This window comes from Ranitomeya variabilis, chromosome 4 (assembly GCF_051348905.1).
Source record: "Ranitomeya variabilis isolate aRanVar5 chromosome 4, aRanVar5.hap1, whole genome shotgun sequence".
Classification (NCBI taxonomy): Eukaryota; Metazoa; Chordata; class Amphibia; order Anura; family Dendrobatidae; genus Ranitomeya; species Ranitomeya variabilis.
In genome coordinates, this window is record NC_135235.1 from 529,442,770 (window position 1) to 529,586,948 (window position 144,179).

The following is a 144,179-nucleotide window of genomic DNA, read 5'->3' on the forward strand; positions in this document are numbered from 1 at the left end:
CAGACTTCTCTCAGGATTAGGGGGAATCCTATGTACACAGCTGTGGTCAACTGGAGGCAAAACATGGGGCATTTCTAGGGCAATATCATTATGGTGGGCGATGTCTGCCAGCTGCCCCCACCAGCCACCAGGCCCTGGCTATACCTGCTGCCACTGACCCCATACACACCCACTGCTCTGTATAAAGGCCTGATCCACTCTACTCACAATCCTAATGACTGTACCAACAAGGAGGAACTATGTATACATATATAGCACTACCAGCAGTTACCAGCAGGAGGCGCCATTTATACGGTATCTATGGCTACGTTCACATTAGCGTTAAGCTAATGTGCGTCGGGTTTGCGTCGGCGACGCAGCGGCGACGCATGCGTCATGCGCCCCTATACTTAACATGGGGGACGCATGCGTTTTTTTTTGTTGCGTTGTGCCACACATGCGTCTTTTTTGCCGCAAGCGTCGGACCAAGAAAACGCAACAAGTTGCATTTTTCTTGCGTCCGATTTTCGGCAAAAACCGACGCATGCGTCGCAAAACGCAGCGTTTTTGCGTGCGTTTTGCCGCGTTTTTGCGTGCGTTGTGCGTTGCGTCGCCGACGCAGCGGCGCACAACGCTAGTGTGAACGTAGCCTATCAGCATCACCGCTCCTTCCTACTGCACCAAGACGACGACGTGGACGAGAAGAGGGAGGAGCCAGAGAGTTCAACCACTAAGCCACACCCACCGGGGGCGGGCCTACTGACAGGTCATGTGACATTCCTGGAGTTTCCGCCTCCTCTTACTTCCGGGTTGTTGTTGTATGGCCGGTGGAAGAGACAAAGTAGTGGCGCGATAGAACGTACGTATGGAGAAACCACTGAGCGCTCACTGAGGGGGGTTCTCTGCTTGTTCTGTGTTAGGATTGAAAACGCGAGTGTCGCTGTGTGCGGGCAGTCCTCGGTGTTGTGACATGAATGGTTTGCCCTGCGATAGAGGTTTCTAGTGGTCACCTGCCATCCCCGCACTGAGCCATAGCGGTACGAGCGGCTGTGTCGGGGGGTCATACAGTGCACAGTCCATATAGGCTGTCTGTAGGCAGTGTGCGGCTCCCAGCTCTGCTTGCTGTCAGTGACTGCTGGTCACGTGATGGTCACACCAGGCTCACTACGTCTGTCAGCGCCGTGTGGTCACATGACCAGGCAGGTTCACACTGACAGCAGGCAGAGAGCTGCAGAATGTGTCAGTGACGGTGAGAGGAGGACACTGCACTGTGCTGACAGCTTTCTGGAGCTTCCTGGTGACGGGATCATGTACAGACCTGTCCAGCCGTATCCAAGATGTCCACCCTGCGGACCGGACATTACTGGGAGACTTACGTATGGGCTTCAGTGACTTTTCATTAGGGTTGTTCATGTGCACAGCCCCATATCACAGGTGCGATGTGTGAAAACCACAGCTAGAGCCCGTCCGAGGTAATGGGTCTTGTGGAGGAGGGGAGCAGAGGTCTCTGCACCCTGCCATTTGCCTTTGTTCCTCCTCTATATAGGAGTCATGCTCTGCCCACATTTGCTATAGGGGGTCCGTCCAGCGTGGCGTCCCATGCCATATTATCCAGCAGTAGACAAACGCCACAATGGAGACCTGACGGCACCCTACTACACGACGTGCTGAGACGTGGCAGTGTAATGGGTGACAATATGGCCCTGATAAGGGGGCACCACTACCAAAAAGACCCTTGTTAATTACCGTGTAGGTGTCTTTCCTCTTCTGCACTCTGACCCGAGCATGCGGATGGGAATGGCTGCTATGTGTATGGAGACCTTATGGTCACGCTCTTGGCACTGCGGATATTGGGGACTGTAAGACTTTAACACTTCCATGAAGCTTCTGTTTTGAGGAACAGCCAAACCGAATTTGTCCCAAACAGATCCGTTACATAACTGGTACAAGAGAGCGGCGAGGGGCCACACTGTGGTCATTATTCTGAGGTCAGGTTTCTTTTTAATTTTTCAATCTAAAATCTCTGCACAATACTGTTGTTGTTGTGGTCTAAAAGCTGCCGCATATCAGCCCCTCGTCGCCCCCATGTCAGTCAGTGTCGCCCCTCTGCTCCCGCTTCTATCAGTTACACAAAGGTTCTGTGTAGGACATAAATGTAGTTTGTTTCTCTAGATGAATGGCAGTGTGAAGAAAGCCGAATTCCACAGATCACCTTTTGCTTTGACGGATGAACTACACACTGGCGTACATTGGTGAAATGTAATTAGAAATCCTGTTTTTGTTACATTTATGTGTTTGCTGCGTCTGTAGGGAGATTTCTTAAATCCTAGTTTGTACCAAAAAACGTACCGATTTGTTTTTCATCTAGAAAATCAGGACAGAGAATCCGCTATGTTTACTATGAAGCCAATTCCGTACAATCACTATAATCTGAGCTATAAACCAGTTGTATGGGAACAGTCAGACTTTGTTCACACGCTGCTTTTTTTTTTTTGCTGCTTTTTTTTTTTCTGTAGAAGCTTTGCTTTATAGTACCAGCAAAAGCGATGATTACAGAAATCTCATGCCCTTGTTTTTTGTCTGACTGAATTTGAGAACTGCTGCGTTTTTGAGACTTGCAACATGTCACTTTTTTCAGCGTTATTGCAGTATTATTTCACCCGTGGAATGAGAGAGAGCAAAAATGCACCAGGTTTCACTGCTTTTTTCAGTTGTTTTTTGTTGCATTTTTTTTGGAATATAACTTTTTATGAAGCATGTGCTGTAGACAAATCACACCTAAAATCCACACTGAAAAAGTAGCAAAAACGCAGCAATGTCTGCATTTGAACAACGTGAAGAGAGGAGGTGCAGGTGGCCATTTCCCTGAAGCATCTTTGCCATCGTTTTTGCGCCGCTGGTGTCTTTGCTCTGTACTTTCAGGTGAAGACTGAACATGTTACTACTTTTTGCCTCTCAAGTTTCCAAACTCTGAAGCTGTTAAAAGAAGTGACCACGGCTGTGGGGTCCTTAAGCCAAACTTCCGACCCCACAATTTCCCTGACTCTGACTCCACAGCTCTGGTCACTACTGAGCATGTACATAAAGTGTAACCAGGGCTGTATTTCATGTTGTCCTAGGCACTTTAAGGGATCACGCCCCCTATTGGTAAGTCAGACAAAGGCCCCATGCAGCCGTCAGTGTTACACATACAGATTAAATCAATATCCATATAGCACACGGATAGTATCAGTATAAAGTCTGTGCCATCCACGTGCTGTCTGATCAACATTGCAAAGTATAGGAGAAGCCTTGTCATTTATCTATCTGAAAGCCACTGCTGATGACTGATGGTAGAAACGGGCATACGGTGGTGGCTTTGGAACAATTTTACACGCATGTGTTTAAACGCAGACATGTGACTGGCTGCAAGTGATCATTCCCTTTAGATAGCACTAAAAGGTCCCCATACACATTAGACGAAGGTCGACCAAACCTGCCGATATCACCGAGCTCGGCCAACAATCTGATGCTAGATTCACACATCTTTGTGTTACAATCTGAGAGAAACAGACTGATTTTTTGTTCTCGGTTGTCATCCTGGTTACTTCAGCATAGTGCCTATGCTGTGGAGATTCAGAAGTCTGCAGTCACAGGCTATTAAATAAATAACCGGTCGGCAGTCGTTTATGTACAGCGATTGTCCTTTATAAATGCACCCTTAGATCCAAGTACCTTATTGGTTCACATCTCTGATTTCAAATGTTCTCATCCCAGTCTTCTTCATCTGGTCCAGATGATATGGTGACTTTGGACATCCACAGCTCATCTCTGCAGACTTTCCTCTTCTCTGGTCTTCTACAGCACATCCCAACACATTGCCCTTAATAATAACCTTGTCATTATAATTATGCCTAAAATAAAAAAAATATCCGCACATGCTGTGCACTAAATAAGCCTTATGCTGTGCACCTGAATAAATATTTGCCCCACTGTGCTCCCTGCCCAGAAAGTGACCTCCACACTGTCGTCCTTATATACTATAACCACTATCTCTCCCGCATTAACTATGGCCACCACACTGGCTTTTCTTATGAACAATATCCATCAAACCATCTCCCCTTAACAACTATGGTCTTTTCGCTCTCCAAACTACACAATGTACCTGTTACGAGATGTCCACATCTTCAGTTCCTCTCCCACGCTACTCTGTCCATACAGTGCCCCCTTTTGATACCGTACAGCCTCTATATTGTGCCATAATGCTGTCCATATACTTCTCCCCCCATACTGTGTCCTTAAACTGTCCTTTTGTATACTGCCTCCCATACTGTGCCCTTACTTTGTATACTAAGTGAACACCCCATTTTTCCCCCACAGAAAAAACTTCCTCGCATCTTCAGTTCTGCTTTGGAGCACTTACCTTCTCCCTAGTCTTCACCTCCTTTGTGGTGCTCTATCACACACAGCCTGAACCCCATGCACACCTCTATCTCACACACATGTGCCACCATATAGCCTGTACCCCCATGCATCCCTCTATTTCACTAACTCAAGCACCCTGCCCCCTCTGACTCTCATACCCCCCCTCTATCTCTCGCCCTTTTTGCGCTCCTCTCACCCTGCACTTTTCTGTCAGTCTGGACCACTATATTTCCCACAGCCTGTACCCCCATACATCCTTCTGTCAGTCTGCACCCGCTCAGCTGCCTTATCGCTTTTACAACATGCAGAAAGGCAATAAAAAAAAAAATTCCTTAGTTGCTGTTTTTTGTTCATTCTGCCTACCAAAAATCAGAATAGAAAGCGGTCAGAAAATGTTGTGCCCAAAAATGGTACCAATAAAAACGTCAACTTGTACCACAAAAAACAAATATGGCGATAAAGCATCTTTTAAAGTGTGACAGCATCCAAACATAAAAACCTGATATAAATCTGGTATTGCTGTAATCGCACCAACCTGAAGAGTAAAGTCGTCTAATCAGCATGAGGAACGGCATAAAAAAAGAAAAATTTGTCACCTACTGTTCATTTGTTCATTCTGCCTCTCAAAGATCACAGTAAGGTGCAGCGCATATTTATCCTGCGCTCTATACTGAGCGCTTACGTCTTTGTTTCTGTGTAAATCTCTGAAACACGTGATTCAGACAGAACCCACGACAGAATATGCCCTATCATGAGTCAGATAGAAGCACTGTGGATGTTGTCTGGCCTATAATCTGGCGGTGTTAGCATTTTTAGATGTGCATAAAAGTACCGTCGGCCATAGTTTTGTGCACTTCTGGAAGGAAGGACAACGCTGAACAGAGGCCATACGGAGTTCAGAGTACCTCTGCTGCCTCATTATAGCGAACTAGATGGTGGCCCGATTCTAACGCTTCAGGTATTCTAGAATATGCCTGTCCACGTAGTATGTTGCCCAGTGACGTAGTATATTGCCCAGTGACGTAGTATATTGCACAGCCACGTAGTATATTGGCCAGTTACGTAGTATACAGCACAGAGCCACGTAGTATATTGCCCAGCGACGTAGTATATTGCCCAGTGACGTAGTATATAGCACAGAGCCACGTAGTATATAGCACAGAGCCACGTAGTATATAGCACAGAGCCACGTAGTATATAGCACAGAGCCACGTAGTATATAGCACTGAGCCACGTAGTATATTGCCCAGCCACGTATGTCACAGGTTAAAAAATAAACATATACTCACCTTCCGAGGGGCCCCTTGTCGTTCTGTCGCCTGTGTTTGGTTCAGGCGGCAGCTTCCGGTCCGAGGGTGTGATGACGTTGCGGTCACATGACTGTGACGTCATGGCAGGTCCTTCTCGCGCAGGGCCTGTGATGACGTCGCGGTCATATGACCGTGATATCATGGCAGGTTCTTGTTGCACAGCAACCTTAGGACCGGAACCTGCCGCTTGCATGGACCAGTCACCGGAGCATCGGAAAGGCGGCGGAAGGTGAGTATATAATGATTTGTTGTTTTTTTTTTTAATTATTTTTAACATTAGATGTTTTTACTATTGAGGCTGCATAGGCAGCCTCAATAGTAAAAACTTGGTCACACAGGGTTAATAGCGGCGGTAACGGAGTGAGTTACCCGCGGCATAACGCGGTCCGTTACCGCTGGCATTAACCCTGTGTGAGCCGTGACTGCGGGGAGTATGGAGCGGGCGCCGGGCACTGACTGCAGGGGAGTAGGGAGGGACTAATCGGACTGTGCCCTTCGCTGATTGGTCTCGCCATGGCTGCCGCGACCAATCAGCGAATGAATATCTGTAACGGAAGTTGCCGACAAAAAGACGGAAGTACCCCTTAGACAATTATATACATAGATGGATCCCTCGGGCGTTTCATCTGAATTGTCATTCGGAGATAAAAATGGAAACCCCAGTGTAAGTACTCAGTGTTGAGCGCAGGATAAATGTGATCCCAAACATTATGTAAAATGTTCCCATTGAAAGCTTCATCTCAATCCACAAAAGGGCATTGGACGGGCTGAAGTCTGCGGCGTCATCACTGCATAGTAAGCCAGCAGCCACGTGTCCAAGTGCTGACATTGAATGTGGCTGGAAACCAGAAGCGCCATCACTGCATGGTAAGCCAGCAGCCACGCATCCAGGTGCGGACATGGAGTGCGGCTTGAAACCAGAAGTTGCGCTCTGATGATGCAGCCGGGACCATTCACCCCGAGGACTTCCGGGGCTGGTACCGGAAGCTGCAGAAGCACACCGGCAGGCAGATCCCTGGAGTATGATACTTAAGGGCGGATCACCAGCCAAGCAGGGGCACTTGTGCAGACATGGATGCACAGCAGCCCTCTCCACAGTGGCAGCAGCATACGGTGTTGCAGCCACAGCAGCACTTGGAGCCAGAGCAGCCACATCGTCTTCAACCCTGGTTTCAGAAGCGTCCTCAGGAGCAGCGGCCACACCAGGATAGGCTTGTTGGATGTTCAAGTGGAAGTACGCAAGTCCAAGGACTCCAGGACAAGTCGGCACAGCTCTAGTAGAATGGAAGATTCCGCGTTCTAAAGAGGAGACCTAGCCGATGACATTCTGCCTCCCATTCTGGTACCCTTCATTTCCTCTGAGTGGTGAGTGAGCTACGACCATGTCATTTTAATAATAAATCTCTCTCTCTCCTTGTCTCTCTGTCCTTTTACTTCTCTGGCTATGAAGCCCCTAGAAAATGCGCAGGAAAAAAACAAAACGTAGGTCTTGTGCTCTGTGTGGTCAGGGATTTTCTAGAGTATGGCCCAAAAAATTGTGCCAATCGTGTCAATGATACGATAGCAAATGAGACCACAGATTTTTCCTCCAGCTTAAAAAAAAAAAAAAAACTCGCCATCCGGATGGAGGTAGAAAACTCTAAAGGTACCTTTCACACTAAACGACTTTGCAGCGATAACGATAGCGATCCGTGATGTTGCAGCGTCCTGGATAGCGATATCGTTGTCTTTGATATGCAGCAGCGATCTGGATCCTGCTGTTATGTCGCTGGTCGTTGCTGAAAGTTCAGAACTTTATTTGGTCGTCAGATCGGCGTGTATCGTCGTGTTTGACAGCAAAAGCAACGATGCCAGCAATGTTTTACAATGGAAACCAGGGTAAATATCGGGTTACTAAGCACAGGGCCGTGCTTAGTAACCCGATATTTACCCTGGTTACCATTGTAAAAGTAAAAAAAAAACACTACATACTGACCCTCTGATGTCTGTCACGTCCCCCGGCGTCCGCGCTGCTGCTCAGAGCTTCCATCACTGAATGAGTCAGTGCCGGCCGGAAAGCAAAGCACAGCGGTGACGTCACCGCTGTGCCCTGCTACTGCCGGCGCTTACACAGTGCAGGGAAGCGGACGCGAATGTGAGTATGTAGTGTTTGTTTTTTTACATTTACACTGGTAACCAGGGTAAACATCGGGTTACTAAGCGCGGCCCTGCGCTTAGCAACCCGATGTTTACCCTGGTTACCCGGGGACTTCGGGATCGCTGGTCGCTGGAGAGCTGTCTGTGTGACAGCTCTCCAGCGACCACACAGCGACGCTGCAGCGATCGGCATCGTTGTCGATATCGCTGCAGCGTCGTTTAGTGTGAAGGTACATTAAGATCCGTTCCCCACTTAGAGGAAGCACCCCGCAGAGACAGGGCTAAGAAATCTCCCACATCATCGGCTATAGACATAGACTGAGATGAAGGGGTTTTGGAGGATTCATCAGGGTCATCCTCATCTGAAAGTGACTCAGGAGTGGGTTATTGTTTCCCCCTTAAGGAAATAGACAATCTATTTAAAGCCATGAGGTCCACAATGGGCCTGGTCGATCAAAAGGCAAAAAAATCAGTCCCAAGACATACTGTTTGAGACTCCGGACCAGAAGAAACATAGATCCTTCCCTATTAATGAGAAGGTGCTAGATCTCATTAATAGGGAATGAAAAAGGCCAGGGAAAAAGGGCCCCTGTCAACCCTCTTTTAAAAGGGAGTACCCCTTTGAAGTGACAACATCTTGGAATAAAGCCCCGAAATTGGATGTCGCTATATCTAAAGCCTCCAAAAGATCTCGTCCCTTGGAGAATGCAGGCTTTCTAAGGGACCCCCCTGATAGAAAGGTTGATACTTTTCTTAAGGGTACCTGGGAGTCATCAGCGGGCACACTGAGGCCGGCCATTGCGGCAACCTGTACAGCTAGATCCCTTATGATCTGGCTGAGCAGGTTGGAAGACCAGATGAGGGAGGATTCATCCACAGACTTCATTTTGGGCACACTCCTGTAATCAAGGGGGCGGTGGCCTTCTTATCGTACGCTTCGGCCAGATTAGCCGCAAGATCTGCCGCACTACCTAGTGCAGGCAGGAGAGCAATCTGGTTGAAGTGCTGGCCGGGGGACTTGCTAGCGAAAGGGAAATTGTGTTCTCTCACTTGTGAAGGACAATATTCGGCACATCTTTGGACGACATCCTAGAAAAAGTGGGGGACAAAAAGAAAGGGTTTCCAAAGTCTCCCTTCACATCCTTCAAGCAGTCCTTTCGTAGCAAAAAGTTCAGTGGAAGGAGACCAGCTGCACAAAAGAATAGGTGGCACAATTGGCCCTGGAAAGTAAAGGGATTCTTGTTCGGTGGTCCCTCCCTGGATAATAGAAAAAAAAACCCTAAATGGCTTTGTGCCCCAGGGGGAAGAAGACTTTTTCCTTCCAGCCTGGGAGAAGATTTCCTCCAGCATTTGGATTCTCAGTCTGGTAAAATCAGGATTGAGGCTGAATTTCCTGAAATATCCACCAGAGAGGTTTCTCATAACCTCCCCACGAGCATCCCTCTCGGAACAGAGAGCTCTGGAAATATAAGTACTGAGCCTCTAGGAAAAGAACGTATTGCAGAAAGGAAAAGGGTTTTATCCTCTCCGGTTTCTGGTAAAGAAGACGGATGACACATACAGGACAATTATCAACCTGAAAGACTTGAACAAGTTCTTGAAAATTCACGAGTTCAAGATGGAGTCAATAAAATCAGTGGTCCAGCTGCTATTTCCTGGTTGTTTTATGGACGTCACATATTGCCACGTGCCAATACACGCAACATTCCAAAAATTTCTCAGGGTGGCAGTAACAATAGGGGGCATCAGAAGGCACTTTCAATACAAGGCCCTCCCCTTTGGCCTGGCAGTAGCTTCTCGTATGTTCAGAAAACTATTAGCAGAAGTTACTGTGCACCTCAGGAAATAGTCTAAGTATGAGATGACCTGTTTTCTTCTCTAATAGTTGGACGCTCATTCAGTCAATGCCAGGTGGGTGAGAGAGCCACCATCTTAAAAAACTTAGGTTGGTGTTTAAACATGAAAAATCAAGGTTAAACCCACGAAGGACACAGATCTTTCTGGGTCTCTTTCTGGACTCAGACCGACGGGAATGTCGCCTACCGGATCAGAAGAAGTTAATCTGTCTGCTCTGTACATCAATACGGGATCTGGTAATGTCCCTCAGGAAAGCTTTATCCGGGCAGTAAAATTGGCCAAAACTCCACTCGAGTAAATTACAGTGGCATGTATTAGAAAGCCAAAATTCCTTGTGGGGTTATCTTGAAGATACTGACACTTTCTCAGGAATTAATACTCATTCCTCCGGCTCACTCAGGCGACTGGACTGCACTTAACAGTCTGGAACTTGAGAGGTCAATGCTGGAAAATAAAGGGTTCATCTCCTTTCAGGGCTCTAGGAAAGATGAGTCTTTAAAGGTAATTAATAATAATAATTTTCATTTATATAGCGCCAACATATTCCGCAGCACTTTACATTAGAGGGTACTTGTACAGACAATAGACATTACAGCATAACAATAAACACAGACCAAAACAGATACCAAGAGGAATGAGAGCCCTGCTCGCAAGCTTACAATCTATCAGGAAAAAGGAAAGACACGAGAGGTGGATGGTAACAGAACATGATGCGAGGAATCTGATTATGGTTTGTTTTTTGAATGGGCCACACATGGATAGTTAGGTTAAAGGGAATCTGTCACCCCAAAATTGGCCTATAAGCTAAGGCCACCGGCATCAGGGGCTTATCTACAGCATTCTGTAATGCTGTAGATAAGCCCCCCGATGTAACCTGCAAGATAAGAAAAACAGGTTATATTATACTCACCCAGGGGCGGTCCCGGTCCAGTCCAATGGGTGTCGCGGTCCGGGTCCAGCGCCTTCCATCTTCATGCGATGATGTCCTCTTCCTTGCTTCCTGTGCAGGCGTACTGATTTGCCCTGTTGAGGGCAGAGCAAAGTATTGCAGTGCGCAGGCGCCAGGCCTCTCTGACCTTTCCCTGCGCACTGCAGTACTTTGCTCTGCCCTCAAAGTACGCCTGCGCAGGAGCCGCAGCTGGAAGAAAAGAGGACGTTATCGTATGAAGATGGGAGGCGCTGGACCCAGACCGCGACGCCCATCGGACCGGACCGCCCCTGGGTGAGTATAATCTAACTTGTTTTTCTTATCTTTCAGGTTACATTGGGGGCTTATCTGCAGCATTACAGAATGCTGTAGATAAGCCCCTGATGCTGGTGGGCTTAGCTTATAGGCCAATTTTGGGGTGACCGGTTCACTTTAATGCGTTGAGACAGTAGGCTGTTGTGAATTTGGATTCTGGGCTCCCCCGGTGGCTACTGGTGGAATTGAACTTGTGTCATCATCTTCCCTGTTCACCTGTTCTCATCAGATCTGGGTGTCGCTATATAACCTGGCTTCTCTGTTAGTTGCTTGCCGGTCAACAATGTTATCAGAAGCCTCTCTGTGCTTGTTCCTGCTCCCAGACATCAACTAGATAAGTTGGACTTTTGTCCATGTTTGTTTTTGTTTTTTGGTTCCAGTTCACAGCTGCAGTTTCGTTACTGTGTCTGGAAAGCTCTTGTTGATCAGGAATAGCCACTCTGGTATTATGAGTTAATGCCAGAGTTCTAAAGTAATTTCTGGATGGTGTTTTGTTAGGGTTTTCTGCTGACCATGAAAGTGTTCTTTCTGTCTTCTGCTATCTAGAAAGCGGACCTCAAATTTGCTAAAACTATTTTCCTGCTGCGTTTGTTATTTCTTCTAAAATCACCGCCAATATATGTGGGGGGCCTCTGTCTCCTTTTTGGGTATTTCTCTAGAGGTGAGCCAGGTCTTATATTTCCCTCTGCTAGCATTATTTAGTTCTCCGGCCGGCGCTGGGCATATAGGGATAAAAAAGTAGGACATGCTACCTGGCTACTTCTAGTTGTGCGGTAGGTTTAGTTCATGGTCAGTACAGTTCCCATCTTCCAAGAGCTTGTTCATATGTAGGCTTATGCAATGTTCTCTGGCCATGGAGATCATGACAGTTTGACCGGCCCACTAAAGGGTTAAAATCCTTGGCTGAGAAAGGAGAGAAATAAGAAGTCTGCTGAGAGTTTTTTTTTTTTTTTGTGCTCTTAATTGGATCACTTGCCAGTCTGTCTATGCTGCAGTCTTTCTTTTTTTTCTCTCTCCTTCTAATCTTTGAATGGCTCTGTGTTCACCTGTTTATAATGGATCTTCAGAGTGTAACTGCAGGTTTGAATAATCTCACCACGAAAGTACAAAATTTGCAAGATTTTATTGTTCATGCTCCGGTATCTGAGCCGAGAATTCCTTTGCCGGAATTTTTCTCGGGGAATAGATCTGGTTTTCAGAATTTTAGAAATAATTGCAAGTTATTTTTGTCCCTGAAATCTCGTTCTGCCGGAGACCCTGCACAGCAGGTCAGGGTTGTAATTTCCTTGCTCCGCGGCGACCCTCAAGACTGGGCTTTTTCATTGGCACCAGGGGATCCTGCGTTGCGCAATGTGGATGCGTTTTTTCTGGCCTTGGGGTTGCTTTATGAGGAGCCTCATTTGGAACTTCAGGCAGAAAAAACTTTGATGTCCCTATCTCAGGGGCAAGATGAAGCTGAAATTTACTGCCAAAGATTCCGTAAATGGTCTGTGCTTACTCAGTGGAATGAGTGTGCCCTGGCGGCTACTTTCAGAGAGGGTCTCTCTGATGCCATTAAGGATGTTATGGTGGGGTTTCCTGTGCCTGCGGGTCTGAATGAGTCCATGACAATGGCTATTCAGATCGATAGACGTTTGCGGGAGCGCAAACCAGTGCACCATCTGGCGGTGTCCACTGAGAAGACGCCAGACAGTATGCAGTGTGATAGAATTCTGTCCAGAAGCGAGCGGCAGAATTTTAGACGGAAAAATGGGTTGTGTTTCTATTGTGGGGATTCTACTCATGTTATATCAGCATGCTCTAAGCGTACTAAAAAGCTTGATAAATCTGTTTCCATTGGCACTTTACAGTCTAAATTTATTTTGTCTGTGACCCTGATTTGCTCTTTGTCATCTATTACCACGGACGCCTATATCGACTCTGGCGCCGCTTTGAGTCTTATGGATTGGTCCTTTGCCAATCGTTGTGGGTATGATTTAGAGCCTTTGGAGACTCTTATTCCTCTGAAGGGGATTGACTCCACCCCATTGGCTAATAATAAACCACAATACTGGACACAAGTAACTATGCGTATTAATCCGGATCACCAGGAGATTATTCGTTTTCTGGTGCTGTATAATCTACATGATGATTTGGTGCTAGGATTGCCATGGCTGCAGTCTCACAACCCAGTCCTTGACTGGAGAGCTATGTCTGTGTTGAGCTGGGGATGTAAGGGGACTCATGGGGACGTACCTTTGGTTTCCATTTCATCATCTATTCCCTCTGAAATCCCTGAGTTCCTGTCTGATTATCGTGACGTCTTTGAAGAACCCAAGCTGGGTTCACTACCTCCGCACCGCGAGTGCGATTGTGCTATAGATTTAATCCCGGGTAGTAAATACCCAAAGGGTCGTTTATTTAACCTGTCTGTGCCTGAACATGCTGCTATGCGTGAATATATAAAGGAGTCCTTGGAAAAGGGACATATTTGTCCATCGTCATCTCCCTTAGGAGCCGGTTTTTTCTTTGTGTCAAAAAAGGACGGATCTTTGAGACCATGTATTGATTATCGGCTTTTGAATAAAATCACGGTTAAATATCAATACCCATTGCCGTTGCTGACTGATTTGTTTGCTCGCATAAAGGGGGCCAAGTGGTTCTCTAAGATTGATCTCCGTGGGGCGTATAATTTGGTGCGGATCAGGCAGGGGGATGAGTGGAAAACCGCATTTAATACGCCCGAGGGCCACTTTGAGTATTTGGTGATGCCTTTTGGTCTTTCTAATGCCCCTTCAGTCTTCCAGTCCTTTATGCATGATATTTTCCGCGAGTATTTGGATAAATTTATGATAGTGTATCTGGATGACATTCTGATTTTTTCGGATGACTGGGACTCTCATGTCCAGCAAGTCAGGAGGGTTTTTCAGGTTTTGCGGTCTAATTCTTTGTGTGTGAAGGGTTCTAAGTGCGTTTTTGGGGTTCAGAGAATTTCCTTTTTGGGATATATTTTTTCTCCCTCTTCCATTGAGATGGATCCTGTCAAGGTTCAAGCTATTTGTGATTGGACGCAGCCCTCTTCTCTTAAAAGTCTTCAGAAATTTTTGGGCTTTGCCAACTTTTATCGTCGATTTATTGCTGGTTTTTCGGATGTCGTTAAGCCATTGACCGATTTGACTAGACAGGGTGCTGATGTTGCTAATTGGTCCCCTGATGCTGTGGAGGCCTTTCAGGAGCTTAAGCGCCGTTTTTCTTCTGCCCCTGTGTTGCGTCAGCCTGATGTGGCTCTTCCTTTTCAGGTGGAGGTCGACGCTTCTGAGATCGGAGCTGGGGCAGTGTTGTCGCAGAAAAGTTCTGACTGCTCCGTGATGAGGCCTTGTGCCTTCTTTTCCCGTAAATTTTCGCCCGCTGAGCGGAATTATGATGTTGGGAATCGGGAGCTTTTGGCCATGAAGTGGGCGTTTGAGGAGTGGCGCCATTGGCTTGAGGGGGCCAGACATCAGGTGGTGGTATTGACTGACCACAAAAATTTGATTTATCTTGAGACCGCCAGGCGCCTGAATCCTAGACAGGCGCGCTGGTCATTATTTTTTTTCTCGGTTTAATTTTGTGGTGTCATACCTACCGGGTTCTAAGAATGTTAAGGCGGATGCCCTTTCTAGGAGTTTTGAGCCTGACTCACCCGGCAACTCTGAGCCCACAGGTATCCTTAAGGATGGAGTTATTTTGTCAGCCATTTCTCCAGACCTGCGGCGGGCCTTGCAGGAGTTTCAGGCGGATAGACCGGATCGTTGTCCGCCTGATAGACTGTTTGTTCCTGATGATTGGACCAGCAGAGTCATCTCTGAGGTGCATTCTTCTGCATTGGCAGGTCATCCTGGAATTTTTGGTACCAGGGATTTGGTGGCAAGATCCTTCTGGTGGCCTTCCCTGTCACGAGATGTGCGAGGCTTTGTGCAGTCTTGTGACGTTTGTGCTCGGGCCAAGTCTTGTTGTTCTCGGGCTAGTGGATTATTGTTGCCCTTGCCTATTCCTAAGAGGCCTTGGACGCACATCTCGATGGATTTTATTTCAGATCTGCCTGTTTCCCAGAAGATGTCTGTCATCTGGGTGGTGTGTGACCGTTTTTCTAAGATGGTCCATTTGGTTCCCCTGCCCAAATTGCCTTCTTCTTCCGAGTTGGTTCCCCTGTTTTTTCAAAATGTTGTTCGTTTGCATGGTATTCCTGAGAATATCGTTTCTGACAGAGGAACCCAATTTGTGTCTAGATTTTGGCGGGCATTCTGTGCTAGGATGGGCATAGATTTGTCTTTTTCGTCTGCTTTTCACCCTCAGACTAATGGTCAGACCGAGCGGACTAATCAGACCCTGGAGACATATCTGAGGTGTTTTGTGTCTGCTGACCAGGATGATTGGGTTGCTTTTTTGCCATTGGCGGAGTTCGCCCTCAATAATCGGGCCAGCTCTGCCACTTTGGTGTCCCCGTTTTTCTGTAATTCGGGGTTCCATCCTCGATTTTCCTCCGGTCAGGTGGAATCCTCGGATTGTCCTGGAGTGGATGCTGTGGTGGAGAGATTGCATCATATCTGGGGGCAGGTGATGGACAATTTGAAGTTGTCCCAGGAGCAGACTCAGCTTTTTGCCAACCGTCACCGTCGTGTTGGTCCTCGGCTTTGTGTTGGAGATTTGGTGTGGTTGTCTTCTCGTTTTGTCCCTATGAGGGTCTCTTCTCCTAAGTTTAAGCCTCGGTTCATCGGTCCGTATAAAATATTGGAGATTCTTAACCCTGTTTCCTTCCGTTTAGACCTCCCTGCATCCTTTTCTATTCATAACGTTTTTCATCGGTCGTTATTGCGCAGGTATGAGGCACCGGTTGTGCCTTCCGTTGAGCCTCCTGCTCCGGTGTTGGTTGAGGGTGAGTTGGAGTACGTTGTGGAGAAAATCCTAGACTCCCGTGTTTCCAGACGGAGACTCCAGTATCTGGTCAAGTGGAAGGGATACGGCCAGGAGGATAATTCTTGGGTCACTGCATCTGATGTTCATGCCTCCGATCTGGTGCGTGCCTTTCATAGGGCCCATCCTGATCGCCCTGGTGGTTCTGGTGAGGGTTCGGTGCCCCCTCCTTGAGGGGGGGGTACTGTTGTGAATTTGGATTCTGGGCTCCCCCGGTGGCTACTGGTGGAATTGAACTTGTGTCATCATCTTCCCTGTTCACCTGTTCTCATCAGATCTGGGTGTCGCTATATAACCTGGCTTCTCTGTTAGTTGCTTGCCGGTCAACAATGTTATCAGAAGCCTCTCTGTGCTTGTTCCTGCTCCCAGACATCAACTAGATAAGTTGGACTTTTGTCCATGTTTGTTTTTGTTTTTTGGTTCCAGTTCACAGCTGCAGTTTCGTTACTGTGTCTGGAAAGCTCTTGTTGATCAGGAATTGCCACTCTGGTATTATGAGTTAATGCCAGAGTTCTAAAGTAATTTCTGGATGGTGTTTTGTTAGGGTTTTCTGCTGACCATGAAAGTGTTCTTTCTGTCTTCTGCTATCTAGAAAGCGGACCTCAAATTTGCTAAAACTATTTTCCTGCTGCGTTTGTTATTTCTTCTAAAATCACCGCCAATATATGTGGGGGGCCTCTGTCTCCTTTTTGGGTATTTCTCTAGAGGTGAGCCAGGTCTTATATTTCCCTCTGCTAGCATTATTTAGTTCTCCGGCCGGCGCTGGGCATATAGGGATAAAAAGTAGGACATGCTACCTGGCTACTTCTAGTTGTGCGGTAGGTTTAGTTCATGGTCAGTACAGTTCCCATCTTCCAAGAGCTTGTTCATATGTAGGCTTATGCAATGTTCTCTGGCCATGGAGATCATGACAGTAGGCTAGTCTGAACAAATGCATTTTTAGGGCATCCTTAAAACTGTGGGGATTGGGGATTTATTGTATTAACCTGGGTAGTGCATTCCAAAGAATTGTCGCAGCATTTGAAAAGTCTTGGAGACGGGAATGAGAGGTTCTGATTATTGAAGATGCTAACCTCAGGTCATTAGCAGAACGGAGAATATGGGTAGGGTGGTAGGCTGAGACCAGGTAGGAGATGTAGGGTGGTGCTGAGCCATGGAGCGCTTTGTGGATAATGGTAATCAGTTTGTACTTGATTCTGTAGTGGATGGGTAACCAATGTAATGACTGGCACAAGGTAGAGGCATCGGAATAACGGTACCCTATCCAGGTGGATAAGAGAAGCTATCAAGTTGGCCTAATCAGGCACAATAAGACCAGCCCTTTACCTCATGAATGCCTACTCTACAAGAGTAATGGCAACGTCTTGTGCAGAAAGAGCAGGCGTGTTAATTGAGCAGATCTGTATAGAACCTACGTGGTCATCACCTTCTACCTTTTATTGCCACTATAGACTAGATCTTTCTGCCTCTTCTGATCTCACGTTTGCGAAAAGGGTTCTACGGGCTGTGGTCACTCCCTAATATGAGTATGGTAATTCTCTTGTTGGTGCCGTCATGGGTGACAGAAAAATTAGCTGTAATGTGTTTTTTCAGAACCCATGACAGCACTTTTATATTCCCTCTCGTTACTAAGTTCATCACCTGCCAGTTGGTGGGTTAGTGCACCACTTGTGGTTGTGGTTAGAAATAGTTTGTATATATGTATATAGATAAGTGTACACTAAGGCCCTTTTCACACATCAGTTTAATCCGTTGGTTCGACTGATCCGTCACAGATTGTGAAAAACTGATGCGACAGATTAGTTTTTTCGACTGATCCGACTAGCAGATCTGGCTAAATAAATCAGAGCATGCTGATGGATCCGGCGCCCATAGGCTTCCATTTGAGCAGGCGACGGATCCTTTGCTGTCCGTTATTTCGACGTACACAAAAAAACGTTACTTTGTCCATAGTCTCGGCCGACAGACAAACAATTTTCGATGGATCCAGCGAACGACGGATAAAACGTGAGGCCATCCGTCGCTAATACAAGTCTATGAGAAAAAAAACGGATCCGGCTGCATTAGTCGCTGGATTCGTTTTTTCCAAAATTCAGCGGATTGCAACTGATGGCAAAAAACTGATGTGTGAAAGGGGCCTAACTCAGAGGTCTTCTCGTGCTCTGTAATCCGATGATGCTGAGATATGTGCCCTTTTTATCTTGAAGGTTTCCTGTCCTTGGGTTCCGAAAAAACACATTACCGGTAAGTAATATGTGTTTTCACTTGACACCATCCACTACTACTTGTTTCCTAAAAACATCGATGGAGTCAAAATTGTCACTACACCTGTAGATAAATACCCAGAGGGCACTTAGGGGTTCTGTATATGGAGCCCCTGAAGTATCCTAGAAAAATCTGCGCTCTAGGAGGCAAATAGTGCTCTGTCCTTCCTGAGTCTCTCCGTGTGGCTAAGCAGTACTGTACAGCCACATATGGGGTATTTCTACATTCAGCAGAAATTGTGTGACACATTCTGGTGCCATTTTTACCCATATCCCGGTGTAAAAATGTAAAATCTGGGGCTGAAACTAAATTTGTGTGGTAAAATTGTATAAAAATTTTTTTTCTTCACTGCCCAGTGGTATATAATTCTGTGACATACCTTTGGTGTTAGTATGATCACTGCATCCCTAGATGAATTCATTGAGAGGTGTAGTTTGTAAAATGGCATCACTTATGGGGAGGGGTGTTTCTGCAGTTCTGGCACATCAGGGGCTCTACCAGTGTGACATGGCACCCGTAAACCATTCCAGCAAAATTTGAACTCCAATATGGCGCTTCTTTTCTTCTGAGCTTTGCACTGTGCCTCAAAAGTAGTTTTCAACAACATATTGGGTAGCAATGTACTCAAGAAATTGCACAACACATTTAGGGGTTTATTTTCTTCTGCTAACCTTGTGAAAATGAAAAGATTTGGGTCTCAAACAACATTTTTGTGAGGAAAATGTGATTTTATTTTTTTTTTCCTCCACCCCCGCACAGTTCAACATTATAAACTTCTGTGAAGCACCTTGAGAGGTCTAGTTTACAAAATGGGGTCACTTGTGGGGGTGTTTCCACTGTTTAGGCACATTAGGGGTTTTCCAAACTCGACATGGTGTCCGCTAATGATTCCAGCAAATTTTTCATTTAAAAAGTCAAAAGGCTCTTTCCCTTATGAGCCCTGTCGTGCGCTCAATCAGTATTTTTCCCACATATGAGGTATCAGTGTGCTCCTGAGGAATTGCACAGCAATTTTGAGGGTCTATTTTCTCCTGTTACCCTTGCGAAAATAAAAAAAATTGTGTCTAAAGTAAAATTTTTGTGCCCAATTAAATGTTCATTTTTTTCCTTCCTCATTGCTTCAATTCTTGTGAAGCACCTGAAGGGTCAATAAACTCCTTGTCTGTGGTTTTGAGCACCTTGAGGGGTGTGGGTTTTAGAATCGTGTCACTTTTGGGTATTTTCTGTCATATAGGCCCCTCATAGTCACTTCAAATATTGTGTAAATGAGAAATCGCTAGTCAACTTTTAACCCTTAAACTTTGTAACAAAAACAATTTTCAAAAATTGTGCCCTATGTAAAGTAGATATTTGACAAATGTTACTGTGTGACATAACTCTGTTTTAAGTGTATAAAAATGAAAAGTTTAAAAATTGGTAAATCTTTAAATTTTCAACAAATTTCCGATATTTCCACAAATAGATGCAAGTCATATTGAACAAATTTTTACCACTATTATGAAGTACAATATGTCCAGAGAAAACAGTCTCAGACACTGGTCAGAATCGTAAAAATTGGGCTGGTCATTAAGGTGAAGACTGGCTCGGGGGATGAAGGGGTTAAAGCACCACTCGAGTGGTAAAATATGCTCCAAAAACATTAAAAACGGACATATTTTACGCAGTGTTTTTGTTGCAGACTCAACATGTGAACACAGCCTGATAGGGATCTGTAGTGCAGTAAGTTCTGGTCATTACCTCCATTTTACAGCTACAAATGGTGGCTAAACTGCTGCCGTGGTCCAGCCATCTGAATAGGGACCTGAGATGTCTGTCAGCAAGATTGTTGACTGTTTCCATTGAAGACGAGCAGTATTTCCAGAAGATGGCAGCTATTTATTTTTTTAATCCCTTCGATTTAATCTTTTCTGTGCCCCTGACAGATGGACCGGTGACCACCACTTCTGATACTGAAGGTCTCTCTCATTGCCGAGATGAGTAAATTCCCAGAAGATTTCCGATCTGACTTGGAGAGGAGTCTACCAGCGATCGCCTCCATCAACTCTTCCTTGAGTCAGAGTTTATCACCGCAGTTCTACCTCCCCCCGGAGCAGCGCCGGGCGATCTCGGATGTGCGCCGGACGTTCTGCCTTTTTGTCACGTTTGATCTGCTCTTCATATCTCTCTTGTGGATCATTGAGCTGAATGTGAGTACAATATACTTCAGATATACTACAGGCTTTTGTAGTTCGCTACTGATGTGACCACTTGATTTGTAATTGAAAGAAGGAATCATTATAATATAACTTGTGATCTGTTGGGGTTTTTTTTACATGGGACTGCAGGAAAACTTTCTACGTCATTTTAAAGGAGTTTTCCACTGCTTTATTACTTTAAATGGGCTCAGGGTGGTGCTTACATAAAATTAAATAAGAGTGCTCGCTTATCACACCTGGGACAATCCTCTGTACTTCTGTCAGTGTCCCTGACGTCCTCCTGGCATACTCTTCCAGGGAGAACATTGAGTGACTCAATCACAATCTGATAGGGCCTTAAAGAAACCATCACCTAACTCGTTTTGCCAGGACGGACAGAGTATAATCGCTGCAGCTAATCAGTGGCTGCTGGTAGGTAGCAGCGGTCGCTTACACCTCTCCTGAAGAGTAAGGAAAGAGGTCAGCAGGGGTCACTGTCAGCAGTTTGGAGGAGCTGTGAGGGTCTTCTGGGCAAGTAGAGAGAAGAGTCTGGGAGTACAAACTTATGACAACCTTTGACACACTCAGTGCAGGAATGAATGTGTCACATGGATTTATGTCTTTCTATATCCACTACAGAATTTGCTCCTCAGACCTTGTGGGGGGCATCACAACAGCGAACCAGACCCCATTCAGAGGGCAATAAAACGTTCACACTCCTTATCTATGAGCTGTTCCATTATTTATGGCCACAACTGTTTATCCCTCTCCCATAATGATAGTTCTGCTTCACGTCACCTGTCTTATCTACTGCATTATTTCTGTGCCCTGTTGTGTATAAATATGTTACTCTTCAGAATTCGTGTTATTCTATGCCTGATGAGACCTGAGTAGTCTCGAAAGCTTGCAATTTGTTACCATCTTTTCAGTTAGCCATTAAAAGGTATCAACCACTGAGGACTCTCAAATCTTAATACTTTATGTTTCTAATGAACGCCAACATTCATCTTGTCTAAGGGTTCATGTTATTTTAATAGAGAGATAATGGGCTGCCAGAACCTACTGCTTTCACTTATCTATTAAGGGAACAGAAAGGAGTCAAGAGGTTAATATGAAGTCAGTCTAACCATTGTGTACCCTGACTGCACATGCCAGAGGAGGTATAGCTGCTGTATCCTCTCACACAGGTGATTCTGCTGCCATCATCCAGTTTATGTAATGTATAGAACCAGCTAATGGGATTAGGGCTCGCTCACACTGCCGTATACATCGGACAAGTGTTATCCAATTTTTTTCTTTTTAAATTGTAAGTGGTCCGAGTGCTATCCAATCTTACTCAATGAGGCAGTGCTGATTACCAATTTTTTTCACTTTACAGAATCTGTTGGTGAGAAAAATTGCAGCATGCTGCAATTTCACTTTGAAATGGGATCATGCCCACCCATCCGAATCTATGGCTGCTTGGAAAACATCGTCCTTCACTCGGATGACATCTGAGTGCAGTCAGATTTCCGCGCACTCACACAATGGAAAAGATAGAAGCATTTTGTTCTCCATCTTCTCACAGTTTACTGTGATTATCTTATCTGACAGATTCAAATCACACTATACTGACGGATCAGATTGATCAGAGTATCATAATCGACCTGATTCTCTTGTGTGACCCTGCCCTTAGAAAAAAAACAAGGTTGCTTTCTTCTGGAAACAGCACCACACTGGTTATAAGGTTGTTTCTGGTACTGCAGCACACCTCTGTCTGTATATGATGCAGAGCTGCAATACCAGACGCAACCTGGGAAGAAAGAAGGCAGACATATTTTTCCAGTCCTCTCCATTATCTCCCAATATACGAGCAGTGTTCTAGCATCAATAAATAACCTTGTCGAGTAATTCTGCCCTTAGGAGCTTGCAGTCCACAAAGGCCGTCCAGGATATTGTTTTACATGTGACTTTGACAAATGAGCTTCTCGTTTCTGCTTCTAGCTTTCCTTTGATAAGGTCATTTATCAGTGTGAAATGTGGAAATTGGGATTTTGTGTGCAGCAGGCATAGTGCCCATCCATCTATCACTCGCTAATAGGGCTGGTAACACAGTTAGTATTGACTCTGCCTCCTGCTGGGATTTATGGTAACCGCAGATTCACATTTCCGCTAAGAAAATATCTTTGTTCTATTTTCTCCTTGACTTACAAAGCGATTGTATTTAGAACGTAAATGGGTACAGAATGCCCCATTATTATCTCACACATACAGAAAACCCCTTTCGTCAAAACCAAGTATTTCTTGAAACTCGTTACGTAGTAATCGGTAGGACCCCTGTTACACAAAGTATTAACAGTGCATGAGAACCAAACTATAGACTACAATAGATATCATATCCAAAAGCCAAGTGGGTAGGAGTGGTCCGGAGGCTTGTGTACCTATGTGCCAGGCAGGCAGTATAAATGAGCGCTTACATCGCCTGCCCTTCCTCACCCTGGAGGGTCACATAAAGGAACTCTGCCCTCCTTTTCATGCAGTAGTAAAGATAATTTATTTGTGAGCAATCCAAAAATAAAGTTACATGTGACTTTTCGGTCCACAATCCGGACCTTCATAACATAGGACAGATCGCAAAGTCAGTAGTGCTGAAGGCAGTGATATCTGTCGCCGTAAGTCAGGTCTAGGAAGACCTCTGGTGGTCCCAAACTTCTTCCACTTAAGGGCTTGTTTCCACTTGCGAGAAACACGTCCGTGTCTCGCATGTGGAAACCAAGCTCTGGCACCGGCATTTTGGAGCAGAGCGTGCGGCTGCATGTATTCCTATGCGGCCGCACGCTCTGCTCTGGAGTGCCAGAGCTTGGTTTCCACATGCGAGACACGGACGTGTTTCTCGCAAGTGGAAACAAGCCCTAAGGATTATGGTGGCCACTGTGCTCTTAGGAACCTTGAGTACTGCAGAAATTCTGTAGTAACCTTGGCCAGATCTGTGCCTTGCCAAAATTTCTGTCTCTGAGCTTCTTGGCCAGTTCCTTTGACCTCATGATTCTCATTTGGTCTGACATGCACTGTGAGCTGTGAGGTCTTATATAGACAGGTGTGTGCCTTTCCAAATCAAGTCCTATCAGTTTAATTAAACACAGCTGGACTCCAATGAAGGAGTAGAACCATCTCAAGGAGGATCACAAGAAAATGGACAGCATGTTACTTAAATATGAGTGTCTGAGCAAAGGGCCTGAATACTTATGACCATGTGATATTTCAGTTTTTCTTTTTTATTAAAGTTGCAAAAATTTCTACATTTCTGTTTTTTTTGTCAGTCTTGATGGGGTGCAGAGTGTACATTAATGAGAAAAAAATGAACTTTTTAGAATTTACCAAATGGCTGCAATGAAACAACGAGTGAAAAATGTAAAGGGGTCTGAATACTTTCCGTACCCACTGTATAACGGGGCCATAATGGCCATACCTTTTACTTTTAACGGGTTAAATTGTGATGACAGGTTCTCTTTAACAGATCTTTGATAACTTGATAAAAGATGACTGTTTAAAGGCCTGAATTGCCTTGGATGTCACATGATAGAAAGGGGAACTGCATACAAGATCCTTTTCTATCAGCTAGATAGAGGGTTTCTGCAAAGTATGAGGCGATAGAACATATTTTTATTCCAGAATTAGTGATCCCTACTAGTGATGATCTTCGGTGTGTTTGAATATGATGTTTGAGTCCCCGTGGTTGCGTGTCTCGTGGCTGTACGACAACCGTAACACATGCAGGGATTGGCTAACAAAACAGGCAATCCCTGCATGTGTTGCAGCTGTTGAGCAGCCACGAGGACTCATACATAGTATTCGAGAATGCCGAAAATACTCTATTAGCACATGAGCGTACTCAGATAACACCTTGTCCGAGCATGCTCGCTCATCACTAGTCCCTACCTCTTACCAATGATCTCCATTGTTGGGGAAAATTCACAAGAAATACATCTGATAGGTCCCAACTTCTGCTGAGAATACCAGCAGTCAACTGTGATCGGTGGAGAAATTCGATAACTGGTGTTTTAATTTCCCTTCATTTCTCCCACAGGAGAAATAAAGAATTACACAGTTCACTTTGAAATCAATAGTCTTATTGGCTTCTGCAGATATGTCTGGTCCTCCAGGCTAGAAGTGTTGTCACTTTTCTCCTCTCTGGCTAATGTATGAGGTCCCAACTAATCATTAACACAGATTTTCCCAATTCCATACAACTGACTTGTGTGTTTTCTCTTTGTCTTTTAGACTAATAATGGGATTGAGAAGAACTTGGAAAAAGAGATTTTGGATTACCAGTTTAGTACCTCGTTTTTTGACATTTTTGTAAGTGATTGTTCTCTCCTCTGTACTGGACACCATGTTCTTACCTTAGGAGATCCACGTAGATATAGCTGTGTGTGGTATGCACATGACTGTCCCTATAAATCTATACTGATACCCATAGGTCCCTTTTAAATGATTAATTTAAATAAAAGCCCCCATACACAATAGACTATGACCAAACCTGCCGATATCAACTGGTTCGGCACTCTGTGTATGTTGGTCCCGGAGGACCGCTTGATTCCTCCCGGAGGACCGCTTGATTCCTCCCGGAGGACCGCTTGATTCCTCCCGGAGGACCGCTTGATTCCTCCCGGAGGACCGCTTGATTCCTCCCGGAGGACCGCTTGATTCCTCCCGGAGGACCGCTTGATTCCTCCCGGAGGACCGCTTGATTCCTCCCGGAGGACCGCTTGATTCCCCCCGGAGGACCGCTTGATTCCCCCCGGAGGACCGCTTGATTCCCCCCGGAGGACCGCTTGATTCCCCCCGGAGGACCGCTTGATTCCCCCCGGAGGACCGCTTGATTCCCCCCGGAGGACCGCTTGATTCCCCCCGGAGAACCGCTTGATTCCCCCCGGAGGACCGCTTGATTCCTCCCGGAGGACCGCTTGATTCCTCCCGGAGGACCGCTTGATTCCTCCCGGAGGACCGCTTGATTCCTCCCGGAGGACCGCTTGATTCCTCCCGGAGGACCGCTTGATTCCTCCCGGAGGACCAATTGGGCGTGTCCAATATCAGATTGCCAATCGCTTTGTTCTCCAGGAGATCAGCCATTGCCAGTCCTGTCTAGCTATGGCGCTCTCATAGAGTACACTGGAGGGCTCGGGCTGAGAGAGTTCTCCTGTGTGTGGGAGAGCCAGAACCATCATTCTCCTGATAGCCATCTCATGTGTATGGCGGGCTCGGTCCTGCCAAACCTTCTTGCCCTTTCTCTGATCTTAGTTCTTTATTTTAGTTCCAGTTGCACTCTGAGCTGAAGACCCAAATAATCACCAGCAGTATAGATACTAGAGACCCTGCAAGAAATCCATTGAAAACTTTTTTTTCTGTTGGACAGGATTTATCCATTCCGCTCAGAGCTGGCGGCAAGTGGTGGCTTTGTGCCGCTAGCTGATAAGTGTCAGCAGTAATAATGTTCTGTCTTCTTCCGTGGTGTTAATTAAATTATTGTGAAAATACGTTTAAGTGGAGAACTTCCCTAAAGGGGCTCTCAGGGCAGAGCTTAAGGAAGTGGTACATAAGACATGCATTATTTTTACTATTTATGCAATAGCTGGGTCTTGTATTATACCCTTAGAATCAGGTTTAAAGGGATTGTCCGAATTCCGTAAAAATTGGGTAGGCTAATGCTTTATATTACCAAAGTAAGAGCTACTTACCTGTGTAGGCCCCTGCCACTCCAGCACCGCCTCCTGATTGGTCGATGTTTACAGGACTGCACCACTGTTGAGACCACTAATTGGTGGCTTCAGTGACGTATTGTAGACAAAATGATCTCAGAGCCATTTTCTGGTGAGATTATTCATCTGTTTAATAGGAGACAGTGGTACAGATTGCAGAATAGGTTTTATCAAGAGCAAGGTTGGGCAATCACTTTTCCCAAGCAGAAACATGAGACGCTGACTGTTGCGGGGGTCCGAACCAACCTTTCAAATTAAAGAAAACCTGTTGCCCCCAAAATCGCGGGTGAGGTAAGCCCACCGGCATCAGGGGCTTATCTACAGCATTCTGTAATGCTGTAGATAAGCCCCCGATGTATCCTAAAAGATGAGAAAAAGAGGTTATATTATACTCACCCAGGGGCGGTCCCACTGCTGGTCCGGGTCCGGCGCCTCCAATCTTCATCAGATGACGTCCTCTTCTGGTCTTCATGCTGCGGCTCCGGTGCAGGCGTACTGATTTGTCCTGTTGAGGGCAGAGCAAAGTACTGCAGTGCGCAGGCATGGGCCTCTCTGACCTTTCCCGGTGCCAGCACACTGCAGTACTTTGCTCTGCCCTCAACAGGACAAATCAGTACGCCTGCACCGGAGCCGCAGCATGAAGACCAGAAGAGGACGTCATCTGATGAAGATTGGAGGCGCCGGACCCGGACCAGCAGTGGGAATGTCCCTGGGTGAGTATAATCTAACGTCTTTTCCTCATCTTTTAGGATACATCGGGGGCTTATCTACAGGATAAAGGATACATCCGGAGGATGCAGATACCAGTGAAAGTGAGACACCATGTGGTGCAGGATGCAAATCCATGAAGCCCTTTGGCTGTCGTGGGCCGCACTTTGCCCAGGTCTGATATATAAGGATCTGCGGCTTGCTCTTGTTTATTTGTTGGAATGCCAACGCAGTATTCATATTGAATAGATGTATTGTCCTCTGTACATGTTATCTTTGTCCACTATATTGTGGCCCTAACATTGTCCATATGTTTCATATTCTCAGCTCCTGGCAGTCTTCCGCTTCTCTGTTCTGCTGCTAGGCTATGCCATCCTCCGACTTCGACATTGGTGGGCTATTGCTGTAAGTCACTAACTCAGCTGACATCTGAAGTGACAGGGTTGACAGTTGTGTAATTTAAAGAGTAACTAAACTTCCTTCATGTTTTGTTCTTACTTAGCAGGCACTAAAATTGCCTGCAGATTAGTGGGGGTCCGGATCCTGAGATAAGTGGAGTGCGGCTCGTCACATATACTCAGTTGTTCTCCTCACAGTCCGGTCTCTATGTTGATCGAGATCATCACATAGATATAATAAGCAGGGGAGAAAGCATTCAATATCACACAGTATCCTGCTTGGAGTTAAGCTATGTTCACACAGTGTTTTTACAGCTCCTTTTTTTTTTCTGCAGCACAGAAGCTGCGTTTTACAGTAATGGCTTTTTTTCTGACTGAATTTGAGGATTGCATCGTTTTTTAAATCTGCAGCATCTGAGCGGTTTTGCAGTGTTTTTTCACCCAAATAAAGCACTGAGTGCAAAAAAAAAAAAAAAACACCACAGAAAAAACATTTACAGTGGTATGTGTGGCATTCTTGGTGAAAAAAGCGATCTTTATTACTCATGTACTTACAGTATTGCAAATCACACATGCAATCTGATCCCAAAAAAGGCTGCGTGTGAACATAGCCTTTGAGTTCTGAGAGCTACCAGGAAGGAAACCATTCATTTGAATGCAAAGCATGTAATACTACATTGTTTCCTTGATGGGCACATTCATTATATACACGCACGCACACATTATAACCAAACCAACTATGACATTACAGATCCTTGATGTATCACTATACAACCAGCAATGTATTATGGATCCAGACCAGTTATCAGTAGTGATGAGTGAATAGCATTGTTGCTCAGGTGATCTCCGAGTATTTGTTAGTGCTCGGAGATTTAGTTTTCGTCTCCTCAGATGCAAGATTTACGGCTGCTGGACAGCCTGAATACATGTGTGAATTCCCTATCAAGCAGGCAGCCACAAATCATGCAGCTGAGGAAACTAAATGTCCGAGCACTAACAAATACTCGGAGATCACCCGAACAACAATGCTATTTGCTCATCACCAGTTAGCAAGCATTGTACCCTTGTGTCCACAGCTCACTGTAGTAAGCAAGATACAGATTTGTAGGTGATAAACTAACAATCTTGCTTCTTTTACCAGATCACAACCCTGGTGACCAGCGCCTTTCTGATTGTTAAAGTCATTATGTCACAGGTATGTAGTCCACATATCCAGACCTTATATGAGAGAACTAAAGTCTAATGTTAAAGTGGTTGTCTCGTCTTCTTAAATGGGTAAAATTGCAAAGTCCTTGTAAAAACAAACAACTTTTCAATTTACCTTTTATTAAATATCTCTCCATTCTCAAGAATGAGGGCATTTTTAATTCTATAATTTACTGCTCGTTGCCTAGGCTACCGGCCACCTCTGCATTCTGATTTTCTAGGGACACATAATAATGCCTACAAAAATCCACCTTTGCTATAGAGCTTGTAAGGTCTACTCTGAAGCTGGTGCCAGAATACAAGTTAGTTTTCTTATATTGCATTACTGTATGTCTTAGAAGTTAAATTACCAGACTACGTACAGATATTAATTCAACCCGGAATTTCTAGAGATTCCAGCTCTGAGTTGTTAATGCACCTCTGGACTCTGACCCACATGGTAATTCATTATCACTAGATAAGTGTTGGAAAATATTTACAAGTAACGCAACATTTTGTACCAATTCGTTAATTCTATATATATGAACTTCAAAACTTTTGTTTTTATTTCACATTCTCAGCTTTTATCCAAAGGGGCTTTTGGGTATCTTTTGCCTATTATTTCATTTGTATTGGCTTGGCTGGAAACATGGTTCCTGGACTTCAAGGTTTTGACTCAAGAAGCAGAGGAAGAGCGATGTGAGTGACTGCCACTATAAAGGGCTTAAAAAGGGACCACATAAATAGCCAAAAATGAAATGTGAACCGACCAATAGTGGGATTACGACAAATAGTTCTGCTTATAATGGTGTTCTATTTCTCCTCTCATGGTTATCATCTGTATTGCCTTATTCAGGGTACCTGGCTGCACAAGCTGCCGCTCTTCGGCCTTCACTTTTGTTCCCAGGCGCTCCCTCAGAAGGGCAGTTTTACTCCCCACCAGAGTCCTTTGCAGGTCAGGGTTTCCCTATTGTTTTGCACCTTGCATGTTGTGACATATGTCTTTATTTCCCGCCATTGGCATCCTTAATCTATTGTCCCTGAGGCTTGATCAGTGACCGATTTATATTCGCCTCCTCTATCACCATAGGGTCAGATAATGAGTTTGATGACGACGACGAAGCTGTGGGCCGGAAGGCTGTTACCCTTCAAGAACGAGAGTATGTAAGGAAGGGAAAAGAGGCTATGGAGATCTTAGAGCAGATATTGGCGCAGGAAGTCAGCTGGAATTTTGAAAAGAGGAATGTGAGTATCCCGCGGCCTCCTCTTAAAACCACAAGCTTGATTGTGGCCTTTCAGTTTGACTTTAAAGGGTAATTCCCACTCGTCAATCCCATAGTCAATAAATAAAGCCAAGGCTGTGTGCGCACACCTCTTCTTCATTCAGGATGGCTGCATAGCCCTGTTCATTGGTTTCTAAAGACCCAATCTTGGGGTCCTAGTAGTTTGACCCCCAGCGATCAGCAAGCTTTCCTCTCTACCATTTATAGGGAGTGTAGGGTCCGATGATTATCACAGGGAACCGGACAGCTGCAATCTGCTGCAAAGTGCAATAACCTAGCAGCAAGTGTTCAGTCCTCTGTGGGGGAAATATGGCTTTACATGTAATGCCGGATTCTACAGAGCTAGAGACGCTCTGGCTAAAGAGCTGCTTACATGGACCGGCACGATACAACCGCCAATCAGTAAATTTTACCAATCTGCGGTTATTTTAATGCAGGCAGATCAAAGTAAATAATACGCTCTCAGCGATCTATACTGGATCGCTCAGCGTGCATAGGTTGCCATACTTATCAGTCAGTCCTCTTTGCACAGGACGATGCGCCACTGAGAACGATGATCTTTTACAATGCACAAGATCATTTCACCCAATGAATGATTTTCTTGTTCATCTGGTGATCTGCAGCCTGCTTATTCTGCAGGAAACAAGCGTTCTTAACACCCATTCATGATAATCTTGCAATGTAAATGCCTCTTAAGCTGAGGTTTCATACTGTGGATCCTCGCTGCTAAGCAGAATTGTTTTATGCTGTGTCTGATAATTGGATTTGTAGATCAGCCCAACCACTTAACACATCTCTCTGCATTTTAGGATGTTGGAGACGTCGTGTACACATTAGACGTGCCTTTCCATGGAAGATCATTCATCCTAAAGGTAAGGTTCGAGGATCCATTCCAACTTTATTACATCTTAATGATGAATGTTAGTATGATCACGCTCTGGTTTGGTCCTCAGGCTCTGATTCAGTGCCCCGCAGAGGTCGTGTACCAGGAGGTCATCCTACAACCTGAAAAGATGGTCTTATGGAACCGAACAGTGGCTGTTTGTCAGGTCAGTTATTGCCTTTGTACTGCTGGAGGCTTTAATGAGGTCTTTAGGAGAAATATAATTAAATGGTCCCATCTTTCCCCACAGACTATTTTTTGGACTCTTGCTATATCCCATATTAACAAATGGCATAATCTTTCCAATTCGATTCTAGAAATGTATTGTCCATGTGTTCTGTTTGTCAGATCTTACAGCGTGTGGATGATAACACCCTTGTATCGTATGACGTCTCTGCGGGAGCTGCCGGTGGAGTAGTGTCACCCAGGTTAGTATCCATCTGTTTCTGTTTCCTAATTGTATGATGTATCCTCTTACAAATATCCTATTACATTGTAGAGATTTTGTGAATATACGAAGAATCGAGAGAAGAAAAGATCGCTACTTGTCAGCTGGCATTGCAGGGACGCACCATACTAGACCTCCATTGACAAAATATGTCCGGTGAGCCGTCTTACACGTTCATTATAAAGTGCACCTGTAAAGAGCAAAATGTATTTATGATGTTGGTGCCAAAACCACAACGCCCAGCATACTGGAGAGCCCATAGATGAAGCTAACTGTTCTAAACCAGCGCTATCTGATCCATAGCTTTGTAAATTTCAGATATTTTTTTCTTTCATATTTGCCCACTAGGGGGTGCTGCACATCCTGAAAGAATAGGAGAGGGGAACAAAAGGCTTGTCTGGGGGAATAATGGTCAGGTTTTGGAATATAAAGCAAGTAATTTCTCTATAATGTATGAAGTGGTTAGACATTATTCCTGCCCCCCACCTAGTAAGTTATGTCCTATCACAACAATATGCTATAACTTACCGATTGATGTGGGTCTGACTCCTAGAACTCCAACCTGTACACATTAACTTATAAGTATCAATTTCTTTCAGAGGAGAAAATGGACCAGGAGGTTTTGTAGTACTTAAAAGCTCTCGAAACCCCTCTGTCTGCACTTTTGTATGGATCCTTAACACTGATTTGAAGGTAAGCCTGTCCAGCTCCATTGATCTGAAATTCTGTTGGAGATACTATGTATGTAGTGAGTTGCAGAGATGCAAGACTAAAGAAAATGTCTTTCTCAAGGGATGTTCACATGTGTTTGTTTTCTTCGGGGGTTCAACGCCAAAATCCCTGTTTTAATTGTGAGATCTACATCCTATATATGTGAAATGAGGTTTCCGCAGCCTAGTTTATTTACATTGAAAAATATTTATGCGGGTAAAAAATGTGGGTCGAAAAATTTCCCGCCATGGAAATAAGTGATATGTCACTTATTTCAGTCATAAAGGAGGATGATTAGTCCCACATCCAGGGCAGAAATGCAAGGGAACAACCTCCTATTTCTGTCCCACAAAAGCTGAACTTAAGGCCCCGTCTCACTAAGCGATTTACCAACGATCACGACCAGCGATACGACCTGGCCGTGAGCGTTGGTAAGTCGCTGTGTGGTCGCTGGGGAGCTGTCACACAGACAGCTCTCTCCAGCGACCAACGATCAGGGGAACGACTTCGGCATCGTTGAAACTGTCTTCAACGATGCCGAAGTCCCCCTGCAGCACCCGGGTAACCAGGGTAAACATCGGGTTACTAAGCGCAGGGCCGCGCTTAGTAACCCGATGTTTACCCTGGTTACCAAAAAAAACAAACACTACATACTCGCCTTTCGGTGTCCAGGTCCCTTGCCGTCTGCTTCCTGCTCTGACTGAGATCCGGCCGTACAGTGAGAAGTGAGAGCAGCAGTGACGTCACCGCTGCGCTCTCGCTGTACGGCTGCTCAGTCAGAGCAGGAAGCAGACGGCAAGGGCCTGGACACCGAAAGGCGAGTATGTAGTGTTTGTTTTTTTTGGTAACCAGGGTAAACATCGGGTTACTAAGCGCGGCCCTGCGCTTAGTAACCCGATGTTTACCCTGGTTACCAGTGAAGACATCGCTGGATCGGTGTCACACACACCGATTCAGCGATGTCAGCGGGGCCTCAACGACCAAAAAAAGGTCCAGGCCATTCCGACACGACCAGCGATCTCGCAGCAGGGGCCTGATCGCTGGTACGTGTCACACATAGCGAGATCGCTATGGAGGTCGCTGTTGCGTCACAAAACTTGTGACTCAGCAGCGATCTCGCTAGCGATCTCGCTATGTGAGACGGGGCCTTTACATTGTAACTTCCGTATAGCTGGAGAACCTTCTTTTCGTACAATTACAAGCCATCATTACAGTATAGAAAATCCACTTGTCATTGTGTTTGAAACATGGGACTATCCTCCTCTGGGAAGTGTATGAAGTATGGATGATGTGTCATTAAAGAGTAATCCCAGGTTCGATAAGCTCAGCTGGTCCCGACACCACCAGTATTGTGAGAATTGCTGCTTAGGGATAAATGGAAACCTTAATGGGTATCTGTCAGTAGGATCAGCCCTCCTAAGCATTGTAGGTCGTAGGAAGCTGAAATTCACATTTTTCTCATATGTAAATGAACTGTTCAAGGCTATTGGGAGGACACTGATTTGCATGAGAATCTGCCCCCAGAGCTTATTTTAAGTGAACGGAGAAGTTACCAGTGTAACAGAGACATGTAATGAACACAGAACAAATATGTTTGCTGCAGCTCTCACAGCTCTGTTGTATTGTAACACTAGCCGTCTGTGAGATTGAAGCTGCAGATGTGTCAGGTGTAATCACAGAGTTCTGCAGTGAATTCAGGAGAGAAGAGAGCGGCCATCACACTGGTAACTCCCCCCTCTTGTAAAATAAGCTCTGGAGGCAGATTATCGGAGAGATTTATGTCCGGCCCATAGATATTAACAGCTCATTTAATATTAAAATAATTGTGGATTTCTCTGGCTTAAAACCTCTGATTCCAGATATTGAGGTATCATATTAGTCAGCTTCCTATGACCTGCATGCCGATATTGATGGCTAAGGTGAGTTCATTCCTACTGACATATTTCCTTTAATGATGACATTTAAAGTGTTCCTTTCTGTTCATTTTATTGTTAAATTTAGTAGATTCACTAATAGGCTATACCTAGGGTAGTTCTGTCACTTTCCTGACATTGTATACATAATGTGTGTGCATATATGACACCATAATCTGCTTTTCTCTCAAAAGGGTCGCCTACCCCGCTACCTCATCAACCAGAGCCTGGCCGCCACCATGTTTGAATTCTGCAGCTTCCTTCGGAAGAGAGTCAGCGACGTTTACAGTGGATCATCATAGTTATGCTATAGGCTCCCTGACGCTGTTGTATGCACACTATCCCTTCCTTCCTTGCTCTTTTTTATTTTTTTGCCTTTTTGGATCGTTCATGGGGGAAGAACCGTCCCACACAAGACTCTATCCCCTAGGTCTATTGACAAGTCTTGCCAATGCATTTCATGATGAGTATCAACATAGATGATGACTTGCGTAGCTGGTCATGGCATCATTGATGAAGGTACTGAACGGAGTGGAAGCGTCTGAGCCACTTAGCAAGTTTCCTTTTTTTTGTCTTTTTAATGCAACTGAATGACTGACAGGGCTTCCTGTTTGGGAGGAGTGACATTTACCCCGTGCTGGGCATGTAGGGTTATCTTCTCCCAAATCTCGTGACTTTCATGGATTCCAGAGGTCCAGTTTACAAATGACTGATGTTTAATTTCCCTTGTTCTCTAGCTGTAATGAGTTATGAGGGGGATGGGTGGCTGCCCCTGAGAAGGAAGTAGTGGGATGCACTGAATCGCACAGAAAGCGGTGTGTGCACTAAATTATTGTTATTATTTGGATGCCTTCTGTGCCAGTGGTCAACATTGCGGTAACTTTAACACATCTTAATGTTTTTCTCTCACAATGTAATCATTTTTCACTTGGTTTTATTTCATAATCTTGTTTTATATGAACACCGACCAGTGCCTATCAGCCCTTGCTTATGTTATATGGTTGAACCTCACGCAGCTTCTATCCTGACTGGGAGGGAGTGGTAGGTCACTGCTGGACAAACGCAGACCGCCGACATCTGGCCATAGACATGAGGTCTTTTTCAGAGACCACCCCACCCTCCTCAATGGCTTTTATTGGATTAGACCAGTTGTATTTCAAGTAATGGGTGGCCTTTGTCGACAACTTATCTCTGCTCCCCTAGTATATACCCATGGCATTCCGTCATCGTCCACAAGCCATGTTTGATGGCGTTGGAGAAGGGGTCTGGCGGCCGGGCAATTTTTGCATGTTTGACCAGCCTAAAGGAATATTCCAATCAACTGGAACACGGTCTTATGTTAAATGCCCGAGCAAAGGAGGACACAGATTCTCATTTTTGGGTTCTTTGACTCCCTGTATCATTCAGTGCCCTCTCCAGTCCTCTGTGAAATACAAGTGTTAATTTTGTTCAAAGTATTCCTTTTGAAAGACCAGGACTGTTCTCTTGACATGTTATGGGGAATAGCATTTATGTATTATAACTGTCAATTCTGAAACGTTTTTCCTTGGAACGCTATAATGTGCCGTTCCTGTTACTTCTCCTGGAAATGTAGCACCCGGTTGACATTACCATTCCCTTTACCGGTTGTGTGTGTTGCTTACAGCCAGACCCGCTCTACTCAGTGCTGATACTTTGACGCCTCATTTTGACACAGAGGTCATTAATTGCCTCTTATCAATTTACTCCTACATTTCTAGGAAGAATAACCGGAACAACACAATGTAGCGCTTTAAGAAATGGTGCTCTTACCTTGTTCTTTCATGGGGCTTCCAGGTATTTGCCATGTCAGGAGAGCTGATAAGCCTGTGTTATATTAACATTTTGTGTACTGGCGAGTATGTCAACGGGGTGTTATGCAAATGGTTGGTCCTCCAGTGGTGTTTGTTCCTGAATTACAGATTCCTGTGAACTGATCAATGTTTTCTTCATTGAGAACGATTTAAACAAAATGCATATTTGAATTTTTTTTTCTAATGACAACTAATTTTTTTTTATTTTTTCCTGACTAAATTTAACAAAAATCGATAAACATGTTAAAATAAATTTGTGTTTATTTTATTTTGTGGGGAGGGAGGGAGGAGAGATATGAGCATGTAGTGACTTAGTATGGATTGGGACAACTTCCATGCACTTGCAATCTCATTGTACACACAGATTTATGACCGAACTTACAGATGATGAAATTGAAATCCAACTTGAAGGGGTTGTCTCCTTTCAGATAATAATGCTCGGCACCCCGGCTGCAGTTATAAATTAAGAACCTGAGCTGTACTTGCCTCCTCCAGGTGCACCGGTAAGCCTCCGCCGCTGCTCCCAGTGTCTGGCATTTACTGATGCGTCAGCGGCCATGTCAGCAGCTCATCAGCCGATTGGCTTCGCAGTTCTGAATGGGGGGTTCCATTTACTGTGGCTGAGCACTGTGATTGGCTGTCAACATGACATCAGCACTCTAGAGACTCGCTGCTGGACCTTATGGGGTTGAATAGAGATCTTTTTTTGGTTTGTTTGTTTTTTTCTTTAACAAAACTGCATCCAGTGCCGAACATTACCTAAAAATGAACTACCCCTATAAATGTCCTCACACAAGCCTCCGTACAAAAAAATATACTGGATACACTTTTGCAAAACAAGTAATAAACCAAGGCGAATTTTGCACTTTACACAATACAGTACTCTGTAACTGTGAACCTTTTATGTATTACAAGGTTTCAGTAATCGGAATGACTTATTTATTCGGACTCCCATGACAGCACCACGAGAGAGAGGGGATCCGCCCTTCAGGAACAGGAAACCTACAGATACAAAAGGGCAGCACCTCTCCCACGTATCAGTTGGTTTCCTGTTCCTATAAGGACTGGATCCTACAGAAGACTCTATGAATCCCAGGCCGGCCGGCTGACTCAGGTAGCGGGGGGGGGGGGTCTCCTACCTCGGCCGGTGCGGAGATCCTGGAGACGTCACGGTGGTCCTGGCAGGGCTGCACGGCGGTGGCGTTCGCAGCAGGGAGCAGTTTCCAGTGGTTATTCATCTCCAGGGAGGCCAGCGCTAGGTAAGTGTCTTCCCTCTTGTTAGTCTGCTCCTGTGGTGTATGGCTGGTGCTGGGGGCTGTGTGAGGCCGGTGGCATGTTGGTTGGCGCCATCCGGGGCACCGCTGGCTGGCCCGGCCTCCCGCGCTGCTCTCAGCACTGGGAGCCGCGGTGACGTCTAGGGGCGGAGCCGGCGTGTGTTTCCTGGTCTCGGAGTACCGCGCATGCGCAGTGACTCCCAAGATGGCGGTGCCCACCGGGATTTGTACGCCGCTCGAGCGCGTGCCCTCCAGCCTGTCGCCTACACCTGGGGGGGGGCAGACAACGAATCAGGGGGCAGTGCTTGGCAAATCTGCTGGCCGGAGGAGGTGATTTAAGCAGCGCTCCAGATCCAGACCCTTGCTCCTGGCCTCAGTATTGAGAGGTATGGAGTGTGATCATGAGCAGCAGCCTCAGCTGCTGGAAGAGATACGTCAGAAGCCCAAAGGGAAGGACCATGACAGAAAGAGTGACAAGTCTGGTCGTAAGAGCTCCTCCAGACGGATCTGGAGCATCGACTAGGAAGAATCCCCCTCATGTTCCAGTATCTTTTTTTTTTTTTCTGCAGCCACTGGTAAGTGATCTACGAGAATGTTCACTCAGTGACGCAGTCCCTTTCATATTCTTTGTTTTAGGGAAGAAGTGCATCGGTAAGGCTAAACACAAGGAATGCGCCCTCTGTGGAGTCCCCTTACCAGATTCATGCCCCAAAAAACTTGTGTGCCCCCTGTATCCAGCAGACTGTGAGGTCTCGGGGAGGGGAAGGGGTGGAGTGGCATTAGGTCTAGACAGACTATATTGCCTTACTGTACTCCGTCAGGTAGCGGAAGAATCCCTTAATGTTACCACAAGCCTGAAAGAGATGGTCAGGACAGAAGTTAAGCAGTCCCTTAAGTCCCTGTCTCAAGCAGGAAGCTCAAAATTCAAGCCTTTGGACTCTGATTCTTCAGTGGATGAGGATAGAGATGAAGGCTCCTTCGATTCGGCCCCCTCGTCCTCCTCGTCTGGGGTAGACTCTGCCCGCTTCTGTCTGCCCCTTGATCGGATAGACAAGTAAGTTAAAACGGTTAGGGGAACGATGGGCATAGCGGAAACCAAACCGCAGCTATCCAGACGAGATCATGTTTAGTGGGCTGGAGCAAAAGAAACGTAGGTCCTTCCGTTTAAACGAAAAAATCCAGGAGCTTATATATAGAGAATGGAAGAAACCTGAGAATAAAGGTTCCTTGCCACCAGCTCTAAAACGCAGTTACCCCTTCGATGACCCGGCAGTCAACACTTGGGATAAGGCCCCTAAATTAGATGCGGCAGTGGCCAAAGCATCAAAACGAGCCTCACTACCCTTTGAGGATATGGGAACTCTTAAAGATCCCCTTGACAGGAAGGCCGATACCTTCCTTAACCCCTTCAAGTCGCGGCCCTTTTTCGTATTTGCGTTTTCGTTTTTCACTCCCCTCCTACCCAGAGCCATAACTTTTTTATTTTTCCGTCAATATGGCCATGTGAGGGCTTATTTTTTGCGGGACGAGTTGTACTTTTGAACGACACCATTGGTTCTACCATGTCTTTTACTAGAAAACAAGAAAAAAAATCTAAGTGCGGTGAAATTGCAAAAAAAGTGCAATCCCACACTTGTTTTTTGTTTTGGCTTTTTTGCTAGGTTCACTAAATGCTAAAACTGACCTGCCATTATGATTCTCTAGGTCATTACGAGTTCATAGACACCTAACATGTCTAGTTTATTTTTTATCCAAGTGGTGAAAAAAAATTCAAAACTTTGCTTAAAAAAAAGAAAGATACCTGTAGCGTCTCCATTTTTCGTGATCTGGGGTCGGGTGAGGGCTTATTTTTTGCGTGCCGAGCTGATGTTTTTAATGATACCATTTCGGCGCAGATACGTTCTTTTGATCGCCCGTTATTGCATTTTAATGCAATGTCGCGGCGACCAAAAAAAGGTAATTCTGGCGGTTCGGATTTTTTTCTCGCTACGCTGTTTAGCGATCAGGTTAATTCTTTTTTTTAATTGATAGATCGGGCGATTCTGAACGCGGCGATACCAAATACGTGTAGGTTTGATTTTTTTTTATTGTTTTATTTAGGATGGGGCGAAAGGGGGGTGATTTAAACTTTTATATTTTTTATATTTTTTTCATATTTTTAAAAACATTTTTTTTTTACTTGTGCCATTCTTCAATAGCCTCCATGGGAGGCTAGAAGCTGGCACAACTGGATCGGCTCAGCTACATAGCAGCGATCATCAGATCGCTGCTATGTAGCTGAAATGCCGGTGTGCTGTGAGCGCCGACCACAGGGGGGCGCTCACAGCAGGCCGGCATCAGTAACCATAGAGGTCTCAAGGACCTCTATGGTTACTGTCCTGACACATCGCCGACCCCCGATCATGTGACAGGGGTCGGCGATGACGTAATTTCGTAGAAGAGGTACAGGATTTATATTCCGTCGTTCCTCGGGGGAAAGGAAGAAGCCAGACCAATGACTAGCATTTCTGGTAGGGGGGAGATTGTTGGCCTTTTTCACAGCATGGTCAGAAATCACAAAGAGTGACTGGGTGTGAAGCACTCAGGGTCTCAGACTTGAGTTTAGTCACACCCCACGGGAAAATTTTAAACTAACTCCCTTGTGCTCTTCTCCCCTTGAACAGTCTGCGCTAGAAGTAGAAGTGGCGACTTTGTGTCTAAAAAATGTCCTTATAGAAGTTCCAGAATTTGAGAGAGGAAGATCATTCTACTCTCCTCTATTCCTTATCCAGAAACCCGACAAAACATTTAGAACCATTATAAACCTAAGGTCCCTTAATAAATTTCTGGTCAAACATACCTTCAAGATGGAATCTATCAGTTCAACAATAAAGATGCTGTTTTAAAAACTGTTTCTTGGTAGCAATAACATCAGCTCATAGGATAGGAGACATCCAGGCACTTTCCAGACTTCCCCCTTATACAGAATTCTTACAGGATAGAGTGGTCCTCAGGCCATACCCAGCTTACTTGCCAAAAGTAGCATCCCATTTCCACAGGTCGCAGGAGATAGTTCTGCCATCATTTCTCCCTAATCCTTCTAACCCTAAGGAACAAAAACTCCATACATTAGACGTTAGAAGATGTCTTCTACAATATATCTCAGTCACTGATGCTTGGAAGAAGGATAATGTGTTATTTTTATCCTTCCAAGGTCCTAGGAAAGGGCTTAGAGTATCAAAATGCACACTAGCCAAATGGATTAGGGAGGCCATCTCTCCGGCTTATACAACAGGTGGGGGTCCCGCTCCGCAGAATCTGATGGCGCATTCCACCCGGGCCATGGCATCCTGGGCAGAGAGATCAGACCAGATATGTAAGGCGGCCACATGGTCATCCCCTTCCACCTTTTTCAAACCCTATCGGTTGGACTTGAGGTTCTCCACAGATCTCACCTTCGGGTTAAGGGTGCTACAGACTATAGTCCCTCCCTAGGGTAGCTTACATCTCTGTAAATCTCTCGTGGTGCTGTCATGGGAGTCCGAATAAAGCATTAAGTTACTTACCGGTAACAGCATTTTTCTGATGCCCATGACAGCACCCTTAGTTCCCCTCCCTATTCACATGGGGGTTGCACTTCCTTAGGATAAATATAAAGAAAAAAACATTTCCGCTTGTGATATCTGGTTTACAGTTAAAATAGGATGTTGTATATAATTGTATATAAAGTTTCTATATGTGCCATTAACCGCTGTAGTCCTCTCAGGCTCTGAAATACAACTGATACGTGGGAGAGGTGCTGCCCTTTTGTATCTGTAGGTTTCCTGTTCCTGAAGGGCGGATCCCCTCTCTCTCGTGGTACTGTCATGGGCCTCTATCAAATTGATCACAATTAGAGATGAGCGGATCTTTTGAAATTCAAATTCGCCAAATTTTCCCTTAGAAAATTAAATTTGAGTGAATCTCAGTAATGGAAAGCTCAGAAAATATACGTGGAGAGAGCGAGGACTCTGCTAACCAGAAGAGTTTACATTCTACAGGAAAGAGCGGTGCAGACCCTGCTTGCAAGAAGAACTTGCATTCTACAGGAGAGAGCGCATGAGGACCCTGCTCGCCAGAAGAGCTTACATTCTACAGGGGAGAGAGCATGAGAACCCTGCTCGCCAGAAGAGCTTACATTCTACAGGAGAGCACGCATGAGGACCCTGCTCTCCAGAAGAGCTTACATTCTACAGGAGAGAGCGCATGAGGACCCTGCTCGCCAGAAGAGCTCACATTCTACAGGAGAGAGAGCATGAGGACCCTGCTCGCCAGAAGAGCTTACATTCTGCAGGAGAGAGAGCATGAGGACCCTGCTTGCCCGAAGAGCTTACATTCTACAGGAGAGCGCGCATGAGGACCCTGCTCGCCAGAAGAGCTTACATTCTACAGGAGAGAGAGCATGAGGACCCTGCTTGCCAGAAGAGCTTACATTCTACAGGAGAGCGCGCATGAGGACCCTGCTCACCAGAAGAGCTTTCATTCTACAGGAGAGAGCGCATGAGGACCCTGCTCGCCAGAAGAGCTTACATTCTACAGGAGAGAGAGCATGAGCACCCTGCTCGCCAGAAGAGCTTACATTCTACAGGAGAGCGCGCATGAGGACCCTGCTCACCAGAAGAGCTTACATTCTACAGGAGAGAGCGCATGAGGACCCTGCTCGCCAGAAGAGCTTACATTCTACAGGAGAGAGTGCATGAGGGCCCTGCTTGCCAGAAGAGCTTACATTCTACAGAATTGAGCGCATGAGGGCCCTGCTCGCCAGAAGGGATTGTCCACTATTTGGACAACCCCATCTTAATCTAAATGTTTGGTGCCAATAAATTTTTTTAAAAAAAAGCTTATACTCTCCTCCTATGCCAGCGCCGTTCCAGCGGTGTCCGCACTTTTTCCCATGGCTCTCATGCGGATGTTATGACACGTGAGTCCAGCACCCAATTAGCTCTGGCATCACTGTCCTTGCCTTCTGACAACATCAAGAGGAAGTAAGAGAGCAGATGCAGTCCTGACTTCCTCTTGATATTCGATTTGTCCGAAGGCAAGGACAGTGATGCCAGAGCTAATGATGCACTGGCTTCAAGTATCACAACAATCACACGAGCGCATTGGGAACGCGAATGTCGACACCACTACACGGTGCTAGCACAGAAGGGGAGTATAAGCTTTTTATTTTATCAGGGCCAAGTGTGGGGTATGAGAGGGGGTTGTCCAAGTAGAAGACAACTTCTTTATACTCCAGGAGGGAGGAGGGGTTTGCTTTTAAATTCTTGAGATGCTCCTGGCTAGGAAAAAAATTGAATGCAGAAAAAAAAATCTGCATACACAAAAATTACTCTAAAAAAAGTAATAAAATAACTTTTTTTTTCTTTTTCAGAGAATATGAATGACAGCACCAAAACTTTTTCTCCACTCATGGTTAGTGGTTGGGAGAAGCCATTAACCCCTTTCTGCCAGCTGACGGAATAGTACGTCAGCTGGCAGATCCCCTTCTTTGAGGTGGGCTCCGGCGGTGAGCCCACCTCAAAGCCGCGACATGTCAGCTGTTTTGTACAGCTGACATGTGCGCGCAATGAGCGGAATCGCGATCCGCCCACACCCATTAACTAGTTAAATGCCGCTGTCAAGCGCTGACAGCGGCATTTAACTAGCGCTCCCGGCCGCGCGGCCGGTGGTGCTTGCACCGCTGACCCCCGTCACATGATTGGGGGTCAGCGGTGCATTGCCATAACAACCAGAGGTCTCCTTGAGACCTCTATGGTTGTTGATGGCCAATTGCTTTGAGCGCCACCCTGTGGTCGGCGTTCAAAGTACACCTGCATTTCTGCTACATAGAGGTGATCTGTACTTCACCTCTATGTAGCAGAGCCGATCGAGTTGTGCATGCTTCTAGCCTCCTATGGAGGCTATTGAAGCATGCCAAAATAAAAAAAAAAAGTGTTTAAAAATATATAAAAGTTCAAATCACCCCCCTTTCGCCCCAATCAAAATAAAACAATTAAAAAAAAAATTAAACATACACATATTTGGTATCGCCGCGTTCAGAATCGCCCGATCTATCAATAAAAACAAAGGATTAACCTGACCGCTAAATGGCGTAGTGAGAAAAAAATCAAAACGCCAAAATTAAGTTTTTTTGGTCGCCGCAACATTGCATTAAAATGCAATAACGGGCGATCAAAAGAATGTATCTGCACCAAAATGGTATCATTAAAAACGCCAGCTTGGCACGCAAAAAATAAGCCTTCACCTGACCCCAGATCACGAAAATTGGAGACGCTACGGGTATCGGAAAATCGTGCAAATTTTTTTTTTTTTTTTTTTTTTTTTTAGCAAATTTGGATTTTTTTTTTCACTACTTAGATAAAAAATAACCTAGACATGTTAGGTGTCTATGAACTCGTAATGACCTGGAGAATCATAATGGCAGGTTAGTGTTAGCATTTGGTGAACCTAGCAAAAAAGCCAAACAAAAAACTAGTGTAAGATTGCACTTTTTTTTGCAATTTCATCACACTTGGAATTTTTTTCCCATTTTCTGTTACACGGCATGGTAAAACCAATGGTATCGTTCAAAAGTACATCTCTTCCCGCAAAAAATAAGCCCTCACATGGCCATATTGACAGAAAAATAAAAAAGTTATGGCTCTGGGAAGGAGGGGAGCGAAAAACGAAAAAAGCTCCGGGGGTGAAGGGGTTAATTGTCAAACTACTGTGTTTTCTCTTTTTAAATCATAATGACAACCCATGTATGTACATACATTTTTTTTGTCAGAAAAATTCTCATAAAAAAAGTGAACATACTCTAAAGTTGTGAACACAAAAAAAGAAAAGAAGGGGGAGGGGGGAAGGGGGAAAGGGAATAAAGGGGAGGAAACAGAAGGAGGAAGGAAGGGAAAGCTGTAGGGAATAACAAGTGAGTCACATTTACAGAAAAATGGACATATCTGTCCTATCGTTGAAACCAGCAGGACCAGTCGCTTTAGTTCTCATAATCCACTTGGCTTCCCGTTGTAATAAAATTTTTCCCAAATCTCCCCCCTGTGCGGTAAATGGCGATACTGTGGAAAGCGGGATTCTTACACAAAGAAAGGCAGAGAAGCTTTTCCATAATTACCCCACTAAACCTCACTGGTACTATTTACCAAAAATTCATAAGTCAACTACCTGTCCCCCTGGTAGGCCAATCGTGTCTGGGATAGGGTCTATCACAGAGCCCCTGTCCCAGTACATTGATTGGCTTCTACGTCCTCTGCTTACTAGTGTTCCATCATATCTCAAAGATACCAACTCTTTCTTAAGACAAATACATAATTTCACTTGGCAACCGGGGTTCTCCCTGGCATCCATCGATGTGGTCAGCCTGTACACCAATATCCCCCAGGCTTTGGGTGTGGATACCATCAGAAGGGTGCTCCTCACCACTGATAAGAGTCCAGAATACATAGACTTTGTGTGTGAAGGGTTACACCTCATACTCACACACAATGCGTTTGTTTCTCGACAATTGGTACAGGCAGACCACAGGGACTGCCATGGGGACCCCGGTCGCATGTACTTTTGCCAATCTGTTCATGGCTGTATTCGAAGAAGATTATATATACTCTCAAAGGAACGTTTTTTTGGAACACATCAAATTGTATATGAGATATATTGATGACGTGATATTGGTATGGGATGGCACGAAAACTGAATTTGAGACATTTGTCAGCTATCTTAATAATAACAATATGATGGGCATGACTTTTACACATAATTTTGGAGGTCAGAATATAGACTTCCTTGACGTGACAGTGAAGGTGATAGAAGGGGAAATTAATATCGCCATTTACCGCAAACCTACATCTGCCAATTCTTTATATTACATTTTGATAGTTATCACCCTTATCATGTAAAAAAATCTCTTCCCTATAGTCAACTGCTGAGAGCTAAGAGAGTGAATAATACAGCAGATAGCTTCCAAATTCAATCTAAAGAGATACTTCAGAGATTTCAAGAGCGAGGATACCCTGAAGAGGTTTTAAAATCTGCAGCTGAACGAATCAATGCCATACCCATGAAAAACGTGAGTCCCCCAAAAAATTCCCAACAGAGATTCACTTTCTGTTTCCAGTATGGCCCTATGGATGGTGAGATACGCTCCACCATCCGTAAACATTGGCACATACTGGAGAGAGATAAAGATCTCTCCAATAAAATCACGGCAGGACCCCTTATATCTACTAGAAGAAGTACCCGAATCAGAGATGTGTTAGTGCGTAACCGAATAACAAAAATAAAAAAAGAGACTTGGCTAGATAAAACCACCTTAAAAGGCAATTTTCGATGTGGACACTGCCCATTTTGTCAGTACCATGAAACAGGTCAAAACTTAGTAATTGGGCCGATTTCACACCAGGTTCCTCACTTTATCTCATGTAAAACCGAATACGTTGTCTATGTGCTGCATTGTCCTTGTAAACGTTTTTATGTAGGGAAAACTATCAGGAAACTTTATATACGTTTTAGAGAGCACTTTAAATCAATCTCCACTGGCAAAGGGGTACCGAGGCTTATTAGCCATATTAAAGAATGCCATCAAGGCGACCCCACAGTTCTTACCTATGCAGGGGTAGAAAGAGTGTTTGCAACTGCACAGGGGGGAGATTTGGGAAAAATTTTATTACAACGGGAAGCCAAGTGGATTATGAGAACTAAAGCGACTGGTCCTGCTGGTTTCAACGATAGGACAGATATGTCCATTTTTCTGTAAATGTGACTCGCTTGTTATTCCCTGCAGCTTTCCCTTCCTTCCTCCTTCTGTTTCCTCCCCTTTATTCCCTTCCCCCTCCCCCTTCCTTTCCCCTTTCCTCCCCTCCCCTCCCCCCACCTGTTCCTTTTCCCTTTTCCCATCTTTCATACCACCTTTCCTTCCTTTCCTCCCTTCTTCGTATATGATACATTCACAATATAGAAAGCACAAATGAAATCATTAAGACAAGTGATATATGCATTACTATGCTATGCACTATATGCTGAGTTTAGGAATATGTACCTGCATCTTCTTTTCTCCTTCTATTTGTTTCCCCACTGTGAGACGTATATTTTTACATATTTTCAAAAAATGCCTCACATAAACCGCTAGTTAGTATGACAGGCATACGGAAAACGTATTATGATAAAGTAAAAAGAGTTTAAGATGCTGTTACATTTCTCCATTCTCCCTATGAGGCCAAAGTATGAATGAATATAAAGTTGTTCCAATGTTGTTTTTAATTGTTTTTAACTTACCTTTGCATGCTGCACTTTTTTTCAGTCCGATCGGAGGTGACGCTAGAGAGGAGGAGTTTTCTCACCTTTTTCTCTGGCGTGGCTTCCCCTCGGATTCAGACCCGTAGAAGCGCAACTACCTAGCGCGAAACGGCCGTCGTCCCGCCTCACATGTCCTCCTTTCACTAAACTCCCCCGTGCCGTGAAGATGTACTTTTGTATGCCGTAATAAAGAAGATTTGATCACTAACAACGGTGAGTGCAGCGTTCTTTTCTTTTTTTGTGTTCAGTATCTTGAAACTATTTTCTCACGCTAGCACCGCCGCTGTGAAAACGTCTATGGGTGTGTAATCTGCAAGAAACTCCGAAACTGAGTTGTGCCACTTCACTTTTTTCTACTAATGAATTAATACTCTAAAGTTGTGGTACTTTCTAGACCTTCTCTCAGTGTATGGAACTAAATATGGCACCAAGGCTAAGCATAGTACCAGATACAGGATGTAAATTACTGTCCGATTCAGCTGCTGTCTGGTGGTCACATTCGGGGAGGGGGTCTTTCTCTTATTAATGGAGTGAGGAGATGGAACAGGTGCAGATTTACGGTAATTCCCTTGCTCCTAATCTGAACATTTGTCTTCTGGCATCTATATCGTGGAGAATTTCAATCTCTTCACTTTTCAGATGATTATGTGAAGATAGGTCTACGTGCACATATGTTTCATGTATAAACTTTGTGCTTTATTTTTAGGAGGTGTCGTGCGCCTTCTACCCTGGGTCATATACACTCACTGGCCACTTTATTAGGTACACCTGTCCAACTTCTTGTTAACACTTAATTTCTAATCAGCCAATCACATGGCGGCAACTCAGTGCATTTAGGCATGTAGACATGGTCAAGACAATCTCCTGCAGTTCAAACCGAGCATCAGTATGGGGAAGAAAGGTGATTTGAGTGCCTTTGAACGTGGCATGGTTGTTGGTGCCAGAAGGGCTGGTCTGAGTATTTCAGAAACTGCTGATCTACTGGGATTTTCACGCACAACCATCTCTAGGGTTTACAGAGAATGGCCCGAAAAAGAAAAAAAATCCAGTGAGCGGCAGTTCTGTGGGCGGAAATGCCTTGTTGATACCAGAGGTCAGAGGAGAATGGGCAGACTGGTTCGAGCTGATAGAAAGGCAACAGTGACTCAAATCGCCACCCGTTACAACCAAGGTAGGCCTAAGAGCATCTCTGAACGCACAGTGCGTCGAACTTTGAGGCAGATGGGCTACAGCAGCAGAAGACCACACCGGGTACCACTCCTTTCAGCTAAGAACAGGAAACTGAGGCTACAATTTGCACAAGCTCATCGAAATTGGACAGTAGAAGATTGGAAAAACGTTGCTTGGTCTGATGAGTCTCGATTTCTGCTGCGACATTCGGATGGTAGGGTCAGAATTTGGCGTAAACAACATGAAAGCATGGATCCATCCTGCCTTGTATGGAGCATCTTTGGGATGTGCAGCCGACAAATCTGCGGCAACTGTGTGATGCCATCATGTCAATATGGACCAAAATCTCTGAGGAATGCTTCCAGCACCTTGTTGAATCTATGCCACGAAGAATTGAGGCAGTTCTGAAGGCAAAAGGGGTCCAACCCGTTACTAGCATGGTGTACCTAATAAAGTGGCCGGTGAGTGTATAGTCACAAACATTCATTTTTTGAATGTATTTGTTCGAAAAACCTTAAACTTTGATGCTAAATTGCATAAGTCTATGGGTAGCATAATCACAATATGGCACGTATCCACTTTTAGATAAGAATGGGGTTTAATATTGTTTTTTTGCTTTTATTTAATAATTTCGGTTTATTTTTAGATGTTAAATGTGAAAATAGTTCTGAAATCCTATACAGCATAATGGTTAAAGCAGATCTCTAAACAAATTTCCCAATACAAAACTGCATCCGTTACTGAATAACACTCGAAGACCTGATGAGGCTGCTGTACATACCTTTAACCCATTACTTGCCAAATTAGAAATTTTCATTTTACGGATTTTTTAGAAAAGAGCGTCCCAATATTCAATTTAAAATGACAATGACATGATTTCCTATTTTGGAAACATTCATTTTACAAACACAACACACAAAATTGGACCTAATTATAAAAATTTATAAAATCTTAGTTGCTAGAAGCAAAAGATTAGGCGTCCCAAAAAAAGGACATTGGTAGATGTGGAGATCAGACTGAACCAAAGAATCCATCTTGTCTTCCTCCTGAGAAATCTGGTTTACAACAAGAAATTTGAGCAAACTTGACATTTCCTTTTAATGGAAAGTAATCACGCGCGCATTTCTCCTTGAAATTGTAGCCTTTCATCCACATACCAGATATTGTAACTTTTCACTAGAATAGATTTGCTTTGTAAGTGATTGTGAAATATGAGCGCTTGTGCGCATGTCTGTAAAATGTCTAACTTTTTACTATATAAAGAAGGGGCAGCGCCCAGTGAGGCAGGCGTGCTCCAGGGCTAACCCTGTTTATGACCACACAACCTTTGTGCTGCGTGTCATTTACTTGGATCCCTACATCCAGGAAGCCAGGGACGGAAGAGGACTCAACATTTCTTGGCCGCCCGAACAGGGACCCGAGGCGAGAGTATCTGCTCGAGATTCACCTGCGGATACGGACAACGGAGATCTGGGATAATGGACGGCAAATGAACTGAAAAACCTGGCCAGGTAAGAGACATTATTAGTTCTCTTTTATCTGCCCTGTATTATCCGGAAGATCTCTACGAGCCGTGTCACGCTGGGTTAGTCTAGTAGTGAGTAGATACCTATAAAACTCGGGTTACCATATTGTATAGATTTATGAGTCTTGTCCCTGGCAGTGTGTGAACAGTGTGAAGGTTGTGGCATGTTGTGAAAGAAGAGCAAAAGTACGTAGAACAATAAGCCAAAATATTTGGGACACAAGCCTTATACACGAAAGTCAGCCTAACTGGGTCATGTGGTTGCGTCCTTTCGGGGAGACCTCCGCCCATGCTTGACTCTCTCTAAGTGCTTGAAACCCTTTATTTCTGGATAAGGTTTGATAGAATGAGCCCAGGACGCGGACCCATGAGCCTGGGACAAGTATGATATCTGAAACTGAGAGTTTTGTGATCTGTATGGTGTTGCTAGGTCTGTTTGCATGTGCAATAGCACTCAAGTACGTTTTACACGTTAGAAAAAACGGAGCAGACAAGCCCTTCAATATTTTAGCTCCTTAGGAGAGAAGGCAACGAGACGCCACCAACAGAGGAAGTGGTTGTCCAAACGTCACCTAGGGTAGTCATAGCTAGTATTGGGACAAAATGGGAAATAAACAGACAAAAACCGTCTTAGGACAAGTGGAAGCAGCAGATATCATACAGGAAAGATGTGGAAAGACAGTCAGAAGACAGATTAGAAGGGTAAGAGAAAAATTGGGAATTTCAGAAGCTCTAGTGTTTAGCACTGAATGGGAAAGAGCAAAGAGAGAGAGAGGAGGAATAATTAAAGATAATGGATGGGAAGACATCGTGCACTGCATGATACAAGTCTCAAAAACAGCGAGAGAAGAAAATTGGAAGTATGACCCAGATACTTCAAAATGGACTATGGGTAAGGGACAGTGTTGTGGTATCCCACCCCCTTACCTAGATCCAAATGCCCAATCATTTGTACCATCTGGAGGAGCAGAAGGAGGAAAACAATTTCCAGCCTTGTATCCCAATCTTGGTGGGGTAGGAGGATGGGTATGTTCACACTGTGGACAACAAAATCCAGATTGGAGGAATGATTGCCTAGCCTGTGGTGCGCCTAGACATGGCACTGTACTTGCTCCTGTTAGGGTAGTACCAAGACCTTTTAGGGAAACAAATGCTGACGGGGTAATGGGAACTAGGTATCATCAAACTCGGCAATATTTCCCTTGGTCCCCTGCTGAAGGTATGTCTCTCTTGCATAACGCGCCAGACCCCACCCAGTTTCCAGTCAGATTTGCACAATATATACAGCAAATTATGCAGACTCACGCAGGAGTCTGGGCGGATGGAGAGGAATTATGTAGAATGAAAATGACTCCTGGTCTCTTCCAGGAATTACTGGCATATCTACAGGGACATAGGCCACAGGCAGGACAAGTGGGACAGGCAGGACAAGCAGGAGAAGGTGCCCTACAAACGGTAGAATCAGGCAATCAGTTCGTAGACCACTTAATAATTTTCATGAGGCAGAAACAGAGGCAGAGAGGAACAACGGGAGTGGTGGCTCAGAAACCTGGTCAATCAGTAGATGAGTATTATCTAGGGGTAGAAAATAGCTTTAGAGATGAAGGAATAGATCTGACCACTCCAGGAATGATGAGGTTAATTACAAAAACCTTCATAGATGGATTGTCTCCAAAAGTGAAGGAGAAACTTAAGGCCGCAACTCCTGATTGGAGAACCTTGGAAGACCCACACTTGGCTAGGCAAAAAGCCGTAGGGATAGAGTTGGATTTAAGAGAAAATCATAAGCCTGTCAGAATAGCGCAAGCAAACACAACAGGAGGGAGAGCAAGACATAATTTTCCTTGTCATTACTGCAAGAAACCAGGACATTTCCAGAGAGAATGTAGAAAGAAGCAGGCAGACATAAAATCAGGAAAATTTGTACCAAAGAATAAGCCCTCAGACATCCAACAGACATCCATAGTGGATGGTCCCATACCAGATTCAGATTGACTCAATGTGTTACAAACCTCCCTACCAGCTAGAAGACCTACGATACAGGTGAATGTAGGGGAGAGACAGATTCCATTTTTGATAGATACAGGTGCAACTTCCTCAATTTTGAATCAAGATTTTCTTCCGAATCCGGAAGATATTTCACAACAAACAACTTTTGCTGAGGGTTATGATGGGGTAATTCGAACACTGCCATATACTGTGCCCCTAGAGGTCTCATTAGGACCTAAATGTTTTGCATCCAGATTTTTGTATGCCAGAGGTGCCCCAACATGTTTGTTAGGAACTGATGTCCTAAAGAAATTAGAAGCTAATATCAATTTTAGGGAAGATGGCACAGTTATGCTGACTATCCCTGATGATGCAGAAACATTAGAACAATATGTCAGAATTCAGGCTTTTGAGGATCATACTGAAGAAAAAGAGTACACCACAGATCTAGACCTCTCAACGGTCCCAGAAACACTGTGGGCACAGGGTGACACTGATGTGGGATTATTGCATATCTCTCCTGTAAAACTATCTGTGCAACCAGGAACTGTTCTCCCACAGCTCAGACAATACCCTGTGAGTGCCCAGCAGGAACTAGCGATCACAAAACAGATAGAGGAATATAGAGAGAAAGGAGTTTTGGTAGAGATACAATCACCTGCTAACACTCCTCTGTATCCAGTCAAGAAGAGAACTCTTGATAAGAGTTCTATGCCCAAATATCGTATGGTACATGATCTAAGAGAAATAAACAAAGTTCTAGATCCAATCACCCCAGTTGTACCCAATCCTCATACGTTACTATCACAGATACCAGCCAGTTCTCAAGTGTTTACTGTAATAGATCTTTCAAATGCATTTTTCTCGGTTCCTTTACACCAAGACAGTTGGCATTTGTTTGCATTTACATTTAAGGGCAAACAGTTGGCGTGGACACGCCTTCCACAGGGAATGATACACTCCCCTACTCTTTATTCAAATGCCCTACAAACAGTCCTTCAGAGGTTTGAACCCGAACCACAGGTAGTAATTTTGCAGTATGTGGATGACCTACTACTTTGCTGCCCAGACCTAGAAACTGCAGAAAGGTCCACTGTAAGTTTACTATGTTTTCTAGAAAAAGAAGGGTGTAAAGTGAATAGACAAAAGTTACAAGTTTGTCAGACCAAAGTGGTCTTTCTAGGTCATTGCATTTCTCAAGGTAAAAAGCATCTTACACCTCAAAGAACTGAAGCAATAAGACAGATGAATGAGCCTAGAAATCATAAACAGCTACGAGCATTTTTAGGAATAGTGTCTCATTGTAGACAATGGATTATACATGCCAGTCAACTAATGCAACCACTGTATGACTGTGTAAAAAGTGAACCTTACCTGTTGACAAAAGAAGGTCAGATTTCGTTCCAACAATTAAAAGATGCCCTTGTTTCAGCTCCAGCGTTAGGGCTACCAGACTACACTAAACCATTTCAGCTTATGGCTGCAGAAGTTGATTCCCATGCTACAGGAGTTCTTACCCAGAAGCATGCAGGGAAACAAAGACCAATTGCATATCTTTCAGCAAGGTTAGATCCCGTAGCTAGAGCAGCGCCAACCTGTGTACGTGTAGTTGTTGCTGTCTCACTATTGTTGGACAAAGCATCAGAAATTGTCCTAGAGCATCCACTCACAGTTCAAACTACACATGATGTTTATGGGATATTAAACCAGGTCCAACCAAAACACATTTCCATGGCCAGACATTTGCGGCTGCAGTGTTCTTTGCTGCTCCCCTCTACTATCACATTTACAAGGCTTCAGACTCTCAATTTAGCTACACTGCTACCTCTCGAGTCTGAAGGGGGGAATAAGGACACTGATCCACACGCAAATTTTTTCCCTACAGACACACATGATTGTACAGAGCTCATTTTACAAGAAACGGTAGGCTTACCCAATGTATCCGAAACACCACTTCAAAATCCAGATTTAGAGCTGTTTATAGATGGTAGTAGGTTTGCAGATGACACAGGTAACTTTCATACAGGGTATGCAGTTGTGTCAGAATCTGAAACTCTCAAAGCAGAACCACTTCCACCGAAACAGTCTGCACAAGAAGCAGAACTAACAGCATTGATTGAAGCGCTAAAAATAGCTGAGAATCAGACAGCTAATATATACACTGATTCTAGGTATGCACATGGTATTGTGTTTGATTTTGGAGTAATCTGGAGAGCTAGAGGTTACATGACAGCGTCAGGACAACCTGTAAAACATGCTTCTCTGATCAAACTGATTTTAGAGGCTGTACAAGAAACAAAAGAAGTAGCAGTAATCAAGGTAGCTGCACATGTGAGACTCGACACTAGGGAATCTAGGGGAAATGATAGGGCTGATAAAGCAGCCAAAGCAGCAGCAGTCAAACCCTTACAACAGGTTCATACTGTAAACCCCACAGAAAATACTGAAGATAGACTGAGACAAGCACAGGAAGATGCAGGAGAAGAGGAGAGGGACAGGTGGAAAAAGGAAGGGGCAGAAGAACAAGCAGGAATTTGGAAGAAAGATGGACTAATATGTCTGCCTAGAGCCTGGTACCCGATTGTAGTTGGTGGATTGCACCACCCTACTCATGTGTCTGCAAATGCAATGACACTACTGGCAAAGCAAGTCTGGTTGGCTCCAGGTTTTGGCAACTATGCAAGAGACTATTGTGCTGCATGCGTTATATGCCTGGCACATAATCCCGGACAGACAACAAAGACCCCTATGAAGCACCACGTCCGACCTCTCTACCCGTTTCAGCGATTACAGATAGACTTTATCCAGCTGCCAAAAAGTAATGGGTATGAGTATGTGTTGGTGTGTGTGGACATGTTCTCGGGGTGGCCAGAGGCCTATCCAGTTCGGAAGGCTTCAGCTAAAAACACTGCTGTAAAGCTAGTTGCCGAACTGGTGCCCCGTTATGGTCTCCCTGAAGTGATCGAGTCAGATAGGGGTACTCATTTCACTGGAGAAATATTTCAAAATGTACTGAAAATGTTGGGTGTTGAAAGTCAGTTACACACTCCGTATCATCCACAAAGTTCTGGTAAGGTGGAACGCATGAATGGAACTTTAAAATTAAAAATACAGAAAGCCATGGCTGAAACAGGAAAGCCTTGGACAGAATGCCTTCCACTGGCCCTTTACTCAATACGCAATACCCCAAGGGGTAAGACTAAACTGTCTCCATATGAAATTTTGTTTGGCAGGACTGCCAATTTAGGATGTTATTTTCCACAGCAACTTGTGTTAAATATTGAGTCATTGACTTCTTATGTGCAAAATCTTCAGAAACAATTAACTAAGGTGCATGCACAAGTTTTTGCTTCCCTTCCAGATCCTGACAACACTGTAGGAAGTCACAAGTTGGAACCAGGTGATCAAGTCTATGTAAAAAGACACACCAGAAAGGCTCTTGAACCAAGATTTGACGGACCCTTCCAAGTCCTGTTGACAACACCTACATCAGTCAAGCTTGAAGGAAAGGCATCATGGATACATGCAAGCCATTGCAAAAAAGCAGTACAAAACTCATGATATTGATGTCAATAATGTTAATCTCAACGGAGGCATGGGATAGACTGAATTCTCTAGCCCCTTTGAACAATAGATTTGTACAACATCATAGAAAATTAGTACATGACTTGTTAAATAATACGCAACCCCTGGCAGATTGTTGGATCTGTACCCATTCACCAGTATCAGCCACAAGTATACCTTTTCTAGCAGTTCCCGTGTCAGTTGAAGAAATATTCGCTTGGCCTAATTGTTCAGACAACCTGGCCAACAACCAAACTGGTAATACTAGGCTGTGGAATACTACAATCGCCATACCAATTGTGGGATGGGTAGAATTTCCTTGGTGGCAGGGTAATCTCTCAGGGACTGGTACACATCTACAATATTTGGCCTATAAGGGTGGGGCCTGGGTACCTAGGAATAAGACTGGATTAACTAATTTAGGACAGGTCCCCACAGAAAATCTACAGCTCAGTTTCAGTACAACCGCCGATCCCTCTGATGCTAGGTGATGCAAACAGTTGTACAAGTAAGCCAGGGAACCTGGTTTGTAATGAATCCGATGAGTATGTCAACGGAATGCCTGTATGTGGGAATCCCGCAGCCGGGTACTGTAGCCCCTTGGGACAAAAACCCTCTTGGTGTATGCTTCAGAATGTATCTAGTTTTGTGGATTTGGCTCACAGATTGGTATTGCAGCACTCAGCTCTATGGGATCTGCCTGAAGGTACATTTTGGATATGTGGAGAAGGAGCATATAAATGGCTTCCCGTAGGTATAAAGGGTACTTGTACATTAGGACGCCTAACCCCGGCTACTTTCATAATTTCAAATAAACAAGTAAATATGCAAGCCGTGCCCAAGCACACACTGTATAAAAGAGCTGCAGATAACTCACCACGCCCCTCGGGGAGGCCACATATAGTACAAATGGGAATTCCCAACAAAATTGTTAGTACCATTTTTATTTATCCTATGTTAACACAAATGTGGGATAAATTAGTTAGAGCCACAGATTATCTAGATGATCAGATCTGGGATATATTGGATATACTAAACACTAGTATAGCTGTACAGAATCAGCTTATAATAGTCGTCAACCAACATACCCTGGTATTAGATTACCTAACTGCCTCACAAGGGGGTATGTGTCAAATCATCGGACCCACCTGCTGTCATTATATAGACCCAAATAGTACTATGAGTATGACATTTAAATTAAAGGACGTACAACGACTCAGAGATCAGTATGACAAAGACAATGACCAGAATAAGGATAGCTGGTGGTCAGATACCTTTTCTTTTCTCAACCCAGCCAACTGGTTCAGAGGGATTGGTGGGTGGGTTGCTGGGATTATGCAGAGCATTATACATATAGTTATGATTATTGTAATCATATATGTATTATTAAAGATTGTGCTCAAGGGTATCTCAGTATGCACCGATAAATTTTGTGTAATAGATGCAAGAGTATAAAGTTTTTATGTTATCTTTTAGTGATTCTAATTATTATTGCCGAACTAATTTTTGTTTTTATATTTTAGTATACTGCTGTATAAAGAAGAAAATGCATACACTTTATGCAAGAATTTGTGATAGATTATAAAAGAATATGTCAAAGGGGGGAATTGTGGAGATCAGACTGAACCAAAGAATCCATCTTGTCTTCCTCCTGAGAAATCTGGTTTACAACAAGAAATTTGAGCAAACTTGACATTTCCTTTTAATGGAAAGTAATCACGCGCGCATTTCTCCTTGAAATTGTAGCCTTTCATCCACATACCAGATATTGTAACTTTTCACTAGAATAGATTTGCTTTGTAAGTGATTGTGAAATATGAGCGCTTGTGCGCATGTCTGTAAAATGTCTAACTTTTTACTATATAAAGAAGGGGCAGCGCCCAGTGAGGCAGGCGTGCTCCAGGGCTAACCCTGTTTATGACCACACAACCTTTGTGCTGCGTGTCATTTACTTGGATCCCTACATCCAGGAAGCCAGGGACGGAAGAGGACTCAACAGTAGATAATGGGTTAAAAACTCATGTCACAATTACTGTATAATCCTTCCTGAAAGTTTGATGCAATCTTTGTCCACTTTTCCTGCTTTAGGCCGGTTTCACACGTCAGTGGCTCCGGTACGTGAGGTGACAGTTTCCTCACGTACCGGAGACACTGACACACGTAGACACATAAAAATCAATGCATCTGTTCAGATGTCATTGATTTTTTGCGGACCGTGTCTCCGTGTGCCAAACACGGAGACATGTCAGTGTTCGTGGGAGCGCACGTATTACACGGACCCAATAGAGTCAATGGGTCCGCGTAAAACACGGACCTCACACGGACATTCTCCGTCTGGGGTCCGTGTGCGTGCAGGAGACAGCGCTACAGTAAGCGCTGTCCCCCCCACATGGTGCTGAAGCCGGTATTCATATCTTCCCTGCAGCAGCGTTTGCTGTAGAGAAAATATGAAGAATAGTGTTAAAAATAAAGATCCATGTGTCCGCCGCCCCCCCACCCCCTGTGCGCCCCCCCGCTGGTCAGAAAATACTCACCCGCTCCCTCGCTCCTTCCTGGTCTGGCCGCGCCTCCTACTGTATGCGGTCACGTGGGGCCGATCATTTACAATCATGAGTAGTCGGCTCCGCCCCTATGGGAGGTGGAGCCACATATTCATGACTGTAAATGATCGGGCCCACGTGACCACATGCAGGAGAAGCCGCGGCCAGACCAGGAAGCAGCGAGGGAGCGGGTAAGTATTTTCTGACCAGCGGGGGGGGCGCACAGGGGGTGGGGGGGGCGGCGGACACATGGATCTTTATTTTAAACACTATTCTTCATATTTTCTCTACAGCAAACGTTGCTGCAGGGAAGATATGAATCGCAGCTTCAGCACCATGCAGAGTGGGTACCACACGCTCTGTGTGGTACCCACTCGCCATACGGGCGGCACACGTGTGCCGCACGTATGGCCTCCGTGAGTTCCCAGACACACGGACACGGATAACTCCGGTACCGATTTATTCCGGTACCGGAATTATCTGGACGTGTGGGACAGCCCTTACAGCCAGTGTCCCTCCTCCCTGCTGAATTCTCACATTACTCAGAGCAGGCTCAGACTGAATACACCTGGACTCGTGTTTCTCTCATTCTGTTACTGGACTCCTAACATGTTCATCTTAGTATTAAGGTTACATACACCAATTTGTCATTGATTTTCAAAGTAAATACCCCAGTGTTATCAGGTTTACAAGATTTATCTAATGTTTGTATTGTGTACTCTGGTGACAGATATACACTTTAAAACATGAGCAATATTGTCTTTAAGGATAAGTTCACATAGGGCATTTTTGCTGTGGTTTTTTTTCTGCAGCAAAACCTGATTATCTTGGCAGGAAAGAAGCTGTGCCAAAAACGCAAGTTTAGGTTAGTTTTTGGTGAGCTTTTTTGCAGCGTTTTTCATGCGTTTTTTTTTCTCTTTGTGCATGCCAATAAAGTTGAGTGCATGCAGGAAAAAAAAACAACTTCCTGTAGATAGAATGAATAGATACATTACCTGCGGTATCCTCTTCCTCTGCATTTTCCCATGGTCCAGAGGTTACCTCAGGTCAGGCTGTGAGGCAGCGCAGGCTCAGTGACGTCACCGCTAGTTACTGGGCCTGCACCCGCTCCGGCTCATTCATTCCCCAGTCGCTTACAGCAGGGAGCGGACACATGAGCAGTGTTCGCATTAGCAATATTCCCGGTTGTAAGCTTTATCTCCCCCAGATACTGCGTGGGACACTCGTTATATCGGACTACGACGGATCAGGGAGTATACTTTTGTTTTTTTATTTTATTTTTATTACAGAAGATCGATGGCTTTGCTTTGGAATGGCAGAACAATAAAAAGATGGTCAAAACTGTGTGGTGTTTTATTTCATTAAAATACTTTTCTGCATGTGTATGTATTTAACCTTTTAACTACTGTAGGATTAGTAATGGATAGGTGTCTTATTGACGCCTCTCCATTACTAAGCCGGCTTAATGTCACCTTACAATAGCAAGGTGACATTAAACCCTCATTACCCTACTTGCCACCACTACAGGGCAAGTGGGAAGAGCCGGGCAAAGCGCCAGAATTGGCGCATCTAATAGATGCGCCTTTTCTGGGCAGCTGCTGGCTGCTATTTTTAGGCTGGGGGGCCTATATCATTAGCTCCATACCAGCCTGAAAATACCAGCCCCCAGCTGTGAGCTTTAGCAAGGCTGGTTGTCAAAAATAGGGGGACCCCACACCATTTTTTAAAAAATTATTTAAATTTTTTAAAAAGCATGAGGACCCCTCTAGATAACTAGCCTTGCTGAAGCTGATAGCTGGGGGTTGCAGCCCCCAGCTGTGATTTTTGTCTGGCTGGTTATCAAACTTAGGGGTGAACCCACACCGGTTTTTTTTTTTTTTTATTTCTAGCGCAGGAGCGGCATATGAAAACTCCCATCCGCCGCTCCTGCTCTCACTGTAATGGGTGGCTGTAGGTGTCAGATGATGGGATCAGTAGTCCCATCAGCTGACACCAGTGATCGGAGGTGAGTTTACACCTCCGATCACAGCTGAGTGCTCCCGCTGTCTTCTGTCAGAGTGGGAACCGCGGCTCTCTGACCTGCGGGGATGATTTACCCGCCAATCTGAAGCGGTGTTTGCCGTGCTGTCATGGATTTGACAGCGTGTCAAACACTAATGTCGGACCCCCCCCATTCAAGTGAATGGGGGGTCCGCTGCTGGATGACAGGCTGCATGAACGCATCCTGCAGCCTGCCATCTAGATGTAGCAGAGCCAAGTGTGATGTCACATCTGACTCTCCTTGACTTCTCTGCAGCAAATATGCTGCAAGAAAAGTCAACCTTGCGTATTTGCAGCGTTTTTTCACCATCCATTCAAGTCAGTGGGTGAAAAACGCTGAAAGAAATGACATGCCCTATGTCAAAAAAACGCTGCAAAGCACAAAATACTGACCACACAAAAACCCAATGTGTGTACATGAGATTTCTGAAATCTCATATAGGCTTTGCTGGTACTGTAAAAAGCGGCTGAAAATTAGCATAAAAAAGCAGCAAAAACGCCCTGTGTGAACTTACCCTTACCATAAACTTATCTGAGCAGTTGCCATTTAGTGTTAGCATGCTATAGTGTAAGCCCAGTGAGAGGCGGCATACTGTAGGTTTAGGTCACATATCAGTCCTCTGAGCCCGCGGCCAAGTAATCACCCACAAACCATATGGCATTGCCTTTCTGGTAGCTGAGCCCCTTTTCATCAGGTATCAGAATGTGGTTATGTCTGCTGGGAACTAGTGATGTCAAGCACATACTTGAGAGACTGGTGGCATTCTCTGGAGTCCATATCCAGCTGACATCATGGTGTCTAGGCTTCTGCTACTCTGTAAATAAATGTTGACCCAGGGTCTTGTCATACGATCTTGTCGCGGATCTGGCTGACTGTGATGTGTTTACATGGCTTGTGAACCAATGGTTACATTATTATACTACAGTAGGGGTATATTCCCATGTACTGATTAGTGTGTAGCACAAAGCTGGAAACAAGCAATGTACAGATCTATTTGTTTATGCTTGGAATTCAGGCGTGTGCCCTTACCGACCACCTTACGAGTCCAAACAAGGGCGGGGTAGGAAGGTGGACATTTCCTCCTCATGTGCCCGTCACATGTACAAGTCTGTATAATGAGTGACCACTATATACCGTAAGTTGTTTTCTGCTCATAACAAAAATTGTCTTGAGGTATGGAGGACGTGCTGGGATTGTAGGAAGGGAACTTTAAAAAGGCTCTAAATCCTAATGGTGGAGGTTTTGGACACTTTCATTTAATATCCATTGAATATAGTGCAATTAATCAGTTTTTAGGAGAATAGAAAAAGATGATATGCACAGGACCTTATTCTAATACGTTAATCTAGCGTTCGCTGTTTAGACACAACGCAAGCTGAATGCTGTACAATTAGGAGGACCGCATTTTCTAGTATTTATGTAGCAAGCTTGGTTCTGTTAAGGTAGTTTTTATATATGCAGTAAGTTTGGTTCTGTGACTGTATCTACGTATAGAGCAAGCTTGTTTGTCACCAAATCTATGGTATGTTACAAGCATAGTTTTGTTATGGTATATCTGCAAGAGGCATGGTTCTGTTACTGTATCTATGTAATGAGATTTGTTCTGTTACTGTTTGTAGTGAGTTTGGTTCTATTACATGATAGAGCTGGTAATAACAGTTCAATGATGCATTTGGGGTTGCACAGGGACATGCAATTCCAACATAACAATAGCCTCAGCTACATATTTAGCGCTGGCCAGATTTAACCATGCTTACATCTGCTGTCGTTCATAAGGGAGACTCACGGCTATTCTTGGGTCAATTTACTGACCTTTAGGCTAAAGCTGTCCATACACATTGGATAGCTGTCGGCTGAACTATCACTTGACCGATGGCCATCACTCCCATCTCTGGCAAACATAGGAATGCTAGGCTTGCCTAAGCGCTCCTGGGTTGTTTTGAGACCTGCTTCAATCTCTGGATCATAAGGATGTGGTTATCTTTCTAAAATATTGAAGCATAAACAAGATTGCATGTGTTTTAACAGATGAGACCTAACACAACCCAAAGGCCATAGATTGTGTACCCCTTGTATCAAGCAATTTAATTTCTGCTTGTCCAAGATGACCAACTAATGGGGCATGCCTGTGTTTTATATATTGGCAGATATACCCAGTAAAACCTCTTCACAAGGGGACCTTACACACTGCTCAAAAAAATAAAGGGAACACTAAAATATCACATCCTAAATATCACTGACTGAGACATTCCACTTGAAAATCTGTATTCATTACATAGTGGAATGCATTGAGAACAATAAAGCATAAAAATGATCAATGTAAATCAAAATTAATATCCCATGGAGGTCTGTATTTGGAATGATTCTCAAAATAAAACTGGAAAATTAAATCACAGGCTGATCCAACTTCAATGGAAATGCCTCAAGACAAGGAAATGATGCTCAGTAGTGTGTGTGGCCTCCACGTACCTGTATGACCTCCCTACAATGCCTGGGCATGCTCTTGATGAGGCGGTGGGTGTTCTCTTGAGGGATCTCCTCTCAGACCTGGATTAAAGCATAAGTCACCTCCTGTACAGTCTGTGGTGCAATGTGGCATTGGTGAATGAAACGAGACATGATGTCCAGATGTGCTTGATTGGTTTCAGGTCTGGGGAACGGGGAGGCCAGTCTGTAGCTTCAATGCCTTCATCATGCAGGAACTGCTGATACTTCAGCCATATGAGGCCTAGCATTGTGATGCATCAGAAGGAACCCAGGGCCCACTACATCTGCATATGGTCTCACAATGGGTCTGAGGATCTCATCCTGGTACCTAATGGCAGTCAGGGTACCTCTGGCTAGCACATGGAGGGCTGTTCGACCCTACAAAAAAATGCCTTTCCACACCATTACTGACCCACTGCGAAACCGGTCATGCTGGAGGATGTTGAAGGCAGAATGTTCTCCATGGCGTCTCCAGACTCTGTTACGTCTGTCACATGTCGAATCTGCAAATCTTGGCGTTCTCTGGCAAATGCCAACCGCCCTTCATGGTATTGGGATGTCGGCACAACACCCATTTGTGGATGTCGGGCCCTCATACCACCCTCATGGAGTCTGTTTCTGACAGTCTGAGCAGACACATGGATGTTAGTGGCCTGCTGGAGGTCATTTTGCAGGGCTGTGGCCCAACTCCTCCTGTTCCTCCTTGCACAAAGGAGGAGGTAATGGTCCTTGTACTGGGTTGTTGCCCTCCTACCGCCCCCTCCACGTCTCCTGGTGTACTGGTCTGTCTCCTGGTATCTGCTCCATGCTCTGGACACTACGCTGACAGACACCGGTACCCATCTTGCCACAACTCACATTAATGTGCCATCCTGGATGAGCTGCACTACCTGAGCAATTTTTGTGGGTTGTAGACACTGCCTCATGCTACTGTACAGTACCTCTAGGGGTGAGAGCAATGACAAAATGCAATAGTGACCCGAAACAGCCAAAAATGATGAAAACAGAGAAATGACATGTGGTCATCTGCTGCAGAACCACTCCTTTTATAGGGCTTGTCTTTTCTAATTGCCTATCATTTCTACCTGTTGTCTGTTCCATTTGCACAACAGCAGGAGAAATAGATCCACTATTGGTGTTTCTTCATAACTGGACAGGTTGATTTCACAGAAAGGTGATTGACTTGGAGTTACATTGTGTTGGTTAAATGTTCCCTTTATTTTTTTGAGCAGTGTAGTTAGTGTTATTTATTCTAAGTGGCATTATAGCAGATCTCACCTTTCTGTAGATTTAAGGGATTCCAAAATTAAGATTTTACTCCTATAATGACTCCCTCAACGTCACAGATTAACCCCTCTCAAAAGTCTCCAAAATGGAATATTCGTCTACGTTTCATCTTCCCACCAGGAAATGATAGGACATGTCTTCATAGCCAACCCATACTTATCACGCTTCTTAGCTGGAGGCTTACAGTTGTGCTGTTGCCCATGTGACTCTCTTGTTCTTTCATTCCAATTACAGTGAATTTTTTTGTATAGTAACACCACCCATGCTAAGACCCCCATCCCACCATTCCTATGCCATGCAGTACTGACCCCCAGTATGGCAGTGCGGACGACCTTTTATCGCTTCCTATGCTGCTGCTGTCATGATGAGGCTCCAGAGAAGAGCCCTTTAATCAGGTAACTTATGATTAGGCAATATTTGTGATTTTGTATAGTCATATCTATAGTGAGATATACCTATATATATATATGCTTCTACTGTGTCTTGTACGATACCATATATCTACTAAGGATTATTCTAAAATTGCAAGTACCACACATCAAATTCAGTCAGCGTAGTTGATAGTGTACTACAAATCACAGAATTTCCTGGCACTCCGGCTCTTTTCAAGGCATCATAATTCCATCATGTACTGACTGACATTTCCAGGGTATGACAATGTCAGCTACGTTTCTACTAGGGCAATTGGGTATATCCCTTTACTTACCCATGTCCAAAATGTATAGGGATTTCCAAGATTATGAAAATTGGGTCTGTTTTTCCTCCAATAAAACAGCAGCATCCTAGTCTACATATACTGTATGAGTGGGTGTGATCCTGGAAGTTCCATTGTTTGCCTCATCTTGGAATAAAGCAGATCTGAAATGCAGGTTAATAGTTTTATGATAAGATGGAAGACCAAATACTCAAAGCACATACCAATCATTGCCTCTAGTGCAAATGCCAAAAAAAGCACCAAACCTTGTAGTTTTGAGCTAAGAAGTACCCTATCCAGAGGTTTCGAGAGCCTCTCATTGGCACTCTGAATCTGTAGATTCTGTTAGTGGAGCAGTACAGCAATTGTTTTTTTTCCAGGAGTCAAATAGACAAAGGAGCATAGATGAGCATGTACAACCATCGCTCCAGCCAACAGGGTAATGTAGAGCCAGTCCGTGAGATCACTGGTGGGGTAGGGCGTGCAGCAGTCAGACACCCATCAGTCAGCAACTTATCTATCCAGCAGATAGCTGAAACTTGCAATGTTGGGAATAACCTTTTATAAAGGAGAACCCAAATACAAGGAAGCATATACCATAGTCCAAGCTTATCAGGTTAGGTTAGTTACAGACTGAGGGATTGGGGCCCCAAATCATGTTGATGCTGACCACATTGTAATAAGTGTTGGAACCTACGTAATGATGTGGTCACCCAATGTTCTACCATGTTGGCATACAGAAATGGTAGAAGTGAACTTGATTCATGAAGATGTGATATGGGCTAAGAACCTCCTGTGGGTGGTTATGAGAGAAGTGGAGTCAAACCACAGTCTGATAGAAGCCCACTTTTTATCTTTGTAATGGAGACCCTAGTCCTCCGTGTAGGCCACAGCCATAATGCGCGATGTCTCAGATAGGTAGGGATATATCCTAGTCTTGGTTTGGGCACAATCTCAAAGAATTGGATGACACCACCAATTGACACTGTTAACATGGTTCATACATGTACTGTAGAGTGTTTATTCTCTGATCCTGCAAGTAGTAATATTGCTGCTCCAGGATCTTTTGTGCTCCGTGTGAAGTTAGGGTCCCTCTTTTCTTCCTTTCCATCTCCCAATATTTTTGGATATATTTTCTTTCCAGCTTCCACAATAGTGCTGTCTACTGTCAGTATGTAAGAACTGTTACTGTATGGTCAGGCCATCATGATTGTTCGGGTCACACCGATAACTCAATGAGTTAGTATCGGAATATATATTAGCTTAAACAAACCTGATGCTCATGAACAGCTAACTATATAAAGAATGGCTAAAGGTTGCCCATGTATCCTCATTTCATCATGGAATAGTGAAAATTGGCATTGGCCATACTGTGCTACTCACCTTTGCACCAAACCCTATATCCTACTTCTTGCTGGAACAAGAAGATTCGAAAATAGTCGTGTATTTCTGTAAATAGGCCTGAATGTACATAGGCCTCTCCACTATTACAATAAGGCATGTTGGACACACAACAATACAATCTGACTCAAAATGTACCGCTAAATTGGCAGAGAAGACCAAGGGCTATGGGCTTTATTCATTTTTTACACTGCTCTGGTCTAATCAAAGCTGAGCTCTGATTGGATGCTATCAAAGAAGCTTTTACTCTGATGAATAAGGGTATGTTTCCACGGTCAGTAAACGCTGCTTGTTTGACGCTGCAGCGTCAAACAAGCAGCGTCCAGATGTTCCAGCATAGTGGAGGGGATTTTATGAAATCCCGTCTCCACTATGCGTGGAAACCCGCACGCGGCGGCCCTGCGACTCCGGACATGCTGCGCGTCTTTTCAGAACGCAGCATGTCCGTACACCTTGCGGGGACGCAGCGTCCCCGCAAGGCATATCACAGGGCCCTACGGCGAGGGGTGCGATGATCCCGGATGTGTACTGTACACATCCGGCACCATCGCGTCCCATTAAGGGGGCGGGGCTTAGCGCCGAGCGGCTTCGCCGCTGCGGCGAACCCGCCGGCAAGCCGTACCGTGGAGCCATACCCTTAGGGCGAAGCCGCTCGGCGCTAAGCCCCGCCCCCTTAATGGGACGCGATGGTGCCGGATGTGTACAGTACACATCCGGGATCATCGCACCCCTCGCCGTAGGGCCCTGTGATATGCCTTGCGGGGACGCTGCGTCCCCGCAAGGTGTACGGACATGCTGCGTTCTGAAAAGACGCGCAGCATGTCCGGAGTCGCAGGGCCGCCGCGTGCGGGTTTCCACGCATAGTGGAGACGGGATTTCATAAAATCCCCTCCACTATGCTGGAACATCTGGACGCTGCTTGTTTGACGCTGCAGCGTCAAACAAGCAGCGTTTACTGACCGTGGAAACATACCCTAAGACTTCCAAAACATTATCCTGTTCAATAAACATAAGGGAAACCGAGGTCTTTTTTTTTTATTATTACTCACCCTGTAATTTGGTATTTCCCATGGTGAGGTCTACCCTGCAAATACTGCATACCCCTCACCATTGTTGTAGTGATAATTAGAAAAATATTTCATCTAAATTGACTGGTTTAATATTCGCACTTGTCAATATTAAGACAACAGTAGGAAAATCAATTTGCCATTTGCACTTCATGGACTGACAAACTGGAGTGCTTACCTAGGGTGACCCTGTGCGCTAATTCCTAAAGACAGCCCCTGTTCTTGAGCCTTCACTATCAGTACAAAGCGGGCACCAATTCTGATTTTACTCTTCTGTTAACACAACAGTAATGTATTTTCACAAGAGAATCCACTAAACAGACTTACAGAAAATAGTTCCTCAAAAGGATACATTTTATTAAATATTCATTAAAAGTATACAACAAACCTAAAAAGGACACACATATAATGATAAACGGAAGGCAGTTGTCCCAAGGTTATAAGGCAATAGGAATGATGATAACCAGATGCCTACTATGTCCCTATACACAACCCTGCCTAGCAGCGGAGGATGGCACCCTCAGAATAAATCATGCAAGAATGGCGCCACCACTCAACGTCATCTTTCCCTGATAGACTATTATGCCCTAAAATGATATGCAGCTACAAAAATAATGTTATGAAGGAAGAACATACAAACAAACTCAGCTAATCCACCAACAAGATATGTGTGCTAAACATAGCCATGGAATACAAAAGGACAAATAGCTTCAAGGGACAGGACATAGGGTACATCCTACATGGCTATTTATATTTCCTAGGGCTATTGCTGTACCCCAATGTCCACAAAAAAATCACTTAAACCAAGGTACATCACCAACACGGATAAATCCCAAATATTAGTCCTGTAATGATGATAATCCCAAGCAATGTATCTCGTCTCTTTAAGCAGACGTACAGTCCCCATTATTACCAATACCATGTCCCAAATGTTGGTTCTTGATATTCCCTATTGTTACCAATACCGAGACACTGTCACAGTTATCAACATGGAAACATTGTTTCGCCTCAACGCGTTTCCCCCTATAGATGCTGGTTCATCAGGAGGCTGGGGGGGGGGGGGGGCATTAAGAGCATTCCCTATGATGCCTGGATAACAGCATGTACTACTGCCCCTCTTGGGATTTGTAGTTTACAGAGTGACCGCTAACAGTTGTTGCTATTGACTTAGTGACCGTAGCATGAAGGAGCTGACTATATGGTACAGCTGCTAGAAGATGTGCTGACCCAGGGCTATATATAACTCATGTCCTGACATATGTAGGTAGAATGTGTTGCATTGGTGAAGTTTCCAAGTGACCTAAAGTTTGGGTACAAACAACCTGTTCAGGAAAAGCAGATGCTTGTCAGCTGTCACCCTGCATGTAGGAATCTTTGTCGTAACTTGGGACAGTTTGGGTTCACGGATCTATTTGTATTGTAGCGATACCCTCTTGTACTTTGATCGGGAGGTGAAACGTCGAAGAGCAGAAGAAGCAAACTTGTGGAATGAGCCCCAAGATGTGTCTCATACTGAAAGAGACGACGATCGAGAGTTGTACAATTTACTGCAGAAGCGATTACGGACTCGGAGGGGCTCAGAGGTCAGTAAGTGACTGGAAATCGTGAATGTCAGAAGCTGACTGCACAGCAGAACAAAGAAAATGTACAAAGATGTTTAGAGATTTTACTTGGACTGGAAGAACAGTAGTTCCATACTTACCAAATTGATATTTGTCAAATAATGATGTTTAAATTCTGGTTTGGGAACAGCAAAATAGGTTGCAAATTTTGGGGGTAAGAGCATACGAAAACCACTAAATTTGCCAAGATTGTCTCCAGAAAATTGGGACAGTCCTGGCAAATTTAGATGTAATTTTAGTGGTCAAACATCAACAACCAAATCAACTATGGGGAATACACAAGTCCATACAAAAAGGAAAAAATATAGAGAATGACCTACAAAAGACCACCCTTTATATTATACATACTGTCCAACATCTTTGAGAAGACCCCACTATACAACTACCTTTCAGTGCTATTTCTATGCAGGAGATTTGGCCTTTTATGTACAGTAGACCTATTCAGAACAGAATGTTGTATCTGAAAATGATATTATGTCGCGGAAATAGGTAATAATAGGACCTGTTGCCAGGTCAAGGAAGACCATTTTTTTTTTTTTACAAAGATTAAAAAAAATGAAATATTCACTGGAGCAGTGGGTATAAAATCAGAGCAAGAATTGTTCTATTTTTGACCTGGTGAAAGGTCCTTTTTACAATAGTGAGCAATAAATACTTTGCTAAAAAGGCAAGCAAAACTTTAGCCTCAATTGTACTGTCAGTTTTTGGGCTGATCATCGAATATAATTGAGAATGTAATATATTCTTCAGATTTTCAATATTAAGATCAAATACAATGAAGGATTAAAGGCTAAGGGTGCGTGTCCACGGTCCATAATGATGGCGCTTTGGATGGAGCGGAAAACCCGCTCCGCCCTAAGCTCCGCCCCCTTCTGTACAGACGGTGATTCCGGATGTGTTCATTGCACATATCCGGAATCGCCGCACCCTATACATAGGACTGTGTTATTTATCTTGCAGAGACAGAGCGTCGCCACAAGGTAAACAGACATGCTGCGTTCTAAAAAGACGTGCCGCATGTCCGGAAATGCAGGGCCGCCGGGTGCATGTTCGCACGCATAGTGGAGATGGGATTTCGTAAAATTCCCTCCACTATGCTGTAACATCTGGACACTGCAGATTGAACACTGCGGCTGTATGCAGCGTTCAATCCACAGCTAATCCGGATGTAATCCGGCCCGTGGACACATACCCTAAGATGACAGAAAGACATACATTAGCTTTGAAGTCAGCAATGGCCAGCATACTCAGGAAGACAGGTGAAGATGACTAGCGTTGTATCTTTGTATGAGATGCTTGTGATTTTCCATCTCTTACTCAGGATTACCGCCGACTGAGTTTTGATATCAGCGCCCACAGACAGATACGTAAAGATGTGAAGGATCGTTGGAGGTCTCTTCTGGAAAATCTAGGTGAGCCAATGTTTAACAAATATTTTCTCAAGGTTTGTCCTGTAAACCTGACATTGCAAATAAAGCCTTAGCCTATAGAATCCATGGGCTATCTAGATTGTTGCAATTTTGTTTTTGTTTTTTTTTTCAGATTTCTGGTGGATTGTTCCCATTGAGTTCAATGTGGGGGTGGGTGGGAATCAAAATCTGCGACAAATCTCAATTTTGGTAGTTTCTGTTGCACTGTTGCAGAATATGTACAGATGGGGTAAAAAAGAAAAGTTGTAAACTTCTCCTGATGGTCCTGTGACAAGCATCTCCTTGTCCCCCTCCAATATCTGTACACCCAGCCTGTAGTGATCACTTGTGATCAGCTATCTGTGCTGGAGGCCAAAAAATGTGGGGACCAGAGGAGTGGCAACAACTGCCAGGGAAGGTGAATGTAGTGCTTTTATTGCAGATGCTTTGCTGTTTACCCAGGAAATTTTGAAATATAAATCACAACCAAAGTTTGCACAATGTAATACAGCTGCAAATTTTTCTTTCATTTCTATGAATAAACCCTTATTTCTCCAGTCTTCCCTCAGATTCTTTCTTTCACACTCAGGTTTTCATAATGAAGCAGATTCTTTGCTCACTGTGACCTCCAACCACTCCTATAATAGTATGCGGGACCCCACAGAGGCTCGTTGTCTGCTCAACCTGTTGGCCGAGGAGACCAGCATATTTGAACAGCACAATCTTCCACCTCCTGAGAGGTACCTATTTGTTCTGGTAAGTCAAGTGGAAGGCTAAAGATTTCTGAATACTCCCTCATATTCTGCGACACTATTTAAGCTGACCATATGTGTTCTATAGCTGGTAAGCCATCTTGGGCACATAAAGGATTGCTCATTCTATGAGAAAGCTACTGACAGACATATCTGTTGGTGGCTTATCTCTGGGAGAACAAGGCGATCGACAGTCCGAAATGGGACATTTCGTCAAAAAAGTTGTGTAAAATAGGAAAAACCATGATTTTGTGGTTCCAAAAACAGTGTCACACTTGTCCACAGTTTGTGTGAGATTTTGCAACTCAGCCCCATTGACATGACACAACCATTGTGAAGAACAACCATGTTTTTATAATCCTGCAGAACTCTTTAAAGAGCAGATACAAGACCATCGTGTTATATAGCTCATTTATAATCACACAACATTCAAAGCCAAGAAATAGAGGAAAGTCCACTGACTCCGCCAGTTATTCAGATATCAGGTGAGGGTCGCACAACTTCAGAAGATGTTCGAACAGAAGATGCTGCCTTCTTGGTTTTGCAATAGTATTATTCACCTTAATTTAGAACTTCTTCTTTCAAATACTGTCCAGTAGGGTTGAGCGACTTTCATTTTTTTAAGATCGAGTAGGGTTTTGGGAAACCCGATTTTGTCCAGAGTCGAGTCGAGTGCAGTCGGCCGATTATCGCTAAAAGTCGGGGATCGACCGAAACACGAAACCCAATGCAAGTCAATGGGGAAGCATAGTCGGCAGTGAGTGGAGGCCAGGAAAACACCTACAGTGCCCATTTTAATGCCAAAAACATCCATTCTTGTTTCTGAAGCTTGCCAATCTTAATTAACTGTATAATAATAGTTGGGCATAGGGAATTGGGGGAAAGTTGTGGGGGGAGTAGGGCTGGCTCAAGTTTTTCGTGGGCCCAGGAAATGCGGACTACGTCACGGCGGTGTTGCAGGGAAAGGTAAGTATTTAAAAGTTGCAAGTGCTGTGATCCTGAGCAAGCAGGGGGGGCCCACTCGTTCGCATTGCCACTGGCACAGGGCCCCTCAAAGTACGGCGGTGTGTTTGCATGGCGGGGGCGCCTCCCACCAGCAGCGACACTTTTGCGTACTCTGAGGGGCCCTGTGCCAGTGACGTCGCCAACGAGTATGCCCCCCCACCTGATGAAGGAACCTGCACTTTCATCTGCACCTTCCTCTTTGTCCCTGTGTAAGGTGGTATAACATGCGGGAAGGGGAACCTTACTTTCAGCAGGGACAGATTCTGGCTGTGTAGAGTACAAGGGGAATGTAGTGGTCTAGGTCAATGTACCAGCAGACTCATTTAGCAGTGGCTGGGCAATGGGCAGGATGAGGAGGAAACAGATATAGGGCCAAAGAATAAAGTAGGCTACATGCAGTTCAAAATTGGTAACAGGACTAAACAGGCGGCATTGCTTTGTTCAGTGGAGTAGCAAACCCAAGAGCAGCAGACACTGTTTCAAGGGCCTAACCACACTAGTAGGCCAAATGCAGTTTAATATCTGATAGTATAGGGCGAAAGCCAGAATGTGGAAGCTCAGCTTTGTTCAGTTGAGGACAACACCAGGGAGGGGCAGACACCTTTAGTAGGCCGGAAAAGCCTATTGCATTTTTTAAAATGGTAATTTGGAGCAGAAGGTTGAAGCTCAGCTTTATTTAGTTGAGGGCAACACCAGGGAGGGGCAGAAGCCGTTAGTAGGCCCTAACCACCATTTTTTTTTTTTTTAAAACCACTTAATGAGAGCCGGAAGGTTGAAGCTCAGCTTTATTTAGTTGAGGACAACACCAGGGAGGGGCAGAAGCCGTTAGTAGGCCCTAACCACCATTTTTTTTTTAAAACCACTTAATGAGAGCCGGAAGGTTGAAGCTCAGCTTTATTTAGTTGAGGACAACACCAGGGAGGGGCAGAAGCCGTTAGTAGGCCCTAACCACCATTTTTTTTTTTTTTAAAACCACTTAATGAGAGCCGGAAGGTTGAAGCTCAGCTTTATTTAGTTGAGGACAACACCAGGGAGGGGCAGAAGCCGTTAGTAGGCCCTAACCACCATTTTTTTTTTAAAACCACTTAATGAGAGCCGGAAGGTTGAAGCTCAGCTTTATTTAGTTGAGGACAACACCAGGGAGGGGCAGAAGCCGTTAGTAGGCCCTAACCACCATTTTTTTTTTTTAAACCACATAATGAGAGCCGGAAGGTTGAAGCTCAGCTTTATTTAGTTGAGGACAACACCAGGGAGGGGCAGAAGCCGTTAGTAGGCCCTAACCACCATTTTTTTTTTTTTTAAAACCACTTAATGAGAGCCGGAAGGTTGAAGCTCAGCTTTATTTAGTTGAGGACAACACCAGGGAGGGGCAGAAGCCGTTAGTAGGCCCTAACCAAAGTTGAAGGCCAAATGCAGTTTAATTTCTGATACTATAGGCCGAAAGCCAGAAGGTGGAAGTTCCGATTTAGACAGTGGAGGACAATTTGAATTAGGGACTGCAGACAGACTTAGTAGGCTGTCCCCTGTGGACCATGCATCCACCACATTAACCCATTGCGCCGTAATGGACACGTAATCTTCCGTGGCCATGCCTACAGGTCCATGCGTCTGTTGTCAGGTGCACCTTTGTACTCACAGATTGCCAGAGTGCATGGACAATGCGGTCTTCTACATGCTGGTGGAGGGTTGGGATGGCTTTTCTCGCAAAAGAAGTGTCGACTGGTTAGCTTGTAGCGTGGTACAGCGTAGTCCATCATGGCCTTATTAATAGTAAATAAAATATATAACTAGGCTCTATGAACTTTTAAATAGGTTCCAGGGGTACACGGGCAGCATTGGTGTGGTCAGTGGAGGAGTATTGCAAGTAGGGGCTGCAGACAGGCTATCAAAGGCCTAAAATAACAAACAGTAGGCAGTCATGGCAGTTTTACATCGGTTACATGGATACACAGGCAGGCACTCCAGGCAGCATTGTGCTCAGTGGAGGAGTATTGCAAGTAGGGGCCGCAGACAGGCTATCAAAGGCCTAAAATAACAAACAGTAGGCAGTCATGGCAGTTTTACATCGGTTACATGGATACACAGGCAGGCACTCCAGGCAGCATTGTGGTCAGTGGAGGAGTATTGCAAGTAGGGGCCGCAGACAGGCTATCAAAGGCCTAAAATAACAAACAGTAGGCAGTCATGGCAGTTTTACATCGGTTACATGGATACACAGGCAGCTAGGTGGTGAGTGGAGGAGTATTTAAAGTAAGGACCGCAGACAGGCTATCAAAGGCCTAACATAACAAACAATAGGCTCATGGCAGTTTTACAGCGGTTACATGGATACACGGGCAGGCAGCTTGGTGGTGGTGAGTGGAGGAGTATTTAAAGTAGGGACCGCAGACAGGCTATCAAAGGCCTAACATAACAAACAATAGGCTCATGGCAGTTTTACAGCGGTTACATGGATACACGGGCAGGCAGCTTGGTGGTGAGTGGAGGAGTATTTAAAGTATGGACCGCAGACAGGCTTCGAAGGCCTAACACAATAAAATGGGCTGGCTGTAGGCACTTTAAAATTGGTTCCAGGGGTACACGGGCAGCAGTGGTCTGGTCAGTGGAGGCCTAGTGGAAGTATGGACCGCAGACAGGCTTCGAAGGCCTAACACAATAAAATGGGCTGGCTGTAGGCACTTTAAAATTGGTTCCAGGGGTACACGGGCAGCAGTGGTCTGGTCAGTGGAGGCCTAGTGGAAGTATGGACCGCAGACAGGCTTCGAAGGCCTAACACAATAAAATGGGCTGGCTGTAGGCACTTTAAAATTGGTTCCAGGGGTACACGGGCAGCAGTGGTCTGGTCAGTGGAGGACTAGTGGAAGTATGGACCGCAGACAGGCTTCGAAGGCCTAACACAATAAAATGGGCTGGCTGTAGGCACTTTAAAATTGGTTCCAGGGGTACACGGGCAGCAGTGGTCTGGTCAGTGGAGGACTAGTGGAAGGAGGGAGCGCAGAAAGGCTTCAAAGGCCTAAAATAACAAACAATAGGCTCATGGCAGTTTTACAGCGGTTACATGGATACACGGGCAGGCAGCTTGGTGGTGGTGAGTGGAGGAGTATTTAAAGTAGGGACCGCAGACAGGCTATCAAAGGCCTAACATAAAAAAACAATAGGCTCATGGCAGTTTCACAGCGGTTACATGGATACACGGGCAGGCAGCTTGGTGGTGGTGAGTGGAGGAGTATTTAAAGTAGGGACCGCAGACAGGCTATCAAAGGCCTAACATAACAAACAATAGGCTCATGGCAGTTTTACAGCGGTTACATGGATACACGGGCAGGCAGCTTGGTGGTGAGTGGAGGAGTATTTAAAGTATGGACCGCAGACAGGCTTCGAAGGCCTAACACAATAAAATGGGCTGGCTGTAGGCACTTTAAAATTGGTTCCAGGGGTACACGGGCAGCAGTGGTCTGGTCAGTGGAGGCCTAGTGGAAGTATGGACCGCAGACAGGCTTCGAAGGCCTAACACAATAAAATGGGCTGGCTGTAGGCACTTTAAAATTGGTTCCAGGGGTACACGGGCAGCAGTGGTCTGGTCAGTGGAGGACTAGTGGAAGTATGGACCGCAGACAGGCTTCGAAGGCCTAACACAATAAAATGGGCTGGCTGTAGGCACTTTAAAATTGGTTCCAGGGGTACACGGGCAGCAGTGGTCTGGTCAGTGGAGGACTAGTGGAAGGAGGGAGCGCAGAAAGGCTTCAAAGGCCTAAAATAACAAACAATAGGCTCATGGCAGTTTTACAGCGGTTACATGGATACACGGGCAGGCAGCTTGGTGGTCAGTGGAGGAGTAGGGACCGCAGACAGGCTATCAAAGGCCTAAAATAACAAACAATAGGCTCATGGCAGTTTTACAGCGGTTACATGGATACACGGGCAGGCAGCTTGGTGCTGAGTGGAGGAGTAGTGCAAGGAGTGTCTGTCCCAGTACTCCCAAAATATAAATAGATGTTAATGTCTCGCAAAACAACCAAAACAAAAAAAAAGATGGCATACTTAGGTACAGGGGTGGGCTCATCTGCTGTGTTTCTGACATAGTAATTTGGCAGTAACTATTTAATGGTGCCAATATAGGACACAGACACAGACTACTTTAAGTTGCATCATAGATGTCTACAAATTTGTATTGTCAGTGCCAGACATTGAATGATGTCAGCGAATAGACTAAAGATTGGTGGAGCTGTGCGACATAATTTTGCACGTAGTAGAGCCCAGTTTGAGCTGGGGTAGGGGGGAACTCTCTTGAGGCCGGCGGGACCGCCCCAGGGCCACTCATGTTACAACGGTGTGTCTGACGTTGGGTGCGCACCACCACCGCCAGAGACACTACATTGTACTATGAGGGACCCAGTAGCAATGCCGTCAACCAAAAGCGAGCACACCCACCTCTTCAGACAAACAGCAGTCTCACGGGTGCTTGCGCCAAGTCGCGATACCACGGCCCCGTGTGGGGAGTTTGGCCATTTAGGGAGGTGTAAACATGTCGTATGCTGTACAATCTGCAGCAGCAAATTAGACATTAGAAAAGTAATTCACAGGCAAGAGCTTTTCATAGGAAAGCTAGGTGTCGGCCGGGCAAGGTGGGGCAAAAGATTTTGAAATCCAGTTGTGGTTCATTTTAATGAATGTTAGATCGTCAACATTTTGGGTAGCCAGACGAGTCCTTTTTTCGGTTAATATTGACCCTGCAGCACTGAATACTCTTTCTGATAGGACACTTGCTGCCGGGCAAGCAAGCTCCTGCAATGCATATTCTGCCAATTCTGGCCAGGTGTCTAATTTGGAGGCCCAGTAATCAAATGGGAATGACGGTTGAGGGAGAACATCGATAAGGGATGAAAAATAGTTAGTAACCATACTGGACAAATGTTGTCTCCTGTCACTTTCAATTGATGCAGCAGTACCTGTCCTGTCTGCGGTCATAGCAAAATCACTCCACAACCTGGTCAGAAAACCCCTCTGTCCAACGCCACTTCTGATGTGTGCACCCCTAACACTCCTAGTCTGCTGCCCCCTGGAGCTCGTGTGAGAACGATCACGTGCGCTGTGTGCTGGGAATGCCTGAAGCAAACGGTCAACAAGAGTTGATTGTTTGGTTGCTAATATTAGTTCCAAGTTCTCATGTGGCATAATATTTTGCAATTTGCCTTTATAGCGTGGATCAAGGAGGCAGGCCAACCAGTAATCGTCATCGTTCATCATTTTCGTAATGCGTGTGTCCCTTTTTAGGATACGTAAGGCATAATCCGCCATGTGGGCCAAAGTTCCAGTTGTCAAATCTCCGGTTGTGATTGGTTGAGGGGCAGTTGCAGGCAAATCTACGTCACTTGTGTCCCTCAAAAAACCAGAACCCGGCCGTGACACGCAACCAATTTCCTGTGCCCCCGTGAAAGTTTCCGCATTAAAAATATACTCATCCCCATCATCCTCCTCGTCCTCCACCTCCTCTTCGCCCGCTACCTCGTCCTGTACACTGCCCTGACCAGACAATGGCTGACTGTCATCAAGGCTTCCCTCTTCCTCTGGTGCAGACGCCTGCTCCTTTATGTGCGTCAAACTTTGCATCAGCAGACGCATTAGGGGGATGCTCATGCTTATTACGGCGTTGTCTGCACTAACCAGCCGTGTGCATTCCTCAAAACACTGAAGGACTTGACACATGTCTTGTATCTTCGACCACTGCACACCTGACAACTCCATGTCTGCCATCCTACTGCCTGCCCGTGTATCCTCCCACAAATAAATAACAGCACGCCTCTGTTCGCACAGTCTCTGAAGCATGTGCAGTGTTGAGTTCCACCTTGTTGCAACGTCTATGATTAGGCGATGCTGGGGAAGGTTCAAAGACCGCTGATAGGTTTGCATACGGCTGGCGTGTACAGGCGAACGTCGGATATGTGAGCAAAGTGCACGCACTTTGAGGAGCAGGTCGGAGAACCCAGGATAAGTTTTCAATAAGCACTGCACCACCAGGTTTAAGGTGTGAGCCAGGCAAGGAATGTGTTTCAGTTGGGAAAGGGAGATGGCAGCCATGAAATTCCTTCCGTTATCACTCACTACCTTGCCTGCCTCAAGATCTACTGTGCCCAGCCACGACTGCGTTTCTTGTTGCAAGAACTCGGACAGAACTTCCGCGGTGTGTCTGTTGTCGCCCAAACACTTCATAGCCAATACAGCCTGCTGACGCTTGGCAGTAGCTGGCCCATAATGGGACAACTGGTGTGCAACAGTGTCATCTGCCGATGGAGTGGTTGGCCGACTGCGTTCTGTGGAAGAGCTGTAGCTTCTGCAGGAGGACGAGGAGGAGGAGGAGGGGGTGCGAACGCCTACAGCCAACTGTTTCCTAGACCGTGGGCTAGGCACAACTGTCCCTAAATTGATGTCGCCTGTGGACCCTGCATCCACCACATTCACCCAGTGTGCCGTGATGGACACATAACGTCCCTGGCCATGCCTACTGGTCCATGCATCTGTAGTCAGGTGCACCTTTGTACTCACAGATTGCCTGAGTGCATGGACGATGCGCTGTTTAACATGCTGGTGCAGGGCTGGGATGGCTTTTCTGGAAAAAAAGTGTCGACTGGGTAGCTCGTATCGTGGTTCAGCGTACTCCATCAGGGCTTTGAAAGCTTCGCTTTCAACTAACCGGTAGGGCATCATCTCTAACGAGATTAGTCTAGCTATGTGGGCGTTAAAACCCTGTGTACGCGGATGCGAGGATAAGTACTTCCTTTTTCTAACCAGAGTCTCATGTAGGGTGAGCTGGACTGGAGAGCTGTAGATCGTGGAACTTTCGGGTGTGCCGGTGGACATGGCAGACTGAGAGACGGTTGGAGACGGTATTGTTTCCGCCGGTGCCCTACATGCAATATTTCCTCCTACAAAACTGGTGATTCCCTGACCCTGACTGCTTTTGGCTGGCAAAGAAACCTGCACAGATACTGCCGGTGGTGCGGAAAATGGTGGCCTTACAGTGACGGAAGGGATGTTGCGTTGCTGACTAGCTTCATTGGCCGAGGGTGCTACAACCTTGAGGGACGTTTGGTAGTTAGTCCAGGCTTGAGAATGCATGGTGGTTAAGTGTCTATGCATGCAACTAGTATTTAGACTTTTCAGATTCTGACCTCTGCTTAAGCTAGTTGAACATTTTTGACAGATGACTTTGCGCTGATCAGTTGGATGTTGTTTAAAAAAATGCCAGACTGCACTCTTCCTAGACTCTGATCCCTTTTCAGGGATTGCAGACTGAGCTTTAACCGGATGGCAACGCTGTGCTCCAACAGGTTTTGGCTTTGACACGCGTTTTGGTCCAGATACGGGCCCGGCAGATGGAACCTGTTGCGATGTTGATGCCTGCTGCGGCCCCTCCTCCACCTCCGCTTCTGAACTACTGCCGCCTGCACCCTGTTCCCCCAATGGCTGCCAATCGGGGTCAATAACTGGGTCATCTATTACCTCCTCTTCGAGCTCGTGTGCAACTTCGTCTGTGTCACTGTGTCGGTCGGTGGTATAGCGTTCGTGGCGGGGCAACATAGTCTCATCAGGGTCTGATTGTGGATCTGTACCCTGAGAGGGCAATGTGGTGGTCTGAGTCAAAGGAGCAGCATAGTACTCTGGCTGTGGCTGTGCATCAGTGCACTCCATGTCAGAATATACTTGTAATGGGCATGGCCTGTTAAATGTTTCACTTTCTAAGCCAGGGACGGTATGTGTAAAGAGCTCCATGGAGTGACCCGTTGTGTCGCCTGCTGCATCCTTCTCTCTTGTTGTAGTTTTTGCTGAGGAGGACAAGGAAGCGACTTGTCCCTGACCGTGAACATCCACAAGCGACGCGCTGCTTTTACATTTACCAGTTTCGGAAGAGGAGGCAAAAGAGCTAGAGGCTGAGTCTGCAATGTAAGCCAAAACTTGCTGTTGCTGCTCCGCCTTTAAAAGCGGTTTTCCTACTCCCAGAAAAGAGAGCGTTCGAGGCCTTGTGTAGCCTGACGACGAAACTGGCTCCACAGCTCCAGACTTAGGTGGAATATTTTTATCCCCACGACCACCTGATGCTCCACTACCACTACCATCATTACCAGCTGACAATGAACGCCCACGACGACCTCTTGCACCAGACTTCCTCATTGTTTTAAAATCTTAACCAAAGTAACTTTATTTGTTGCTATCAAACAACTTACACGGTGAGCTATAACTTCAGTATGATTTCAATATCCCTTAACAGGTTGGTGAGACCACAAGGAAAATCAGGCACAATGTTACACACTCTGTTTTCTGTGGCACAAAATCACAGAGATGACACACACGCAGGACTGTCACTCAAGCACTAATGTCAATATTAATCTCCCACCTAATTTATTTATTTTTTTTTCTCAGGGAGACTTTAGAAACCAAATAATATTAAAAAAAAAAAAAAAAAAGGCTTTCTATGGCCCACAATTAGAGAGAGAGAGGTGGCACAACCAGGAGTCAAGACTGGCGCACAAGCTGAAAGGGCAATATTACTCTCCCACTGTTTTTTATGTTTTTTTTGTTTTTTTCAGGGAGACTTTAGAAACCAAATAATATTAAAAAAACCAAAAAAAAAAAAGGCTTTCTATGGCCCACTGAATGAGAGGGAGAGAGGTGGCACACCCAGGAGTCAAGACTGGCACACAAGCTGAAAGGGCAATATTACTCTCCCACTGTTTTTTTATGTATTTTTTGTTTTTTCAGGGAGACTTTAGAAACCCAATAATATTTAAAAAAAAAAATAAATAGGCTTTCTATGGCCCACTGAATGAGAGGGAGAGAGGTGACACACCCAGGAGTCAAGACTGGCACACAAGCTGAAAGGGCAATATTACTCTCCCACTGTTTTTTTAGGTTTTTTTTTTTTTTTCAGGGAGACTTTAGAAACCCAATAATATTTAAAAAAATAAATAAATAGGCTTTCTATGGCCCACTGAATGAAAGGGAGAGAGGTGGCACACCCAGGAGTCAAGACTGGCACACAAGCTGAAAGGGCAATATTACTCTCCCACTGTTTTTTTATGTATTTTTTGTTTTTTTCAGGGAGACTTTAGAAACCCAATAATATTTAAAAAAAAAAATAAATAGGCTTTCTATGGCCCACTGAATGAGAGGGAGAGAGGTGGCACACCCAGGAGTCAAGACTGGCACACAAGCTGAAAGGGCAATATTACTCTCCCACTGTTTTTTTAGGTTTTTTTTGTTTTTTCAGGGAGACTTTAGAAACCCAATAATATTTAAAAAAAAAAATAAATAGGCTTTCTATGGCCCACTGAATGAAAGGGAGAGAGGTGGCACACCCAGGAGTCAAGACTGGCACACAAGCTGAAAGGGCAATATTACTCTCCCACTGTTTTTTTATGTATTTTTTGTTTTTTTCAGGGAGACTTTAGAAACCCAATAATATTTAAAAAAAAAAATAAATAGGCTTTCTATGGCCCACTGAATGAGAGGGAGAGAGGTGGCACACCCAGGAGTCAAGACTGGCACACAAGCTGAAAGGGCAATATTACTCTCCCACTGTTTTTTTAGGTTTTTTTTGTTTTTTCAGGGAGACTTTAGAAACCCAATAATATTTAAAAAAAAAAATAAATAGGCTTTCTATGGCCCACTGAATGAAAGGGAGAGAGGTGGCACACCCAGGAGTCAAGACTGGCACACAAGCTGAAAGGGCAATATTACTCTCCCACTGTTTTTTTATGTATTTTTTGTTTTTTTCAGGGAGACTTTAGAAACCCAATAATATTTAAAAAAAAAAATAAATAGGCTTTCTATGGCCCACTGAATGAGAGGGAGAGAGGTGGCACACCCAGGAGTCAAGACTGGCACACAAGCTGAAAGGGCAATATTACTCTCCCACTGTTTTTTTAGGTTTTTTTTTTTTTTTCAGGGAGAATTAGAAACCAAATAATATTAAAAAAAAAAAAAATAGGCTTTCTATGGCCCACTGAATGAAAGGGAGAGAGGTGGCACACCCAGGAGTCAAGACTGGCACACAAGCTGAAAGGGCAATATTACTCTCCCACTGTTTTTTTATGTATTTTTTGTTTTTTCAGGGAGACTTTAGAAACCCAATAATATTTAAAAAAAAAAATAAATAGGCTTTCTATGGCCCACTGAATGAGAGGGAGAGAGGTGGCACACCCAGGAGTCAAGACTGGCACACAAGCTGAAAGGGCAATATTACTCTCCCACTGTTTTTTTAGGTTTTTTTTTTTTTTCAGGGAGACTTTAGAAACCAAATAATATTAAAAAAAAAAAAAAAAAAATAGGCTTGCTATAGCCCACTGAATGAGAGATAGCACACACAGCAGTGGCACACAAGCCCTGACTGAGGCCAATATTTTTCTCCCACTGATTGATGTAGTGTTTTTGTGTTGAGGTAGAATTTAGAACACAAATCACGGAAAAAATAAATAGGCTTTCTATGGCCCACTGAATGAAAGGGAGAGAGGTGGCACACCCAGGAGTCAAGACTGGCACACAAGCTGAAAGGGCAATATTACTCTCCCACTGTTTTTTTATGTATTTTTTGTTTTTTCAGGGAGACTTTAGAAACCCAATAATATTTAAAAAAAAAAAAAAGGCTTTCTATGGCCCACAATTAGAGAGAGAGAGGTGGCACAACCAGGAGTCAAGACTGGCGCACAAGCTGAAAGGGCAATATTACTCTCCCACTGTTTTTTATGTTTTTTTTGTTTTTTTCAGGGAGACTTTAGAAACCAAATAATATTAAAAAAACCAAAAAAAAAAAAGGCTTTCTATGGCCCACTGAATGAGAGGGAGAGAGGTGGCACACCCAGGAGTCAAGACTGGCACACAAGCTGAAAGGGCAATATTACTCTCCCACTGTTTTTTTATGTATTTTTTGTTTTTTTCAGGGAGACTTTAGAAACCCAATAATATTTAAAAAAAAAAATAAATAGGCTTTCTATGGCCCACTGAATGAGAGGGAGAGAGGTGGCACACCCAGGAGTCAAGACTGGCACACAAGCTGAAAGGGCAATATTACTCTCCCACTGTTTTTTTAGGTTTTTTTTTTTTTTCAGGGAGACTTTTGAAACCAAATAATATTAAAAAAAAAAAAAAAAAAAAAAAAATATAGGCTTGCTATAGCCCACTGAATGAGAGATAGCGCACACACAGCAGTGGCACACAAGCCCTGACTGAGGCCAATATTTTTCTCCCACTGATTGATGTAGTGTTTCTGTGTTGAGGTAGATTTTAGAACACAAATCACGGAAAAAATAAATAGGCTTTCTATGGCCCACTCAGTGAGAGATGGCACACACAGGGATGGCACTGTAGCAGAAATGCCAATCTTAATCTCCCACAAAAAAAAAAAAAAAAAAAAAAAAAAACTGTCCTACAATTACTATCTCCCTGCAGTAATGTAAGCCAGGTATGGCAGGCAGCAATAGGAGTGGACTGATGCACAAATTAAATAAAAAGTGTGGACAAACAAAAAAGATAGCTGTGCAGAAAGGAAGGAACAAGAGGATATGTGCTTTGAAAAAAGCAGTTGGTTTCCACAGTGGCGTACACACAGCAATACAGCTATCACGGAGCCTTCTAGGGCAGCCCAATGAGCTACAGCGCTGAGGGGAAAAAAAAAAAAAAATAGCTTCCACTGTTCCTGCACACCGAAGGTGGTGTTGGACAGTGGAAATCGCTGCAGCACAAGCGGTTTGGTGGTTAGTGGACCCTGCCTAACGCTCTCCCTGCTTCTGATGAAGCGGCAGCAACCTGTCCCTAAGCTCAGATCAGCAGCAGTAAGATGGCGGTCGGCGGGAACGCCCCTTTATAGCCCCTGTGACGCCGCAGACAGCAAGCCAATCACTGCAATGCCCTTCTCTAAGATGGTGGGGACCAGGATCTATGTCATCACGCTGCCCACACTCTGCGTTCACCTTCATTGGCTGAGAAATGGCGCTTTTCGCGTCATTGAAACGCGACTTTGGCGCGAAAGTCGCGTACCGCATGGCCGACAAGCACAGGGGTCGGATCGGGTTTCATGAGACGCCGACTTAGCCAAAAGTCGGCGACTTTTGAAAATGATCGACCCGTTTCGCTCAACCCTACTGTCCAGTCCCTATTAATCGGGTTCTAAACAAATTATAGATTAATTTAAGGGGATCTATAATAAAACTAAACCCATATATTTGATATTGGCTTAAAGCTATGTCCTCCTAGTTGGTATTTTATCGGTTCATGTCACTATGACCTCTTTGCTCGTCTTCCCCTGTGGCACACTCCTCATATCTTACCACCGCACTTAGTTTACTGTAGAAGACTTGTAGAAAGGTGCTGATATTCATTTGCTCTTCCAGGGGTTTATCTATTTTAAATGTTATGTATCGGGGCAGTTGAAAATGAGAGAAGATTAATATATGATGTATTTTCTAAGCATACCATTAATATGCCATTTATGAACCATATCCGTTTCTGATAATTAGAACTCATGTAAGATTTGTGTAGCACATCATAAAACATCTCCATATCTATGAAGGGAACAAAATCTGACCCTGGCTCTCCTTCCGAAGATTAACTTTTCATTCAAGGCCTTTGAACAGTATGTACGGTAATAGAATATCCATATTTGACATGGTGAATCTCTGCAGTGCAGGAGGAGATGGATTTATGGTCTTCATTGAAAGGTCCCTCCATCGCCCCCCTCACCACCACCTTCCCTCAGGCTTGTCACACAATGTTCTGGATTTTGTGATTTGCTGTAAGTGGTGACAGAGCAGACACTAATTACAAGTGTTAAATGTCAGCTCTGTAGTGTTTCATTCCACAGAGATCTGTTAGCCCTGATGATGAGGATGAGGAAGCCCTTATGGTTTTTGTTATGGAGAGTGTAACACTATAGAGAACAGAGATGAGACCATAAAGGCGACACAGTTTATTTATAACACGGGAACCTAATCTTTTTCAGGACCGACTCATCGTTCTCGACATGGGAACAGAATTTGTATCTATTGCAAGACAATTTTACCCCCCTGAGACCTTGGACAGCAACGAGAAGGAGGGTGTTGGGCTTGGCACTGCTGTCCTGGTTAGCCCAGGCCAGCAGAAAGTGGAAAATGGTGAAGACAAGGAGGAAGATGAATGTGTGGAGGTGGACGAAGAAAGTTTTCTGGTCAATCTCATCGAATGATGAATTGCCAATATTAGCCTCCATCTTTTACCTATTATCCTTAGCTTTCTGTTCTCCTCCACTCTGTAGCCCACCATGAAACTACACAGCTCTTCCTCAGCCAACCATGCCTATTTCCTCCTATACAATCATGTAATAAATATAGATGGTTTCACCATTCAAATAGAATTGTTCTCCTGCCCCAGGGGTCAGCAACCTGTACAACAACAGCTTTTGTAAAACTACAGTTCCCAGCATACCCTGTTCGTGAGAAGACTGAACCCTGTTTTACATTAAGATCCGAACATACGTTTATTTTAATTACAACTTTTTAGGCCAACACACTTCCAAAAGAGACTGTTCTTTTTAAAGAGTCTTTGTCTTGTGTCAAGTTATTATATGTTATATGTGACTGTGTTTTTCATTAATATCCTTTCTGGAGAAATATTACAATTAATATAGTAGTCCGATCCTAAGGGTTGATTTACCCTGCTTTGGTGTGTGGTATAGTGCCAGGTTCCCAGGAAAGCACAATGGTGACAAACCCTGTGGGATTACTTAAGGTGGCCATAGTGGATGCTACTAAGCTTTATCAGAAATAGATACCTAAAAATGTTCAACATGATTTGCTGCGTTTGCAAAAGATAGGCTGTCGATGGAGTTAAAAAAAAGAAATCTAGGATTCCTGACGATCAGAATCTAGAGCTCCACAGAGTGCTACAGCACATGCTCAGAGTTTTCCTACCCAGTGCCATCTCTTTCCAAATATCAGCTACACAATCAGTTCTTCTGTTCAGTGGAAGTTCCACATTCATTACCCATCTCCTTCGTCTTTGTCTGAATCATTGCTTCAGTAAAGTAATAAACAGAATTATTCCTTGTCATAGTCGAGATTAGAGTGAATCTGCCTGCAACCCACAGCAATAGGAACAATCTGAGAAAAACCCTGCTCTAACTAGAATCTTCTGACTCTTAGTTTTATAGAGGTAGACACTGAGGCCTAGAGCCATAGAGCAGACCGGGTAAGGGCTCATGCAGAAGTCCATGAAACTCAGTCCAAGTACGGATCGCAATGCACGCTCTGTCCGTGAGTCACCCAACTCAAACTCATACATGCCTATAAGGGTGTTGAGCTCAGGCCAGTGGACAGTCTGTGCATTGTGATCCATGCTCTGACCGAGGTTCATGGACGTCTGCATTAGCCCATACCCTGAACTGCTTCTCCTGATTCCCACGACACCGTTTACCTACAGCCTTTACTATGGACATATGAAAAGCAGAACTCGGTGGCCACTAAGCAATGTATTGGGCCACTGTGTCCTGCCTTGCAGATCACCTACATCGGCCTACTGCCAGAGCAATTGCTGCTGATCAGTGGGGATGGTGAGTGACAGAGAGTCACTACAATAAGTGCTGAGCTGTGCTGTATGGAGCAGTCTAAACAATGAAATGGATGTGGCGCTCTCTTGTCTTTTGGTCCAAGTACAGGAGAAAAATGGGATGAGAAGCCTGAGGTGCAGTTTTAGGGCTCGTTTTCATCTGCGTATAAATCGGACTAGTGCAATTCGATAAAAAAATCGTATTGCACTCTGGCTAATGTTATTCAGTGATTCAGTGCTCGCCTGTGAGATTTTTTTCTCCGCTCAGATTGGGCTGAGAAAAAAAATCACAGCATGCTGAGAGTGGCTGTGTATGTTGCATGAGACTCGACAATGAAAATCAATGGGTGCGAGAAAAAAATTGCATGGCACACGGACCATGGTTGTGCTGTCCGATTTTTACGCATACATCTCAACGGAAACTCGATATTTCATCAACCAGGTATACTAAATTCCCAGCCTGAACTGTCAGAATAGAATAGATATATAGATAGAAAGAAGTCAGTGAGATATATAATTAGTGCTTTGCGTGTGTAGTTTCCTGCTCTTGTATTTAGCTAATAATTAAATGAATGAAATAAATGGCTTTGGGTCTCACTTTTTTTTTAGAACCAACAGAGGGAAAGCAGACATCTGGGGTCTGGGTGCTTCCCAGCCTATTAATATCAGCTCACAGCTGTCTACTTAGCCTTTACTGGTTATTAGAAGGGTATACCCCCAAAAAATGATGCGGGGTACCTCCTATTATTAATAACCAGTAAAGGCAAAGCAGACAGCTGCAGGCTGATATTAATAGGCTGGGAAGGGGCCATGTGTATTGGCCCCTTCCTAGACTACTAACACCGGCCCTCAGCTGCCCCAAAATGGCATATCCATTAGATGCACCAATTCTGGCACTTGGCCTCGAGGTCTCGAATCTTCCCGATTGCCCTGGTGCGGTGGTAATGGTTTTGGGATTCATATCAACTGTGTAATGTCTTCTGGCATCAAGCCCAGGTAATGAAGAAGTGTGTCAGGGACCCCAATACTAACCCTGTAGTCAAAAGAAAGAAACACATACAAAAGTCCATCAGTGTGTTCCAGCGGCTTTGGTGAGCGGTCACGTTACTGATGTCTCCGCTCATCACAGCCTCCAGATGTAGCAGAGTAGTGGATTGCCATGGGACATCCATATTATGGATTTACAGTGGACCCTGTGGATTTTTTTTTGCTAATAAATGGATAAGATAGGGTAATTGTCAGGGAGTGCTTTTTACAATGTAAGGACTTTTGAATGTGTTTCTTTCTTTTGACTATGGCATTAGTAATGGGCGTGACTGACAGACACCTCTCCATTACTAACTTCTGGGCTTGATGTCAGTGGACATTACACATTACCGATTGCAACTGCACCAGGGCAATCGGGACGAGCTGAGGCTAAGTGCCAAAATTGGTGCATCTAATGGATGCGCTATTTCTGGGGTTCGTATTATTAGTCTTGGAAGGGGCCAATATCCACGACCCCTTCCCAGCCTATTAATATCAACCTGCAGCTGTCTGGTTAGACTTTGCTGGTTATTAAAAATAGGGGGGATCCCATGTCATTTTTTTTGTGTCCCCCTTTTTAATAACCAGTAAAGACAATGCAGACAGCTGTGAGCTGTTATTAATAGGCTGTAAAGGACCATGGATATTGACTAGTGATGAGCGAATATACTCGTTGCTCGGGTTTTCCCGAGCACACTCATGAGGTCTCCGAGTATTTGTGACTGCTCGGAGATTTAGTTTTCTTCACCTCAGCTGCATGATTTATGGCTGCTAGCAAGCTTGATTACATGTGGGGATTCCCTAGCAACCAGGCAACCCCCACATGTACTCAGGCTGGCTAGCAGCCATAAATCATGCAGCTGCATCAACAAAAACTAAATCTCCGCGCAGTCACAAATACTCGGAGCCCACCCAAGCATGCTCGGGAAAACCTGAGCAAGGAGTATATTCACTTATCACTAATATTGACCCCATCCCAAAATAATAACACCAGTTCAAAGCTGTCTGCATTCCCTTAGCTGGTTATTTTTAAAAAAGTGAAGATCCCATGCCATTTTGTTTTATCAACGCAGCTACATGATTTGCGGCTGCTAGACAGCTTGAATACATTTGCTGTATAGCAGCAGCAAATCATGCAGCTGCGTTGACATAAACTAAATCTCTGAGCACGACGAAATACTCGGAGACCACCCGAGCATGCTCGGAGAAACCCGAGCAACGAGTATACTCGCTCTACACTACTTAACACCCTTTAGTACTACATAAAAGGCACTAAAGTGTGCTAGTTTATTATATACAAGGGATTTGTGACATTAAATATCTACAGGACATATCCTATTTATTCTGTCTGTATAAGATTACTTCATTAGTTTGTAAACTAGCTTTAAATCACAAAATTACAGTACGTAAAAGCTGATGCCAAAAATGGATTGCATATGCACGTCCTATAGATGATATGTGAGAAAAATCCCATTGTACTCGCATGCCACTCATCCTACTTTTCTGGCTCAACTTTAGAGTGATTTTTTTTAAGCAGATTAGGGCGAGCCTTTAGTCAATAGCTGCAGAGCAGGAGGTGATTGGGTGAAGGTGACATTGTTTTGGCAACTACTTCAGCACAGCCTTGTAACATTCAGCAATAATGATTATGGCCTGTGGTACTAAAGGGGTGGTGATGTTGGATCACCCCTTTAACAGTCCTGTTATAATACATCAACTTAGTAGCTTAATTTTGTTTATACGGAAAGATCAGGGGCTGCATATGCTTGGACATAGCAAAGATGTAAGGTCAGGTTCTTGTAATACTTTATGCAGCGGCAGTGGCACCACCTGTCAATGATGACCATCTGCCAAAATGCTTTTCCAACATGTTTAGGATTCATTTGCACAGACATCTGCTAATCTGATTGGTTATCACCTATGAAATAATTACTGAATGGTAACATACATGTCAGTCTTAAAGCAGGTAACATTGGGCACCTGGCTATATGGTCTCTCCAAATTAGTATCCATACCCAAACTAACATGCATTTGCTAGAAAACAAGTCTGATTTTTAATTTCGATCCACTTTCATAAGAAAGCAACACACAGGCTCCTAACAAAAATAATTAGTAGTGGATTAAGTAGCTTTTTATCCCTCCAACAGAAGCAAGGTAGGTGCGGGTGCCAGCAAAGTGGGTACAGGCTTTAAAATAACTTTCTCAGATTGCATATTGGCATGAAATCAGACATGGAGATTAATGGTGCTGAGCTTGTTGATTTCATAGAGGAGAATTGTGAAGGTCACATTGACATTGAACAGCAGCCAGTTGATACTACCCGAATAAAGTGAGACAGCTGCGCTAATAACGGAAAGAATGTTTTTTAATCTTTAGATTAATAAAAAAACATGAAGAGATTAAGGATGCACCTCAATGACCTGAGAACGACAAAGCTGCGGAGGCCGAGCCTATCACACCGGGCAGAGGCAATGGATCCTTCTTATTTACTTGCAGTTTGCTATATGGGCAGTTACTGACCCAGACTACGCGGCAGTCTTTAATCTCAGCATATGGATGACAAAACTGGAGAAATGTCCAGGCAACATCATCAATTCTTTCATTGGAGGTACAAAAAGTCACTAAACTGTAAATTAACGACCAGAGTTCTATGAACAATCTATTTCAATCTGCTGCATGGAAAACACATTGTAAACCACCTGTCTTCCTTTCGCTGTAACAGGTTACTAGCTCTTTTCCCTTTCTAAAATCAACAGGTTACCACCTGCCCAAGGGCACAATTTAGCCAGCTACCCATCCTTTCCAACATGGCTACCAGGTTACCTACATCTCCCTGGCTGAAAAGAGAAAACAATTACTTGAATATGAATGGCAGTATATCTTGCGGTGCCTACGCAGCGGTCCTTGCTGGTCTGGTCTGGACACACTGGAAATGGTCAACTGGAATGGTCAGAAAAACACACTCAATTATAAGCCGCAGCTGTTTCATCCTGCCCAGCCAGTAATGTGTGATACTACTACACTCAGGAGATCACCGTATATTATTTATAAATATATACCCAGCACTCTGGGTATAATCTAATAATAATCTAATAGAATCTAATAATCTACACTCAGGAGATAACTGTACATTATATAGAGATCCACCACTGTGTGATCCTGTTCTGATAATCTACAGTCAGAAGATCACTATACATTATATAAAGATCCAGCACTGTGTAATCCTGTCCTGATAATCTACAGTCAGGAGATCACTGTGCATTATATAGATACCCAGCACTATGTGATCCTTTCCTGATAATCTAGTCAGGAGATCACTATACATTATATGGAGATCCAGCACTGTGTGATCCTTTCCTGATAATCTACAGTGAGAAGATCACTGTACATTATATAGAGATCCAGCACTGTGTGATCCTGTCCTAATAATCTACAGTCATGAGATAACTGTACATTATAGAGATCCAGCACTGTGTGATCCTGTCCTGATAATCTATAGTCAGGAGATCACTGTACATTACTGTATATAGAGATCCAGCACTGTGATCCTGTCCTGATAATCTACAGTCAGGAGATCACTGTGCATTATATAGAGATCCAGCACTGTGTGATCCTGTCCTGATAATCTACAGTCAGGAGATCACTGTACATTACTGTATATAGAGATCGAGCACTGTGTGATCCTGTCCTGATAATCTATAAACAGGAGATCACTGTACATTATATAGAGATCCAGCACTGTGTGATCCTGTCCTGATAATCTACAGTCAGAAGATCACTGTACATTATATAGAGATCCAGCATTGTGTGATCCTGTTCTGATAATCTATATTCAGGAGATAACTGTGCTTTATATAGATACCCAGCACTGTGTGATCCTGACCTGATAATCTATAGTCAGGAGATCACTACATTATATACGGATCCAGCACTGTGTGATCCTGTCTTAATAATCTACAGTCAGGAGATAACTGTACATTATATAGAGATCCACCACTGTGTGATCCTGTCTGATAATCTACAGTCAGGAGATCACTATGCATTATATAGATGCCCAGCACTGTCTGGTCCTTTCCTAATAATCTATATTCAGGAGATCATTGTACATTATATAGATACCCAGCACTGCATGAGCCTGACCTGATAATCTATAGTCAGGAGATCACTGTATATTATATAGAGATTCAGCACTGTGTGACCCTGTCCTGATAATCTTCAGTCAGGAGATTACTGTACATTATATAGAGATCCAGCACTGTGTGATCCGGTCCTGATAATCTACAGTCAGGAGATCACTGTACATTATATAGAGATCCAGCACTGTTTTATCCTGTCCTGATAATCTATAGTCAGGAGATCAATGTACATTTTATAGAGTTCCAGCACTGTGTAATCCTGTCCTGATAATCCACAGTCAGATCACTGTACATTATATAGAGATCCAGCAATGCATGATTCTGTCCAGATAATCTACAGTCAGGAGATCACTGTACATTATGTAGAGATCCAGCACTGTGTGATCCTGTCCTGATAATTTACAGTCAGGAGATCACTGCACATTACATATATACCCAGCTCAGTGTGATCCAGTCGTGATAGTCTAGTAATGAGACCATTGCAAAAATCTTGTTGACAGATTCTGAGTTAGGAACCCCAGTAATAGTTGATAACAGATGACATAATAAGCACAACCTGTACCGGGAACTGTGTAACTTTGATCTGATGACAAAATGAATAGCAATGCTCGCATCTTGCTGTAGTGAGCATGTTCCCATAAACAGTGACATGTGGGCACAGTTCCATATCTGTCCTGTGTGTCAGTCAGTGGTCACTGTGTGGGTGTGAGGGGTTAGAGGCGGGTGAGGATGACTCTGTGGATAGATATAGATTGTTACAAAGCAGAATGAAAATAGATGCAGCCAAGTGTATATAAATCCAGGACACAACACTGTAGGGGAGAGCAAGCCTCAGAGGAAACGCACAGCAAAAACTACTGTAACCTGTTAACACACACTTAACCCAAGATGGTGGGGAAGTCAGAGACACATGAAGAGGGTAGCACTATGGCTGAGCTGAGCTGTCAATTGAAGGAAGACAACATGGCCCGACATGAGCACTATTCCGCAGAATGGCTGGATACATCAGTCTTCAGTAGACCAGAGGAAAGGTGAGACAATTTATCCAATTATATTATAACTAGTAGACATATAGATGACGTGTGATGCCTCGCAGCCCATGACTTTGGCACTATGTTGGAAAGATACATTTTATTCAAGACTAGGGATGAGCAGACCAGTGGAAGTTCTGGTTTTGGTAGCCAGCAGAATTTTAGTCCAAAGATCTTAACTCGAATTTGAACTAAAAGTAAATCTCTCTTTTGGGTTGGGCTCATCGCTCACTCTCAGTTAAGTTCAGGTTCACTCATCTCAATTGAAGACCGATATATGGCACTGAAATCTAGAGTACAAACAAGGATAAGGCAAAAGTACAATTTAATCTCAACATGCAATATTACATAGAATATGTGATTGACTCCCTTTTTTCTGTCATCAGCTGCAATGCTCGTGATGCCAACGTTTGGAGAAGAGAAAGCTTCAGACAGCAGGGCATGACGCATTTCCTGGTCCAACGTTCTCCAGCTCAGGTTATGAAAATGGGTCGGCTTGGTCAGCGCCTAACTCAATATCAGTTGCCCTACATGAGGACACTGCCACTGCCTATCTTCAAGCCAGCAGACCTCTCCTCTAAGATGGATCGCATGGCAACACCTCCACAGCTTCGTAGCATGATTGAGTTTGAGAGAGCCCTCAGCAATCCCGGCACTGATGGGTTATGCCAAGACAAGATACCCGTCTCTCAAATCACCAAAGAGTTGCCTCCAGTCATGCAGCCAGCACGTATGGAACTCTCTAAACCTGGCCTGGCCTCTTCCTTCACCAGATCTATGTCTCAGGAGGTTCAGAGAGGCTAAAGGACTATGATGGACAGTGGCATGGGGTGTGTACCATCTGAAAATTGTATTAGTCATAGGAAGGCCAGGTTTGAATGCAGTTTGTGTCTGCATTGTGTTTGCACTAGAATCTCAGTTACTGAGTTCATGCCTAGAAGCAGAATGTCCATTAGCAAATTAATTTATAGACAAATTGCTCAGATTGTGGTAGGAATATTGCAGAAGAAAGTACAGTAATATTTGTGTCTGGAAACTAGTGTATTACATTAATGTACCAGATCATCATTTCACTGTTCTGAACTTCAGCTGCTTTGTTATCCTCTACAAGTGTTAGAAGTCAATAATCTCAAAGTCTTGTTTGTTAGAACATCAGCTTTGCAGTGAGAGGTGGAACGTTCACCCATCTGTTCCTTGTTTTTGAGAAGGTTCAAAATGTCATGTATAGAAATTAGTGGTTCAGAGGAAGATAGGTTTGTGGTACTTGCATTTTCTCATGTCCATGAACAATAAGTCATTGGACATTGGATACAGGTATAGTTGAAGTGCAAAATGAATTGGCATTAGAAAGTATGAGATATGGAGCGGTCATGGAAGAGGAAGCTGAAGGATAGGAAGTTATAACTGATCCTAAAGGCTAAAATGTTATAACCAGAAGATAGAATGTTACAACTTGTTCCTGAAGGATAGGACCTTATGGCTGAAAGGTTTTTCATTGTCTGTTTTTGGTAGATTGCCTGTTAATTTATGAGCTGCATCCCATTTGTATTTTTAATTTCAGTAAATAAGCTACATGCAGCAGATTTAGGAAGTTCAAAAGTGCGAAAGAAAGATCTGAAGACTATGGGGTCATTGGATGGGTGTTTAGTCAATCCTATGTACAGCTGGGGCTTATCTGTAAAAATTAATTATAAGCTACCGAATGTGAATTCTCCTGGCCTTTAATGGGGTCAATCCTGTGTAGTAATGAACACAGATTATATGTTGCTTTGGATTACAAATATTTTGCACAGTTGTATATGTAGATATGTAATAAAGTATTTTTTTCTGTATTATATATTTATGTGTTACTTACTATTGATTGTAATATTTATGATATAATAAAATGGTTATATAGTTACTTCTTGTCAGTCTTCATTCATAACAGATTAATTACATTAATTGCCCATGTTACAAATGCCCAACAATTATTTTGCATCCTCCCTGAATCCCTTCCACCAACCCAGTACTGAACTCGCTGTATGGCAAGCACATATTGGATGTTGTAATTTGAAGCAAATATTCATATAATTAGGTTTGCACTTTGACCTTCTAGTTTCTTTTCCTGCTTTTTCCTAAAATCAGAGCTAGAATTTTATAAATGAAAAGTTGTATTTTTTTTTTATTAAATATTTTTCATGTAACAATTTAAGTACTCTAGCTCTAACTCAATCCACAACCCTATCCCTAACTCTATCCTTAGCCCTAAGTATAACCCTAAACCAATCACTAGCTGTAATCCTAGTTATGGTTACAGAAGTGTAAAACTGTAAAAGCAGCTCTTAGTACTTAACGAAGACAGTATTGAAATGTCCTGCACCTTCATTCATAGATGCTCATCTTCTGTCATCTTGGTCACTGCTTATGCAGAGTCAAGATGAGTTTGTAAGGGCAGAGACTAAGAAGACAAAGCTTATGTCTTTAAGTCTCATTCAGTATTTTCCACCAGCGAGAAAAACTAATTATTTTAATCAGACTTTGATCAGAGTGCGGTCCGAGTGTCATCAGTTTACTTCTTACAAGAAAAAAAAGGTTCTCCACCTTCTCCTCTCTGACAGTCAGTGAAAATTGGACTATATTAGGATGTCATCTGAGTACGGTCCGATTTTTTTCATGGATCCATAGACTTGCATTGCCAATTTTGATCTGATCCTCAGATCAAAATTGGACATATCTGCGTAATTCTTCAAGTAGTGCGCAATCTGCGAAAAAACCTGGACATCTGAATGGCCCCATAGACTGTTACACTCATACGTGAAAAACATACGTCTGAATGACTTCTTATACTGAGCTTTGTAATTTCAGTTCCTGCCTATGCAGAGTGGAGCAGAAAAAGACAAATTCATATTGCCTGCTGTGCTCTGATTAAAGTGAACCTGACAGCTGATCAACACAGTTCAACATATGGCCAGTATGTATGGCTGTATGATCTCAGCCAGGTATGTTTGACTCTGCAGGCTGCAGCGTTTCACAGAAAAGCATACTTTAAGAGCCACCAGGGACCAAGCCACGCTGGAGACTCGTCGGACAGGCAGGTCTCCAGCAGCTTCTCCCTGACCGCTACCCTGCAGTGTCTCCCTGTAAGTGCACACACGTGCACCCAGCTTTTAAGGTGTGTTCTCCTCCAAAACACCTTTGTGAAACATGTAATCCCTATAAAACTAATAATTATATTAAATATATTAAAAACACCAATAACAAAAAACGTGCCACATTGGACAAAAAAAATAGACAACACAAGATATTCAGTCTGGTGGACCTAAAATACAGTGTTGTAAATCAATAGATAATGGATATTGATAGATCCACCTGCAAAAGTATAAGTATATACCAGGCAACAAAAAGGAACCTGTGAACCCCTGCTCTGATCACTTAAACTGGTACTGCCTAGCTGAGGAAGTTGGCACCCGATATAGGACGAGATGTGGCTCCTCTGCTCAACGGTGGCTCTCCCTAACCATCCCTGTTGTAGCAGAATAATAACACATATGATAAAAGATAGTTACAGCAGTGATGCAGGACATGTGCTGATTACTGAGAGCCTAAGAATGATTATAGATGTTATCGTTCATTGCTTGTGCCTCAACACGTTTCCCCATCTTTTAGGTTCATCAGGAGGCTTGATGTATTTAAGAGTAGAAAATGAAGGTCACAGGCTCATTCTGGTGTTCCTGATTCCACTAGGCCTTAAATATGACTCCATAGTCAGGGCTTTGTTGGTTTCGGGCCACATGGTAAACTCTTCATTCAATATTGCAGATCTCCCTTGTCCCCACAAACGAAAGTGGGCATGCACAAAAAGGAGTAGACATTATGCTAAACTGTAGAAGTCACATTGTTCATCTCCCATCACATGTATGGTGACGTAATCAGGGGCGGCGATGATCAACGCATATATATAGGATGCCAACTTCCTCAGCTAGGCAGTACCAGTTAAACCGATCAGAGCAGGGATTCACGGGTCCTTTGCTGTTGTTGGTATATACTTATACTTTTGCAGGTGGATCTATCTATATCCATTACCTACTGAACTACAAAACTATATGTTAGGTCCACCAGACTGAATATTTTGTGTTGTCTTTTTGTCTAATGTTGCATGATTCTTAGGTGGTTTTAATATATTTAATAAGATATTAGTTTTATGGGGATTACAATATTTGCCAATAGCGCTCCGTCCCTCTGGAGTCTCACCATATGTCTAAGCTGTACTGTACAGCCACATATGGGGTATTTCTACATTCAGCAAAAATTGTGGGACAAATTTTGGTGCCATTTTTACCAATTTCCCAGTGTGAAAATCTAAAGTTTGGGGCTAAAAAAAAATTTTTGGGGTCTATTTTCTCCTGCTATCCTTGTGAAAATAAAAAAATTGGGGGCTACAATAACATTTTTGTGGGAAAATTGTGATTTGTTTATTTTAATGGCTCTATTTTTTAAACTTGTGTGAAGCAGCTGGGGTTCAAGGTGCTCACCACACATCTAGATACATTCCTTGAAGGGTCTAGCTTCCAAAATGGTGTCACTTCTGTTTTTTTCACCGATTAGGCATATCAGGGGCACTCCAAACAAGACATGAGACTGGCAGACCATTCTATCAAAGTCGGCGTTCCAAAATGTCACTCCTTTTCTGAGCCCCGCCGTGTGCCCAAACAGTAGTTTACCCCCACATATGGGATATCTGCAAACTCAGAAGAAATTACACAACAAATTGTATGGTCCATTTTCTCCTGTTACCTTTGCAAAAAGGAAAGATTTGGAGCCAAAGCAACTCTTTTGTGGGGATTTTTTTTTTTTTTTTTTTCATTTTCATGGCTCAACGATATAAAATTCTGTGAAGCACCTGTGGGTTAAAGGTGCTCACAACACTTCTAGATACATTCATTGAGAGGTGTAGTTTCCAGAATAGATTTACTTGTGGGGGGTTTCCACTGTTTAGGCACATCAGGGCTCTCCAAACGCGACATGACATCCGCTAATTATTCCAGCAAATTTTGCATTCAAAAAGTCAATTGGTGCTCCTTCCCTTCTAAAGGCCCCGTCTCACTAAGCGATTTACCAACGATCACGACCAGCGATATGACCTGGCCGTGATCGTTGGTAAGTCGCTGTGTGGTCGCTGGGGAGCTGTCACACAGACCGCTCTCCCCAGCGACCAACGATCAGGGGAACGACTTCGGCATCGTTGAAATTGTCTTCAACGATGCCGAAGTCCCCCTGCAGCACCCGGGTAACCAGGGTAAACATCGGGTTACTAAGCGCAGGGCCGCGCTTAGTAACCCGATGTTTACCCTGTTTACCAAAAAAAACAAACACTACATACTCGCCTTTCGGTGTCCAGGTCCCTTGGCGTCTGCTTCCTGCTCTGACTGAGCCGCCGTACACTGAGAGCAGAGCGCAGCGGTGACGTCACTGCTGTGCTCTCACTTCTCACTGTACGGCCGGCAGTCAGTGAGAGCAGGAAGCAGACGGCAAGGGACCTGACGGACATCAGAAGGCGAGTATGTACTGTTTGTTTTTTTTTTACATTTACGCTGGTAACCAGGGTAAACATCGGGTTACTAAGCGCGGCCCTGCGCTTAGTAACCCGATGTTTACCCTGGTTACCAGTGAAGACATCGCTGGATCGGTGTCACACACACCGATTCAGCAATGTCAGCGGGGCCTCAACGACCAAAAAAAGGTCCAGGCCATTCCGACACGACCAGCGATCTCGCAGCAGGGGCCTGATCGCTGGTACGTGTCACACATAGCGAGATCGCTATGGAGGTCGCTGTTGCGTCACAAAACTTGTGACTCAGCAGCGATCTCGCTAGCGATCTCGCTATGTGAGACGGGGCCTTAAGCCCTGCAGTGTGCTGAAACAGTAGTTTTCCACCACATATGAGGTATCAGCATACTCAGGGGAAATTGCACAACAAATTATATAGTGCAATTTTTCCTGTTACCCTTGTAAAAATGCAAAATTTGGGGCTAAAACCATTTTTGTGGGGAAAATGCGATTTTTTTAAATTTTCACGGCTCAGTGTTATAAACTTCTGTGAAGCACCTGGGAGTTTAAGGTGTTCACCACACATCTAGATAAGTTCCTTGAGGGGTCTAGTTTCCAAAATGGATTCACTTGTGGGCAGGGCCGGCGTTAGGGGCAGGCAGACTAGGCAGCTGCCTGGGGCCCCCGCTGCCCTAGGGGCCCCCAGCCAGGGGCAGACATACTGCTGATGGCACTGCTCCGGGGCCCAGAGGTGGAGGGGGGCCCCTGCAGGCAGACCTGGTATCATGCAGGGTCGGGCCCCTCTCACTCCCTCCTGTAATCATGGAACACCGAGTGTCGGGGAGAGAGCGGGGCGCGAAGTGCAGGAGATCAAAAAGGGGGCGTGTCATGCAGGGAGAGACGCTGGCCAATGAACGCTTTCCTTACAGTGACCAGACCAGACTGAGGAGAGCGCTCACTGGCTGCCGTCTGTCCCCCTGCATGGAGCGTCCCAATGGTGAGTACTCGCCTACAGTCAGGGGCCCCGGCTGCACAGCACATAGAGACAGCAGTGGAGGAAGAGCAGGACTTACAGGGGGTCTTCTGCTCCCTCCACTGTTCTGTTCAGAGCAGGCTGCAGCATCTCCTCACAGAGAAGAGATGGGGGAGGAGCTCACTGCAGGGGCAGCACGGCAGCACCAGGGGGCTGATATCGGTCTGCTCTGTGCCCCATCCCCCACAGTGGGGTCTGCAGCCTTCTCCAGCTGAGCTGACCTGCAGGGCTCATCTGACCACCTATACAAGATTAGTATGTATGTATGTATATGCTTGTATATGTATGTGTGTATCTGTGTGTCTCTGTGTGTATGTTTCTGTGTGTGTATCTGTGTATGTATGTACAGTATATGTGTGTATGTATGGTATAGTTGTATGGCTGTGTGTGTATGCATGTACAGTATGTGTGTATCTGTGTATGTGAAATAAATTTGTATGGATATATGGTATATATGTATGTTTATGTGCATGTACATACAGTATATGTGTATGTATATGTGTGTACGGTATGTGTATATACTGTATGTGTGTATGTACGGTACGTGTATGTGTATTATTATTATTATTATTTATTGTTATAGCGCCATTTATTCCATGGCGCTTTACAAGTGAATCTGTATGTTCGGTATATGTGTGTGTATGCATGTACGGTATATGTATGTATGTACGGTATGTGCATTTGGGTGTATTTTATGTATGTACGGTATGTGTGTACTATATGTATATAACTGTATCTGTGTATATACGGTATATGTGTGTGTATCTGTGTGTATGTACGGTATATGTGTGTACGGCATTTGTGTGAATGTACGGTATATGCATGTGTGTATGTACGGTATGTGTATGTATGATGGTATATGTATGTGTATCTGTGTATGTATGGTATATGTATGTGTTTGCATATACTGTATTTGTATGTGTATCTGTGTGTACGTACGGTGTATGTATGTGTATTTGTGTGTATGTATGGTACATGTATGTACGGTATGTGTATACTATCTGTGTATATAACTGTATGTGTGTATGCATGGAAGGTGTATGTCTGTGTATGTACGGTATGTGTATCTGTGTGTATGTACGGTGTATGTATGTACAGTATATGCTGGAACAAAAATCATTGTTCTCATCAGCACATCGCCCAGTTAAAACTGCAGATATTCTGCTAAGATGATACTGTATGGGGACAGATTGATTTACTAGTGATCATTCTGTCCCCAGCCAGTGTAAAGAGGCTGGAAACAAGTGGCGAATGACTTCAATATTGTTGATCACGCTCGTTTAGTGGCCTGAAATCAGCGCATGTAGCTACAACCAAAATGTTTCTGTTGGTGCAATATGTTAGCATTTGGGGCCCCATTTTAAACTTTTGCCTAGGGCCCCACTTTGCCTAAAACCGGCCCTGCTTGTGGGGGTTTCCACAGTTTAGGCACATCAGGGGCTCTCGGGTTGCAACATAGCATCCGCCAATTAGTTCAGCAAATTTTGCGTTAAAATAATCAAATGGGGCTCCTTTCCTTCCAAGCCCTGTTGTGTGCTCAAACAGTGGTTTTCCCCCACATATGGGGTATTGGTATGTTCAGAATAAATTGCACAACAAATTTTGGGGTCCATTTTTTACTGTTAGCCTTGCGAACATAAAAAAAAATTGGGTGTAAAGTGACATTTTTGTGACAAAAAGTTAAATGTTCATTTTTTCCTTCCACATTCCAAAACTTTCTATGAAGCACCTGAATGGTTAATAAACTTCTTGAATGTGGTCTTGAGCATTCGAGGGGGGATGAGCCCAGCCATGCATACAAGGAGGGAAGGGGGGATGAGACCAGCCATGCATACAAGGAGGGGAGGGGGGATGAGCCCAGCCATGCATACAAGGAGGGCAGGGGGGATGAGCCCAGCCATGCATACAAGGAGGGGAGGGGGGATGAGCCCAGCCATGCATACAAGGTGGGGATGAGCCCAGCCATGCATACAAGGAGGGAAGGGGGTATGAGCCCAGCCATGCATACAAGGTGGGGATGAGCCCAGCCATGCATACAAGGATGGGGGCATGAGCCCAGCCATGCATACAAGGATTGGGGGAGTGAGCCCAGCCATGCATACAAGGATAGGGGAGTGAGCCCAGCCATGCATTCAATGAGGGGACCAGGGGAGCCATGCATACAACGGGGGAGCCACACATAGCAGGACAGGATGGGGAGCCACGCATAGCAGGACAGGGATGAGGGGACAATACATACCGGCTTATACTTGAGTCAATAAGTTTACCCAGTTTTCCGTGGCAAAATTAGGTGCCTCAGCTTATACTCGGGTCGGCTTACACTTGAGTATATACGGTAAGTATGTAAAACATTTTTTTTCTTTATAAAATGAATTAAATGGATGCTGGTGAGGGACTGCAAATGATGATGATGGAGTGGGGCTGCAATTTGCAAATTATGGAGACTGGCTGCAGTTTGCAAATGATAGATGGGTGCTGCAAATGATGAGGGGGCTGCAAATGATGATGGAGGGGGCTGCAATGTGCAAATGATGGAGGGGGGCTGCACATGAACAGAAGGGGACTGCACATGATGAAGTGAGGGGAGAATGGGGTACTGTAAATGAAGGGAGAGGGGGACTGCGAATGATGAAGTGAGGGAGACTGCAAATGAAGTGAAGGACGGGAGACAGCAACTGAATTGAAAGTGGGGGATGGGGAGAGCAAATGAGGACCTCGGGAGAGCATTACTGGGGAGTAAATGATGTATTGAATGTGGGGGTAGAGCTGTTGAAAATGAATAGAGGGTGGGGGTGGGAGAGAGAGAAGAAATGACAATAAATTGGGGCAGAAGGGGGCATGGAAATATAATGAATCGGGGGAACAGGAGGCACATAGAGGGAATGTTGAAGATGCAGTGACTGATAATGAATTGCGGGAAGAGTACAGGGGCTAATTAATGTATATATTACGTGGGGGGAAAATGGCTATTTATAGTTGGTGGGGGCACAATGGTGGATTAATAATAACTAATTATATATTAATGGTGGGTGCACGTCTATATTCAGATGTGTAGTGTAGAAGAAAGTGAAAAGTGGGGAATGTGCTCTGGAAGCAGGGCTCTAGGTAACTATGTGTTATTTTATGCAGAGACGAGTCCTGGCTGGAAGAAATGAAGGCAGTCTGCGCTGCATGAAAAAGAAAAGCAAAGATGAAGGACTTCAGCAGGAGACGTCACTGATAAGTCAGTGTGTTACCTGAACACTGACACTATACACTATTAACTCTTCACTGTATACTATATACATAGCTCCTGTATATAATGTCACTGATGATCACTGTATTATCTATACACTGACACTATATACAGAGCTCCTGTGTATCATGTCACTGGTGATCACTGTATTACCTGTACACTGACAGTATATACAGAGCTCCTGTGTATAATGTCACTGGTGATCACTGTATTACCTGTACACTAACACTATATACGGAGCTCCTGTGTATAATGGCATTAGTGTTGTAGTTTTTTTTTATTAGTGATCAGTATTTTTGTATTTGATCACTATGTGGTGGTAGTATGTGATCTGGTTATGGTATGGCAGTATTTCTCCTTGTATGTGATATTATTTGTTCACTATGTGATGGTAATATGTGATCTGGTAATGGTATGGAGGTATTTGTTCCCTGTATGTGATAATATTCCATCACTATGTGGTGGTAATATGTCGTCTGGTCATGGTGTGATGGCATTTGTTCCTTGTATGTGGTATTAATGGTCATTCTAAAAAATATGTGACTCTTTCCTTTAAAGAAAAATAAAAAAAAAATACCTAAAAAGAGTATTGGATATTTTAAGAAATGTTTAATAGGTTAGAGTAGAGTAGGGCCCGACCAAAAGAGTCTACCTTGTCGTGGTGGTGAAGATGAGTTTTTCCAAGAGTGGGCGGTGGGACTGCCTAAGGTTCGAGGTGTGGAGTGGAGCCTGGGCAGAGTCTCAAGAGGGCCCGCAAATTTTGCAAGTATGGGACACTGAAATTCCTAGAGGCAGCCCTGGCTGCGGGGGTCTCGGATCCCACGCTGTCACTGTTGTGGAGGGCGAGGCACTGCTGAGGAGCAGTGAGGACGTCACACCAAGATCCCACAGAGGCCCGGGTAGCTATATTGCCACTGGTATGCTACTGCGAGTGGTGATTACCGGGTCCAGTGGAGGGATGCAGGCTTGGACTGGCCCACAGGGTAACAGGGGAATCCCCCGGTGGGCCCCTGTGTGGATCTGGGCCCCCAACTCCACTGTATGGGCAGTACTTGACATAATTCACTTGATTCACTCTACAGAAAAAAGCAGCATCTCATCATTCATTAACCACGCTACCTAGTTTATTATTATATAGAGATATAGGTAAATTTGTGAATGAAGGTAGTATAATATTTGCATGCAGGTGACAAGTGGGTCCCCCCAAAGTCAATGTTACTGGTGGGCCCTTGTCACCCCAGTCCGACACTGGTTGTAGTGCTTGCACAAGTGCTGTGACTCATTTTAACCGCACTTGTGCTGATCTTTATGGGGTGTGAAGAGTCCCACTGATCTGATAATACTGGCCTATTCTAAGTATCAATAATCTAAACCTCAAGGCACCGAGTCAGAAATTACTGTTGGCAGATTACTGCTATTTATTCAGTAAAATTGTGAATGCAGCTGTTGGCTATTAACAGCCTGTAATCGATGATGAGTATAAGATAGAGTAAATAAATATTTGATAATTTTCACTCATCCAATATTCTCATAGTGTTCTATCTATTATAAACAAGTAAGTACTCATTATAGTCTATGGGCATGCTCACATGTCCAGCTTTTTTATAGATAAATTGACACCATCCGTGTGGCATGATAATGCTCGATATTAATAAATACCGCGCTCCAAGGGTTTAAAAATAGTTGGAAATAAACCAAAAGTTAGATGCTGATTCACTTTGGACCGGTAAATTTAGCAGCATATAGGGGGAGTGTACAGCACTATTGTCAAAACAGCCGTTGGCTACAACCAATATAACCAACAGTTTGAAGTAGCTTACAGTTAATACGTGCCTTAAATACAATTAGAATAATCGGCTGATAACCCACATACCATACTGGTTTCGCTGCTTGCTTAAGGTGAAAAATGGTCCCAGATGTGTAAGGTGCTCTACCGCGGTGGACCGAGGAAGGTGGTCCTTTGGGAGCGGTGGCGATAAGCAGGGAGCACGCCGATACCGCTTAACCAGCGAGAAGACCGGGTACCGATGCACAGTACAGAGCCAGGAACCGTCCCGGCCGGAGACGATCCTGGTTGTACTGGAATAATGGCCGGCGCTGCTAGGCAGCGTGTGACGTCACAGGCCTACGGAGTCTCGTTTGGGACACAAAGCAAACCAACGCGTTTCGGAGTGTACCGCACTCCTTCCTCAGGGTTACCGCCCCAACTGACTGACTCCGTATTTAAGCGCATCCAGCAGACACCCGCTGTGCGCCAATTGTTAACTCTGTACGTCCCGGTCTCTCTCAAGTGTGCATGCTGGAGTAATGACCAACCGCCCTCAAAATATCATAATAAGTAGTACCTCCACTTTACATGGGGCATTGTACTGGTGAGTCATTGTTTGCAGGAGCTAAAGAGATAATCTCATTGACTCCCACAGAGGACCAACTTGATTGAATAAATAAACATATATAGTAATAGGGTAAAATTGACATACCCTCCTTTAGCAAATCTAAAATACGTATCTCACGTAGTTAACTTTTATTATAATTAATTAAAACTGATGCACATACAACAGGCACTAAAAACATAAATCGAGATATAAATATAAATATAGATATAAATACACATGAACCAATACATACACAAATAATTTAATAAATAACTAAAAACTGCCTGAGCCCATTATTAAAGGCATGGCATAAAAGGGGCCATCAATACGTGCTATGTTGCAGAGTAGGTCAAGGATATAGTTTAATTAGTTAAAATGCATACAATTCCAACTCACAATTTAGTCCCTTGGGATGTAAACTGTCTAAAGTGAAAATCCATTGGGATTCGAGGCGAGACATTTTTCTAAGAAAATCCCCACCTCTTTTATCTGCACGTACAATTTGAATACCACAGAAGGATGTACCTTTTAGGGATTGCCCATGTGTCTCCCTAAAGTGGCGGGAGAGTGGATGACCCACAAACCCCCTCTGTATATTTTTAAAGTGTTCCCTAATCCGTATTTTTAATTGGCGTTTCGTACGCCCAATATACAACTTTTTGCATGGGCATTGGATTAAATAAATAACACCAGCAGTATGACAAGATATATAGTCCTCGATGGTAAATTGCTTGCTCGCATTTGAATCCAGAAATGTTAGTTGTCTCGTTTTCTTAAAAGCGGTATGCATACAACCATAACACCCTTTACATGGTAAGAAACCTTTTCTGGGATGATTGGGTGCTGCCGCCTCTCCCGCCTTATTAGCAAGGACCATACGTGTGGTGGGGGCTATAAGATGTCCTAGAGATTGCGCTTTACGGTATATAAACCTGGGGTTGTTAGGAAGGTATTCTCCTACAACTTTATCCTTCTGTAGGACCGCCCAGTGTCTACGCACAATCCTCGTGAATTTATTGTGGCCACTATGAAACTGGGTTATAAATGGCAACTCAAGGATCTGCTGTTGTATAGTCACCGTAGGTGCTTCAGATAGATTGTTCCTAGATTTCTGTAGCAAAACCTCCCTCGGTACTAGGGCCACTTCCTCGCGTACTTGTTCTAGCCTTGGTTTAGAATACCCTTTATCTTGGAATTGTTCAGTTAGGTGGTCCGCCTCTTCATTGTAGTCACCCAGATTTGAGCAGTTTCTACGTACCCTGGTATACTGGCTTTTTGGTATGTTTTGAAGCCACACCGGCAAGTGGCAGCTCGTCATGTGGATAAAACTATTAGAGGCTACCTCTTTACGGTGGCACTTGGTGAGAAGCTGCCCATTTTCTACGAAGATCTTCAGGTCAAGGAAATTCACACCAGTCGTGCTTGTCGTTGGCGTAAACTCCAGACCATATTGGTTCCTATTTAGACCTAAGATAAAGACATCTAGATCCTTTTGGGTACCTTCCCATATAAAGAGAATATCATCAATGAAGCGGCGCCAGATCACTAATCCTGGGTGTAGCTGCCCTTCCTTATAGATATATGTGTTCTCCCAGTTAGCGACATAAATATTCGCATAACTGGGCGCGAACCGCGTACCCATCGCGGTCCCCCATGTCTGTATGTAGAAGTCATCTTCATATAAGAAATAGTTGTGCTGTAGTATAAACTTAATGCACTCCACAATAAACTGTACTTGTACTTCGGAATAGCTGTCCAGCGCCTGGAGAGAATGATACACTGATTGGCAGCCTTTTACCTGGTCTATTACCGTATACAGTGATCTAATATCCAAGGTGCCCAATATGTAGTTACTTTTCCACTGGATTTCAGTTAGGGCCTCCAGTGTATGACCAGTGTCCTTGAGGTATGATGGTATTAACCGCATGCATTTCTGCAGATGGACGTCGACATATCTCGATAAATTGGCCGTTAAGCTGTTGATCCCTGATATGATAGGTCGGCCGGGCGGGTTTATGGTGCTTTTATGCAGCTTAGGGATGTGGTAAAAAATGGCCCTGCTGGGATTCTTATTCAGGATAAAATAAAATTCTTTTTTGTTTAAAATACCCATACTTTTACCCTTGTGTGCCAGTATATTTAGTTTACTGACAAACCGGTCAGTCGGATCATCTTGTCAGTAAACTAAATATACTGGCACACAAGGGTAAAAGTATGGGTATTTTAAACAAAAAAGAATTTTATTTTATCCTGAATAAGAATCCCAGCAGGGCCATTTTTTACCACATCCCTAAGCTGCATAAAAGCACCATAAACCCGCCCGGCCGACCTATCATATCAGGGATCAACAGCTTAACGGCCAATTTATCGAGATATGTCGACGTCCATCTGCAGAAATGCATGCGGTTAATACCATCATACCTCAAGGACACTGGTCATACACTGGAGGCCCTAACTGAAATCCAGTGGAAAAGTAACTACATATTGGGCACCTTGGATATTAGATCACTGTATACGGTAATAGACCAGGTAAAAGGCTGCCAATCAGTGTATCATTCTCTCCAGGCGCTGGACAGCTATTCCGAAGTACAAGTACAGTTTATTGTGGAGTGCATTAAGTTTATACTACAGCACAACTATTTCTTATATGAAGATGACTTCTACATACAGACATGGGGGACCGCGATGGGTACGCGGTTCGCGCCCAGTTATGCGAATATTTATGTCGCTAACTGGGAGAACACATATATCTATAAGGAAGGGCAGCTACACCCAGGATTAGTGATCTGGCGCCGCTTCATTGATGATATTCTCTTTATATGGGAAGGTACCCAAAAGGATCTAGATGTCTTTATCTTAGGTCTAAATAGGAACCAATATGGTCTGGAGTTTACGCCAACGACAAGCACGACTGGTGTGAATTTCCTTGACCTGAAGATCTTCGTAGAAAATGGGCAGCTTCTCACCAAGTGCCACCGTAAAGAGGTAGACTCTAATAGTTTTATCCACATGACGAGCTGCCACTTGCCGGTGTGGCTTCAAAACATACCAAAAAGCCAGTATACCAGGGTACGTAGAAACTGCTCAAATCTGGGTGACTACAATGAAGAGGCGGACCACCTAACTGAACAATTCCAAGATAAAGGGTATTCTAAACCAAGGCTAGAACAAGTACGGGAGGAAGTGGCCCTAGTACCGAGGGAGGTTTTGCTACAGAAATCTAGGAACAATCTATCTGAAGCACCTACGGTGACTATACAACAGCAGATCCTTGAGTTGCCATTTATAACCCAGTTTCATAGTGGCCACAATAAATTCACGAGGATTGTGCGTAGACACTGGGCGGTCCTACAGAAGGATAAAGTTGTAGGAGAATACCTTCCTAACAACCCCAGGTTTATATACCGTAAAGCGCAATCTCTAGGACATCTTATAGCCCCCACCACACGTATGGTCCTTGCTAATAAGGCGGGAGAGGCGGCAGCACCCAATCATCCCAGAAAAGGTTTCTTACCATGTAAAGGGTGTTATGGTTGTATGCATACCGCTTTTAAGAAAACGAGACAACTAACATTTCTGGATTCAAATGCGAGCAAGCAATTTACCATCGAGGACTATATATCTTGTCATACTGCTGGTGTTATTTATTTAATCCAATGCCCATGCAAAAAGTTGTATATTGGGCGTACGAAACGCCAATTAAAAATACGGATTAGGGAACACTTTAAAAATATACAGAGGGGGTTTGTGGGTCATCCACTCTCCCGCCACTTTAGGGAGACACATGGGCAATCCCTAAAAGGTACATCCTTCTGTGGTATTCAAATTGTACGTGCAGATAAAAGAGGTGGGGATTTTCTTAGAAAAATGTCTCGCCTCGAATCCCAATGGATTTTCACTTTAGACAGTTTACATCCCAAGGGACTAAATTGTGAGTTGGAATTGTATGCATTTTAACTAATTAAACTATATCCTTGACCTACTCTGCAACATAGCACGTATTGATGGCCCCTTTTATGCCATGCCTTTAATAATGGGCTCAGGCGGTTTTTAGTTATTTATTAAATTATTTGTGTATGTATTGGTTCATGTGTATTTATATCTATATTTATATTTATATCTCGATTTATGTTTTTAGTGCCTGTTGTATGTGCATCAGTTTTAATTAATTATAATAAAAGTTAACTACGTGAGATACGTATTTTAGATTTGCTAAAGGAGGGTATGTCAATTTTACCCTATTACTATATATGTTTATTTATTCAATCAAGTTGGTCCTCTGTGGGAGTCAATGAGATTATCTCTTTAGCTCCTGCAAACAATGACTCACCAGTACAATGCCCCATGTAAAGTGGAGGTACTACTTATTATGATATTTTGAGGGCGGTTGGTCATTACTCCAGCATGCACACTTGAGAGAGACCGGGACGTACAGAGTTAACAATTGGCGCACAGCGGGTGTCTGCTGGATGCGCTTAAATACGGAGTCAGTCAGTTGGGGCGGTAACCCTGACGAAGGAGTGCGGTACACTCCGAAACGCGTTGGTTTGCTTTGTGTCCCAAACGAGACTCCGTAGGCCTGTGACGTCACACGCTGCCTAGCAGCGCCGGCCATTATTCCAGTACAACCAGGATCGTCTCCGGCCGGGACGGTTCCTGGCTCTGTACTGTGCATCGGTACCCGGTCTTCTCGCTGGTTAAGCGGTATCGGCGTGCTCCCTGCTTATCGCCACCGCTCCCAAAGGACCACCTTCCTCGGTCCACCGCGGTAGAGCACCTTACACATCTGGGACCATTTTTCACCTTAAGCAAGCAGCGAAACCAGTATGGTATGTGGGTTATCAGCCGATTATTCTAATTGTATTTAAGGCACGTATTAACTGTAAGCTACTTCAAACTGTTGGTTATATTGGTTGTAGCCAACGGCTGTTTTGACAATAGTGCTGTACACTCCCCCTATATGCTGCTAAATTTACCGGTCCAAAGTGAATCAGCATCTAACTTTTGGTTTATTTCCAACTATTTTTAAACCCTTGGAGCGCGGTATTTATTAATATCGAGTGGTTTATTTGCTGTGGCAGAGTGTGCACAGATCTGCCTTAATACCTGCAGCACTTGGGTTGGTCTTCTTAGTAGCGCCAGTGTGCTTTATTGGCATGATAATGCTGTCCACTTTTCACTGTCAAATAAGTAGAAGTTGGAAAATTATTATTATTATACATTTTTATAGAGCCATTTATTCCACGGTGCTTTACATGTGAAATACGGGGCAAATATAGACAAATAAATTAAACATGAGCAAAAAACAAGGCATACGGGTACATAAGGAGGGAGGACCCTGCCCGCGAGGGCTCACAGTCTGCAGGGGATGGGTGATGATACACTAGGAGAGGATAGAGCTGGTTGTGTGGCGGTTCAGTAGGTTGAGGATCACTGCAGGCTGTAGGCTTGTCGGAAGAGGTGAGTCTTCAGGTTCTTTTTGAAGGTTTCTATGGTAGGCAAGAGTCTGATGTGCTGGGGTAGAGAGTTCCAGAGTATGGGGGAAGCACGGGAGAAGTCTTGGATGCGGTTGTGGGAAGAAGAGATGAGAGGGGAGTAGAGAAGGAGGTCTTGAGAGGATCGGAGGTTGCGTGTTGGTAGGTACTGGGAGATCATGAAAAATGTTGATCTTTTTCAATCCTTTCAAACAAAAACTGCACTTATGGTTAAATTGTACATCGTGACAAAAAAAATGACAAAAATAATTTAAAAATCATTGACCAAAATGTATCCATATAAGGGGATAGATATGATTTCTCATTGCAGTTCTTGAAGAGAAACACATCTTATGAGCCCAGTTTCCTACATGAACCAGACACCTAAATAAACTCTAGAAGAAAAGCTATAATATCTGACAGTATGATAAAATGTGTCAACTGAAGGAAACTAAATTTTAAAGCGCACTCCTCTTAATATATTGCAATCATCATATTATCCGGCACTGTGTACTTACAATTGCTCATTTTTCCCTTCTGCCCTTCATTTTTCCCTTCTTCCCAGTTAATTATTTTCTTTACTATTAGGTCTATGACATCACGTGAGTAAAAACAGACTAGCTGAATCCTTCTAAGCTCTATGTAGAAACAGGAAGCCTCTTTTCCCTGCATGAGTCATCAGTAGAACTACAATTCTACATCACGTGATATAAAGCTAATGGAAAAGAGAAGAATTAGCTGTGTAGAAAAACAAAATGAGCAATTGTAAGTACACAGTGATATGCAATATGATGATTGCAATATACTGTATTAAGAGGAAAAAAACTTTCAAAAAAGTTTCCTGAGTAAATGAGATTCCATGCTGTCAACATCGCATTTTTCGGTGCCATCAGGACACTATGTAGGTCTGTTACTGTTTTAAAAATTGCATTTCTTGCATCAATAAAGTAACTCCGGATTGGTGCTTTATGTACCTGATTTAAATGCATGGACTAATTCAATTCCCCTGCGTTAAACCCTTCCCAATTTGCTGTCCAGGAAGGAGGAGCTGATGCCTCTTGCCCACAACCTGCAGATGCACAGACACAACAGTCAGCAACCACGTCCAGTCCAGCGTTCAGTTGTCACTGTCGCTTCCCTTACATTTTCTACATTTTGGTTAAAAAATAAATGGTGATGGGGTATTGGCCAGTTTCTGTACATTTTAAGCAGCTATAAGAGTCTGCATTAGCCACTAGAGGTGGCATTATAGCACACTGAGATTAGAGATAGGAGCTCAGGAACAGTAACAGTTAACTTAGGAGGGGCCAATTGTGGGTAAGACAGGAGAATCTCCTGGTTTTGGGTCAGAGGCTAAGGAGCCCAGGCAGGTCAGCTGGGCTGGGGGCCCCCAGCTAAGCAGTGGGCCACGTAATGTTAAGTGTGAAGCCCAGTCATCCAAGACAGCAGAAGTGAAAGCAGCAGGACAGCGGAAGTGAGAGCAGAGGTGATAGCAGAAGTCACCACAGAACAGAACCGCAGGTCACTCCAAAATGTTGCAGCTTTCTACTTGGGCAGATGACCTTATGTTTGGGTCAAAACAGACAAGGGAATCCTGAACATTGCAAAGCTGAACAGCTAGAACGCTGCAGTACCGGTCGAGACGGGACAAACCGGGTACGACCTAAAGGACATAGGGACGAGCACAGGGAAAGCGTAGGATGTGAACTGTGCAGAACTCTGTGTTGATGCTGTAACTGATGTGGACGTGCTGCGATTGGAAACAAGCAAAGTTCTACCTTTTAAGTTGGAATTGGACTCTGTCTCTTTATGTGAAGAAGTGTCCCTGAGCCTAAAGGAGGCCTCTGAGAACCAAGCAAGTGAGACAGTGGGACTGTATATATGTGATGCGGGTGGTCAGGGCACGCTAAAGCAGACACCTATGTGGGCCATGACTACGGCCCTGGCTGCCGCTCACAATACAGCGCTTATTCATATCCGTGGATTGTCAGTTACTGCAGGGTATAACAGCCGTCCGGAGGCAAGAGCAAGACATGTTCTCTGTAACCACACTGACCACGAGGATCACGGACAAGGGACACCCCTATATTCCTTAGTATTCTTCAAGGTACCATATCAAAATGTTTTGTTTTGGGGGGTTTTTGTGCACTTTTTTCTTAGCTGGACAATCTCATAATATAGACCACAAATTCTCTTCCATTGGCAGCAGACTTGTCTCTCATCTCCGGTCTCACAATCCGTGAAATTACCCTCTAAGGCTATGTTTCTATGATGAGTATTTGGTGAGATTTTGACGCTGTAGATTTCCTGCAGAATTTAATTCTTCAACTTGCCAGATTAGGTTATTTGTGTTTCTTCGTCACCTTTTGAGTGTTTTTTAGTCTACGTTCACATTTGCGGTCTGCGCCGCAGCGTCGGGCGCCACAGCGTCGCCGCATGCTTCATGCGCCCCTATATTTAACATGGGGGCGCATGGACATGCGTCGCACTTGCGTTTTGCGCCGCATGCGTCACTGCGGCGCACGCGTCCGGGCGCAGAGGACGCAGCAAGTTGCATTTTTGCTGCGTCCATAATCAATGAAAAAAAGGACGTATGCGGCGCAAAACGCAGCGTTGTGCATGCGTTTTGCTGCGGTTTTGTTTGCGTTGTGCTTTGCGGCGCACAACGCAAATGTGAACGTAGCCTAACGTGTTTATTGCATTTTTTTCAGTTTCGCTCTTGCTTCTTTTTGAATAGAATTTTTTAATTAAAATTACTTTCTTTTGTAAACTTCCTGTTTGCTGTGAGCTTTGATAATGCTTTATTGATAATGTTATGTGTGCATGTGGATTACATCCATTTTTTGCTGCTGAAATGTAATAAAAACCCATATGAATTTTTTATATGCGAATATTCGGCGTCTCATTAAAGTGTATGGGGAAATCCCGCAAATAAAACACATATAATTCGCAAGATTTAAAAAATTCAACATACCTCAGTTTTTGTAGTATTAAAAAAAGTAAACAAGTCCAACAATGGTAAAGGATCCAGCTTCCAGAATATAATTTTTTAATTTAATCCATTAAAAATTGAAAAAATATACAAACTTTGCAAAAGGTTGAAGTGAACACTTTCTATAAGAACCAATGCATTTCAAATGTTACAACGTTCTTAGTCCTGGTTCGAAATGCGTCAGTTTTTATGAAGGGTATTCATAAAGTGAAATCTCTGTTCCCCTGTACTTTACACACTCTCCCCTGCTCCAGGGCTGAATCTCTGGTGCCACCCATGGTATCTGATATTGTCTGCAGCGCTGACTTCACATCGACAGCGCTGCAGACAATTAGTGAGCTCAGCAGCTTATGATGTCAACTCAAGCAGAGTCACTGAGCTAAGTTACTGACTGCAGCGCTGTCATCGATGTAATGATGAAATCAGTAAGGATTTACAGCACTTTTACATGGTGATATTTTGCATCAGTATTTGTTAACAGACTCCAGGAGTGGATCCAAAACACAGAAGAGGTGAAAGTCATTCAGTTATTATTTTTCTCAGTGTTTGCTCCTGTCTATTTTTTTAGCTGACAAATACTGATGTAAAATACTGGCCAAAATACTCACTGTGTGAATGAGGCGAGGAAGCTGCTTGTAATCCTGCTGTAATATAAGTCCTTATTCCAATGATGAATCCACACTTGCTTGTCTTCTCTGCTCCATGAGATTCAGCAGAGCAGGAGCAGCACCTGGGGCAAAACTGTGGCCGGCAGATGTCCGGCCCTATGACACAGTGACATGTGATGGACCCCAACTCCCAAACAAAATGAATCACACAGACGCACACAAAATAAATACACGAAGCATTGTAATTAGGTGTCAAACGTTCTCAATTTTATTTACGTTCACATGGCACAACCACCGACTCACAAAGAGTCACCCTCCAGCACCCAGGAGAGGAAAAACCCCCTGTGGTGGAAACCTCTAGGAAACCATGGCTGGAGGATCACCCTTCCCTTGGGCTTAGAGAGTTAAGGTACCTTCACACTAAACGACTTTGCAACGATAACGATAGCGATCCGTGACGTTGCAGCGTCCTGGATAGCGATATCGTTGTGTTTGACACGCAGCAGCGATCTGGATCCCGCTGTGATATCGCTGGTCGTTGCTGAAAGTCCAGAACTTTATTTGGTCGTCAGATTGGCGTGTATCGTCGTGTTTGACAGCAAAAGCAACGATGCCAGCAATGTTTTACAATGGTAACCAGGGTAAATATCGGGTTACTAAGCGCAGGGCCGCGCTTAGTAACCCGATATTTACCCTGGTTACCATTGTAAAAGTAAAAAAAAAAACAGTACATACTCACCCTCTGATGTCTGTCACGTCCCCCGGCGTCCGCGCTGCTGCTCAGAGCTTCCTGCACTGAATGTGTCAGTGCCGGCCGTAAAGCAAAGCACAGCGGTGACGTCACCGCTGTGCTTTAGGGCCGGTGCTTACACAGTGCAGGGAAGCTGAAGGCGAGGGACGCGACAGACACGGCAATGTAAGTATGTAGTGTTTGTTTTTTTTACATTTACACTGGTAACCAGGGTAAACATCGGGTTACTAAGCGCGGCCCTGCCCTTAGTAACCCGATGTTTACCCTGGTTACCCGGGGACTTCGGCATCGTTGGTCGCTGGAGAGCTGTCTGTGTGACAGCTCTCCAGCGACCACACAGCGACGCTGCAGCGATCGGCATCGTTGTCGATATCGCTGCAGCGTTGCTTAATGTGACAGTACCTTTAGTGCCAATATATAACAGATGTAACAAGTTTTAACATTTGTACATTTTACCAGATTTACAGAGAACGACATAACAAATATAGACTATAAATGTGATAAACCGGATGTGGGAAAGATCTGGCTGCGATATCGGTCACCACATTGGTTGTTAGACCCAATTTGATCTGATTGCTCAGATGGATGAACCATTTCTTTCTTACAGATCCAGGTCCACCTCTCATAAACTTAGATTTTTGATTACAGAGATTGTTCATAATGGATAACCCCTAATAGGAGAAATACCCCCTCCCCCTTCTCCCATCCCAATTTATTTCCCATTAAAGTGACTTCCATGAACTCCCAAAGGAGAGCAGCTCTTTGTAGATGGTAACAGAAGGGGATCCTGTGCTGGGGACCCCCCTCGGTTACCTTCCCATGCCCTGGGGGTGTCTAAAGCAGACAAACCCTTTCCCTGCTAGAACCTCCAAATTTCACCAAGGTCGGCACATTACGTGGGGTGGTCAAGCTCAACGTCCTCAGGCACATCAGTAATGGCGCTGATCGTGGCAGCGCGGCCTTCTATTATGGAATCTTCTTTATCACACTTGTTTATGACCTCATAACAGTTGTCATGGTTACTGCAGGGGCTATCACTGATGTAGGACCCAAGTATTAACCCTTTCATCATTGGTAATTCACTTCATTATAGAGGCAAATAACTCCACGTGTTACCAAGCAGGCGCCTATCATTATGGCTTCCCTTAGGCACCATAAGAAATACAGATTAAACGTGCAAGTGTTTCAGGAGTGTTTTGTACTTTTTAAATCCAGAGATTGGATTTATAGCTAGCACTTTACACAGAAAAAAATAAGGGGAAATTACTTGTAAAATAATATTATAGGAAATTACATTTCAAGCATTTTCTTAATGTACAGTTCACATAATTACATAGGTTGAAAAAAGACCTAGGACCATCAAGTTCAACCTATCTTCAAAGTTATATATTTTATATTTCTAGATCATTTATAACTCACAATGTCATGTTTTGTTATAAAAGCATCCAGACCTTTTTTAAATGTTATAGTAACTGCCATTACTAGCTCTTGTGGTCGGCATTCCAGTCTGATTGCTCTTACTGTAAAGAACCCTTTCCTATTTAGCTGCCATAATTGTCTTTCCTCCACGTGTACTCAGGGAGGTCTGTGCACAGTGCAACACAGGCAGTGAGGCAGGGACTGAGGGTGTGCACAGAGAGAGAATGGAGACCCAGAGACTGCCCATACCAGTCTATGCCATAGCCTGGAGCCCTCATTATCATAGGAATATATCAGTTAATAAATTGTTTTCCTAAAGCTTTATAGTGTAGTTTTAGGTCAGAGAGGGATGGTTAGGGTTAAGCTAGAAAGGTGCAGGGACAGGTAGTGATGGCTACTTGCGGACATGTGTGGCACTTGCGGTTTTGCACTTGTGGTGAGACAAAAAAATACTGCTAGCAGCATTTTTTTTTCCATTGCTGCAAGTACCGCATTTGCCGGATTGCGACAAAACCGCAAGTGCCGCACATGTCCGCAAGTCCCAGAGGGAATGAATGAATGAATTAATTGCCGTAAGTGATCCGTTACGCGGCAGATGCGGAAAAACTGCCGGATCTGCTGCAAAAGGCTGCTTTCACATCAGCGATTTTTGCCAAAGTTACTGCTGATAGTGTCATACTCACCAATGGGGGAGGCAGCACTAAAGTGCCCAGGGCAGCATAAACTCTAAATACGGCCCTGACTGGTCTGAAGGATGGCAACAGATGGTTTTCCACCAAAAAAGTGTGAAGAAACCTGATGCCATCTGATGCATTTTTGCAGCATTTTTGGTATCAGTTGGGAGCCGGGACACAAAATGTTAGCATTATGTGAACCTAGCCTTAAATAAGCCTTTCAACCATCTAAGGTGGCTGATAACAGGGAACAATTTGGCTTAGTCATTACTATAATACCTAGATACATCACACTGGTCCTTCCAAAATATAAGCCCAGGACTACAGACTGGCTCTGTGCTATAGCAATAACATTTGTAGAGGTTGCAAATTACCAGACGCCTCTGTCTCTGCAGTCCGCAGATCCCAGAACATAAAAGAGCAGCGGTGATATCACATATCATACTAATTGCAGTATGAGAATAAATAATCTGTATGAAAAGATAACAGTGGGGGAGGGGAGTGTTATATTTAATACCACTGTTTATGTGTTGTCCCAGTGGTTGCCGGAAAGTTGGCTGCTGTTAGGAATTCACACCTAGTGGAATGTCCTCTGCCGAGAGAGGGATTTAACAGGCTCTTTATAAGGAACCACATGTTGGAGGAAAATAGATGTTTAAAGGGATAGTAACTCATTAAGTACGGCAGGAACATTGTTGATGTTTATATAAAAAGGTGCTATACCTTTTATTTTACTGATATTTTAGGAGTGGTATGATGTAGTAAATGGGTGGTCTTCATCCTATGCACTGGTTACAAATGCACTTATTTTTGCATGCTTGCAATTATAGTTGGGTCTCCACAGTTTACAGACCACCAGCTAGCTATAACTGTATCACAAAGGTGGCCATACATCTTAACGTGCCCAGATTAGCTCATTCAGCTGGCAGGTGTCTCTTCTGACTCCCCATTCTTGTGCTCTGTATGGGAAGACCAAACTAAGGACCCACTTAGGATGATAAACATGAAGGAGCCTTCCTAGAAACTCTCAATTATTGATTATTGGCCTGTCTAAGCAGGACAGCAATCACATGACAAATGAGTAGAATGCTTGTTCGGTGGGTGAGATGATTTTAAGCAAACGTAAAAATCATTGTTTTTGGAAGCATGTCACCACATGTGAGCAAGTTAACAAACATACAATGCACATGGAAGTGCTGTCTGCCCATCTTTACAGGTTTTAAGCATTTGCCAAGTAGCTTGTATATAGGGGTCATTTAGCGGCCAAGGTAGGCCTTTCTAAATGGGTCCAAAGCCCCAACAAATCTTATTAGCTTATCTGCATTAAGCATTAAATTCAAATCGCAGATAATTATCACCACTAGTGATGAGCGAATATACTCGTTACTTGCGATTTCTCGAGCATGCTCGGGGGTCCTCCCAGTATTTTTTAGTGCTCGGAGATTTAGTTTTTCTTGCTGCAGCTGAATGATTTACATCTGTTAGCCAGCATAAGTACATGTGGTGATTCCCTAGCAACCAGGCAACCCCCACATGTACTTATGCTGGCTAACAGATGTAAATCATTCAGCTGCAGCAAGAAAAACTAAATCTCCGAGCACTAAAAAATACTCGGAGGACACCCAAGCGTGCTCGGGAAATCTCGAGTAACGAGTTTATTCGCTCATCACTAATCACCACAAACAGATAATATCTGGGGTCCTCATACACATTAGATGGTCTGCAAAGGCTCAGGCTTGGATGATTTTCATCTAATATATATGGGGGCATTTGAGCTGTAGCTATCTTAGATATATTGCTATCTTAGATATATTAACAGCTCTACCTTATACATCTACTCAAGAAGTCCTGATACTTTACTTGCTCTCAACATTTTGGAGAAGTTTTGTAACATCTTAAAAAATAATAAAAAATGACAGGGGAGGACATTGGGATAAAAGAAGTTGTTCTTACCCCAGGGATCCACTCCACGCTCCATCGTTGGTGCCCAGATAAATTGCACTGGACCATTAGTGATTATGCCCCAACCACCAATCCCCCGACCCTACACTGATCAGTGGCGTCAGGTGACTGGTGTGTATGATGTCACTACAACCGGTCTGATAAAAAGAGACAACACAGAAGAGGACTCCAAGGTTAAACTGAACTTCTCTTCTTATTTTATCCCAATGATTTTCGCCTCTCATTTTTAAGAAAAAAATTGGGAAAACCCATTAAATAGAAACGTACATTATTGAACATAACAACCTATATACTGCATGTAAAAGCAACACATAGCTCCATACCCACACATGTAGAACAAACCTCAAACAGTCAGGCACATGATAACTAGGATATCTCTTAGTTAAGACAAATCCCATCTGAGGCATATCAAATATGTCAGACAAGGTAATCAGAAACCACACAGCTACTCATGTATCCATTGCGATCGCAAATAAAGTAACTTCCAGCAAAAGACCCGACAACTGAGAATGTTAGATGTAAAAATGCCAGAAGTCTCACATGAGTTAATCCTTGAGAAGAGATTACTCTGCAATCTACACAGGTTACGGCACGTATATCTCATACACTACATCCATAGAACAATATGCGTATAAACATACTACTCTTGAAAAGGTTCCGCATCACATCAACCTGGAGTCAGTCCAAGACACCACAGCAAGTGACAACTCGGAATGTAATGAGCGTGTCAAGTAGATGTCCCGGACCCCAACTCTGACCTACAGTTTCAGGAAAATCCCTGAACATAGAAATGCATTATTCTACTGGCCTTGGACGCAAGGTTGTCAACCTTCCAGAAACTCCAGAACAGTCTGTAAAAGTAGGCCACTTTTTTGCCCAGTCCATAAAAAAAGATGTAAAAGCATCGGTGATTTTTTTTGAAGCTGAAGAAACTAATACAGTTTATTTTGACTGTAATTATCATCATTTTTACAGTTTACAGTGAATGCAACTGATGGCTTCAGATCAGAGTTATGGTCTGTAGACATGCATCATTTATAATCATAATGATTTATTATAGTTTTCCAATGTGTCTGTAAAATATTGTCATCCCATGATTTATTGATAAGCCGTCTAAAAAAGTGTAAAAGTCAAAGTTGGCAACCCTACTTGGATGATACTATAAAGAGTAATGTGAGCCTTTGTACATTGATGCCACCTTGCAAATACATGGGGTTTTGTCTTGATTCTCAGAATGTGTGCCATCACATTCTGAGATAACAGTATTCCTTTACAGTATATTAAACCTAATATATTGGACTAATAAAAGAGGATCCTGATTTCAGGGGTCCCTGCCGATAATGTAAAGTGTATGAGGATATTCTGATTTTACATTGATTGACTTGAAACTTCTAAGCTCCACTGGTGACATGATGCTCCACCATATACTATGACATTACCCTGTAGAGACTGCATACACAATAAAACTAATGTGTCTCTTAGTCTTTAGAGCAAGCTCTACGGGCACAAGTCCATCATTCATGCAGAAGGCCCTACAAAGCCTCACAGGTATAAATCTCAAATGAGATTTCAACTTAAACATTGACCTGTCATTTGCCATAAATATGTAATTTTTTTTAACTTGCTGTAAATTCTCCTCTTCCTTTAAGTTTAGCGTTTTTTTTTTTCTTCCTGCGCTTCTTTGTTCCTGAGACATAGGGTCCTCTTCCCTTTTTGTTCAGTCTTTGAAGTATTGTAATGATCTTGAACATTTAACATTCTAAGGTCTTTAGAGTCTGAGCTGTAGCTCTTTGGGTTTTGCAATCTCTCTGAGCAATGCATGGTCTGATCTTCGGATGAATTTAGTGGAACTTCTACTCCTGCAAAGATTATCAAATCTCTTGAATGTTTTCTAATAATCTTTCTCATTATAGAATAATGGACTCCAAATTGTTTGTAAATTACCTTATAACCCTTCTCAGATTGATGAGCAGCAATAATTGCTTCTCGATGATCATTACAGTTATCTTTCTTCCTTGGCATTGTGTAGACACATGTCAGAATGCTTCAGGCCAGCAAACTCTCAAAACTTCTGCTTTTATATCGATTGCCACACTTGGTGATTATCAATTAATCAGGGGTATTTGATTAGAAGCACCTGGCTGCGACTTATCTTATTAAATACTATAGAAGCATTAAGAGCGTACTTAATTTCTCACACGCTACTTCTGCATTTAAGCCTAGTTCTTGTTAAATAGTGATACGGTGTAATTTGTCATGTGTTGTTGTTCATCTGAGGTTGCATTTACCTAATTTTCAAACTTTATAATGAAAAGATTTTTTTTATTATGTTCTGATGTACTGTATAAAACCTTAGGATTTAAAAAGGGTGTCCATAGATTTTCTCAAGACTGTAGTTCAGTGTTACAGAGTCTAAACATATAGAGCTTGCTCCAAACAAATCCTCCCTAAAGTTACGTGCTGTACCCAGGAATATGCCTGGAGCAGACAGTACAGCTCGTCCCATCACACATGCAGCTGTCAGACTGGGATTCAAGGATTAAAGGTACCGTCACACTAAACGACTTTATAACGATATCGCTAGCGATCCGTGACGTTGCAGCGTCCTCGCTAGCGATATCGTTTAGTTTGACACGCAGCAGCGATCAGGATCCTGCTGTGATATCGCTGGTCGGAGCTAGAAGTCCAGAACTTTATTTGGTCGTCAGGTCGGCGTGTATCGTCGTGTTTGACAGTAAAAGCAACGATGCCAGCAATGTTAAACATGGAGCTAACGACCTGTGAGAACGATAAGTGAGTCACCGTTACGTCACAGGATCGCTCCTGCATCGTTCTGGAGCTGCTGTGTTTGACATCTCTACAGCGACCTAAACAGCGACGCTGCAGCGATCGGATCGTTGTCTATATCGCTGCAGCGTCGCTTAGTGTGACGGTACCTTTACACAACATGTAATATTATATCACGCGATTCATCCAGGGAGAAGAAATGGGGGAGTCTGGGGACGGAAAAGAACGGAGTAATGTCCATCCATAGAAACTGATGAATAACCATGCCATTAGCTCTAAGGCTATAAAATGGACAATGGCATGTTAAACGGAATGTCAGAATTGTTTTTTTGTTACATGACCTAACAATATAATTTTCAAAAAATAAAAAGTAAAAAACTCTTAAGTTATGTGAGGATTTGTGTTTTTGTGTTCCCCGAGCTTTCCTTTTTACTAACATCATTTCGGGGTAGATACGATGTTCTGATAGCTTTTTTAATGCATCATTTGCAGTATTTCGGCAGTCGAAAAAACTGCAATTCTGGCTTTTTTTTTTCTCTTTATGGCGTTTCCCGATCGGTTTGATTCATTTTATATTCTGATAGATTAGACTCTTTACTGCATTTGTTAGTCCCCATAGGAGACATGAACCTGTGATTGGCCAATCGCTTCTACTATATACAGTAATAACACAGTGTTGCTGTATAAAGCAAATATGTTCGTTCTCCTATAAAATGAACTGAACTTTAATTATCTTTCTTTGTAAATTATAGCATTGTTATTCTGCACTGTGGTCATCAAAGACCTTACTAAAACTGACACTCTGTAAGCAGTCTGGCTGTCTTACTTAATACCCCAGCGTAGACAATGAGCTGTTATTAGCAAGCCAGCCATTAGATACGCCAGTAAGGCTGACACAGGAGTTGGTACTATTTAGGGATCTTATATAAAAGTACAAGACATAACTGCACTGTGCTAATTGTAAGATCGGTTTCCGTACATGTATAAAGAGATAATATTTGTGATGGTTGTGTGCTGGGACCTCCACATAGAGACTGGACCCCCCCCCCCCCAAAGCAAATCGTCTGTTCTCTAGTGTAGAATAGGAACATTTGGCCCTTCTGGATAAAATTCTCTGAACCCCTTATAGTTTTATCACAGCCCCTCATGATTGGAACAGTCCGAAAAAGGCATCTGAAAAACAGTAAACTTCATTTTCTTCTAATAATGAGTGAGACGCCCTATGCTTTGAAACACGTAAACCGGTATGTTTTCCTGAGGAACTTTTTATTTTTGGATTTTTTACATACCATCCTTGTATTACCATTTTGTTGGAAGAAAATAAAGTTTACAGTTTTGCAGATGTGCTGGATCTGCCTTTTTTTGGACTGTTCTAATTTACTGTAGATTTAACATGCTTTGCACTCATCAAGAGAGATGAGCCGGTTAGGCTACTTTCACACTAGCGTCGTTTTGCCTACGTCGCAATGCGTCGTTTTGTAGAAAAAACGCATCCTGCAAAGTTGCCCGCAGGATGCGTTTTTTCTCCATAGACTTGCATTAGTGACGCATTGCGACGGATGCGTCGTGTTTTGGCGGACCGTCGGCACAAAAAAAGTTTCATATAACGTTTTTTTGTGCGTCGTGTCCGACATTTTCGACTGCGCATGTGCGGCCGAAACTCCGCCCCCTCCTCCCCGGACATTACAATGGGCAGCGGATGCGTTGTAAAACTGCATCCGCTGCCCCCGTTGTGCTACATTAACGTACCGATGGTTTGCGACGGCCCGTACCGACAGACTAGTGTGAAAGTAGCCTCACTCTTTGAGTCTCAACAGAGGCATGGTGCTCAATAAGGTCCTCAGTTTTCCAGCCAAGCATTAGGTAATACAACACTGACAACCAGGGTCGGTCTGGCTTGGCGGGGTACCAGGGAAATCCCCGGTGGGCCCTTGGCTGTGGGAAGTAGAGGAGGAGGAGATGGGGAAAAAAAAGTCTGCGGTTTTAGGGGCACGGGCCTTTTAAAAGCACAGGCCACGTATGTAGGGGGCACGCACATTGCCTGAACCACTGCGGTGCGCGCCCAATGGATACTGGCAAGTCTGCACCCGTCACCGGCATATGACATCAGTGTCATGCGCCGCATGCGACAGACGCACACATTCACCGCCGGCTTCTGCTATGTCGGCGGCTATTTTACTATGAGCGCGCCAACCTGCAGAGGAGGAGGACGCCACCGGGAGTGCAGACAGGTAAGAGGAATGTTTTTATTTTCTCTCTCTCATACGGGGGGAAGGGGGCCAGGATGCATATACATACAGGGGGGGGGAGGGGGCCAGGATGGATACACATACTGGGTTGAAAGGTGCCAGGATGGGTACACATACGGGGGAAAGGGGGCCAGGATGGATACACATACGGGAAGAAGCGGGCCAGGATGGATATACATATGGGGGGAAGGGGGCCAGGATGGATATACATACGAGGGGAAGGGGGCCAGGATGGATACACATACTGGGGGAAGGGGGCCAGGATGGATACACATACTGGGGGAAGGGAGCCAGGATGGATACACATACTGGGGGAAGGGGGCCAGGATGGATACACATACTGGGGGAAGGGGGCCAGGATGGATACACATATGGGGGAAAGGGGGCCAGGATGGATACACATACTGGGGGAAGGGGGCCAGGATAGATATACATATGGAGGAAAGGGGGCCAGGATGGATACACATACGGGGGGCCAGGATGGATATATGGAGGGTGGCAGGATGTATATGAGGGGGCCAGAATGCATATATGGGGGCCAGGGTGGATATATGGGGGAGGGGCAGGGCAAGGGACCAGGCTGGATATATGGAGAGCCAGGATGCATATATATGGTACAGCCAAGATGCATATATATGGGGGGCCCAAGAAGGATTTATGGGGGAGGGGGGCAGGGCAAGGGACCAGGATGCATATATATGGGGAGGGCAGGATGGATATATATGGGAAGGGGGCAGGTTGCATATATGTGGGGCCAGGTTGGATATATGGGGGGCAGTACAAGAGACCAGGAAGCATATATATGGGGGGCAGGTTGCATATATATGGGGGAGCCAGGACAAGGGACCAGGAAGGATATATGGGGGTCCAGGAGAGATATATGGTGGAGCAGGACAAGGGACATATGAGGGCCAGTATGTATAGCTGGGGAAGCGGGATAGATATCGGGGCCAAGCTGGACAAGGGACATAGGGTGCCGGGCTGGGGCTTATAAAATAAAGGGGGCCAGGCTGGGGCATATTATAAAATATAGGGCGCCAGGCTGGGTGAGATTATTAAATAAAGGGGGCCAGGATGAGGGACCTAATTACTGTTTGGGGGCCAGAATGAGGAACATGCTATATTAGTTTATAATAAAAAGTGGGGAACATAATTTATTTAGGGTCCAATTAGGGACATTATTACTACTGTAATATAATTTACTTTTTAGGAAACGGTTTTCCATGGAGGGAACAAAAGGGAGGTCCTGTTACTGTGCAGGGCGGTACTAGGCCGCTTTTCTTCTTCATCTGACATAGTGTAGAAGTCAGGGAAAAAATGGGGAAAGTGCTCTGGAAGCGATCAGCTATTGATGACTGTGTTATTTTTGCAGAGACCGAGCCCCGGCTGGAATAAGTGACTGGGGTCTGTGCTGGTTGAAGAAGAAAAGCGAAGATGAAGGACTTTAATTACAGACGTCACTGGTGAGTCAGTGTATTACATGTACACGCACACTATCTACTGTGTACAGATCTCCTGTGTATAAGGTCACTAGTGATCACTGTATTACCTATACACTGACACTATATACAGAGCTCCTGTGTATATCACTGGTGATCCCTGTATTACCTGTAAACTGACACTATATACAGAGCTTCTGTGTATAATGTCACTAGTGATCACTGTATTATCTGTACACTGACAGTATATACAGATCTCCTGTGTATGTCACTGGTGATCCCTGTATTACCTGTACACTGACACTATATACAGAGCTCCTGTGTATAATGTCACTAGCGATCACTGTTATCTGTACACAGACACTATATACAGAGCTCCTGTGTATGTCATTTGTGATCACTGTATTACCTGTACGCTGACAGTATATACAGAGCTCCTGTGTATAATATCACAGTTGATCATTGTATTACTTGTACACTGACACTATATACAGAGCTCCTGTGTATAATGTCACTGGTTGGTAATAACAGTGTTGTTAGTATTGTGGTTTGTATTCATAATCGGTATTGTAGTATTCGGTCACTATGTGGTGGTAATTTGTGGTCTGGTCACGGTGTGGGAGTATTTCTCCTTGTATGTGGTATTATTTGGTCCCTATATGCTGGTAATATGTCATATTATTTGATCACTATGTGGTGGTAATATGTGGTCTGGTCATTGTGTGTCGGTATTTGTCCCTTGTATGTAGTATTATTCAGTCACTATGTGGTCTTATCATGGTGTGGTTGTATTTCTTCCTGTATGTGGTGGTATTTGTCTTAGTATAGGGGGATTGTGTTGTGTATGGCGGTCATTTGTTCTCTCTGATATTAATTAGAAGATTCTTTATTTTCATTAGAGATTAGATACTTGGGACACAGCGGCAGAGATGCACTTACAGGGGTTTCCTGTGGATAAAAGTAATCACCTATCCACAGGATAAGTGATAACGTATTTATTGGTGGGGTTCTGACTGCTTGGACCCATTTAGAGAAATGTGGAACTTTTTATCCCCATTATACTGGAGTGGCATGTTCGACGTGACCACTGATCTATTAATTCCCTCAGTGGCTACACTTGTTTTTTTTCTAGAAGTCCCAAAGAGAATGAATGAAGCTGCTGTCATATATCCCACCTGCCGCTCCATTTTAAAATGGGGATAAGCAGGGGTGAACCTAGCTTCTCTGCTGCCTGAGGCGAACGGCAAAATTCATAAAATCAGTACAAATAAATCTGGTTTACTCTTTACTAGCCTAACCTGATGCACATGGAAAATACATACACATTTAAATAGGAATATATTTGAAACAAGGATTTTTACACTTCTTCATGGACTAAATGCCGCCTGAGGTGAAGTGATCAACTTGCTTCATTTTAAGTGTGCCCTTGGCCGGGGAACAGTGCTTACTGTAGCGCTTCTTCCCCGGCAGGCATCCGTGTCGTACAGATGCGGCACACAGTTGCCACACGTCTTACACACACGGACACGAATATCTCCAGTACCGTTTTTTCCAGTACCGGAAATATCAGGATGTGTGAAACCAGCCCAAAGCCACATTCACAAGTTCAGTATTTGGTCAGAATTTTACCTCAGTATTTGTAAGCCAAATCGGGAGTGGGTGAGAGATCCAGAAGTGGTGCATATGTTTCTTTATACTTTTCCTCTGATTGTTACTCTCCTGGTTTTGGCTTACAAATACTGAGGTAACATACTGAACATGTGAACGTGGCCTGATAGCGTGTTTTTGTTACTTCTGACTTCCTGCAAACAGCTGGAGCCGGACCGGACCACGACGCCCATCTGACCCGTAACGGACCGGGACCGCCCCTGGGTATAATATAACCTTTATTTCTCATCTTTCAGGTTACATCGGGGGCTTATCTACAGCATTACAGAATGCTGTAGATAAGCCCCTGATGCCGGTGGCCGCAGCTCATATACGATTTTTGGGGTGACAGATGCCCTTTAAAAAGGTACTACTGGCCTCTCAGATCCTCAATATTAATCTGACCTGATAGCAAAATGACTCTAGCTGCCCATAGGATATGTCCTCCACTTGCCCAAGTAAGTCACAATAACATGTATGGGTATAACATCCTTTTCTTATAAGCACCACTTATTTGTACCATATAAATGAGATCATGTATATACTATTCATCCTATGGGCAAATATAGTCATTTTGCTATCAGGTCAGATTAATATTGAGGATCTGAGAGGCCAGTAGTACCTTTTTAACACCCCAGCCCCCTTTTTCTGTTTGTTGGTTATAGGGAAAGGAAGAACAGAGAGAGAGAAAGAAAGAAAGAAAGAAAGAAAGAAAGAAAGAAAGAAAGAAAGAAAGAAAGAAAGAAAGAAAGAAAGGAGAGAGAAAGAAAGAAAGAAAGAAAGAAAGAAAGAAAGAAAGAAAGAAAGAAAGAAAGGAGAGAGAAAGAAAGAACAGAGAAAGAAGGAGGGGAAGAAAACAGAGAAAGAAAGAGGGTAAAGAAAGAACAGAGAGAAAGAAAGAAAGAAAGAAAGAAAGAAAGAAAGAAAGAAAGAAAGAAAGAAAGAAAGAAAGAAAAAAAGAAAGAGAAAGAAGGGAAAGAAAGAACAGAGAGAGAAAGAAAGAAAGAAAGAAAGAAAGAAAGAAAGAAAGAAAGAAAGAAAGAAAGAAAGAAAGAGGAAAGAAAGAACAGAGAGAGAAAGAGAAAGAAAGAGGGGAAAGAAAGAGGGGAAAGAAAGAGGGTAAAGAAAGAAAGAACAGAGAGAGAAAGAAAGAAAGAACAGAGAGAGAAAGAAAGAAAGAACAGAGAGAAAGAAAGAAAGAACAGAGAAAAAAGAAAGGAGAGAGAAAAAAGATCAGAGAGGGAAATAAAGAACACAGAGAAAGAAAGAACAGAGAGAGAAAGAAAGAACAGAGAGAAAGAAAAAAAAAGATTAGAGAGGGAAAGAAAGAACAGAGAGAGAGAAAGAAAGAGAGAGAGAGAGAGAGAAAGAAAGATTCTATAAAGATACTATAGCAGCCCGGCTCCCATTGTAATGCCCACCTGAGCATCCCACTGCAGGAGATATCATGATCCGCTCACATGGCCGGCATCCCCGATTCCAAGGCGATCCCGCTGTCCGTGCTGTCGGAGGAGGACACGGTGATGGATCTGAAGCATTCCCTGAAGTGCCTCCATGGTTCCGTCACAATCTCCTCCCAAAATTACATCATTTCCGGTCAGCTTCCAGCACGTCACTTCCGGTGGAACGTCACGTGCGAGTTTTAAAGTGCTCCTCGGGTACTCCTGTGTCCACAGGAAAAGTAAGCTCCCGGCCCGGGACAGCCTCTCAAAATCGGGACTGTCCCGCTGGATCCGGGACGGTTCGGAGGTATGAAATTTGCTCCCCACCATACACCGACATCGTACACGCACGGCTCCACACACCTCATACACACACGGTTCCGCTTTGTATGCCTCTTACACACACGGCTCTGCTCCATACACCTTGCGCACACACACGGCTCCACTCAGTACACACATGGCTCCACTCCGTAAACCTTGTACACATGCAGCTCTGATCCATACACCTCGTACTCATGCTGCTCCGCTCCGTACACCCCGTACACACACGGCTCCACTCCGTACAACAAGTACACACATGGCTCCGCTCCATACACCAAGTATACACACGGCTCCACTCCGTACACCTTGCAAACACGCGGCTCCGTTCTGCACAAATCGTACACACACGGCTCCACTCCATACACCAAGTACACACACGGCTCCACTCCATACACCTCTTACACACACGGCTCCACTCTGTACACCAATTACACACACGGCTCCGCTCCATACACCTCGTACACACATGGCTCTGCTCCGTACACCTCGTACACAAACGGCTCCGCTCCACACACCTCGTACACACATGGCTCCGCTCCATACACCTCGTACACACACGGCTCCACTCCGTACACCAAGTACACACACGGCTCCGCTCCATACACCTCACACACACACGGCTCCACTCTGTACACCAAGTACACACACGGCTCCGCTTCATACACCAAGTACACACATGGCTCTGTTCCATACACCTTGTACACACGCGTCTCTGCTTCGCACAAATCGTACACACATGGCTCCGCTGCGTACACCTTGTACACACACGGCTCCACTCCATACACCTCGTACACACACGGCTTCACTCCATACACCTCGTACACACACGGCTCCACTCTGTACACCAAGTACACACACGGCTCCGCTCCATACACCTCGTACACACATGGCTCCGCTCCGTACACCAAGTACACACACGGCTCCGCTCCACACACCTCGTACACACACAGCTCCGCTCCATACACCAAGTACACACACGGCTCCGCTCCATACACCTTGTACACATGCGTCTCTGCTCCGCACAAATCGTACACACATGGCTCCGCTCCGTACACCTCGTACACACACGGCTCTGCACCGTGCACCTCGTACACACACGGCTCCACTCCGTATACCTTGTACACACGCGTCTCTGCTCAGCACAAATAGTACACACATGGCTCCGCTCCACACACCTCGTACACACCCGGCTCTGCTCCGCACCCCTCGTACACACACAGTTCCGCTCTGTATACCTTGTACACACACAGCTCTGCCACATCCACCCTGCAAACCCCTCCTGACCCCACACATCAACTTCCCCTCATCCAGCACCATGACAATCACCACAGCAGAGTCTTGCATACACGAGGACCCTGATCATGTGACCGCTCACTCCTCCCCCTCCTGTGACCTCATCACAGGTCCTGTGTGCACAGAGCAGCCATCCATGAGCAACCCGGGGAGATGCATGGAGAAGAGCGCCCCCTCTCTTTAGGGACGGCAGTGCCGCCTGAGCCAAAGAGCTCAACTCGCCTCATGGTAGCGGCGCCACTGGGGATAAGTGTCCTATCAACGATAAAACTTCCTCATTCTTATGATCGGTATAGTTTCTAATGGTCGGACCAAAGCGATCACCTATCCTATGGAGCCCATGGATCGGTGATAACTTGTTTTAACCAAAGAACCCCATTAATGTAAACTACAGTAATTATACTTCCCAGTTATGGGGGCGCACAGTAGATGTACAGGAACCACCTGTGTTTTACAGCGATGCTCCACTCTAATGGGGATAAAGACTGACAGATATTTGCATATAGCTGTAGGGTGGGCCCCTAGAGTCCATTCCCCTGGTGGGCCCCAGACACCCCAGTCCAACCCTGTATATACAGACCTCCTGTGTATAATGTAACCGTGGTAATAACAGTATTGTGGTAATATGTGGTCTGGTCATGTTGTAGTGGAATTTCTCTCTTGAATGTGGTATTATTCAGTCACTATGTGGTCTGGTCACGGTGTGGCCGTATTTCATCCTTGTATGTGGAATTATTTGGCCGCTATATGCTGGTAATATCTGGTTTGGTCACGGTGTGGCAGTGTTTCTCCCTTGTACACTATGTGGCGTTATTCTGTCACTGTGTGGTGGTAATATGTAGTCCAGTCATGGTGTGGTGGTATTCTCCCTTGTATATGGTATTATTGATCTTGGTATAGTGGATTGTGTTGTGTATGGCAGTCAATTGTTCTCCATTAGGAGAAGATTCTTTATTTAATTATTAAATACTTGGAACAAATGATAACTTATTGATTGGAGGGGGGCAGATTTTTATCCCCATTTAGTATGGAAGCCCCAAAGAGAATGATTTGAACTGCGGTCAGACATCTCACCTGCAGCTCCATTTTAAAATGGGGACAAAGGTGTCCTGTCAGGGTTAAAACTTCCCCATTCTTCCAGTCGGTGCGGTTTCCAATGGTCGGACCAAAATGATCAATAAGTTATCACCTATCCTGTGGAGCCCATGGATTGGTGTGTTTTAAACAAAGAACCCCTTTAATGCTAACTTCCGAAATTGTACATCCCAGTGATAGTGAGCGCACAGTAGATGTGCAGGAGCCTCCTGTGTTTAACTATCAATGCTCCACTGTAACGGGGATAATGGCTAACAGGTATTTGCATATAGCTGTAGGGTGGGCCCCTAGAGTTCATTTCCCCTGTAGGCCCAAGACACCCCAGTCCGACACTGCTGACATTCTAAGGGATTGATCTATTTTGCCCTCCCTATTATCTGGCTCTGCATTTAGACTTGTGGCAAGAACTATTTGTAGATCAGCAACATTACATACATTGTATAACCAAGAAACATCCTTGATTTGAGTAGTGGTCCCAGGGGTGGAATCCCACTGCTCATAACTTGTCTGACAATCCATAAAGAAAGAAAAAAAAGAAGCAGGAACCCATCAATGTTGTGTATGATGAGCAGAACACCCTACATGGTTTAAGGCTGAGGCATTAAAGAGATAAGGGATAATAGAGGAGAGGAAGGAGATAGATGACAGAACTGTATTTCTTGTTTAATGAGGTTCAATGATGTAATGTTTTCACAGGATTCTGTCTAGAGGCCCCAGGCTTTAACCTGCACTCTGTCTGCCTTTGACAGATCACTAATCACAGCTTTTATACTGTTGCTTACAGACTTTATGCTACTGACCATCGGTAACACAGAGTTTAGGAAATAAAGTCTGTCAATCATAACGGATGAATACAGTGGCTTGCAAATATAATCCCCCCTTGGCTTTTTATCTATTTTGTTACATTACAATCTGTGTTTAGAAAAATATTTAGAATTGAGAGTCCTCGGTGGTTGATACCTTTTAATGGCTAACTGAAAAGATGGTAACAAATTGCAAGCTTTCGAGACTACTCAGGTCCCTTCATCAAGCATAGAATAATACAAATTTGGAAGAATCACATATTTATACAGAACACAGCACAGAACTGTCATTATGGGAGAGTGATACGTGATAAACAGTTGTGTCCATAAATGTTGGAAAGTTCCTAGATAAGGAGTGAATGTTTTGTTGTCCTCTGATAGGGGTCTGGTTCTGTTATGATGACCCCACATGGTCTGAAATGCAAATTCCTTAATTGATGTAAAAGGACATAAATCCATGCGACACATTTATTTCTGCACTAAGGCTACGTTCACATTAGCGTTAAGCTAATGTGCGTCGGGTTTGCGTCGGCGACGCAGCGGCGACGCATGCGTCATGCGCCCCTATACTTAACATGGGGGACGCATGCGGTTTTTTTTGTTGCGTTGTGAGACACATGCGTCTTTTTTGCCGCAAGCGTCGGACCAAGAAAACGCAACAAGTTGCATTTTTCTTGCGTCCGATTTTCGGCAAAAACCGACGCATGCGTCGCAAAACGCAGCGTTTTTGCGTGCGTTTTGACGCGTTTTTGCGTGCGTTGTGCGTTGCGTCGCCGACGCAACGGCGCACAACGCTAGTGTGAACGTAGCCTAAGTGTGTCAAAGGTTGTCATAAATTTATACTCTCAAATTCTCCTGTCTTTCTTAGATTTGAAGTTACCTTTCAATACAAGTAATTTCAGGTCCATGTTGCTATGATCAGGCATACAAAAATGTTTGGCCACAGGTACTGGGGGTCTGTATGTTGGGGAGACAGGGCAAAAACTGAGAACAAGGATAAATTCTCACCGTCACACAGAGAAAAAATAATGGATCTACCTGTGGCCAAACATTTTTGTCTGGTGCCAAACCAACACAGCTATTCATCCCAAAAACACCATCTCCACAGTTATACATGGCGGTGGCAGCATCTTGCTGTGGGGATATTTTTCGGCAGCAAGGACAGGGGAAATGGTCCGAGTCGAGGGGAAGATGAGTAATGAAATATCCAGGGATATTCATCAGCAACAACAGTTTCAGAATGTCAGTGATTTGAGACTGGGACGGAGGTTCTCCTTCCAACAAGACAATGACCCAGAGCATATTGCTAAAGCAATAGGGTAAACGTATAAATGTTTTAGAATGGCCTAGTCAAGGCCCAGACCTTAATCCAATTGAGAATCTGTGGTCACACTTCAAGATTTCTGTTCACAAGAGGAAATCAGCTAACTTGAAGATTGAGCAGTTATGCCTTGTGGAATGAGCAAAAATCCCAGTTGCAAGATGTGGAAAGCTCATGATAAAGACTTATCCAAAGCGACTTGCAGACTTGCTTTACAAAGTACTGACTTTAGGGAGTTGAATAGTTATGCACAATTAAGTTTTCAGATATTTTGTCCTATTTGTTGTTTGCTTCAAAATATAAGGAAAACAAAATGCTCACGCTCACAGTTGTAGGCGTGTTCTTTACATGAACTTAAGCAAACTTTAAAAAAAAACAAAACAAAAAAACCAACAACTATAAAATTCTAGGTTGTGAGGTAACAAAACACAAAAAATGCAGATGGGGATGACTACTTTCACAAGCCACTCCAGGTGAAACTATTAAGGCCCCGTCTCACATAGCGAGATCGCTAGCGAGATCGCTGCTGAGTCACAAGTTTTGTGACGCAACAGCGACCTCCATAGCGATCTCGCTATGTGTGACACGTACCAGCGATCAGGCCCCTGCTGCGAGATCGCTGGTCGTGTCGGAATGGCCTGGACCTTTTTTTGGTCGTTGAGGCCCCGCTGACATTGCTGAATCGGTGTGTGTGACACCGATCCAGCGATGTCTTCACTGGTAACCAGGGTAAACATCGGGTTACTAAGCGCAGGGCCGCGCTTAGTAACCCGATGTTTACCCTGGTTACCAGCGTAAATGTAAAAAAAAACAAACAATACATACTCGCCTTCTGATGTCCGTCAGGTCCCTTGCCGTCTGCTTCCTGCTCTGACTGAGATCCGGCCGTACAGTGAGAGCACAGCAGTGACGTCACCGCTGCGCTCTGCTCTCAGTGTACGGCGGCTCAGTCAGTCAGAGCAGGAAGCAGACGGCAAGGGACCTGGACACCGAAAGGCGAGTATGTACTGTTTGTTTTTTTTGGTAACCAGGGTAAACATCGGGTTACTAAGCGCGGCCCTGCGCTTAGTAACCCGATGTTTACCCTGGTTACCCGGGTGCTGCAGGGGGACTTCGGCATCGTTGAAGACAGTTTCAACGATGCCGAACTCGTTCCCCTGATCGTTGGTCGCTGGGGAGAGCGGTCTGTGTGACAGCTCCCCAGCGACCACACAGCGACTTACCAACGATCACGGCCAGGTCATATCGCTGGTCGTGATCGTTGGTAAATCGCTAAGTGAGACGGGGCCTTAAGTCGTAGTCACAAAGTCACCACTGCAACTGGTAAACAAACACTGGAGAAGCAGCGGAGACATGAATCTACAACATGAGAAGGTAACTTTTCAATTTGTTATTTTCACGCAGCACAATCCAATGGACAGAAAAAAATATTAATGTAAAACCCCTTTAAAAGGTCAGTCCACAACTGTCCAGCCCCTTATACGTATCCTCAGGCAGTTACATGCATTATTCAGCTATTTATTATTATTACTAGATGGTGTCCCAATTCTAACGCATCAGGTATTCTAGAATATGCATGTCCACGTAGCATATTGCACAGCCCACGTAATATATTGCCCAGCCATGTAGTATATTGCCCAGCGATGTAGTATATTGCCCAGCCACGTAGTATATTGCCCAGTCACGTAGTATATTGCCCAGCCACGTAGTATATTGCCCAGCCACGTAGTATATTGCCCAGTCACGTAGTATATTGCCCAGCCACGTAGTATATTGCCCAGCCATGTAGTATATTGCCCAGCGTCGTAGTATATTGCCCAGCGACGTAGTATATTGCCCAGCCACGTAGTATATTGCCCAGCCACGTAGTATATTGCCCAGCCACGTAGTATATTGCCCAGTCACATAGTATATTGCCCAGTCACGTAGTATATTGCCCAGTGACATAGTATATTGCCCAGCCACGTAATATATTGCCCAGCCACGTAGTATATTGCCCAGCCACGTAGTATGTAGTATATTGGTCAGCCACGTAGTATATTGCCCAGTGACGTAAAGTAAAAAATAAACATATACTCACCTTCCGAAGTGCCATTGAAGTCCTGGCGCCTGTGTACGGTGCACGCGGCAGCTTCCGGTCCCAGGGTTGATATGAGCGCAGGAACTGTGATGACGTCGCGGTCACATGACCGTGACATCATGGCAGTTCCTTCTCGCGCAGGCGCGCAGGACCTGTGATGATGTCGCGGTCACATGACCGTGACATCATGGCAGGTCCTTCTCGCATAGCATCCTTGGCACCGGAACCTGCCGCTTGCACTCCCGAGGACACCGCGCCACGTCGGAGGGTGAGAATAACCTTTTTTTTTAATTATTATTAGTAACAGATCTTTTTACTATTGATGCTGCATAGGCAGCATCAATAGTAAAAAGTTGGTCACACAGGGTTAATAGCTGCGTTAACGGAGTGCGTTACACCACGGTCCATTAACGCTGGCATTAACCCTGTGTAAGCGCTGACTGGAGGGGAGTATGGAGCTAGCACTGACTGCGGGGAGGAATGAGTGGCCATGTTGCCGCCGGACTGTGCCCGTCGCTGATTGTGCCCGTCGCTGATTGGTCGCGGCAATGGTCGTGGGCGTTTTGCCACGACCAATCAGCGACTAGGATTTCCATGACAGACAGAGGCTGCGACCAATGAATATCCGTGAGAGACAGAAAGACGGAAGTGACCCTTAGACAATTATATAGTAGATTACACATTTTTATAGCGCCATTTATTCCATGGCGCTTTACATGTGAAAAGGGGTCAAATATAGACAAATACAATAAACATGAGCAAAAAAACAAGGCACTAACAGGTACATAAGGAGGGAGGACCCGGCCCGCTAGGGCTCACAGTCTGCAGGGGATGGGTGAAGATACACTAGGAGAGGGTAGAGCTGGTTGTGTGGCGGTTCAGTAGGTTGAGGATCACTGCAGGCTCTAGGCTTGTCGGAAGAGGTGAGTCTTTAGGTTCTTTTTGAAGATTTCTATGGTAGGCGAGAGTCTGATGTGTTGGGGTAGAGTTCCAGAGTATGGGGGAAGCACGGGAGAAGTCTTGGATGCGGTTGTGGGAAGAAGAGATAAGAGGGGAGTAGAGAAGGAGATCTTGAGAGGATCGAAGGTTGTGTGTAGGTAAGTACTGGGAGACCATGTCACAGATGTATGGAAGAGACAGGTTGTAGATGGCTTTGTATGTCATAGTAAGGGTTTTGAACTGGAGTTTATGGCCTATAATGGTCAGCCCTGGGCAAAACTAATAAAATCGGATGCCACTTAGTACCATACTAAGTCCAGCGTTGTCTCTGCGCCCTGCTCCGGTCTCTGTTTACTGGCTGCATCTTTGACGGCCCGACTATAGTGCACATCACTTCAGCAGTCAATATAACTGAGCTCAGTGATTGGCTGAAGTGATGATGCATGCTGTAGTTGTGACTTCACCCCTGCAGCCAGTAATAAAGAATGGAGTATCCGACAGGAGGCCAAAAACCTATAACCAGGTAAAATCTTAAAATAAAAATTTTGATCTGAATATTTGGCGCCAATAAAATAAAATCACCTGTACTCACCTCTCGTTGTCGGCGTCATTCCAGCGATGTCAGCACTCGTGTTCCCGGGGCTCTTGTGCGGTTATGACACGAGCTCTGCACTCAATCAGCGCTGGCATCACTGTCCCTGCCTTCGGACAAATCGATCAAAAAGAGTATGTCAGATCAGAAGCAGCCATGGTTTCCTGTTGATGTTTGATTTGTCTGCTCCGTTTGGCCATTGTGATCCTTGTGTCCCTATTTTTATATTGCAGGAGCGGCAGGGAAAACAGGGCTCAAAGATCGGCGCAGAGTGGGTTTACGTGGTATGATGTATAACTGATGTACATGTTTGTTTCAACAATAAATAAAACCAAAGGAGAGCTCACAGTAGTAGTAGGGAGATAATACAAGATGGATATTGGATACATTTCTGAATATTATAAGCTACTGTTAAGCTGGACGAGTATAAAAAAGGTGGACAGTCGCATGCGTCTCAGTATCCCCTTGTAGGCGGCAGGGGCGACTGCGTCTTTATACATGGAAGTGGTCCGGTATTTACCGCACCCCCCATGTTTGACATGGTTGTCCTGGTTACCTCCTGGCATTCTGTGCCGCGTGCGCCATTATATGCTCTCCCCACTTTGGCCGGATTGTCAAGTAACTAAGGACGCATCTAAAACCCGCCCACCGGCGCAATACAAGGTCTGATGATCACGTCTTCACGTGATCTAAATGCCCGCGATGACGCGGCTGTTCATCTCCTAGGCTTGAACCTCCTGTAGTGAAGGACTTCGTTATTACCCGCCCACTGACACCATACATAGGCTGGCCACATGACCGTGCACGTGATCTAAACACTTGCGATGACGCGGCCAAACCTCCCTTTCACTTCCTCGTTTCCCTCACGATACCACCATATAATCACGCCCCCTTTTTCCTTATTGGCATATCCATACACACCCTCTTTTTCCATTGGTCGGTATTCTATATTTATACTCCTTCTGGCCCTAATGACGCCACCCCTCACGAAGGCAAAGAGCCGAAACGCGCGTTGGGGAGGACGCCATCCAGGAGCCAGGGATCCACAGACTCATTGTGAGTGACTATTCACATTTACATCCAATCCTTCCTCCTTCACTGTTACTATTTACTTTCTCTTCACTTTAACACCTATAATACTTTGTGTTACCCTGTGAACATAGAATTCACTTGTTGTTTACTGGTTTGATTGATGGTTGTTTTATTATGTTGGTAGACACATGATTGCCTCACATTGTATTCATTTTTGCTGTTGTTTTGATTATTATTTTAGTTTGGTACTCACTTTTACTTATAGGGTAACAATTTTTTTAAATCACATATGAATACTTATTAGTTATACACATTTTTTGAGATTTTTCTCTTGTCCGCTCACATAACTGGGTTGTGATCTCTTCATAATTTTTATGACTTCATATTTTTGTGGTTTACATAGCTATATCCATAACACATCGTCTCCTGGATATATGTACTTGCTTTTCTATGTATATAATATTCCTATACCATGTAGATTAAGGCACTGTGGCCTACAATTTGTATCTGTATTGGTTTTCCCCTATATATTGTCTCTTCTTACTAGAATTTTATATTAATAAAAATGATTTTATATTGGACATATGGTCGGTTCTGTGGTGTGTTTTTGGTATTTATGTTTGTTCACACAAAAACAGCAAATCTTAATGTATATCTATTTGGAAATATCCAACAAATCCCACCAATATTTAGAGGAACATAGCTATAGTAGGAATTAAAACATAACCTTTATTGTTATATGAGATAAAAATTAAACAAAAAAAGTGTCACCCCAAAAAAGTACCAAATGATACAACCTGTATGGTAATATACCAATAGATAGTACTCATAGATTGTAGTTGGAACAATGGTTACACACACAAAGTGTGCTGTCCCAGACTATCAAGATACCTATAGTCTGCAATGGAAGCACATATAAGTGCAAGAATTGCTTTACCAGGTAATCTTGTTTATATAGGTATCAGCAGGTATCAAAAGCAGATAATAGGCAGGCGGGATGAAATAAAGCAAAATAAGGTGGACATCATATAAAATGTTTAAAACAGGAATGATCTCACCAATTGCCATAGACCAGGTAGGTGAAGCCCACGGTTCGCTGAAGCGGAGAATTCCATGGATCAGCGGTGTCGGGAGACAATACCCTGTCAATCCCTGTAGGGCTATCAATAAACCTACGTCCCAGGCTCCCGCCCTTACAAGGGCAGTCCACAGCTACCCCTGAGCAATGTCATGCCCTGCACTCTCCCTATTGAAGTGTCCCGACGCGTTTCCTTGCAGGCCTAATCATCAGGGGACTTGCCTGCCTGGGAGATAAAGTGCACGAGTGCTAAGCAAAAGGACATAAGGACCTGCCACCCTCCTTATTATGCTGAGGAGAGTGGGAGGAATTACAAGGTCCACATTATATGGTGAAATGGCGGACATCATTAGCCTATCAGATCCTAAACACCGATCATGTGATCAGTGGGTATGAGTAAATACTATGTGCGGCGACATTAGTGGTTAAATCAATAATCAGGAAAGAGACCAAAGTCAAACAGATCCCCAAATTGCTGCAATCTAAATTACCTGTCAGAAGGCAGTGAAGAATATAGCCGCCATAGTGCCGATGAAGAGACATGAAGACGCTATCTAGGGTGATGGCGGAAGTTAATGTTGCTAGGATTCCAAGACGCTGAGCCGCGTCAGGACCCGACAACTTCCGGTTGTAGCGGAAGTGGTGGTTGCTAGGACGCTACAGCGCTGTATTACAGAAACCGCTAGAACACTGCGGCGCTACAATTAGTGAAAATATTACCGACACACGGTATATATTAAAATGCTAAAGCGCCACAGATTGCTGCAATCTAAATTACCTGTCAGAAAGCAGTGAAGAATATAGCCGTCATAGTGCCGATGAAAAGACATGAGGACGCTATCTCTGGTAATGGCGGAAATTAGTGTTGCTAGGATCCCAAGACGCTAAGCCGCGTAGGACCCGACAACTTCCAGTTGTAGCGGAAGTGGTGGTTGCTAGGACGCTACAGCGCTGTATTACGAAAACCGGTGGAACGCTGCGGCGCTACAATTAGTGAAAATATTACCGACACACGGTATATATTAAAACGCTAAAGCGCCACAGATTGCTTCAATCTAAATTACCTGTCAGAAAGCAGTGAAGAATATAGCCGTCATAGTGCCGATGAAAAGACATGAGGACGCTATCTCTGGTAATGGCGGAAATTAGTGTTGCTAGGATCCCAAGACGCTAAGCCGCGTAGGACCCGACAACTTCCGGTTGTAGCGGAAGTGGTGGTTGCTAGGACGCTACAGCGCTGTATTACGAAAACCGGTGGAACGCTGCGGCGCTACAATTAGTGAAAATATTACCGCCACACGGTATCTATTAAAACGCTAAGGCGCCACATAAATATCCCCATCTCACAGAAATTACTGGGGCACTAGAATGTATTATAATCTATATCTCCACAGAGAATAGAGCACCACCAATGCTCCATGACTGCTAAGAATAGAAAAATAGAAAAATAGAGCGCCACCAATGCACTATAACTACTAAGAAGTACGAGCGTCACAAATACATCAGGATCTCTTACTTACTGACACTAAAATGGAAAGCACGTTTTTGTCTATATATGTCTCTATCCATATAGTGTCCAACAAGAAAGCATTAAGCAAAAGACCCCCCCATCTGGGAACTGGAAGTTTACTCACATCTATGACCCCAAATACAAATTCGGGTAAATGATAACAGTTAATACATATACAAATAAACCAAGAAGGAGGTGACAGGAAAGGGATTCAAATAGGGCACAACATATGTGTCAACTGACACTTGAGCTATTATAAAAGAGGAACTAGGTAGGTACAGACACAGAATTAAAGGAAACATCCATAATTAATTTGGTCATTGAGACCATGAGGTGAAATGGTATTCAAATAGAAAATCCATTTTGCCTCTTTTTTTAGCAGCAACTGATCCCAGTTGCCTCCTCGAACGGGCATAGTCACCTTTTCAATACCCATAAACCGCAGGTTATTAACTTGTCCGTTATGCAACTGGTTGACATGTCGAGACACAGATGTGTCCCTTTTGTGCAGCACATCGCCCACATGTTCCCCAATTCTCTTCTTGAATTTCCTAATCGTTTTACCTACAGTATATATTCCATGCCACAGGTGCAGGAGGCCCTGTAGATGACCCCTTTGGTGCTGCAGTTAATAAACTGCTTGATGGAATACTCTTTGCCAGTCACATTACTGACAAAAGACTTGTCAATATGAACATATTGGCACACCGAACAGTGCCCACACCTATAGCACCCCGTGACATTACTTCTAAGCCATGTATCCCTGGCTGGGTTGGTAAAGTGACTGTGGACAATTCTGTCTTGCAGTGATCTGGATTTTTTATAGGTAATAGTAGGGACATCTCCCAGATGGCCAGAAATATCTGGATCCATCTGGAGAATGGACCAATGTCTTTTGAGAATGTCCCTAACTCGATTAGCCCCATTGTCATAGGTGGTAATAAAACGGACAGAGGTATCATCCTGTTTTTTAGGGACAGGGTTCAGCAGTTCACCGCGATCCCTCCTCTTTGCCTCATGATAAGCCTTGCTAAGGACGCCCTGAGGGTAACCTCTCGCCAGAAACCGCTCTCTCAATTCTTGGGATTGTGTCTCAAAAACGTGATTGTTAGTGCAATTTCTCCGAACCCGAAGGTATTGCCCCTTCGGGATACCTCTTTTTAGATGTGCCGGGTGATGACTTTCCCAGTGAAGGAGCGAATTTGTGGCTGTCGGTTTCCTAAATGTGGAGGTAAGTAGTTCTCCACCTCCACCCTTTGTGATCAGGATGTCCAAAAATGGTAAGGAACAGGTGTCAAAAACTGATGTAAAGGAGAGACCAATGTCGTTATGATTCAACGAGTTTAAAAACAAGGTGAATTCCTCCTCCGTGCCCCGCCAGACAATCAAAATGTCGTCAATGTATCTTGTCCACAGCTCGGACACAAGATACAGAGACGAATCACTTTCCTCAAATTCATTACCCAGAACTAGGGTCTCCTCTGTTATGATCCTTAGTGGTTGAGGATCACAAATTACTCCAGCTAAGTAACATACATAGGACAAGCTCTAGGGAGGTGGCAAACTGGACTGACCGCAAATCTGAACCTATCCAAACACACTAGAAGTAGCCGGTGAACGTGCCTAAAAATCCTAGACGTCTCGAGCCAGCCTGAGGAACTAACTACCCCTAGAGAGAAAGAAAGACCTCTCTTGCCTCCAGAGAAATAATCCCCAAAGAAATAGAAGCTCCCAACATATAATAACGGTGAGGTAAGAGGAAGGCACATACACAGGGGTGAAAACAGATTTAGCAAATGAGGCCCACTAATACTAGATAGCAGAAAATAGTAAAGGGGTCTGTGCAGTCAGCAAAAAACCCTTACAAAATATCCACAGAGATTTCAAGAACCCCCGCACCAACTAACGGTGTGGGGGGAGAAACTCAGTCCCCTAGAGCAACCAGCAAGCGAGGAAATCACATTTTAGCGAGCTGGACTAAAAACATAATAAATGCTGATAATCAAAAAATGATCAAACAAAAACTTAGCTTGTCTTGGAGAAACTGGGAGCAAGGTAGTCACAAGGAATCTGAAGAGCACTGAATACATTGAGAGCAGGCAAGGAACTGAGTATCCAGGTGAATTAAATAGGAAACCAACCAAGGATAACGAACCAGCTGATGCTGCCAACCTGCAGAAAGACAACACTACACAGTACCGCTTGTGACCACTAGAGGGAGCCCAAAAACAGAGTTCACAACAGTACCCCCCCTTGAGGAGGGGTCACCGAACCCTCATCAAGACCCCCAGGGCGATCAGGACGAGCCGCGTGGAAGGCACGAACCAAATCGGCCGCATGAACATCAGAGGCGACAACCCAGGAATTATCCTCCTGACCATAGCCCTTCCACTTCACCAAATACTGAAGCCTCCGTCTAGAGATACGAGAATCCAAAATCTTCTCCACCACGTACTCCAATTCGCCCTCGACCAGCACCGGAGCAGGAGGCTCAACAGAAGGAACCACAGGTACCACATACCTCCGCAACAAAGACCTATGGAACACATTATGAATGGCAAACGATGCTGGGAGATCCAAACGAAAAGACACCGGGTTAAGGATTTCCAAGATCTTATAAGGACCGATGAAGCAAGGCTTGAATTTAGGAGAGGAGACCTTCATAGGAACATACCGAGAAGACAGCCACACCAAATCCCCAACACGAAGTCGGGGACCCACACCGCGGCGGCGGTTGGCAAAGTGCTGAGCCTTCTCTTGTGACAACCTCAAATTGTCCACCACATGGTTCCAAATCTGCTGCAACCTATCCACCACAGAATCCACCCCAGGACAGTCAGAAGGCTCAACCTGACCCGAGGAAAAACGAGGATGGAAACCAGAATTGCAGAAAAAAGGCGAAACCAAAGTAGCAGAACTAGCCCGATTATTAAGGGCAAACTCGGCCAATGGCAAAAAAGTCACCCAATCATCCTGATCAGCAGAAACAAAACATCTCAAATAAGTTTCCAACGTCTGATTAGTTCGCTTGGTTTGGCCATTAGTCTGAGGATGGAAGGCCGACGAAAAAGACAAATCAATGCCCATCTTAGCACAAAAAGTCCGCCAAAACCTGGACACAAACTGGGATCCTCTATCAGACACAATATTTTCAGGAATGCCGTGCAAACGAACCACATTCTGAAAAAATAGAGGAACCAAATCGGAGGAAGAAGGCAACTTAGGCAAGGGCACCAAATGGACCATCTTGGAAAAACGATCACACACCACCCAGATGACAGACATTTTCTGAGATACCGGAAGATCCAAAATAAAATCCATGGAAATGTGCGTCCAAGGCCTTTTCGGAATAGGCAAAGGCAAACGCAAACCGCTGGCATGAGAACAGCAAGGCTTAGCCCGAGCACAAATCCCACAAGACTGCACAAAGGAACGAACATCCCGCGACAAGGAAGGCCACCAGAAGGACCTAGCCACCAAATCTCTGGTACCAAAAATCCCAGGATGACCCGCCAACACCGAAGAATGAACCTCGGAAATAACTCTGCTGGTCCATCTATCCGGGACAAACAGTCTCTCTGGTGGACAACGGTCAGGTCTATCCGCCTGAAATTTCTGCAGCACACGTCGCAAATCTGGGGAAATGGCAGACAAAATCACTCCCTCTCTGAGAACACCAGCCGGCCCAGAAACTCCCGGAGAGTCAGGCACAAAACTCCTAGAAAGTGCATCAGCTTTCACGTTCTTCGAACCAGGCAGATATGAGACCACGAAGTTGAAACGGGAGAAAAACAACGACCAATGAGCCTGTCTAGGATTCAGGCGCTTGGCAGATTCAAGGTAAATCAGATTTTTGTGATCAGTCAAGACCACCACACGATGTTTAGCTCCTTCGAGCCAATGTCGCCACTCCTCAAATGCCCACTTCATAGCCAACAACTCCCGATTACCAACATCATAATTCCGCTCGGCAGGCGAAAACTTTCTTGAAAAGAAAGCACATGGTTTCATCACAGAGCCATCAGAGCTTCTCTGCGACAAAACAGCCCCTGCTCCAATCTCAGAAGCATCAACCTCGACCTGGAAGGGGAGAGAGACATCTGGCTGACATAAGACTGGAGCTGAAGAAAACCGGTGCTTCAGCTCCCGAAAGGCCTCCACGGCCGCAGGAGACCAATTAGTCACATCAGAACCCTTCTTGGTCAAATCCGTCATAGGTTTAAGCACGCTAGAAAAATTAGCGATGAAACGACGGTAAAAATTAGCAAAACCCAAGAACTTCTGAAGACTCTTAACAGACGTGGGCTGAGTCCAGTCATGAATAGCCTGGACCTTGACTGGGTCCATCTCCACAGTAGAAGGAGAAAAAATAAAACCCAAAAAGGAGACCTTCTGTACTCCGAAGAGGCATTTTGAGCCCTTCACAAATAAAGCATTAGCACGCAGGACCTGAAACACCATCCTGACCTGCTTCACATGGGACTCCCAATCATCAGAAAAGACCAAAATGTCATCCAGATAAACAATCATAAATTTATCCAGATATTCTCGGAAGATGTCATGCATGAAAGACTGAAACACAGAAGGAGCATTAGAGAGTCCAAAAGGCATCACCAAGTACTCAAAATGGCCTTCAGGCGTATTAAATGCTGTTTTCCATTCATCTCCCTGCTTAATGCGCACAAGGTTATACGCACCACGGAGATCTATCTTGGTGAACCAACTGGCACCCTTAATCCGAGCAAACAAATCAGACAATAGTGGTAAAGGATACTGAAATTTGACTGTGATTTTATTCAGAAGACGATAATCTATACAAGGTCTCAACGAACCGTCCTTCTTGGCCACAAAAAAAAATCCTGCACCAAGAGGGGAAGAGGATGGGCGAATATGTCCCTTCTCCAAAGACTCCTTTATATAACTCCGCATCGCGGCATGCTCTGGTATAGACAGATTAAAAAGTCGTCCCTTAGGGAATTTACTACCAGGAATTAAATTTATAGCACAGTCACAATCCCTATGAGGGGGCAGGGCACTGGACCTGGGTTCATCAAATACATCCTGGTAGTCAGACAAAAACTCAGGGACCTCAGAAGGAGTGGAAGAAGCAATAGACACCAACGGAACATCGCCATGAATTCCCTGACAACCCCAACTTGACACAGACATAGCTTTCCAATCTAAAACTGGATTATGAGCCTGCAG

General features: G+C 44.3%; 3 protein-coding genes across 5 annotated transcripts; all 3 read left to right on the plus strand.

Annotated features, from left to right (window-relative positions):
- The first annotated feature begins 628 nt into the window (after positions 1–628).
- Positions 629–35,652, plus strand: STARD3 (StAR related lipid transfer domain containing 3). 3 transcript variants are annotated; one of them, XM_077252344.1, is made up of 15 exons: positions 717–838; positions 18,069–18,105; positions 20,049–20,312; positions 24,561–24,638; positions 27,074–27,151; positions 28,286–28,339; positions 28,911–29,028; positions 29,186–29,284; positions 29,420–29,574; positions 30,422–30,484; positions 30,566–30,661; positions 30,844–30,923; positions 30,995–31,099; positions 31,543–31,636; positions 33,762–35,652. In XM_077252344.1, exons 3-15 carry the CDS (start codon positions 20,100–20,102, stop codon positions 33,867–33,869), a joined length of 1,341 nt encoding a protein of 446 aa, XP_077108459.1. In that variant the 5' UTR covers positions 717–838; positions 18,069–18,105; positions 20,049–20,099; the 3' UTR covers positions 33,870–35,652. The 3 variants fall into 3 exon arrangements, with proteins under 3 accessions (XP_077108458.1, XP_077108459.1, XP_077108460.1); XM_077252343.1 differs by lacking the exon at positions 18,069–18,105 and having other exon boundaries at positions 629–838; XM_077252345.1 differs by lacking the exons at positions 717–838; positions 18,069–18,105 and adding an exon at positions 1,146–1,413.
- A 27,036-nt stretch (positions 35,653–62,688) lies between these two features.
- LOC143769112 (melanoregulin-like) lies at positions 62,689–84,098 on the plus strand. The gene is made up of 5 exons (XM_077257690.1): positions 62,689–62,977; positions 67,168–67,327; positions 68,688–68,778; positions 69,365–69,531; positions 83,524–84,098. The coding sequence occupies exons 1-5, from the start codon at positions 62,898–62,900 to the stop codon at positions 83,743–83,745; spliced, it is 720 nt and encodes a 239-aa protein (XP_077113805.1). The 5' UTR covers positions 62,689–62,897; the 3' UTR covers positions 83,746–84,098.
- Positions 84,099–91,066: 6,968 nt separating this feature from the next.
- TCAP (titin-cap) lies at positions 91,067–93,196 on the plus strand. The gene is made up of 2 exons (XM_077257691.1): positions 91,067–91,296; positions 91,683–93,196. The coding sequence occupies exons 1-2, from the start codon at positions 91,154–91,156 to the stop codon at positions 92,098–92,100; spliced, it is 561 nt and encodes a 186-aa protein (XP_077113806.1). The 5' UTR covers positions 91,067–91,153; the 3' UTR covers positions 92,101–93,196.
- The last annotated feature ends 50,983 nt before the right edge of the window (positions 93,197–144,179 follow it).

What these genes read in the sequence shown, in the direction of transcription:
- TCAP (XM_077257691.1), top strand. Translation starts at nt 91,154, where the DNA reads ATGGTGGGGAAGTCAGAGACACATGAAGAGGGTAGCACTATGGCTGAG. An exon ending in TTCAGTAGACCAGAGGAAAG is followed by an intron (nt 91,297 to 91,682) that starts GTGAGACAATTT and finishes TTCTGTCATCAG; the next exon opens with CTGCAATGCTCGTGATGCCA.
- LOC143769112 (XM_077257690.1), top strand. Translation starts at nt 62,898, where the DNA reads ATGGCAGTGCGGACGACCTTTTATCGCTTCCTATGCTGCTGCTGTCAT. An exon ending in GAGAAGAGCCCTTTAATCAG is followed by an intron (nt 62,978 to 67,167) that starts GTAACTTATGAT and finishes TTTGTATTGTAG; the next exon opens with CGATACCCTCTTGTACTTTG. An exon ending in GGACTCGGAGGGGCTCAGAG is followed by an intron (nt 67,328 to 68,687) that starts GTCAGTAAGTGA and finishes TCTCTTACTCAG; the next exon opens with GATTACCGCCGACTGAGTTT.
- STARD3 (XM_077252343.1), top strand. Translation starts at nt 20,100, where the DNA reads ATGAGTAAATTCCCAGAAGATTTCCGATCTGACTTGGAGAGGAGTCTA. An exon ending in GACATTGGTGGGCTATTGCT is followed by an intron (nt 27,152 to 28,285) that starts GTAAGTCACTAA and finishes TTCTTTTACCAG; the next exon opens with ATCACAACCCTGGTGACCAG. An exon ending in TCCTTAACACTGATTTGAAG is followed by an intron (nt 31,637 to 33,761) that starts GTAAGCCTGTCC and finishes TTCTCTCAAAAG; the next exon opens with GGTCGCCTACCCCGCTACCT.